Source organism: Rhinatrema bivittatum, chromosome 3, assembly GCF_901001135.1.
Source record: "Rhinatrema bivittatum chromosome 3, aRhiBiv1.1, whole genome shotgun sequence".
Lineage (NCBI taxonomy): Eukaryota > Metazoa > Chordata > Amphibia > Gymnophiona > Rhinatrematidae > Rhinatrema > Rhinatrema bivittatum.
Genome location: NC_042617.1, coordinates 270,917,848 through 271,050,537, shown reverse-complemented (window position 1 = coordinate 271,050,537; position 132,690 = coordinate 270,917,848). Strand labels below are relative to the sequence as shown.

Here is a 132,690-nt window from a genome sequence, read left to right as displayed (position 1 = left end):
ATTTTAGAAGAAGAATTTTGTAAAGAAAAGAAAAAATCCCCACTCTCCTGCGGTGATACCAAATGGTCCCTCCCCCAGTTGAGAATTCCTGAGGTGATCTCCGTGGTCTCTCAGATGTGTGCCTTGGACCTGTAGCTGCTTTTTCAGCCAGAATAAACTTAGCTGATTGTACAGCTTAAAGGCAATGGGTGCAGGAAGCCGAGCACGGCAGTGACAGCAGATGCCTTCTCCTCCCTCAGCTGGACACCTTTTCTGTACTCAGCTGGGAAGGGCCGAGCTTAGGTAAGTTATTTATTTATTTATTTTTTAAAGGAAAGTGAGAGACAGAGTAGAGGGGTTGTGTAGGACTTCCTCTGGTCTCTGTGCTCACACGCCATTCCGACGTTCATTCCCACTCCCATTGGGGTTAAGGGAACTGGGCAGCCTGGTGGGTTGAGCAGCCCAGGTGGGCTAGGCCCCTCTGTTAGACTTTTTCCTGCGCACTGAGTGGTAGGCCACGGTGGCGTTTTCATGCGCTTTCTGTGTGTTCGGCTGCCCTCTACAGGATCGTCAGTGTGCACAGTGCAACCAGCTATGCGTCCGAATTGTGCGCCCAGTTTCTTTTGGGTGCTACCTGTGTACACATTCTGAAACCGGTTGTGCACCCAGGTTTGGCATGGTGTCCGTGCACTTAGTTTTTGTGACGTATAGACTTGGGGCGCATACATATTGTGCACTTAAAATGTTTCAATGCAAATCAGTTGGACACACATCTTCAGTCGATTGTTAAGTGTACTGATAAACTAATGGCACCGGTGACCAAGAAACCCAAGTGCCTTTCTGTGCTGCCTGTCATATTCTGACATCTCGGCCTGAAGTGCCCTCTAATATGCGCCAGCGCTGCTTAGAGGGAGAATTATCTTGCTCTGATTTTGCTAAGCCTGGTTCTTCCCAGCCTGATGGTTAAGGACTTGTCTGGAGGAATGCCTGACCTTGGAACTCCCTTGACTGGTTGCAGGGGATGGCAGATCAGTGGGCCCTGCACAAATGCCTTCTGGTTTTGGCCTGGGTCCTTCTCCCTTTTCTTGGGTAGATTTTTTAAGGATTGCAATCCTTTCTTCAGGCACAGTCCTCATCCCCGTCCAATCCTGTCAGGTCGGATCCTCAGATAGTGGCCCCTCCCTCTTCCGATACTATTTTTGTGCCAAAGCACTCCTCGGTTAGCTGCAGGTATTCCCAGCAGGCATCCATTTGGCTCTGATGATGAGGCAGATCCTGACTGTGTGGAAGATGGGGAAATTCCTCCAGGACTGGAACCATATAGGACTATGCTCTGGTTCTTTCATTGAGATGAACTGCCAGCCCTGATTCCCCAGACTTTGAAGATGCTGGGAGTGCCTGGGGCAGATTCCATATCTGAGCCAAAGAAAAATCCCATTTTGGTTTTCTTCATAAAGCCTCTTGTTTTTTCCTGTTTTGGAAGCCATTCAAGAACTGATTGATCTTGAATGAGATGTTCCGGAGGCAAATTTCACAGGGGGTCGGACTTTGGGAGGCCTGTACCCCCTGGATCCAATGGTGAGAGAGTGCCTGCATTTTCCAAAAGTGGATGCAATTGTCTGTGCTGTCTCTTAACCGGATGACTATCCCCATGGATGAGCAACCTTGAATGATGAGCATGATAGGAGATTTGAGGCAAGCCTTTGAAGCAATGACAATGACAATGCAGATCGCTTCCTGTTGTTCCCTGATGGCTCGCTCTCGTCAGCTTCTCTCTCAGGAGGTTGATTATTCTGGAGTGAGTTCCAGAGCAGTTATGGAACCCGCCACTATCTTTTTAGCAGATGCAGGCTGCAATTTGGTCCATACCTCGTCCAGAGGAATGACTTTGGTAATAGTGGCCATTTGTCAATTATGGCTGCGTAATTGGTCGGCCGACACAACCTCCAAAGCTAATCATATGAAATTGCCTTTTAAAGGCTCGCTCTTGTTCGGGAGTAAGTTTGAGAAACTGGCCAGTAAGTGGGGCAAATCCACGGTTCCTCGGTTGCTGGAGGATAAGTAGCAGTTGCAGCGCCACTTTGGTATGAGGAGTCGTCTCAGGGGTTCCAAGCGTTTTCATCCCTACAGAGGGTCAAACTTTCAGAGAACTCGGCCTTTTGGCAGGTCTCAGTCCTTTCATCTCAGACAGCCCAAGGGAGGTGCGGGCTTGGGTAGCAGATCCTCCTGAACCTCATAATGAAGGTTTGCCGATCCATCCTCAGGAACAAGAAATAGGGGGCCGCCTCTCTCTGTTTTATCAGAGATGGGTTGAGATCACTTAGGATCAATGGGTACTGCCATTCCCAGCAGAAGAAACAGGCAGTGGAATCTACGCTGTCAAGGCTTCTCAGTTTGAGAGCTGTGGTTCCAGTGCCTACGTCTCAAGAAGGGATGGGACAATATTCCATTTATTTTGTTGTGCCCAAGAAGGAGGGCTCCTTTCATCCCCTCCTGGATCTCAAAGGAGTCAACAGTCATTTGCGGGTAACTCATTTTTGCATGGAAACCTTGCGCTCAGTGATAATGACCATCCAGGCGGGGGAATTTCTGACCTCCCTGGATCTTTCCAGTGCCTACCTTCATATTCCCATCCAATTGGAGCACCAACATTTTCTGTGTTTCGCAATGTTGGGGTGCTATTATCAGTTTTGGGTGCTGCATTTTGGTCTAGTCACTGCTCCCAGAACTTTTTCCAAGGTTATGGAAGTGGAGGCACCAGAGTTGAGAGAGTTGAGAGTATGGATTCCAAGTACACCCGTATTTGGATAACTGGCTGATTCGAGCCAAGTCTCTGGAAGACAGCCGCATGGTGACCCACAAGGTGATCTTGTTGGAGGAGCTCAGTTGGGTGGTGAACCTAGCCAAGAGCAGTCTTTAGCCATCTCAGTTGTTGGAGTATCTGGGTGTTCGGTTCGACATGAGGCAGGACAAAGTTTTCCTGCCAGGAGTTCGGATTCAGAAGTTGATGTTGCAAGTGCGTCTTTTGGTGAACACTATACGCCCGACAGTGTGGTCTTATCTGCAGGTACCCAGTTTGATGGCAGCAACCCTGGAAGTGATACTGAGGGTGAAAGCACATTTTCTATCCTCTTCAACGATCCCTGCTGTCTCATGGAAACCCTAGTCTCAGGACTAAGAGGTTTGTCTCCACTTGCCGATGGAAATCTGCTCTCACCTCCAGTGGTGATTGCAAGAGGATCATCTGAGAAAGGGAGTTTCCCTGACATCGCCGGACTGGATGCGCTTCTCCAGGGTTGGGGAGCTCATAGTCGGGAACTAATGGCACAAGGATGCTGGAATACAGAAGAATCTCTCTGGAGCATCAATTGAATGGAAGCCCAGGCGGTCTGGTTGGCATGCTTGCAGTTCAGCGACAGACTGCAAGGTCAAGCAGTCCGAGTAATGACAGACAACGCAACAACAGTGGCTTACATCAATCGGCAGGGAGGAACCAAGAGCCAGCAAGTGTCACAGAAAATAGACCAACTTATGGAATGGGTGGAAGGGCATCTCTAGGCCTCTCATATTGCAGGAAAAGACAAAGTAAGAGCAGACTTTCTCAGCAGGGAGATTCTGGACAGAAGAATGGGTTTTGTTGGATGAGGCATTTCAGCTGATAGTGGATCACTGAGGCCTTCCGTTCCTAGACCTGCTGGCGACTTCTCGCAATGCAAAAGTTCCTCTGTTCTTCAGGCCTAGGAGAGATCCGAGGTCCTTGGGTATCGATGCTCTCATGCAGGTCTGGCCGGAAGACAAGCTGCTGTATGCCTTTCTCCCATGGCCCATTTTGGGCAGGATAATTCGCAGGATCAAAGGCCACAGGGGGATTGTGCTCCTGGTGGCACTGGATCGACCCAGAAGGCCATAGTATACAGATCTGCAAAGACTCCTGTTAGAAACTCCCCTTGGTCTTCCGCCGCACAAGAATCTGTTGCAGCAGGGGCTGTCCTTCATGAAGATTCGACTTGGGCTCACTTGTTGAAGTATGGATATTCTTCGATGATTATTGCCACCTTGCTACAAGCTCGAAAGTTCTCCACTTCCTTAGCCTATGAGCCGGTTTGGCGAATGTTTGAGGTTTGATGTGAGGATCGAGATATTCTTCCTCGTTCAATTAATGTTAGGCGCTCCGTCCGCGGGTGGCCGCAGCCGGCCCCCCTCACCTCCATTTCTGGTGCCAGGGCAACTGTCGGGGCTTGCGCAGTGGCGGGAGACGCCTCTGCCGCAAGCGTCCGGCCTCCTCCTCTCTTGGGCTCCTGCCGCCAACCTTGCACCGTGCTCCGCAGCAGGGGGGCGACTTCCGGTCCCCTCATTGCAGCGTCAGGCAGCGGGCCGATGCCATCAGCAGCCTGCTCCCAGTCGGGTCCTTCCTAGGCGCTCGGCCGCACCTCCTGCCAATCCTTAAAGGGCCAGCAGCTGGAACTTCCAGGACTTCTCCCTGATGACATCATTAGCTCAGGCCTATTTAGGCCCGCCTCTCCGATCCTTCCATGACTTGGCAACGAGTATGCTTCGCTCTGGTGAAGTCTTCTGAGCTCGTTGGTTCCTGTTCCTGCCTTCTGAGTCCTGTTCCTGCCTTCCAAGTCCTGTTCCTGCTCCACCTCCCATCCTTTGGTTCCTGCGGAGGGATCTTCTGGCTTCTGACCTTGGACTGGCTTTCAGTAACCCTTCTGGCTTCTGACCTCGGACTGACTTTCAGTGACTCTTCTGGCTTCGACTTCGGACTGGCTATCGGCGACCTTCTGGCTTCTGATCTTGTACCGACTTTGGATGACACTCCCGGCTGCTACCCGACCGTCTTCACAGGGGCCCACCTAAGACCATGTTATGTTTTGTAGGGTTTGGGTGGAGCTTTGGACACTGTGGCAGCTGACCATGCCCACGGGGGGAAGTCCCATGAGGGGCCACAGGTGAGGCTCAGCTCTGGACACACAAACACAGATTATATCTTTTATTAGACAGTTTATGAAGCCACCAGAGGTGGCGGTAGTGAGTAGAAGATGGAGCCCGGCTGGGCTAGTATTCCTCAGGGCGCTGGAACAGTGGCTTCTCCGGTAGCAGTGCTGTAGGAGGAAGAACTGAGAAAATGAGTACTCTGAGATATTCACAGAGTCCCCAGTATGGAGAAGCCCCGAGATAGGGAGAGCTGGCCCTCTAGGAGCGAGTACCAGATCCCTGGGCACAGAGACTCGTTGGCAAGTACTCACACAGCAGTTCTCTGTGGAAGATGGCACGGGTGCTGGAACGGAGGCAGGCCATCGAGGAGCGAGTACCTCGTTCCAGGGAAACAGTTCTGAGGAGTAGATGGTAGTAATACTCACAGATGGCGTCTGTAGCAAATTCTTCCAAGTAGAAGAGGAGATGGACACAGGCAGCGAGTCAGGGAACATGGACCCTCGAGGAGCGAGTACCGGTTCCTGATAGCAACCTGAAAGAAGCAGAGAGGCCCCTGAGGAGCGGGTACCTCGTTAACAGCAAAGAGTCCAAATAGAAGTTGGAGGCAGAGTAGCTGGGTACGGAGAGCGAATCCCATCCGTAGGGAATCCCTTGCTAACTCAAGGGCTAGCAATAAACAACAGGCTTAAATATCCGGGCAGCATGACGTCATCACAGGGGGATGCCCCTGAGGTTCGCACCATAGAGGAAATAAGAAAGAGGGCCGCGTAGGGCGCACGCCCTAAGGTACCTGAGGAGCATGGCGGGAGGCAGCGAGCAAGCCGGTCCAGGGACGCCGGAGAGGACGGCAGGCAGACACCAGGGCAGCCAGATGTCCACAGAGAGCAGGAGGAGTCACAGAAAAAGAAAGGTAGGCGGAGTAAAGCCGTCGGACCGAGACAGTTGCAACAGACCAGCCGGCCCCCGCACCCAAGGGCTCAACCTGCGGAGAATGGGATTGGTATTGGTGAAGCTCCAGCCGGCCCCTGCAACAATCCGGCCTTGCCTCCCGACGGTGGGGACCTGCAAGGGTTCGCCCTGTCAGGTTGTGCCAACTCCACCTCGGGCAAGGGGTCCACATTTTTCGCCCGTCATCACAACAATTAAGATCCTGCTCATTTTGGAATTTTTGCAGGATGGGTTAAATAAAGGGTTGGACCTTAATTCCTTGAAGGTACAATTTGCAGCTTTTGCCTGTTTCAGGGGCCAGGTGAATGGTGAATCCTTATTTCATCCTGATGTGGCTCATTTCTTGAAGGGAGTGAAAAGTATTTGTATTTGAAAAAATTTATTGATCGCTTAACACAAATGGCCTAAGCGATATACAAAATTACATACATAATATTAAAATAATAATAAAATCACAAAGTTTCACAGAAACTGAAAACAAACAAACATTATAAATGAGTAAATCACTATAATGACAATACAAATAAAAAAACACTGTCACATCTAAGTATGAAGTCAGATGGCATTCACTTCATTACATTACTCTTCAACACAGAGGCAAGTAACATTCAGTTCATTGCGTTACTACTTAAACGCACGGGCAAGAAGAAATTCGTCGTCCTTGCGGTTACCAGTTCCCTTGTGGAGTCTTAACCTGGTGTTGGATTTCTTGGCGGGCCCTACGTTTCTATTGCTACATAGCCTTTCCTTGCGGTTATTGACCTTGAAAACAGTGTTTCAGGTGGGATATGTTCTATGCGTCGGCTTTCTGACCTGCAGGCCTTGTCTTTCCGGGAGTTATTCCTTTGGGTGACTCCAGGAATGATACAACTGCATACTATTCCCTCTTTCTTGCCTAAAGTGGTCTTGGATTTTCTCTTGAAACAGTCCATTTCCTTGCCATCCTTGGATAAGGAAAGAGATGCGGAAGAGTTTCGCCTGTTGCATCCTTTGGATTTCAAGAGACATGTCATGCAGTATCTGGAAGTTTCTAAACCTTTCTGAAAGACAGATCGTTGTTTGTTCTTCATGGTGGAGGAAAGCAGGACGAACCAGCTTTGCAGGCTACAATAGCCGGCTGGATTAAGGAGGTAGTCACGGCCGTGTATGTGGATGCTGAAAGGCCATTGCCTACTCAGGTTAGGGCTCATTCCACTAGGGCTCAGGCAGTTTCAAGGGTGGAGGTTAGATTGTTGTCTCCTGTCGACATTTGCCAAGCTGCGACGTGGTCCTCCTTACATACTTTTTCCAGAAACTATTGTCTGGATGTGCAGGCCCAGGAGGATGTAGCATTTGCACGTGTGGTGTTGACTGGACCGTGGGTACCCTCCCACCCTATTCGGGAGTAGCTTGGGTACATCCCATTGCTCCTGAGTCCATCTGTGTACATGCTAGGAAAAGAGAAACTACTACTTACCTGATAATTTTGTTTTCCTTAGTGGAGACAGATGGACTTGGCTTCCCGCCCTTGGCTGCCGAATGATTGTGTTAATGGTCCTCCTGTGGGGCACTGTTAGCCTGCTATAGGACGCGCGTTTTCCCTTACCCCTTATTCAGTAAGGGGAGGAAAACGCACAACCAACCCGCGGCACCTAATAGCGCCCTCAACATGCAAATGCATGTTGATGGCCCTATTAGGTATGCGTGCGGGATACAGAAAGTAAAATGTGCAGCCAAGCCGCACATTTTACTTTCAGAAATTAGCGCCGACCCAAAGGTCAGCGCTAATTTCTTCCGGCACCGGGAAAGTGCACAGAAAAGCAGTAAAAACTGCTTTTCTGTGCACCCTCTGACTTAATATCATAGCGATATTAAGTCAGAGGTCCCAAAGAGTAAAAAAAGTAAAAAAAAAAAAATTTGAATTCGGCCCACGGCTCTCGGGCCAAAAACCGGACGCTCAATTTTGCCGGCGTCCGGTTTCCAAGCCCGTGGCTGTCAGCGGGCTCGAGAACCGACGCCGGCAAAATTGAGCGTCGGCTGTCAAACCCACTGACAGCCGCCGCTCCTTTTCCCAATTTCTACCGCGCCACCTAATCTCCCGCGGACTTTACTGAATCGGCCTGTGTGAGAGGTAATTTGTGATTTTTGCTCTCATGGCTGTTCTCATCATTCTGATGGTGATTCATGGGAATTGTCATGAGTTCAAAACCCTGAAACCCCATCCTAAACAAACAGATGACTCCAAATTATTTATTTATTTATTTAGAATTTTTATATACCGACATTCTTGATACAATATCAAATCAAATCAGTTTCCAATATAACAAAAACAGTTGCGGTTGAGGCGTTACATTAAACAAGGGTCTGAACTATAGAACTTAAATATTAAATAGAGATAAATGAATCACAGAACATCGTTAATAGGCATAACAAATAAGTAAACAATAAAATAAAATAAAGTAAAAATAAAGTAGAACAAACTACAAGGAGCAAATGTCCTCTTATCTGCAAATGTTTCTACTTGAAAAACTCGGTGCCACAATGTAGAGGTCCAGTAGATCCAGTAGATGGCAACGGCCATCTCACTGTGCCTTGTAAGTTTTAAGGCGGCCCAGTAGAGTTTCTACACCCTGCCAACAGAAGGACCGGCAATGGTGTGGACGAATGATGCTGACTGGACTCCCACCCCCCACCAGCATGCAGAAGATCCTGCAGAGCCCCCCATCAGGATGAAGAAGGCCCCACAGTGTGGGCAGTGTTAAAGAATGATGCTGGAGGGGTTCCCTCTCCCCACCAGTAAGAAGACCCGCATGGCTGCTCCTGCTGGTGCCTTCTGGTAGGAAGAAAAAATGAGGTGGCGGGAAAGTAGAGGATGTGAGTGAGGAGGTTAAGAGAAGGAGGTGGGAGGGAAGGGAATTGGAGAGGGGTGAGTGACAAGGGGGAAGGAAAGGGGAGTAAAAGCAAAGAGAAGGAATGATGGAACTGAAGGGAAATGATGAGCGAAGAAAAGGGGAGGGGTGTGGAAGTAAGGGAAGAGAGTGAGTGAGGGATGAGAGAGTGCATGGGCGTGTGTGAGAGCATATGTGTATATATGAACATGTGGGAGAGAGAAGAAAGTTTGTGCCTCTTCCCTTCACTAATCCACAACAATCTCGGGGTGACAAAATCAATTCGCAGTTATGGAGAGTGCAAAAAAAAAAATTGTTATCCTTAGTTGTTTGTTGTGTTACATGATGTCTGCTGTTTTGAAATATTTTATTGGTTTTTGTGAATTTAAAAAAGTATTAGTTTAATTATCAGATATTATTCTATTTAACTGTTTGAAATATTCATTCTAATAGTATGGTTTACTGTTATTACTGATGTTTTATATTTCTCAGTTTTGTTTTATGAGGAATGTCTGTTTCTGGTTTTCCATTGTTGCACTGCATACAAATTCTTGTTTTTGGTTTCCAGTTCATTTTTTTGTCTGCATATTTCTATTTATAGTTTATTTACTATAATTTATTAACTGTCTTTTTGAAAGTAAGCTTATGATCACTTTATACTGGTGAAGGTCTGCCAGTCTGAGGAGAGTCTGCTAGCGTGAAGTTTCTGTGTAGGGATCTAAGGCTGCTTAGCTTGTTCTGTTTTCTCATATGAAATATATTGTTAATTTAGAGTCTGGTGTTCGCAATGATATTTTCGGTGTTACCTTTTCATAGGTAAGGATGTTACTGTTGAGTGTTGGCACTTACTGTTGTTTTGGCATGGGAGGTTTACTATATTTATAATTGTAATTTCTTAGCATGTAGACAGACGGACTAGAGAACAATGGTTTATGCTCCCCTGCCAGCAGATGGAGATGGAGCAAGATGACGTCACAGTATATATATAACCCTGCAGTGACCCCAGCCTGCCAGTATTCTCCATCTCCAGCAGATGGTGGACATGCGTCTCCCTATGGGGAATGCTTTGAGCTTTTTGAAAGGAGAAATTTGAAATTCTAAATTCAGGAAAAGAAAGCCCAGCTTTCCTGCAGTGATACCAAAAGGTCCCTCCCCCAGTTGAGAATTCCTGAGGTGATTTCCATGGTCCCTCAGAGGTGTGCCTTGGTCCAGTAGCTGGGTTTCCCAGCATGGACTTAGCTGCTAGTTCAGCTGAAAGGCAGCGGGTGCAGGAGGCCAAGTGCAGCGGTGACGGTAGATGCCCTTTCCCCCCGCAACCGGAGACCATATCTCTGTGCTCAGCTGGTAAGCGCTAAGCTCAGGTAAGGTTTAGAAAAAACAAAGAATAAAGTTTTACCTGAATAAGAGAGAGATGGGTTTCAGAACTTCCTCCAGACTGTTCTCGGCGTGCCGTGCTGACATTCGTTCCTGCTCCTATTGGGGTATTTACAGTATTTACAGGTGATCCCCTGTTATGTAGGGGCTTTCTGAATCAGTGCTGTATGCACTTTTCACTACAACCTACTTATTTCCCAGACGTAGTGTCCAAAACTACGTACATACTGTCTCTTTTAAATGGAAAAGCCCTGGCCTGGGCTTCATCTCTCTGGGAGCATAATGATCCAATTCTCAAAGATTTGACAGGTGTCCTTTCTCTCTTTCGTTCTGTATTTGACGACCCCGCTCGCAAGACTGTCGCTGGATCTGCACGCCTTTGACTGATTATGTTATTGAGTTTAAAACCTTGTCCTCGGAGCTACATTGGGACCTGGGTTGCCTGCGGGCTATTTTCCTGGAAGGTCTTAACTCTCGCATCAAAGATGAATTAGCAGCACGGGAACTACCGGATACTCTGACTCTCTCATTGACCTTGCGGGACGAATTGATCGTCGTCTGCATGAGTGGTCACAAGAGGTAAAGGGCCCTAAAAAGATGCCAACAGGGGTTCCCCGCTCTCGTCCAGCACCTGTTACTCAGACTACTACTGCACCCAGTATCGAGGAGGAAGAACCTATGCAACTAGGCTGCAGCCACCTATCAGCTAAGGAGAGGCATCTGCATGTACTGCGGACAACCTGGCCACACTGTTCCCTCCTGTCCTATCTGTCCAGGAAACTCGCAAACCTAGGATCTGCTGGAGGACTCCTGCTAGGTCTAACTTCTCCATCTCCTTCACTGCACTTCCAGTCTCCATTAACTCAGATACCCTTGAATTCCACACACTAGTCCTAGTGGACTCCAGTGCCGGCGGGAACCTCATACTCAGACAACTCGTAGAACACGTACGAATCCCCACTGTTCGGACACCGACCCCACTGCTATTGTCATCTATACATGGCGAGCCACTACCTGGTGAGGTCTCTTACTCTACTCAATCTATTGGTCTCCGCATGGGGTCTCTTCACTCGGCACCATTTCTTTCCTAGTCCTGGATAAGGCAATACATCCGGTGGTACTGCACTCACCCCAATTCGATTGGAGTACCCTAGAACTGTCCCAATGGGGAAAAGATTGCCATGGAAAATGGTTAGAGGTGGTAACTCCTATGCCTTGCCTGACCACTACCATCTCCCTTCCAGGCCTACCTCAGCAGTATTCTTCTTATCAAGATGTATTCTCTAAGAAAGCGGCAGGCACTCTACCACCTCACCGATCCTTTGACTGTGCCATAAACTTAGTACCTAATTCCGAGCCTCCCAGAGGAAGGGTGTACCCACTTTCTGTGTCAAACACCAAGGCTATGTCTGCCTATATTCAAGAGAACTTGGCGAAGGGCTTCATTCTGCCTTCTAAATCTCCAGCCGGAGCCGGATTCTTTTTTGGGGGTAAGAAGGGAAGATCCCTTCGCCCATGTATAGACTACCGCGGCTTAAATGAGGTCACCATGAAGGACCACTATCCATTGCCATTGATCTCTGAACTCTTTGATAGGCTCCAAGGAGCCAAAATATTCACGAAGCTGGACCTCAGAGGGGCATATAATTTGGTCCAAATCCGCCAGGGCGATGAATGGAAGACAGCATTTAATACCCGTGACGGCCATTTTGAATATTTAGTCATGCCCTTTGGCCTTTGCAACACCCCGGCAGTATTTCAAAACATAATGAATGAAATCTTCAGGGTCATGCTGTACAGTTGTGTAGTAGTGTATCTAGATGATATACTGTTTTTTTTTCCCCCAAAACCTCCAGAGCCATCAATTGGACATCGCTAATGTCCTACAGAGACTAAGAGATAACCACCTCTATGCCAAATTAGAGAAAAGCTCTTTCATCAGGAGTCCATTCCTTTTTTAGGCTATGTGGTATCCAGCCAAGGGTTCCAGATGGATCTGCAAAAAACCAAGAGTATTCGGGACTGGCCCCAACCTACTGGTCTTAAAGCTCTGCGAAGAGGTCATGTGATGCGGTGAGCCTGGTGAGCTGCGTTCATCAGAGCTCTGGGTGCCGGCCCTCCTAAATCCGACAAACAAAAGCGTCAATTTATAAAACTTGCCTTTGGCAGGGGAGCCAGTATCGCAGAACAGCCCCGACTCAGTTCCCAGCTGATCAGAGCACAGTGGTGATGTCCGCGAAGTCGCAACGGAAGGAGAAAGTGAAACCCAGAGGTGTTGATTTCAAAATAGCCGATGGCAGGACAGCCTCCGACGGCGCGGGCCTCGATGAAGCGGCGGTCACACGCCTGACCACCGTGGTAGTGGCAGCGTTGGAGCATAAATTTGATGGCATCACTGAAAATTTTAATGTGGTCAAAGAAACGCTGGGAGACACAGGCCGGCGCATAGAGATCGCAGAGGGCAGACTTGCAGCAGTGGAAGAAGATCAGCAAGCCCTCGTGACCCGGGTCTCCAGCTTGGAAAGGGAGGTGAGAGTGGCTGAAGACAAATTCGAGGACCTGGAAAATAGGGCACGCAGAAACAATCTAAAGTTTCTGGGGATCCCAGAAGATGGACAGGAAGGAGAGCTGCAAGCCCTATTGGAACAATGGCTCCCTGGAGCGCTGAAAACAGAAGCCTTGGAAGGAAAGCTCACCATTGAACGTGCGCATCAATTGGGCCCCAGGAGGGACTCGGACCGTCGACCAAGGTTGGTGATTGCCCGGTTTCTGAATTGGGCACAAAGGTCGGAAGTCCTCTCCGCCTATAGAAAAAGCAGGGAACTGTGCTATCACGATCATAAAATTGTGATTTTTCAAGACTAATCGGCGGCAGTGGCAGCCAAACGGAGGCTTTTCTCACCGACCTGTAATGATTTGTATAACAAAAACATCAACAGCGTTGATAGTAGGCTTTGACTCAGAAAAAGCCTTTGACAGGGTATCATGGGACTATATGTTTTCTGCATTACGCCGTTATGGCTTTTCTGGGGATATTATACGTAACATCTCTCTGCTTTACTGGACCCCGAAATCAGCAATACTAGCTAATGGGCAAACTTCTGTGGATTTCTGGCTACATAGGGGGACCAGGCAGGGATGCCCCTTATCCCCACTCCTTTATATTCTATCTATAGACCCAATTCTTCGGAAGATAGAGGCGGATCCCCTAATTCTGGGTTTTACAATAGGGACTCAGGAATTTAAGGTCTCAGCCTTCACTGATGACGTACTAGTTTTCTTAACTGTACCCCACTGGTCATTAGGGAGGGTCCTGCAACATCAAGAGCGTTTCGGTGCCTTCGCGGGATTAAAAATAAATGTTGATAAGTCCGAGGCCATGGATTTGGGGGATTCCATCCGAAAGAATTGGGAGGGGGTTATCCCCTTATGGTGGGTAGCCCAAGAAATGTGTTATTTGGGTATACAGCTTACCCGGGACTCTGCCCAGTTATATGCGGCAAATATAGGTCCATTGTTCAAGAATATGGAAAAAAAAATTGAAAACCTGGGGCGCCCTGCCACTGTCGTTGACGGGAAAGATATTCTTGCTGAAAATGATGGAGTTCCCCCGATGGCTCTACATTTTGCAGCAAGTGCCGCTTTGGCTATTCAAAAGGGAGATTACTAAAATCAATAGTCTGGTACACAGATATCTATGAGGGGGGGGGGGGGAGGTCGTACTTCCCGTCTGGCATTGAAGACTCTGCAATTGCATAAGAGCCAAGGGGGCTTAGGTTGTCCAAATTGGCACGACTATAATTTGTCATGCCTTTTAAGGCATATTCAAGACTGGCTGGATGGGACGGGACAGTTCACACCTCACGAGTTTCTCCTTGAATGGTTGAAACCGAATACTCCAGAGAATATTATGCAACTCCCCGGCTCCTCGTTCCTGACTTCCTTCCAGAGGTTTTTGATAATCACATCAGGGAGAAGAGCATGGCATTTTTTATGTGTCTCTAAACTGAGGCTTGGTAGACCAGATACACCGATGCTGGCCCTAAGGGGAACCCACAATTCCCAGCAGGCATTGACAATCGGGTGTTTCAACAATGGAGTAGCAAGGGACTAGAAAGAGTCTATCAGTTCTATGACCCGAGCACAGGAGTGTTCCGACGCTTTGCTGATCTCCAAGTAATGTATAATCTCCACTCGAAAGACTTCTTCACCTTCTTACAGGTGAGACATTATATACAGGCTTTATTTGGAACGCAGCCTCTGGAAATCTCATGGGAGGGGCTTAGACAGTTTTTTACACCGGGTACAAGGAGGGGCAATTCCTGCTCCACATTTTCTAAGACCCTACGGAGCATGCCAGACACATCTGCTTTATGGGGCATTCAAAATCAGTGGGTAATTCAGGCCAATTTGTATCTGACACTGGATGATATTGTCAAAATTTTGGAGGATAGTTATCGGGTATCTGAAAATGTAGCAATTCGAGAGACAGGATTTAAGATACTTCACTGTATGTACATGCCTAGAACTACACTGTTTGCAGCTGGATTATGTGACTCCGATAGGTGTTTGAAATGTCAGGAGGAGAGAGGTTCATATTTTCACAGTTTATGGGAATGTAACCAGTTGGTTCTCTTTTGGGAGGAGGTGTTGGACAGTCTGGGTCAAGTGCTGCAGACGCCGATCCCTTAAGATCCTAAATGATGCTTATTTCGACTAATCTAGGATTTGGTGGATGGACTCTCGAGTCATGAACTTCAATTCTTGAGGAAAGCGCTGCTGGTTGCCCTACAAACGATAATGCAACTATGGTTTACAGGTGACCGACCGACAATTCTGGTCGCCGTATCTCAAAAAAGATATAGTTGCAATGGAGAAGGTACAGAGAAGGGCAACCAAAATGATAAAGGGGCTGGAACAGCTCCCCTATGAGGAAAGGCTGAAGAGGTTGGGGCTTTTCAGCTTGGAGAAGAGACGGCTGAGGGGGGATATCATAGAGGTCTTTAAGATCATGAGAGGTCTTGAACGAGTAGATGTGACTCGGTTATTTACACTTTCGAATAATAGAAGGACCAGGGGGCATTCCATGAAGTTAGCAAGTAGCACATTTAAGACTAATCGGAGAAAATTCTTTTTCACTCAACGCACAATAAATCTCTGGAATTTGTTGCCAGAGGATGTGGTTAGTGCAGTTAGTGTAGCTGGGTTCAAAAAAGGTTTGGATAAGTTCTTGGAAGAGAAGTCCATTAACTGCTATTAATCAAGTTTACTTAGGGAATAGCCACTGCTATTAATTGCATCAGTGCATCAGTAGCATGGGATCTTCTAGGTGTTTGGGTAATTGCCAGGTTCTTGTGGCCTGGTTTGGCCTCTGTTGGAAACAGGATGCTGGGCTTGATGGACCCTTGGTCTGACCCAGCATGGCAATTTCTTATGTTCTTATGTTCTTATGGTGATCAATGGCATGCCCGGTTAACTCAATTACTGCAGCATGAATACATGTCAGCTAGGGCTGGGTCGCTGGCTGCCAGACACGACATTTATGCCATATGGAACAAATTTTGGACATCTTTACCACACTCTAAGCAAGTCCTCATTGCAACTGTTACCAAATATACGTACAAGGACTCAGCAACGTGTGGCTCCACACCCTGAGAGGGTGAAAAAACGTTTGACTCTGGCTCTTGCAGGGGGGAGGCTGGGGTGTTGGAAGAATTATCCTTGTTATTACTTTTATATGTGCCGTTGTTAGGCACCATTATGTTCAGGTATGAGAAAAAATCAATAAAGAAATGTTAAAAAAAAAAAAAAAAGCTCTGTGAAGATTCCTCAGATTCACTTACTACTACAGATCATTCATTCACTATTCTACATTGACCGCGCCTCTTACAGCCATGACACGGAAGGGTACCAATCCCTCTCAGTGATCTCTAGAAGCCGTGATCGCCTTCCAGGAACTCAAAAAGGCATTCCTCAAAGAGCCATGTCTATGCCACCCAGATCCTCGACGACCTTTCATCGTCTAGGTGGATGCTTCGGACATCGGAGTTGGTGCTGTCCTTAGTCCACATAGCGACACCCACACCTTACATTCCTGTTCCTTTTTCTCTTGGCGCTTCTCCCCTGCCGAGCGAAACTACGGGATAGGAGACAAGGAGCTACTAGCAATCAAATTGGTGTTTGAGGAATGGCACCCATGGCTCGAGGATGCGCAACATCAGATAACGGTTTACACCAACCACAAAAACCTCGAATATGTATGTCATGTGCAACGCTTGAACCACAGACAAGCCCGCTGGTCCTTATTTTTTAACCAATTTGATTTCCTCCTGAAGTATTGCCTAGCGGACAAGAACACCCATGCGGATGCTCTCTCCTGTTCCTTTTCACCGGAGGATGTCCCTGATACTCCGCGACATATCATTGACCCTACCGGGGTACTTCGCTCAGCTACCCACAAGGTTCCAGCCGGGAAGACAGTGGTCCCTCGGACACTCAGCAAGAAGATTCTCAGATGGGGCCATGACACTCTGCTTGCAGGTCACCCTGGACAATCCAGAACGCTGACCACCCTGCAAAGATACTACTGGTGGCCCTCCATGAAGGAAGATGTATGGGCCTACGTGGAATCATGTCCTACCTGCACTAGACAGAAACCACCGGCCGGTCGCCCCTGGGGACTTCTCCAGCCTCTGTCCGCTCCTAGCGAACCGTAGACACATATAGCCACAGACTTTATTGTCGATCTATCCGTGTCCAACGGCAACAACACCATCTGGGTCCCTGTAGATCACTTTTCTAAAATGGCTCATTTTGTGGCATTACCCGGGTTACCATCAGCTCCAGAATTAGCGAAGCTATTCATCCGTCACTTCTTCCGTCTGCATGGCATGCCAAAGCACATCCTCTCTGACCGAGGGGTTCAATTTACAGCAAAATTTTGGAGATCTTTCTGCAAAAAGTTTGACATATCCCTGGATCTTACATCAGCTTACCATCCACAAGCCAATGGTCAGACAGAGAGAACGAACCTTATGCTAAAACAGTTTCTCCGGGCTTATGTCAATTCCAGACAAAGTGAATGGTCCGAGTTACTCCCCTGGGCCGAATTCGCGCTGAATTCCCATCTGTCAGCTTCCACAGGATTGTCGCCTTTTCAACTCGTCTATGGACGTCAAACTTTAACTCCTCCACCAATGCCTTTGTCAGTAACGTCTCCTGCAGCCCAGGCTTCGGTGCAAGAAATGCATCAGCTTTGGGAACACACTAAAGAACTTCTCCAGAAAGCTGGGCAACAGGCTAAGAAGTTCTCTGATGCCCATCATAGAGCAGCTTCGCAGTTACAAACCGGAGACAAGGTATGGCCAGCGGCGGATTCATGATGTCGGATCAGCCCGGGTATTCGCCACCCAGGCCGGCCCAGGACACATCACATGGTCTGCCGAGCGCGGCTCCGTCACGGCCGCGCATGGCAGACCATGTGACTGGAGCGATCGGCCCAACGGGGGATGCCCGATTCCCCCGATAGGCCAATCTGCCCCTGGGTATGGCTCATTACCCACTTCATCCACCTAAAATTGCCTTCTGCTCGACTTGCGCCCAGGTACATAGGGCCTTTTGCAATACTTTGCCACCTGGGCCCAGTCACGTACAGCGTGCAGTTACCATCCTCGCTTAGAATCCACAACACCTTTCACATCTCCCTTCTAAAACCACTCATCCTGTCGGAATTCTCGAGGAAGACACCTGAACCTCAACATCTCACTGCAGAAGAGGATATTACCTATCTGTTATGCCCGTCGGTCGCAGACGGCTGTGAGCTTTCATGCTCACCTCCTTTTTCCCTGCACCGTCAATCCTAGGAAGAATGGCAGCCTCCGTCAATGACCGCCGACCTCCCCGGCGTCCCCAGGACGGTGTGGGTGCTGCCAATCGCCATCTTGTCTCCGGAATCACCTAAGACACATGCACTCAAGGGCCTCCTTTGTACACATCATGGAAGGAACCTCAGGGGCGTCCCATCCGAATGACGTCAACTTGCTGTTGTACTTAAGCTGACCGACCCTTTGCTTCAATGAGTTAGCAAGGAGTTTTCCTCGTTGCCGAATCCGCTCCATTCTTGGACTTCCAGTTCCAGATTCCTCTCTTGGCGTGTGGACACTCTGGGTACCTGCTCCTCGGGGGCCCTCTCAGTGTTCCTGGCTATCCACTCCTCGGAGGGCCTTCCTGCCTTGGACTACTACCTGACCTACTTCTCGGGACGCTCTCCTGGAACTACCACTTGTGAGTACTTTACTACGGATTTCAACAATACTGCTTTGCTGAAGCTTCTTTGCGGTGTACCCTGTACCTCGGGCCACTACCCTTCTTCTTCAGTGAAGTTGTTCCAGTATACCCTGTGCTGCAGGGTATTGCCACACCAGCTACAAGATCCACTTCCGGGTTTCTGCACCTCAGACTATTTCTTCATCATCTGCAGTACAGATATCCTCGGCGTACCCCGCTCTGCGGGCCACTACCGGATCTGCACTTCTGAGGTAATCTTTACTCGTCTGAAGGAACTTCCTGGAGTACCCCGCATTGCAGGCCACTACCAGATCTTCATATCAGTAGTATCACCCTGGGTATACCCCGCTGCTCAGAACTGTACTTATTTGCATCTCCCGCTCTGCCTTTCCTTCCTTCATAATAAAGTCTCTGTCATACAGCTGTGTCCTACAACGCTGAGGCCGCGCCTACCGACGGTGAGGCTCACAAGGCTCCTCCCTGTGGGCGGAGACATCTCTCATCTCGGCCCAGGGTTTACATCCTTACAAAAACATAACACGCGCTGTTTTACAAACTCTTATATTCTCTAACTAAGACTACTGCAACTCCTTTTTACTAGGCCTCCCAGCAAGCCTACTAAAACCTCTACAGTTACTACAAAATGCATCAGCAATACTTCTAGGGACAAGGAAATTCGATCACATCACCCCCTCGCTGATAGCCCAGCACTGGCTTCCTGTACAATCCAGAATCCATTATAAAGTGTTGTCACTAATATTCAGCATCATCAACAATATCTACCCATGTCCATTAGGAGTGACACTACAACCCTATAAACCACAGAAAGATCTAAGCACACATCTAATAGCAGACCCCAAGCTGTGGAACTCATTTCCAGAGCCATTATGTCAGATAACAGTAAAAAAAGAACTTCAAGTGGGAACTGAAAACATGGCTTTTTAAAAAGGCTTACGATTTAACGTAAACAACCATAATACTGAGACTTACTTTGCCAGGATAAGAGATAAGGTTAGTCGAACTATCAATAGATAATGTATGAGATAAAGGCTTTTCTAGTACGATTAAAATCTTTTTTTACTGTTATGTAGTCCTAGAATGAATTAATATGAACTAAATTAAATAAGTACTACTTTGATATCAATGAAGATGTATAATTATGAACCAGAACATATATTCTCTGGTGATGTGGAACTGGAAGCGTGATCATTATTAACACAAAGCATATGTCCGTTGACCATGAATATGACTGCTAATTCTGTAAACCGTTGTGATCTTCTTTTGGAACGACGATATAGAAAACACCTAAATAAATCAAATAGGACAATCTTGTGGCCCTACGATTCCTGGCACTATTCAAATGACATTTTACTCCACCTTCTTGAATAAAGCCTCACTAAAGAAAATGCAGCTGAACCGCCTCCAGCAAGGCAGCTTCTAAAAGATGGCTCAGGGGATTGCACTGCTGCGCTTGCTTTAGTGAGGCTTTATTTATGAAGGTGGAGTACTGACCACACCACAGGTGCTTTGTTCGGTTTGTTTGCAGTTCTGCTGTTTATGAACAGGATGGCGATTGCTTCCGCTGAATTACATGGCCATGTCGAGCCTCCTTTAATCATCAGTTATTCGCCAACAACAATTTGCAGTAGAGTTTCCTTGTATATGTTCTCTGGTTGGTCTCTATAAGATCTGGTTTGTACATTCTGACGGTTTTATATGTATTGTATTGCATTAATTTGATATTCTAATAAATTATATACTGTTGATACACTTTTCAATATTGCAATAAAATCACATTATTCTGTTTAGTTTTCCCCAATATTTGTACTTTTTCTATTCTTAATGATTGTCCTAAAACAGCAAAATTACAAGCCCAGATGCAACGGGACCCAACAGGTCTCTGGCTTGTTTAATCCTCCTCTCGCCAACATGTTGCTGCTATCTGGTTTATCTTTAGATCCACCTTAAGGAGCCGGGGTTCCCCCAGCACGATCGCAGCTGGAGAGCTTTGCGCATGCTCTGTTGCTTTCTCTTCCTATAGCTGTGCAGGACGGCAAAGAACAGTAAAGACTCAGAATAAAAGCTGAAACTTCCTGCCTACCCTGGAAGGACTGCAAACCTCAGCCCCAGATCTGTCCCTTTCACTCTGCAGAGGGGGAGAGGAGGGACTTAATCTGAGACCCTCAGGATTCAGCCCGGCCCCCTCCTGTTTTCTTCATCTTTCTCAGCATCTACCCAGAACAGGGAACTCTCCAGCCTGCAGAATTCAGAGAGAAAACAGGAGGGAAATGTCTGTCATGGTTTCTGATCCGGTAAAATAATTTTCTCTATCCTCTTAAGCACACTGTGCCCCTCTCTCACACAAACACACTCTCCCAACCCATATATAAACTCTCTCTCTTCCCCAGGTCCAACCCCAACCCTCTCTGCTCTCTTGCCTTCAGCCACTACTCCCCCAGCCTCTCTCCAGTAGCTGCTACCTCCTCCTTCACTGATTTCTCCTCTGGCTGCTTTTACTGATTCCTCCTCTTCCTCCTGAATGAGTCAGCACGTGGCGATTTCCAGAGCTTCTTCGGAGACCAGGCAGGGCCAGCTCTAGGGCAAATGGTATCCTGAGTGAAAATCATCGATGGCACTCCCCAAACTATTCCCCTCCCCTGGTCCTTAGCATAGATTAGCAGGGGTGCAGGTGCATGCAGTCTTTACAAGTGAGCAGTGAGAGCAGCAACCCCCCCCCCCCCCCCTTTAGCCATTCCCTCAGATTTCACCCACTGCCTCTTATCCGCTTCCTACAGCATCCTCTCCCGTCTCTTACCCCCGCTTCCTCTCCCTACCTCTTAATTCCACCATTCCCACTATGCTCTCTCCTGCCTCTTACCCCTCAGCATTTTCTCTCCTGTGCAGTGGTCCCCAAACCTGTCTTGGAGGGCCACCAGCCAGTCGGGTTTTTGGGATATTCACAATGAATATGCATGAGAGAAATTTGCATGTTATGGAGGCAGTGCATGCAAATTTTCTCTCATGCATATTCATTGAGGATATCCCAAAAACCCGACTGGCTGGTGGCCCTCCAGGATAGGTTTGGGGACCACTGTGCCTTTCTTTACTCCAGCACCCCAGCTTTCTCTCCCTGCCTCTTAACACTACCATCCCCAGTATCCACTCTCCTGTCTCTTAACCCTTCCCTCCCTCCCTTCATCTCCATCTCCATCACCTGCTTTCTGTTTTTCCCTTCCTTCCAGCATCTCCCTCTTGCCTCACCATTCCTTCATCTCTGCTACCACTGCATCTGCATATTCCTCCTGCCACCTCTTCAGGCAAAATACCTGTTTAGCAGCAGAGCTGTTACCACTGTTACACCTTGTGCCAGCTTACAAGATTTAGACATGTTTGCAGGGCTGGCACAGGTATGTAAGGAAAACATTTGGGCCAGGGCTAACTGTATGCTGACCTAGAGATGCAGAAGATCATCATTTTAAACATGCCTGGAGGGCCAGCATAGATGGGAAGGAATGGTGGCTCTGACAGCACAGGCCCCTGCTGCTGCTCCTCCCACTCCCGAGGGTCTGCATGGACTGAGTTGTGGCATGCATGGCTGCAGTAGGCACCACAGGGAAGAGTGTGACCCTGGGCCGGCGGCGGCCCTGTTGCACAGGGCCCCAGGCAACCGCTCTGCTTGCTCTATCCAAAAGCCAGCCCTGAGACTAGGCAAGCTAATCAAAATGCCAGATATTTACGAGAACAGAGTGCTCTTCATGCTATACTCTACTGAAGGTTTTATCTTAGTGAAAGGGGCCATGTAACACTTTATTCTACACACATTATAAGGATGCTGGAGAGAGAGGGGCTGAGGTGTCCTGTTTGCTGTTGCAGGCCTCGGTCGCATTCAGTGATGTCGCTGCTTATTTCTTGGAAGTGGAGTGGGACATTCTAGGAGAATGGCAGAAGGAGCTGTACAAGAAGATCATTAAGGAGATTCACAGCATCCTTATGTCACGAGGTAAATATGCTTTTTCTGTCCTCTACAGTGCACAGACACATTTTAGAAAACAAAGAGGTAGGCGATCTATAATGGCCGTCAGGTAAACAAAAAAAGAATAGATGCCTTGATATTTTCCAAATATTTATTAAAGTTGAGACATATAGACGTATTCATAAAAAATGCCCGACTCAGGCCGAGTTTCGCAGCTCAACAGCCGCTGCCTTCTTGATTGTCCAAGGGGCTTGGGCAATCAAGAATCTCAGATGCGTATAAAATCATCAAGGGAAGGTCACTGTGAACCAACACTGAAAGATCACTTGCAAAACGCCATCATGTATTCAGTCTCTACTCGAGTAGAGCTGCGAAACTCAGCCTGAGTCGGGCATTTTTATGAATACGTCTATATGTCTCTAATAAATATTTGGAAAAGATCAAGGCATGTATTCTTTTTTTGTTTACCACACACATTTTAGACCTACCTTTACACTGGGTGAACTGGTGAAACTGGTCGTGGCGCAGATGCACACTGGTTATAAAAATCCCCCACTTGCATGGCTCATACCCAGATGTATGCATCCAGTTGCAAAATAGGGCACATACATACGTGTGCCCAGGCTATTTTATGATATACGTATGTGCACAAATGTTATAAAATAGTCATGTCCCTGAGCGTGTGCCCTCGTGCCCCTTTGAAAATTACTGTCCCTGTCTTTAATAAAGTACCAAATAATTTATTACATAAAAGCTAAACTAAACAATCAGGCCTTACAAGAATTTCTACACTGGACTAGACTACCCAGCAGGTTCCACACTGTAGGCCCATGGCATGGAAAAGAGTTTTTCCTTGAACCCACAAATCTGATCTTTACTGTTATCTCAATTGAAGTTAGTCCTTAGAGCATAATGACCTCTGAGAATAATAGTATGTCAGTTGAGTAGACAAATATTTAGGGGCTAAGTTTTATTTAAAGCTTTATAAGCCCACAAATAAGATCTTAAATTTAATTCTGGAATTCATTGGCAGCCAGTGTAAAGATTTTAATGAAGCAAAATCCTAGCTGCAGTATTCTGAACTATCTGAAAACAGCTCAGTGATTTTTGAGGTAGGACCGCATAAAGAGTTACAGTAATCCAAGCGAATCAAAACCAGGGCATGGATCAACGTTTCCAAATCGTCCCTCCCTAAGAAAGGATAGCGATTATGAATACAATGAAGAAGAAAAATTAATTTAAGAATATTACTGATATGGCTATGAAACTTTAAATAGGAGTCCAATATCACCCCCAACGTTTTCACCTCACTGCTTAAGGCCACCAGTCTATTTGATGATGATCACCTGAGGGGGTGAAGGAGATTAATTTGGATGGGGTAACCAGAGTACCTCAGTTTTAAGATGGTTTAGAATAAGTTTGTTGGCACCCAACTATGTGAGCAGCGATTCAGTGTCTCAGCTTGGCCTGTATGATTCTGCTCTACTCCACACCAGATTTGCATGTCATCTTCGCATAAACTATGCTGCATACCACACTATTCTCAATCACCCTACCCAAAGAAAGTAAATACTTTCTTCAGTTCTGTAAGGGACTGGCCTTCTCTCAAAGAGGCATTGATTATATTCTGAATAGGATCAAACAGCCCTTCAGTGGCCTCTTTCACCAAATTTGCTGGAATAGGATCACATGGAATTCAATTGGAAGGCACCTGGAACAGATAAGTGGCTGAATATGCTGGTTTGCCATTTAGACAGCTTTTAAGATTTCTGTCAGAATGGCTTTTGAATATCGAGCTGTAGGTGTCTATAAATCTTGTAGGTGACAAATGGACTGAACTGACCTCACTAAAAATGTATTTTTTTTTATTGCAACCCCATCAAAGAAAGAATAATTGGGTAATGATCAGGCCAAACATCAGGAATGGAAAATAATTGACCAATTGTGAGAGACAGTCCTAATGAGCTCCTTGGAAAAACAAAATCTAGTGAGTGACCCCTTTAAATATGTGTAGGAAAGGAAATTCCCTGTGTAGATAAACTGGTCAGAAACTCAAGGGCATACTCTGAAGGGTAGAAATTGCAGTGAACATTGAAATCACCCAGAGACGACAGATTTGGGTACAGTATACTCACATCAGAGAGCAGCCGTAACAAAGCCTCCAAAGAGGATTTCTTATTATATGGCGCGTGGTATACAAGAAGACGACCCAAAAAGGCATTCTGCTCCTAAGACAGACGCAAGAGGTTTAGGCTTTGTATTTCTTACAAAGCACCTGATTCACTAAGGATTTTTTCCCATAAGACACAAAATGGGAGAGAGGCTTAATAAATCTGGCCCCCAAATAGTTACTCCTCCTTACTTCCCTTCTAAAAGGAAACTATGAAAGAAAAAATTAAAATTAGGAGGGCGAGCTTCATGTAAAACAGTCCTGTCTCAGAAGACAGGACCTCCTAGCAGTGCCCTTACATCTACACTGTACAAAATGTAATCCCCTCCAGGTGTCACCGGTCACCCATCCCCCTTTCTCCCTCTCACTGGCCTCTAGCTGGAGTTATCCTTATATCCCAGGACTTGAGTTTTCTTTCTTGGTTGCTCCTAACAAGAAGATGGGATGTCTTCTCCCTCAGAGAGCATGTATTTGCAGAGAAAACTGACACCTGCAATGTCTCCACCTAAGAGGGCCATGAATATAAATGCCTGTACCAGAAATCCTCCGAGGTATAATCTTAATCAAGGGGCAAACTGCAGTTCTCCCTTCTCACCAAACTTTGTCACGCAAATACACCCCCCCAAAGATACATATACACTCACACTGCTGCATCAGATCATGAAAAAGAGGAGACCCCCAGGAGTTGTACAAGTACACATTTTAAATACAATTTTCCTTTTTTTTTTTTTTTTTTATTGACAGGCTATTCAATTGTTAATCCTGATGTCATATTCAAGATTAGAAAGGAGGAGGAGAAATATTTCACTCAACGTTATGAGCGGGAGGAAAAAGAAAACATGAATGATCCCACCGTTAGTAAGTAAATGTTCTGGATTTAAAGGGCTTTGCGTTTTCAGAACCCAGGAGATGGGTCATTAACATCAAACATTTTGGAGATTTTAAATCTACTTCCTAATGCAATATTAGCGGGTGCTTGGTGAGTCGTCCTAGATGTGATTGTTTCTTTTTTTTTTCATAACAGGCCTTCCGATTGTAACTTCCGTGTTCTCAATGAGAGTTAAGCAAGAGGAAGATCTCTTCTTCGTGGATCAACCTGAATCAGAGACGATAGAACCGAGTAACACTCCTGTAAAAAGCACGTATAAAATTCCTCTTGGACATCTTTGCTAAGGTCATTTAGTGCCATTTATGAATTCAGCACTCGAAGGGCAAGAGGTCCTCATCCTCTCTCTTGCTTCCAGTGTCTGTTTCCCTGCCTGGGATGGGGGGGTGGGGTGAGGGGCACCTAATGGAGGCGAGTGACTGAGGAAGATCAGGCCAGCAAGACCCTGCATCCATCCTGGAGTGTCACAGGGTTCAGGAATCTATTACTGAAAGGGGTGACGGGGTGGAGGGGCCTCTGCATTGTTACAGGTTGAGGTGGTGAGAAGATGCCTAGTGAGGGCAGGGTGACCTGATGTAACCATTGAAGCATGGCATAAGAAGAAGTTTACTGCATGTAGGGGAGGTGGGAGTTAAAGCTTTGCTGGTAGGCTATTTCACATCACGGTACACGATGCAATTTGCATTAGCCCACATTTAATATTAATGTCCTGATTTGTATGGCTTTGCATGTAGCACAGCCCATTAACATTTATCTTTGGTAATCTATTTTAAGTCTGTATTAAAGTCAATGTGGACTGATACAAGGTTGTGTGTTAAATTGCATTAAAATGACATATTATTAATATGTGGTTAATGCACATTAATGTTTGTGTTAGGATTAATGCATTTTGGTGCATTGTACCTAGTATATGGCCAGTAGTATGAGGACGTCAAAAGAGCAATTGAGACAGATTATAAAATAAAGTGATTGACAGTAATGTCCAGGTGTTGTTCTGAAAAATAGGAGGAGGATTCTGTATTTGTTACTTTTTTAAACGTTTTTTATTTGGTTAATTCTGTTTTAGTTTTACGAAGGGCTGTACATAGCTTGGAGCTAGGGACAAGTGATTAAATACATTTTAGTAAATGATAGGCACACAAAAAAAGAAAAAGTCCCTAGGTATAAGGAGAAGTGCTGACAGTAACAAAATGAATGGAGCCAAGAGGCAAACTCAACTAGAGAATTTTCAAAGGAAGAACTTGGAAGATGATAAAGAACAGAGAAGCAGTTTGTGTTTCAAAAGGAGGATAAGTTAGAGGAATACTGTAAAAATAGACAGCAGAAGCTTCTTCTCTTAATTTCACCCACATCCTATAGAAGAAGCACACAATTGCTCTCAATATAACCTGTAAACGTTATCTTTCCACAAACACAGCATCAGAGAATAACTTGTTTCTTGCCATGCAGTGAGCTACAGACAGTGTCAGATGGAGTACATTTTAAGATCATTTGTCTGCTGGTTCAATAAAACAAAATATTCTACCCACTTAAGCTCAAAGTCATGGATTGAAAAGAACTTAGCTCATTTCTTTCCTTTTCTTCTTAGATTTTATAGCTAAGAACCATTCAACTTGTAACATTGCACAACATCTCCAATGCTGTGTTACTAAATTTCAAACACCAAGCCCGACCCAATATGGGCCCATGTTTTCACGAACCATTTGGCTGCTTCAGGGGTCACAATATCTAAAAATACACAAACACAAATGTTACCCACTACCAACTTAACATATCCCCCAGTCAAATAAACATACCCTCAAATGTTTCATTACCAGTATAACACTCCACAACCAACCAATCCACGCACTCATTTTACAACATACCCACAGCTAATCAACTCGCTGAAAACTACCCTACATAATCATAAAATAGCGCTGCATACCGACCCTACCAACCAATCCCTACCACCATATGAATACATCTCATTACCAATTTGGCTGGGATCCTTCTTTTCGAACTAAGTGAACTTGATTTGAACACCGTCTTCTGCATCCATGGTTATTGCTGTTCATCCTTTGGGAAGATCTCCCCAGTGTTAGCACTGACCAGTGAGAGTGAAGCTGAGAGAGGGAAAGTGAGAAGCAGAAGGATTTTCCCCACAGCTGCACCAAGGGTCCAGGAGGTTATCCTTCTTCCTGTCACCAGATGAACCCCGGCATTGTAACTCCCTGGTTTGAGCCAGCAAGCCAACTGGGGGTCCCACTACACCTGTTTAATGCTAAGTGCCACGGAGATCCCCCAGCTAAGCCACCATAGCCATAATGTGGATAGTCCATTGGGGGAATTGACAAAATAAATATCCCTTTCCATCTCCATTTTGTATGGTATTGTTTCCTTATTTTCATAAATATAAATGTTATGCCTTTCTGCATGTCTACATATCAGTGGAGACATATCCATTACATTAATTTTCAACATTGACATGTCAACATTTCCATCATGCCACACACCATCCTTCCTTATCTATCCGGATATCTGAACACATGAACACAAACAAAACCAGTTTTCAAATTCCTCTTCCATTCTTCCCATTCTCATTTATATATATATATAGATAGATTGATATTGAAAGAACTTTTAATCCACAGATGTTAAATACTTGTGCTCTATGGCATACAAAAAAACATCCATAATAAACAAGAACAAGACATGTCAAGTGCAACATAAAATTAAGAGAGATTGCAAGCTTGCAAAATTTAGTTTATCCCTTTTGGTCACCATTGGCCTGCTGAAAAAAAATGAGCTTTAGCATTCTTTCTAAAATATAAAAACTCGTTTTCACATCGCAGATTATTTATTTATTTATTTATTTTTAATTTTTATATACCGGAATTCCTGTATGCAATACAAATCAATCCGGTTTACAAGTAACAAAAAGGTTGCCCTGGTCTGGGAGGTTAGACCGGGGTTTTTTACATAGAACATTGAACAATAACAATCAACCAATGAACATTATTACAAGGAACAGTGAAATATCAATAATATTTAACAAATAATAAATAACCTTGTTCGTGTTTTGAATAGTATGTGTGTGTTCCCCTTTTTACAATGGACTTTAGTAGCGTATATCGACTGCAACGGTTATATAATATGTCCTCTGTTAAATGACTGTTAAGTAGGCAATTTTAAATAGTTAAATGTTAAATAGGCATTGCGAATAAGCAAGTACGTGTAAGAAGTTAAGTGTCAAGCTATTCGTGACACCCTACAATGGTTGGATCTGAAAGACAGGAGGAGGTGCTTAGTTACACTCTGGGAATTGGAATGCTTGCCTGAAGAGCCAGGTTTTTAACCTTTTTTTGAATTCTGGTAGATTGGGTTCGAGTCGTAGGTCTGGTGGGAGCGCATTCCATTGGTGTGGTCCTGCAGTGGAGAGTGCTCTTTTTCTTAGTGTTGAATTGGCAGGAGCTGCGACTAATGTGCCTTTGTAGGCGCTTCTGATGGGTCTGGAAGATAAGTGTGGCTGAAGTTGAATTTGTAGAGATATAGGTGCGGCGTTATGGATTGCTTTGTGAATGATGGTTAAGGTTTTATATAGGATTCTCTGTTTGATGGGTAGCCAGTGGAGGTTGCTCAAGATGGGGGTAATATGGTCTCTTCTATTAGTGTTAGTTAGGATTCTGGCTGCGGCATTTTGTACCATCTGTAGGGGTTTGATGCTGTTAGAGGGGAGGCCAAGTAAGATTGAGTTGCAGTAATCAAGTTTCGAAAAAATAATGGATTGAAGAACGAGGCGAAAGTCATTGAAGTGAAGGAGTGGCTTTAGCTTCTTTAGGATCTGTAGTTTAAAGAAGCAATCCCTGGTGGTTGTGTTAATGAATTTTTTAGGTTAAGTTGGTTGTCAAGCCATGCTCCTAGATTCCTGACGTCTGCAGAGAGCTCCATGTTTTGTGCCAGGCTGGGTGCGTGGGTGTTCGGTTTGTGAGAAATCAGTAGCAACTCTGTTTTGCTGGAGTTTAGAATCAGGTTCAGGCTGGAGAGTAGATGTTTAATTGGTTGAAGACAATTCTCCCAGTAGGCGAAGGTTTTTTGAATTGATTCTGTGATGGGGATGAGGATCTGGATGTCATCTGCATAGAGGTAATGAGTAAGCTTGAGTTGTGATAGGAGATGGCAGAGGGGGAGGAGGTAAATGTTGAACAGGGTGGGAGAGAGGGATGAGCCTTGTGGTACACCTTGGTCTGATAGGATGGGGTCAGATTCCTTGTTGTTAATTCTGACCTTGTAAAACCTGTTTGATAGGAACGATTTGAACCAACTGAGAGCTGTGCCTTTGATTCCTATGTTTGATAATTGTTCTAGTAGTTGTGAGTGATTTACCGTGTCGAACGCTGAAGATAGGTCTAACAGGACCAGTAAGAATGACTGTTTTTTCTCCAGGTTCAAAAGTAAATTATCTGTGAGAGAAAGCAAAAGAGCCTCTGTGCTTAGTGATTTACGAAAACCATATTGTGCAGGGGAAAGAATGTTGTGCTCCTCGAGATATTCGGAAAGTTGTTTATTTACGGCTTTTTCCATCAGTTTGGAGATCAGGGGCAGGTTTGCAATGGGTCTGAAGTTGGCTGGGTCCGTGGGTGATGCAGTTGGTTTTTTCAGTAGGGGTTTGAGGATTGCAAGTTTTAGTTGATTAGGAACTGTGCCCATGGCTAGAGAGGTATTGATGATTTCTGCAATAGGTTTTGCGACGGTGCTAGGGATGGCGGTGAGCAGATTAGTAGGGAGTGGGTCCGAGGGATGTGCAGATGGTTTAATTTTTTTAAGTAAATTTTCAATCTCCATGGCTGATGTGGGCTCGAATGACTCTAGTCTAGAATTCAGCGTGGGTAGGTATGTGCTATGAGGTGTTGGAAGAGTTTGATGGGTTGTAAGGGAGCTAGTAAGGTTTGAGATTTTTGTCTTGAAGTAAGTGGCTAATTCGTTGGCTTTGCTGAGCGCTAGTTGGTCTGGAATGGAAGGTGGCATTGGTTTGGTGAGAGATGACACGTAAGAGAATAGAGCTTTAGAGTCGAAGATGAAGTTATGAATTCTTTTTGCATAGAAGTCCTTTTTTGTTTTGTGTATGGCGTTTCTGTAGGTGTTGAGGGTGGCTTTGTAGTCCAGTCTGGATGTGGGTGAAGGGTTGTTTCTCCAGCTTTGTTCTTTGTTTCGTAGTTTTTGTTTTAGGGCTTTGAGTTCCGGGGTGAACCACGGTTTTCTGTTGTCTCGTGCCGGTTGAATTACTTTTGAGGAGGTTGGGCAGAGTTGGTCCGCTATTTTGTTCGTGAGTTTGATCCATGAAGTGGTGGCTGTGTTGGCGTCTGAGAGGTCTATTTGTTTGAGATCTTTAGAGCATTGTTCGGTGAGTAACTCCAGTGAGCATGGTTTCCTGAAATGAATGATGGTTTTGGAGATGTTTGGAGGTGGTGTGTTTTTCATTTTGAGGGTTGTGTCTATGATCTGGTGGTCTGACCAGGGGATTGGCGTGCAGGTGGGATTGGTATGGATGGACCAGCTCTCGTTGATAAATATGAGGTCTAATGTATGACCTGCTTTGTGAGTGGGCCCGCTGATTATTTGTGTGAATCCAAGGTCACTGAGGGAGGTGAGGAAGGTTTCGCAGTTAGTGGATTGCGGGATGGAGTCCACGTGAATGTTGAAGTCTCCCAATATGATGGTTGGTTTGTCTGAATTTAAGTGTTTAGCTATCATCTCTATTAGAGGGGAGGGGTTAGCCTCTAGAGTTCCTGGTGTGGCGTAAATGAGGAATATTTGTAGATGTTGAGATTTGAATATGGAGCATTCTAGTTTTGAAGTGGAGTATGATAGTTGTAGGGTTATGCCCAATTGTTTTTTTGCTGCAAGTAGAATTCCTCCTCCTTTCTTTTTCGGTCTAGGTATTGAGAAAAGGTCGAAAGATTGTGTTGGAAGTTGGTTTATTAATGATATGTCAGTGGGTTTTAACCAGGTTTCTGTTATTGCACATATGTCAGGGTTGTTGTCAATAAGGTAATCATTGAGAAGGTGCATTTTTTTGGAAAGTGACTGTGCATTGAATAAGGTTAGGGTGAATAATGAGAGGCCTAGAAGTTGTGTAATGGGAGATGTCATGATGTTGATGAGTCTTTGTTGTCTGGGTGTCTGAATGGGGTCTGGTGGAGAGTTATTTCTGGGTTTTCTCTTGAGTATGGGGATGGAGTAGCTGTGTATCATTGTATGCTGATTTGCTAGGGTTATGAATAGGGGTACGTCTGTAACTGGGTACGTTCAGAATCTGCTAGGATTGATGCTGGAACTGTTAGAATGGAATGGATGCTTTGAGGGTTGGAGTGGATGCTGGAACTGCTGGAGTGAATGCTGGACCTACTGGAGTGGATGCTGGAATGGATGCTGGAACTGCTGGAGTGAATGCTGGAACTGCTGGAATGGGTGCTGGAATGGATACTGGAATGGATGCTGGAACTGCTGGAGTGGATGCTGGAACTGCTGGAATGGGTGCTGGAATGGATACTGGAATGGATGCTGGAACTGCTGGGGTGGATGCTGTGAGGGCTGGGTTGAATGCTGATTTGTTTTGATGGACGCTGGGGGTTAGTAAAGGGTGCTGTATTGTGACTGGAATGGATTGGTTGAGGTGATTGGCAGGGGTTGGTGCGTGATGGCTTTATCCGGTCCGAAAAATCCGTTTGTCCATAGCCGTTGGCATTTGTGTAAGTAAGCCGTTGGCATTTGTGTACGTTATAGTGTCATCTGTGGACAAGGATTGTGGCTTCCTTGGGGCTGAGACGAAGGGGCGAGACAAAGGGGCAGGCCCCTTTGTCGCGCTCCTTAGGCGTGCGATGCACGGCGTGCGACGCCTAGTCGCTGCTTGAGTTTTAAAGGGCTCCTGGCCCTGCTGCTATTGGCGTCGCTGCGGGGCTGCGGGCGTCTCGATTGGCTGCCGGCCCGGAAGAGGGCTGAAGGTGGAGCCTCGGGTTGGCTGTGAGCGGTGCCTCGTGGTCGGCGCGGAGGGCTGCCGGGGGAAGGGTGCAATTTAGGGCCTTACCCCGGTGGGTCTCAGCGCCGGCTGCGCAGGCCTCGCACGCTCCGGTCCCGATGCTGCAGCTGGAGAGAGAGGCAGGATCGCGTCGCCGCGTGAGTTTTAAAGGGCTCCTGGCCCTGCTGCTATTGGCGTCGCTGCGGGGCTGCGGGCGTCTCAATTGGCTGCCGGCCCGGAAGAGGGCTGAAGGTGGAGCCTCGGGTTGGCTGTGAGCGGTGCCTCGTGGTCGGCGCGGAGGGCTGCCGGGGGAAGGGTGCGATTTAGGAAAAGAGGAAAAGTATTGCAAAGGATAGGCCCAGCTATAGAAAAGGTCCCAGATCTTGTATTACTTCAATGAGTGTAGCTGATAATGGTAGAGACAGAATCAATTTGTCCTGGGAGCATAAGCTCCTGGTTGGAATGTAAATCTGTGTTAAATCTTTCAGATAATTAGGTCCCAGGCTATGCATGACTCAGAATTCTAGGGCCAACAATTTAAAGAAAGCCAATGCAGGTCAGTAAAACAGGGGTGATAAGGGACCCCCAAAAATAGCCTGGCAGATGCATTCTGAACAATTTGCAAAACATGGATGAGGGTTACTAGCAATCCAAAATAAACCCCTTTATAGTACTCCAATTCAGATAGGATCAGAGCCTGTACTATTGCACAAAAAACAGAGACCGATAGAACTGGTCTCAATCTAGCTACAGTTTTCAGTTTAAAGAATGCTGAAGGTCCAATTGCATGGATCTGGGCTTTTATAGAGAGATTCTGGTCTGTTAATATTCCCAAGTTCTGAATTTCAGTATGCAAAGGGATAAGAGCCTCTCCTAAATCCAACCTGTTCACCTGGGAAAATGTTAGATAAACTGAAGCAGTGCTGATTCATCAAGGAAATCCTGAAGTTAATGGAGTAGTGCTCGCACAACCTTTTCTTATTCTTCTAGTCTTCACCTCCAATGAAATCGCTTTGAAAAATGTACATGTTCTCGATAGGCATAAATGTCCAGCTCTCATATCGTATTGAAGATGTTTCAAGGAACTCGGTCAACAAAATCTGTATGAATGAAAGCCAGTCTATATCATCTGTTACTTAATCTTATTCAACAAATTGCTTTAATATCTGTGAAGGTTAACAAGGTGACATTTTGCTGTACTCTCAGTTAAGTACATCAGCCTGCATTTAATGCTTTGTCTGTCAAGCACTGAGCAGTATGGAGTAATTGTTCCAAGATTTTTCAGCAATGAAAGTACCTTTTTTCCTTCTCGTCTCCAGATGCAATTTTGTTCGATAAGCTGCCGTGATCTTTGGTTTATCCGAATAACTCAACGCATGGTCCATAATCAGCCTTGGCCTCTCCTCGCCGCCCTTCTGTGTTCCCAATCTGCGCACCCACTCACGCATGGGCCTCGGCTCTCTGTCTGACTTTAGCTCAGTTGGGATCCACTTCTGCATCAACTGAAAAGAGTTCCTTATCTTTCTTTCACACCTTTGGATCCACCAATCACTCCAATACTTTGGCATCCCTGATTTTCTTGCTCCTCTATTTTTGTTTTCCAATGTTTTGGTTTTGCTTTTTCAGTTTTTGTCTGTTCCTGAAAATTCATTAGTTGTTCTTTCCTGGGACTGCGTTTCTTGTTATAGCTCTCAGATTTGGGTAGTATGCCCACAGGATTCCGATTTCATGTCTGCCGGCGTCGATTCCAGTCATTTGAAAGGCTTGTCCACAATCAAAGTCACTTTTTCCAAAAATGGCTGAATAAGCTGGCTCTTTATCCGCATCACTTGTGTCTGCAGTTTCTTTCTCTGATGCCATTTTGTTTTCCACAGCCTTAACTTTCTTTGTAGACACATTTTTTTTTATGCCAGGCAATTTTCCAAAGTCTTACCAAAAAAAATTGTCCATACATTCCTGAGCCAGCAATGAATGTTTCTCTGCAAATGTTAAAGTTAAAATGATTATTTTTTAAAGCTTTATGCAGCTTTGCTCAGGAGCTCCTTTAAGCCATGACTGCCTCTGTCAGGTGCATCATGTGACTCCCCCCCTCCCCCATTCTTTCTAAGAAATCTTGGGCTTTGGTAACTTGTATTGAGTGCTGATGATTTCTCCCACTTTGTCTCATAGAATCAAAATGAGTAAGCAGATTCTGCTAGGCAGAATTACTGATCTGTGGCATTAGGATGAAAACCAATCTTACTTTTATCAAAAAAACTCCTTGCAGCAGAAATTTCCAACATATTTTATACAGTAGCAGTAATCACACCAGATTGTTTATGGATCCTGATGAAAGGAGTTCTTAAGATGATCATAACTTCAGTACTAAAATTATGAAGAAACTGCTTGAAGGGATTCCTGATGATGATCAGTACAGCAGCACCCTTCTTTTCTTAGCACTGGAGGCAGTGCTTATGAAAACAGCAAAATTCTGAGCTCACTTGCACTGATAACTTTTTTAAACATGTTGTAACCATCTTTTTCCATAACAGGCTCCCCCAATATCAGACCTGATATTTTAATCCGATTTAAGCAAGAGGAATTCAGGATTGATCCCCAGGGATGTGAGGAAAGAGGAAACCGGACTATCTCAGGCACAAGTGAGGACCTGCATGGAGCAGGTGATGCAGCTTAGATTAAAGTTAGTGATGAGCCGAGCCAAACATTTCATGTAGTCAGATGCCTCTTATAAACCGGGCACTGTAAAAATGAAGCATTATAATATAATTAAGGCCCCTGATGTCTAACCTTTGTGGTGTGGAAAACTTGCTGTGGATAATTTATTTCCATTATTTCTTCTTTTCTCCTTTCATGTTCAGGTCTCTCTTTGTTTTTTGCCTTTCATTCCTTTCCTCTCCCTTTCTCTCACTCTCTCCCCCCCACGATTTCACTACACCTTTTACTCTTCTCCCTTATGGAGTCTCTCTCTCAGTTCTTGAAGTAGAGAGAAGCTCCCTTCTCTACCCAGGTCTCTACACTTCCCTTCATTTTCATTCATCTCCCTCCATCTCTTATCCCCCATTCTTCCTTCTGTCCCTCACTATTTCTCACCTTCTCAGTACTGCTCCTTGCTGCTAACTCTTCTCCCACCCAGCAGCTTGTGGATTTTGTTTCCTGGGAGCCATGCACGTGCTGGCAGCTGGAGAGAGGCAGGCAGGATAGCTGTGCTGGAAGACGTTGGAAGGAAGGAAATGAATGGCACGGGCTGGAAGGGAAGGAGAGAAGGAAGATTACTAACATTACGAGGAGGGAGGAAGGGTTACCCTCCCCTGGTGTCAGCCGCAGGAGGAAGGGAGTTGGGATTCTGCAGCAATTTTCATTTCCTAGCGTATAGCAGATGGACTCAGGACCAATGGGTATAGTCTGCTCCTGATAGCAGTTGGAGACGGAGTCAGATTTCAATCTGACGTCAGCACTACATATACACTTGCACGAGGCTCTGATCCTCAGTTTTTTCCATCTCCATAGCAGTTCGGGACTTCACGCACGCTTGCACAGCATTAGAAAACTAAACTCCAAATTCAAAGAAGAAAGAGAGAATCTTACCTACAGACGAGCCCCCGCTCTCCTGCGGTGATACCTAAGGGTCCCTCCCCCAGTCGAGAATTCCTGAGGTGATTTCCGAGATCCCTCAGTGGTAAGCCTCAGTCCCGGCGTGGACTTAGCCCCCGGTGAAGGGAGCGGCTGAGAGGCAGCCTCGGTCCGATCGCCGACCCGGCGTGGACTTAGCCCCCTGAAAAGGGAGCGGCTGAGAGGCAGTGGGTGCAAGACCGAGCGCGGCAGTGAAGGTATTCCCCTCTCCCCCCAGCAGCTGGAGACCGCCTGGCAAGAGACCGGGAAGCGCCGAGACAAGGTAAGGTAGAAAACTTTTCTCTAAGTCTCTGGTCTCCGAGGCTCGGATAACCGCTCAGATCGTCCCTCCGGCGTCTGTCTAATCGGGTTGAGCAGCTCCATCAAGGCTAGACCCCGATCCGGCTCGAGGGTCTTCCCATGTGGAGACCCTCCGGGGAGGGGGGGGGGGCGCCATCTTGCCCGCGCGGTCACCGGTGCCATTTCCCCCCCCTTAGTCGCCGCTTGTCCGCACAACTGAGCCGTGCGCACAGCAGCGAGCCGGGCACATAAAATACTTGTGCACACAGCGTCGCGCGCATATATGCCGGGAGCACAGCGCCTCGTACAACGTAGGCGCACCTGGAACGCATAACCAGGCCTCTTGGCACGCGCATCTGTACAAGATACACGCGCAAATCATGGCACCGCCGTCCAAGACAGCTAAAGGCCCAGTCCTCTGCCCAGCATGCCACCTGAGAGCGGCACAGCCCGAGGTGACCTCTGCCCTGTGCCTGTTGTGCGAAGAAGCCCGGGGGGAACCGAGACAAGGTCCCTCTCAGCCTGTAGAGGACTCCGGATCTACCAGCGAGACTACCCCGGACCTCTCTATTCCCGACTCGGCCACCCCCCCCCCTCAGTGGGGCCCTCGGGGAGCGCCACCGGACCCAATGCAGTCTCAGGCAACTTCACCTGGGCGGGATTCTTTGCGGAACTACAATCCTACATCCACGCACAGACAGGACCACCAGCGGCACAACCACAACCCCCGCCAGTGGCCCAGAACCTCCCAGGGCCCTCCCGGCCTCCACCAGATGAGCCAACCCTGGACAAATACCTCCCCTTAGGGGACATAGATGATTCTGAGGAGGAACCAGAACCCCTGGAAGTAGGGGAACTCCCTCCAGGAACGGAACCGCATTGCACCATGACGCGCTTCTTCCCAAAAGACGAATTATCAGATCTCGTAGCCACGAGTCTGAAGGCATTGGCCATTCAGGACACATGCAACACAGCAGAGTCCAAGGCGAGCCCCTTCCTGGCCGGGCTCTGCCAAACCTCACGCAATTTCCCTATGCTACAGGCCGTACAGCAACTGATCGACCTGGAATGGGACGCCCCAGAGGCCACCTTCAAGGGGGGTCGAGTCCTAGAAGCTCTCTACCCCTTGGACCCCGCGACGAAGGAACTCCTGAGATTTCCCAAGGTCGAGGCCATGGCCTGTGCCACCACAAAGCACACCACCATACCAGTTGAGGGTGGAGCTTCCCTCAAGGATGCCAATAACAGATGGCAGGAATCCATCCTCAAGCAGTCTTACGATGTATCAGCTATGACCCTACAGATCGCTGCTTGCTGCGCCATAGTATCACGCGCCTGCCTGGCGATGGCCAGGGACGCAACTACGCCAATCGAGGCATTAGACCCGGCAATATCATTCCTCACGGATGCGACCTCAGACCTGCTGCGCACCTCAGCCAGGAGCCTCTCATCCATAGTGGCAGCCAGAAGACAGCTCTGGCTCTGAAGCTGGTCAGCCGACACGTCCTCTAAAACGAGGCTCACGAGAATGCCCTTTAGAGGATCACTCTTCGGAAGCGACCTGGACAAACTAGCCGACAAATGGGGCGAGTCCCCAGTACCTCGTCTACCGGAGGACAGGAACAAGAGGAACCAATGCCCCTCTCCCTGGGCACCCAAGGGCAGAGGATCCCAGCATTATAGACCATACAAAAACACTTACCAAGCCCCCCGCCCCGCCGGCAAGGGGCCGTCCTTTTGGAACAGACACAACAAAAGAGGAACCGGCTTAGGACCAGGCCCCAGCCGCAACACACAATGAGAATCAGCAGACCCATCTACAGGAAGAGATCATAGGGGGCAGGCTTGCCCTTTTCTACCAAAGATGGGTCGAGATAACGTCGGACAATTGGGTCCTATCCATCATTCAAGAAGGATACTACCTGGACTTCCACAGCATCCCTCTGGTTTGTGATTTCTCCGTGCCACGACCCCTCCAAGAGAAAGGCAGTGGAAACCACACTATCAAAACTACTTGCACTAACGTCAATAATACCGGTGCCTCCGCACCAACAAAATTCGGGGCACTATTCCATCTACTTCATCGTGCCCAAGAAAGAGGGAACATTTTGGCCCATACTGGACCTCAAGACCATCAATCGCTACCTGAAGGTACCCCGCTTCCGCATGGAAACCCTGCGTGTGGTCATAAAGGCGGTACAACCGGGAGAATTACTGACCTCCCTGGATCTGTCAGAAGCCTATCTCCTCATACCAATCCATCGCACCCACCAGTGTTTCCTACGCTTCGTGATATTGGGCCATCACTACCAGTTCCAGGCCCTACCGTTCATGCTGGCTACGGCTCCCCAAACGTTCACCAAGATCATGGTGGTAGTAGTGGCAGCACTGAGGAAAGAGGGAATCCTCGTGCATCCATACCTGGACGATTGGCTGATCAGAGCGAAATCGCCAGAGGAAAGCCAGCAGGCAACCACCAGAATCAAGGAACTACTGCAGAACCTTGGGTGGGTCGTCAACATACCCAAGACCCACCTGCGGCCCTCTCAATGCCTGGAATACCTGGGAGTCCGGTTCGACACCAAGGGGAACAAAGTCACCCTTCCCCCTACAAGGAGAAGGAAATTGATGGAACAACTACGAGCATTGTTGAATTCCACTCTCCCCACGGCATGGGACTATCTTCAAGTCCTCGGACTCATGGTATCAACCATAGAAGTTGTCCCGTGGGCAAGGGCCCACATGCGGCCCCTACAACACTCCCTACTGTCTCGATGGAACCCGATGTCTCAAAACTACTCCGCCCCCCTTCGGCTACTGGCAAAGGTTCGGAACCAACTATAATAGTGGCTACAAGAAGACCACCTGAGCGAGGGAACAAGCCTATCCCCACCGGAATGGACCTTGCTTACCACAGATACAAGCCTGCGGGGATGGGGGGAGCCCACTGCCAGGAGCTAACGGCTCAAGGGCAATGGAACGAAGAAGAGTCCATTGCCCTTGAGCCGGCATGGAACATAAACCGACTGGAAGCCCGGGCAGTCAGACTAGCCTGCCTAGGGTTCAGCCACAGACTCCGGGGCAAATCAGTCAGAGTCATGTCGGACAACGCCACAACAGTGGCCTACATCAACCGCCAGGGGGGAACCAGGAGCCAGAAGGTGTCCCTGGAAATAGAACCCCTAATGACGTGGGCAGAATCAAACCTACAAGGGATATCAGCCACCCACATCGTGGGAAAAGACGTCACAGCAGACTACCTCAGCAGAGAGAGTTTGGATCCAGGGGAATGGACACTGTTGACAACAGCTTTCCAGCAGATAGTAAACCACTGGGGAACACCAGCCATGGATCTTCTGGCAACCGGGTCCAATGCCCGGGTTCCCAAGTTCTTCAGCCGAAGACAGGAACCGATGTCCCAGGGAATCGACGCCCTTGTCCAGACCTGGCCTCAGTAGGATCTACTGTACGCCTTCCTCCATGGCCACTACTGGACGGAATCATCCGCAAGATAGAACACCACAGAGGGTTGGTACTTCTAGTGGCCCCGGACTGGCCAAGAAGGCCGTGGTATGCGGCTATGCGAAGACTTCTGGTGGGAAACCCTGTATGCCTACCTCCACACAAGGATCTACTCCAGCAAGGACCGATCCTCCACGAAGACCCAACGAGATTCTTGCTTACGGTCTGGCCATTGAGAGGTCTTGCCTGAAAAAGAGTGGATACTCAGGACCAGTGATTGGCACACTTCTCCGAGCGCGCAAGTTCTCCACCTCCTTAACATACATACGAGTATGGAGAATATTCGAAGCCTGGTGCGAGGACCACGACATCCTTCCACGGACAGCCAAAATCCCCATGATCCTGGAATTTCTGCAGGACGGCATGAACAAAGGGTTGTCTCTCAACTCCATCAAGGTACAACTAGCTGCCCTGGCCAGCTTCAGACCCAGGGTGGACAGCAACAGCCTAGCGGCCCACCCACTTCTTAAAAAGGGTCAAGCACATTCGACCACCTCTAAAGTGGCAGATACCCCTATGGAATCTCAATCTAGTGTTAGACTTCCTAGCGGGATCCTCGTTCAGACCAACTCGCGGTCTGTCCCTACGGCTCCTGTCCTTGAAGACGGCGTTCCTCGTGGCAATTTGCTCAGTCCGTCGAATCTCCGAACTTCAAGCAATATCATGCCGGGAGCCATTCCTCAGATTCACGCCGGGATCCATACAGCTGCGCACTGTATGCTCCTTCCTGCCAAAGGTGGTTTCTCACTTCCATTTAAACCAAACCATCTCACTGCCATCTCCGGATGAGCATAAGGACTCAGAAGACTCACGCCTTCTTTGCCACCTGAACGTCGGCAGACTCCTAGTCGTGGAAAGATCGGAGCCTGTACGAAAGACGGACCATCTGTTCGTTCTTCACAGCAGGAAGAGGCAAGGGGAAGTGGCCTCACGGGCAACCATCGCCAGCTGGATCAAAGAAGTAATCAAGGCGGCCTACGTAGAAGCAGGCAAGCCCCTGCCTCTACAAGTCAAGACCCATTCCATAAGGGCCCAGGCAGTGTCCTGGGCAGAAACCAAGATGCTGTCACCCGCAGAGATCTGTCGGGCAGCAACATGGTCCTCCATCCACATCTTCTCGAGATTCTATCGCCTGGATGTTCAGGCCAAGGAGGACACAGCATTCGCAAGGGCAGTACTAAATGGACCATGGGCAGCCTCCTGCCCGGTTTGGGAGTAGCTTTTGTACATCCCATTGGTCCTGAGTCCATCTGCTACACGCTAGGAAATAGAGAAATTACTTACCTGATAATTTCATTTTCCTTAGTGTAGACAGATGGACTCAGCACCCCGCCCATGGCTGCCTCGCAATCAAGAAGCCCCGGGGGAACCTCCCCCCGAGTGCAATACAAGCACGGATAAGCCAACCCTTGTTTCTACTTCAGACGCCCATATTACCAGGTGTCGGCGCTTCTCGGTTGAATGCCCTAGCGGTCTCCAGCTAGAAACCTCGTCATCCAATCCGAGTAATCAAGTTTCAAGTTAATCAAGTTAACCAAATTAATGAAAATTATCCAAACACTCATATATCCATAATTGCTTTTCGAGGAGAAAACTGAGGATCAGAGCCTCGTGCACAGGTATATGTAGTGCTGACGTCAGATTGAAATCTGACTCCGTCTCCAACTGCGATCAGGAGCACACTATACCCATTGGTCCTTAATCCATATGTCTACACTAAGGAAAAAGAAATTATCAGGTAAGTAATTTCTCCATTAACATGGTACTGCGGGAACTTGTGTGCGTTCCCTGTCATGGTCTGTTTGCATAGCTACAAAGGGTTCTTAATGCTTTGCACTGGATACTTACCTTTTCAGAGCTTGCAGAATTCCCATCATCTCAATTTTAGCTTTGTGCTGCTTTTCTTAAGTCAATATCCAAGATTATTTAAAAGCTGAGGAGATTTTCTCATTTTTCTAACAGGTAATCAAGGTTATAATACTGACCCCACAGTTGAAATTCTGGAAATGGAAGAGTCTCATGCCAGTGACCAGATGGAGGGAGGAGCGGAGGATACTGATACCAAGAGCAGTGAGCAAAAATGTCCTTTATAGTAAAATAATTGATCTGTGCTTTGGAGAATTTCAAACTTTGCACATAGATGGCAAATGTTATTTCTGGCTTTCAGAATCATTTTTATTACTAAATTATCGGGATTCAGTTGCTTTAGGCTAGCAGGTTCAGGGACCCAGTCCAGAATGAATCCCAGGACTCCGGAATGGCTTTCCAGAGTTTTTGGTTAGTGATTGTAATCGGAGTGAAGGGAATTGCTGCAGAGACTGGAGGTGGAGATAAGATGAGATCAGATATAATCTGTTTCTCTCTTTTCATGTGCTGTTGTCCATCTAGCCTGTCTCCAAACAACACCGCATCCTTTAAAGTGTCATATGGAGCCTTAGCCAAGCAAATATCTCTATATGATTATTTAAAGACATTTCCCTATATACGGGGCGGACCTTAGGAGGGTGTGAGGGACAGGGCGCATCAATAAAAGTAGGATCCTGGATGGTTGAAATTATAGGGGAGTGGGAATGTATTACCGTATTTTTCGCTCCATAAGATGCACTTTTTTCCCCCCAAAAATGGGGGGAAAATGTATGTGCGTCTTATGGAGCGAATATAAAAAAAAACTAAAAATCTAAGAAACCCCCCCCCACCCTCCTGACCCCCCAAGACCTGCCAAAAGTCCCTGGTGGTCCAGCGTGGGTCCGGGAGCGATCTCCTGGGCTTGGGCTGTTGGCTGCCAGTAATCAAAATGGTGCTGACGGCCCTTTGCCCTTACAATGTCACTGGGGCCGACCAATGGCAGTAGTAGCTCCTGTGCCATAGTAAGGGCAAAGGGCTGTCGGCGCCATTTTGATTACTGGCAGCCGACGGCCCAAGCCCAGGAGATTGCTCCCGGACCATGCCTGGACCCCCGCTGGACTACCAGGGACTTTTGACAGGTCTTGGGGGGATCAGGAGGGTGGGGGGGGGCGTAGTAAATTAATTTGGCAGGTCCTGAAGGGGGGTCAGGAGGGTTGTTAATTAATTTAAAGGGTTGGGATGGGGTTTATTTTGGGGGGGGTTCCCAGAGAAAGAAAAGTTTTCTGATCTGGGGAGTGGACCGAAATGGCCCTCTCCAGACCCGAAAACAAAATGGGGAGAAAAAAAAAAGTTATGCTCCATAAGACGCACAGACGCCCGGGGACACAGCCAGTTTAGCACAAATTTTTTTTTTTTTTTAAATTTTCCCCCTCTGAATCCTAGGTGCATCTTATGGTCAGGTGCGTCTTATGGAGCGAAAAATACTGTAATTTAATTGTATTGTTGAATGTAAGATTTAGTGTACATATGCTGTTATTTGGGATGAATATGTCTTTGTAACACACCCAGATCCTAATAGGTGTCTGTTAAGCATTTTGATTATTTTTCCTTACAGTGCTATATCAGGGTACAAATTATATCGCAATAATAGGGAGGATCAACTTGGTGGGGGTGTGGCACTTTATGTCCGGGAGGGTATAGAGTCCAACAGGATAAAGATCATACAAGAGACTAAATGCTCAGTAGAATCTATATAGGTAGAAATCCCATGTGTGTTGGGTAAGAATATAGTGATAGGAGTATACTACCGTCCACCTGGCCAAAATGGTCAGACAGATGATGAAATGCTAAGAGAAATCAGGGAAGCAAACCAATTTGGCAGTGCAATAATAATGGGAGATTTCAATTACCCCAATATTGACTGGGTAAATGTGACATCAGGACTTGCTAGAGACATAAAGTTCCTGGATGTAATAAATGATTGCTTCATGGAGCAATTGGTTCAGGAACCAACAAGAGAAGGAGCTATTTTAGATTTAATTCTTAGTGGAATGCAAGATTTGATGAGAGAAGTAACAGTGGTGGGGCCACTTGGCAACAGTGATCATAACATGATCACATTTAAACTAAAAACTGGAAGGGGGACAATAAGTAAATCTGCAGCTCTAACACTAAATTTTAAAAAGGGAAACTTTGATAAAATGAGGAAAATAGTTAGAAAAAAACTGAAAGGTGCAGCTGCAAAGGTTAAAAGTGTTCAACAGGCATGGACATTGTTTAAAAATACAATCCTAGAGGCGCAGTCCATATGTATTCCGCGCATTAAGAAAGGTGGAAGGAAGGCAAAATGATTACCGTCATGGTTAAAAGGTGAGGTGAAAGAGGCTATTTTAGCCAAAAAAATTCTTCAAAAATTGGAAGAAGGATCCATCTGAAGAAAATAGGATAAAACATAAGCATTGTCAAGCTAAGTGTAAAACATTGATAAGACAGGTGAAGAGAAAATTTGAAACGAAATTGACCATAGAGGCAAAAACTCATAATAAAATCTTTTTAAAATATATCCAAAGCAAGAAACCTGTGAGGGAGTCAGTTGGACCATTAGATGACAGAGGGGTTAAAGGGGCTCTTAGGGAAGATAAGGCCATTGCAGAAAGACTAAATGAATTCTTTGCCTCTGTGTTTACTAATGAGGATGTTGAGGAGATACCAGTTCTGGAGATGGTTTTCAGGGGTGATGAGTCAGACGAACTGAACGAAATCACCGTGAACCTGGAAGATGTAGTAGGCCAGATTGACAAACTAAAGAGTAGCAAATCACCTGGACCGGATGGTATGCATCCTAGGGTTCTGAAGGAACTTAAAAATGAAATTTCTGATCTATTAGTTACAATTTGTAACCTATCATTAAAATCATCCATTGTACCTGAAGACTGGAGGGTGGCCAATGTAACCCCAATATTTAAAAAAGGCTCCAGGGGCGATCCGGGTAACTATAGACCAGTGAGCCTGACTTCAGTGCTGGGAAAAATAGTGGAAACTATTTTCAAGATCAAAATCGTAGAGCATATAGAAAGACATGATTTAATGGAACAAAGTCAACATGGATTTACCCAAGGGAAGTCTTGCCTAACAAATCTGCTTCATTTTTTTGAAGGGGTTAATAAACATGTGGATAAAGGTGAACTGGTAGATGTAGTGTATTTGGATTTTCAGAAGGCGTTTGACAAAGTTCCTCATGAGAGGCTTCTACGAAAACTAAAAAGTCATGGGATAGGAGGCGATGTCCTTTCGTGGATTACAAGCTGGTTAAAAGACAGGACACAGAGAGTAGGATTAAATGGTCAATTTTCTCAGTGGAAAAGGGTAAACAGTGGAGTGCCTCAGGGATCTGTACTTGGACCGATGCTTTTCAATATATATATAAATGATCTGGAAAGGAATACGACGAGTGAGGTTATCAAATTTGCAGATGATACAAAATTATTCAGAGAAGTTAAATCACAAGCATACTGTGATACATTACAGGAGGACCTTGCAAGACTTGAAGATTGGGCATCCAAATGGCAGATGAAATTTAATGTGGACAAGTGCAAGGTGTTGCATATAGGGAAAAATAACCATTGCTGTAGTTACACAATGTTAGGTTCCATATTAGGAGCTACCACCCAGGAAAAAGATCTTGGCATCATAGTGGATAATACTTTAACATCGTCGGCTCAGTGTGCTGCAGCAGTCAAAAAAGCAAATAGAATGTTAGGAATTATTAAGAAGGGAATGGTTAATAGAACGGAAAATGTCATAATGCCTCTATATCGTTCCATGGTGAGATCACATCTTGAATACTGTGTACAATTCTGGTCGCCGCATCTCAAAAAAGATATAGTTGCGATGGAGAAAGTACAGAGAAGGGCAACCAAAATGATAAAGGGGATGGAACAGCTTCCCTATGAGGAAAGGCTGAAGAGGTTAGGGCTGTTCAGCTTGGAGAAGAGACTGCTGAGGGGGGATATGATAGAGGTCTTTAAGATCATGAGAGGTCTTGAACGAGTAGATGTGACTCGGTTATTTTCACTTTTGAATAATAGAAGGACTAGGGGGCATTCCATGAAGTTAGCAAGTAGCACATTTAAGACTAATCGGAGAAAATTCTTTTTCACTCAACACATAATAAAGCTCTGGAATTTGTTGCCAGAGGATGTGGTTAGTGCAGTTAGTGTAGCTGGGTTCAAAAAAGGTTTGGATAAGTTCTTGGAGGAGAAGTCCATTAATGGCTATTAATCAATTTTACTTAGGGAATAGTCACTGCTATTAATTGCATCAGTAGCATGGGATCTTCTTAGTGTTTGGGTAATTGCCAGGTTCTTGTGGCCTGGCTTTGGCCTCTGTTGGAAACAGGATGCTGGGCTTGATGGACCCTTGGTCTGACCCAGCATGGCAATTTCTTATGTTCTTAAATATAAATAAATAAATATTGGAGATAGGGCTGCCATGGCATTGTGGAGCCTCCACACAGTGAGGGGCCCAGCTACCCCTATTCAGTCCAACCTAAAAATGGCCCTACCTATATATGTTATAAGAACATAAGTTATGCCATACTGGATCAGACCAAGGGTCCATCAAGCCCAGTATCCTGTCTGCATTAGTGGCCACTCCAAGTCACAAGAACCTGGCAAGTACCCAAATATTAAATAAATCCCATGTTACTAATACCAGCAATAAGCAGTGGCTATTCCCTAGTGATTAATAGCAGTTTATGGACCTCCTCCAGGAACTTATCCAAACCATTTTTAAACCCAGCTACACTAGCTGCCTTAACCACATCCTCTGGCAACAAATTCCAGAACTTAATTGTGCATTGAGTGAAAAATAATGTTCTCCAATTTGTTTTAAATGTGCTAGTTGCTAACTTCATGGTGTGCCTCCTAGTCCTTGTATTATCTGAAAGAGTAAATAACCATTTCACATTTACCCGTTCAAGTCCTTTCATGATTTTGTAGACCTCTATCATATCCCCCTTCAGCCTTCTCTTCTCAAAGTTGAACAGCCCTAACCTCTTTAGCCTTTCTTAGAGGAGCTGTTCCATGCCTTTTATCATTTTGGTCGCCATTCTCTGTTCTTTCTCCAGTGCAACTATATCTTTTTTGAGATGCGGCGACCAGAATTGCACACAGTATTCAAGCTGTGATCTCACCATGAAGCGATAGAGTCATTAGGACATCCTTCATTTTATTTGTCATTCCCTTCCTAATAATTCCTAAATTCTGTTTGCTTTTTTGACCGCTACAGCACACTGAGCTGATGATTTTAATGTATTATCAGCTATGACGCCCAGATCTTTTTCTTGCGTGGTAACTCCTAATATGAAACCTAAAATGGAAACATTTTAGGATTTATCACCCAGGGAAAAGATCTGGGCATCATAGTTGATATTACATTTAAATCAATGGCTCAGTGTGGTTATTCAGAACTGTAAGAATAATGTGCATATTCTCTTTTTTATTGAACAGAGGATGGCTTTAGAAGTAATAGTGAGAGGAAGAGAATGTGCGATGGACAGCAGGGGGAGGAATGGAAAAACAGAGACAGCCCAGCATCTGAAGCTGATTGTGAAAGGGGTTTCAGTAGAGTAACACCACCCAGTGTGAAAGAAAATGCTCAAACAAGAAAGAGACCAGACACATGTACTGAACGAGAGAGAAATTCTAACCACTGCCCAAATCTTCTACAAGCTCAGAGACTCAATGATGGAGAGATACCATTTAAAAATACTGATATTTGGGAAAGATTCACTGGAAACTCACATATTGAGCACCAAGAAATGACCGAATGTGAGAACAAGTACACTGAAAAGTCAAGTTTAAATTGTCTCCAACAATATCATAGAAATAAGAACAAATTTGCATGTACTGAAGGTGAGAAAGGTTGCCTTAAGCAAACAAATATTATAGGAAATACAAAAGTTCAAATGCCAATGAAACCATTAAAATGGATACAGTGTGAAAAATGCTTTACCTGCAGAGCCGAGCTGGAAGGGCAAGTAAGAATTAATTCAAGAGGAAAACCATTTCAGTGTGCTGAATGTGAGAAAACTATTACTAAGCTGTCAAATCTCACAGCACATAAAACTTCTCAAAGAGGTGGCAATCTTTTTAAGAGTAATAACTGTAATTCATTTTTTATGAACAGATCACAACCGAAGATGAATCAAGTAATTCACACAGAATCTTTACAACATTCTGAATGTGAGAAAAGCTTTGTTTTGAGGTCAAATTGTAGAGAACATAAAATATGTCACACAAAGAAAGCATTTACATGTTCTGAATGTGATTCAAGCTTCAGTTATAAATCCTCTCTAAGACGACATGAAAGAATTCACTCAGGAGAGAAACCATTTAGATGCTTTGAATGTGATAAAACATTCAGGCAAAATTGTGATCTGAGACGCCATGAAAGAGTCCACACAGGGGAGAAACCATTTCAGTGTTTTGAATGTGATAGAAGCTTTAGTCAAAAGTGCGACTTAAGAAAACATGAAAGGATCCATACGGGAAAGAAACCATTTCAGTGTTTTGAATGTGACAAAAATTTCAATCAGATATGCCACCTGAGACAACATGAAAAGATCCATATGAGAAAAACTGTTTAAATGTTTTAATTGTGATAAACATTCAAATATGAAATCAGATACTGTTTGATAGGAACTACATAGATCAGAAACCATTCAGATATTTTAAGTATGTTTAAGCTTCTGTCAGAAGTCACAAATGAGTTTACATGTCAAGAAGCACACAGGAGTAATCATAGGGGACATTCCCATACCAACAGATCAAAAGCTTGACGCTAGAAAAACTCAAGATTGGCATTGCTATTAGAAGTGTCAGTACTAAATGGCTATTCCTGTACATACTCAGGTAATTCCAGACCAGTGGGTTGTGTATCCCTGCCAGCAGATGGAGTCAGAGAACAAAAACTTTGGATACTGCTACATAAGAGAGAGTGCCACCTGCAGTACCTCAGTATCTCTCTGACTCTAGCAGATGGTAGAGATGCAAACCTGCAGTCTAGGGTTTAGTTAAAAAAAAAAAAAAGTGTAGTTAGTTTAGATTAGCTGAGCTGAGATTTTGCTCCCTGAGGTGTTAGGCACCATTGCGGGCCCTCCCTCCAGTGGAGCCGGGTGTCCGGGGGGTTAGATACCCCTGACTGTGTTTTGCCTGCACCCTGCTGGCGAGCCTGATAATCAGAGGCTTCTGGTTATCTTGGCCTCCAAAGCTCTTCTGGGTTTCCTCTAGTCCTGCTGAGGATGGCTAAAGTTTTTATTTAAAAAAGAAAAGAAAGGAAAATTAGTTTCTTACCTGATAATTTTTGTTCCTGTAGTACCAAGGATCAGTCCAGACAGCTGGGGTTGTGCCTCCCTTCCAGCAGATGGAGTCAGAGAAAAGCTGAAAAGCACCCCCTAGATATACTGGTGTGCCACCTGCGATCCCTCAGTATAATCAGTATCAAAGCAGAATGAAACCTATAACTCATCCCCTTTTCTTTTTTTTTTTTTTAAACAACCAATGACTAGATCAAGTAAGAAAACTCTGAAATTACAAGAAAACTGGTGTTCCTTTTTGTAACCCAAGAACTTGCCGAAGCCAATGCATCAACGCGCGTGCCTGTACTCTGCAGCGGCAGGAACTGTAAAGAGAAAACCAACAAGAATACGAGCGGACTCTCCTGCAATAGACATACTTGGGCGGGTGTCTGGACTGATCCTTGCTACTACAGGAACGAAATAAGAAACTAATTTTCCTTTCCCTGTACGTACCAGGATCAGTCCAGACTGCTGGGATGTACCCAAGCCGCCTTAAATGGGGTGGGACCCGGAGAGTCCTGTTTGTAGCACACTGCTGCCAAAAGAATCCGTCGCCGGATCCCGGACATCCAACCGATAATGTCTAGCAAACGTGTGTAAAGACTTCCAAGTAGCCGCTCTGCAAATTTCCTGAGGCGAAACACACTGATTTTCAGTCCATGACGCCGCCTGAGAGCGGGTAGAGTGCGCCTTAAGACCCTCAGGGACCATACGCCCGTGACATATGTAGGTGGAAGCAATAGCGTCCTTCAACCAGCAGGCAATGGTAGCTTTGGAAGCCTTATGCCCCTTCTTGGGACCATTCCACAAGACAAAAAGATGATCTGAGCGACGAAAATCATTAGTTATTTCCAAATACCGTAAAAGAGTCCGCCGGACATCCAATTGCCGCATATCCCTACTGTGATAAGAGCGGGTATCCTCCTCCGAAAAGGCTGGCAATTCCACCGATTTATTGACGTGAAATGCCAAAACCATCTTAGGTAAGAAGGAGGGTACCGACTGCAAGGATACTCCCGACTCCATTATACGCAAAAACGGTTCTCTACATGATAATGCCTGAATTTCGGAAACGCGACACGCCGAACAAATGGCTACGAGAAACACTTGAGAGTCAAATCCTTCAAGGTGCCCACTTGATAGGCTCAAACGGCGAAGCGCAGAGACCACGGAGAACCAAATTCAAGCTCCAGGATGGACAAAGTGCCCGTACCGGAGGGCGCAAATGTTTGACCCCACGTAAAAAATGAGAAACATCTGGATGACCAGCAATGGAAGAGCCTTCAATCTTACCCCGCAGACAGCCCAAGGCCGCCACCTTACTCGAAGCGAACTGTAGGCCAGGCCCTTTTTCAAGCCATCCTGCAAAATCGCAAGAATATGTACTATAGAGGTCCACTGTGGGGACACTTTCAACTCACTGCACCATGAATCAAAAACCTTCCAGACCCTAACATAGGCAAGGGAGGTCGAGGTCTTGCGCGCCCTAAGAAGAGTGGAAATCACGGCTACCGGGTAACCCTTCTTTCTCAGTTGTCTCCTCTCATAAGCCAAGCTGCTAGACAAAAGCGATCCACTTGATCGAAAAATACGGGACCCTGCCTCAGAAGATTTGGGAGATGACAGAGACGCAAGGGACTGTCTACCACTCGGTTGATTAGATCCGTGAACCACGGTCTTCGTGGCCACTCCGGAGCCACTAGAATGACCAGACCCTGGTGGGATTCTATGCGCCTTAGAACCTTTTCCACCAGTGGCCAAGGGGGAAACACATAAAGGAGAATGTCTGGAGGCCACGGAAGTACCAGAGCATCCACCCCTTCCGACCCTTGCTCTCTCCTGCGATTGAAGAATCAAGCCGCTTTGGTTTTCAGCCGAGTCGCCATCAAATCCAAGCGTGGAGTCCCCCAGCGGCGAGTTATGAGCCGCATCGCCTCAGAAGACAGCTCCCACTCTCCTGGATCCAGACGCTGTCGGCTGAGAAAATCCGCCTGGACATTGTCCACGCCTGTGATGTGAGAAGCCGCGATACGGGTCAGGTGGCATTCCGCCCAGGCCATCAACAAATCCGCTTCGGAGGCCACCGGACAACTTCTTGTACCCCCCTTGTCGGTTTATGTAAGCCACGGTTGTTGCATTGTCGGAAAGAATTCTGACTGCCCTGTGATGGATCAAGGGAAGAAATTGCTGTAGTGCCAGGCGAACTGCCCTGGTTTCCAACCGATTGATCGACCATTTGGCCTGTCGAGGGGACCACCGTCCTGCGTTGACCTGGATTGACAGACTTCTCCCCAACCTGTCGGACTGGCATCCGTCGTAACGATGATCCAAGGTGGAGGTTCCAAGTTCACCCCTTGAAGAAAGTGCCGCAGTACCAACCACCAACTGAGACTGGTCCTGGTCGGTTCGATTAATGGTAAGGGCAAATGATAGTCTTCCGACTTGGGATCCCAGCGGGAAAGCAGCGCTCTCTACAAAGATCGCCAATGACATAGTGCATGCAGAAGTTCGTAGAAGATCATATAAAGCGACTGCTGTGTAGGCAACCACAGACTCCATGCGGTTGGCCTGCTCTGCCTCCTCCGGGGGGAGCTCCTGGGCCGTAAGCAACTGTTGAACCCAGCGGAGAGTGGCCCTCTGCATGAGACTGCTACATACTGCGGCTCGGACGCCCAGCACAGAGACCTCAAAAATGCGTTTCAGTAAGATCTCCAGCTTCCGATCCTGAAGATCCTTAAGCGCTGTTCCGCCAGTCACGGGAATGGTGGTATGCTTAATTACAGCTGTGACCGCAGAGTCCACCTTGGGAAGCTTGAGAAGGTTTAAGGATTCGCTCGGTAGTGGATAAAGCTTCTCCATAGCCCTGCTGACCCTTAATGAGGCTTCGGGGAAATCCCATTCCCTGGATACAATTTGAAACAACTTAGGGTGAAATGGAAAAATTTGCGGTGGACCTCGAAGGCCCGCTAAACAGAATCTCCTGGAGAAGAATCCGCCTCTGGTTGTGGTGCCAGGATCTCCAGCTCCCGCAACAATTGTGGAATTAAAGGATCCAGCTCGTCCTTGCTAAACAAGCGAAGTATTTGTGGATCATCCCCATCTACCGGTACATGTGTGTCCACATCTCCGCCCATGTCCAGAGTGAAGGAGTCCTGGGGGGGTCCGTAGCCTCATGAAGGTCAGGTTCCGCAGCCGGACAGGGAAGATGAGCTCCTGCCTTCCCCGGGTCTGGAGCGGGCTTGAAAAGCTTAGACGGAGGGAGAGGCGATTCTTCCCAATCCGCCTCAGCCTCTAAATAGGCTTTATGCATTCAAAGAACAAAATGGGAAGAAAATGGAGGTGGTCTCTGTAAGGCCCTCCCCGCAGGCCGAGGCAAGGGAGGGGCTGAATCTGATGTGAAATCGCGGGTGTGCTGGGGACTTAAGGCCGGCGGAGAGGAAGGAGGGAAATCATCCCCTTCCGACGCTGCATCAGTGTCTGTGCTCGGCGCGGGCAAAATGGCCGCAGCTCCCTCGCCAAGTGGGAGCGGGGCAGGCCTCTGCCGCCGGGACTCATCGCGGTTCGCACGATCGCTTTAAGGGGGAGCCCCGTGTTACAATTGGCTGCCGAGAGGGTCCCTCGCCCCTGGGAATGCACCGGGAGCAGGGACCCTCTTGGGAGAGCCGTGCCCCTGACTCCCCGCAGGCCATGCAGGTGGAAGCGCGCGGCATGGAGATCGCGGAGCTGCCTGAAAAGCGTGCGAAAATTTATGAGGACCAAAAAAAAAAATTAGTGAGACGGGTGAAGAATCCACTCCCTCCGGAGACCCGGGACTGTTTTCGTGGCAGGCCGGAGCTGGAAAGGGCTGAACTAAAGACCCTTTGATAAGCGGTCTGTGTTTCTCCCTCTTTTTTTGGTTTGCGTGCCTCCGTACGACGCTGTACAGCCCAAGCCCCACAGGAGGTGGGGAGCAGTCTGTGGACTTCTTTCCTGAATTTGTGCTGCTTCTTCATCAGGCCTTTTTGGCCAATCAAAGATCCGGAATTAAAAGGACAGCATTGCGGTCGGTGGACCCGTCCAGCGGGGGATCCAAATGTTCTTCTCAGGATTCCCCTGCGGCCCCTGGGTCTCCATCAGGTGCAGGATGACCCGGCCTCCAGCGGGGACGCTTTGGGAGCGCTGCAAGGTGGCCCCCTAGACACACAGGGGATGGTCCCGGGATTTGATCCCTCCCCAGACCTGGGAGATCCCAACACGGATGACCTGGTCATGGATGGATTCCCAATCCCGGAGGGGATGACCCTCGAGTTGTCCGGCTGTTCAAGCTGGAGGAGCTGCGCCCATTGATTCCCCAAGTTTTAGAAGAGTTGGGGATTAAGGTCTCCCAGGAAGAGTTCCTCCTCCTGGGTCCAGGCAAGGCTCTGGTCGTCTGCAGTCCTTTTGTGGAGGTCGTCGGGCTCCCAGAAATGATACAAGTCAGGGCTTAGGAGGCGGTAAGCTTCCCCAGTGAGGCCAGGGGCCCCCACTCACACGTAGAAGCTGTAGAAGACAGATTATCCAGCTTCTACGAGGAGTGGGAGAAGATTACCTCAGGCAGGAGGGTCTTGGAGGTAGTCCGGCACAGTTACGCTCTAGATTTCTTGTTTCCAGTTCAGGATGACTTTGTAGAATCTCGCAGCAGGCAAGAGGCCGTGTGGGCGACTCTCCAGAGGTTACTCGATCTCAACATCATTTGTCCAGTCCCTCCTGCGGAGCGCTCCACAGTTGGACCAGATGGCGACTCAAGCCAACTCGAAAATGGTTCATTTTTTGTCAAAGGAGGGAACATGGATCAGTGGGGCTCGATGCTCGATGCTCTGGTGTGTCCATGGCCCACAGGATTTCTTCTCCATGTCTCTCCCCCCCCAGCCTCTCATAGGCCACGTTCTCAGGTGGATAGAGTTGCATCGCGGGTCCGTGGTGCTTGTGGCTCCGGAATGGCCCAGGTGTCCATGGGTCGCGGATCTGGAATGACTGGTGGAGGATGGCCCTCTTCGTCTGGCTGATCTTCCGTGTCTTCTGTGTCAGGGGCCTATATTCTCGGATTGGGTCGATCACTTCTGTCTCGCAGCTTGGCTTTTCAGAGGCGGAGGTTACGTCTAAAAGGGTATTCTAAGTCAGTAATTTCCACTCTTCTTCAGGCTAGGAGGCCTGCTACGTCTATGGCGTATGCCAGGGTTTGGCAGGTGTTTGAAGGTTAGTGTTTGCAGAGGAACCTGAGCCCCGTGGCTGTAGGGGTGTCTCAGATTTTGGATTTCCTGCAGCAAGGATTAACTAAGGGCTTAGCCTTTAACTCGCTTTAAGTTCAGGTAGCTGCTTTGGGAGCCCTCCGAGATGTTGCTCAGGGTCAGAAGCTGACGACGCATCTGGATATCATCAGGTTTCTTAGAGGAGCGAAGCATTTGCGTCCAGTGCGCAAAGTATGTCCGAAGTGGAGCTTAAATTTGGTACTCCGCCCTCTATGTGAAGCACCGTTTGAACCGTTGAAGAGGGCGTCATTGAAGGATTTGACTCTGAAGACAGTATTCCTGGTGGCTATCTGTTCGGCATGGAGGATTTCGGAGCTGCAAGCCTTATCCTGTAGAGACCCTTTCCTGAGAATTTACCGGGACAGGGTATCCTTGCGAACAGTTCCTTCCTTCGTGCCCAAAGTGGTCTCTTCTTTCCATGTCAATCAGACGGTGGAACTTCCAGCTTTTCTGGACTGGTCCTGTGATTCCTCCTGGGAGAGGGAGCTGCATTAGTTGGACGTGCGGTGTGTCCTTCTCCACTATCTGGAGGTTTCTAATGCTTTTCGATGGTCAGACCATCTCTTTGTCTTATTTGCCAGGGCCAAAAAGGGAGACAAAGCATCGAAAGCTATCATTTCTAGATGAATTTGGGAAGTTATTGCTTCCGCGTAAATTTCTAAAGGAAAGTAGGCTCCTGTGGGGTTGAGGGCCCACTCCACAAGGGTACAGGTGGCCACCTGGGCGGAGTGTCAACTTCTTTCTCTGCAGGAGATTTGTAGGGCAGCTGTCTGGTCTTCCCTTCACACTTTCACCAAGTTTTATCTTTGGATATCAGGGCGCAGGAGGAGACGTCAAGCGGTGAGAGTGTTTTGTGAGCAGGTCTTTTGGAGGCCCGCCCAGTATAAGGTGGCTTGGGTACATCCCACTGGTCTGGAATGATCTGAGTATGTACAGGAAAGGAAATTTGGTTCTTACCTGCTAATTTTCATTCCTGTAATACAGCAGATCATTCCATAGGCCCACCCCGTTCTGACTCCGAAAGACAGTCTGTGGAGCTTTTAGTATTCTGAAGGAATGATTGGATTCCAATTAAACAGCAGGGCTGGTGGCTTACTGGTGTATGTTTCGTTGGTTTCGGGTAACCTAGACCTCTAGTTAGTTGGCAGGGATTAGTCGCCCTTGGTTGAAGTTTAGTTTCAAGGGCTTGGGTACAGGCCGATACTGAGGTACTGCAGGTGGCACTCTCTCTTATGTAGCAGTGTCCAAAGTTTTTGTTCTCTCATTCTATCTGCTGGTAGGGATACACAACCCACTGGTCTGGAATGATCTGCTATATTACAGGAACAAAACTTAGCAGGTAAGAACCAATTTTCCTTTATGTACTACATATGGAAAGAGAGAAGATCCTTAAGTACCAAGAGATGCAATCAGAAATCATGAAAATGTGTAAGAATGACACAAAATTAGTTTTAATTTTATTGGGTGCCAATGACTTGATAAAAAAAAAAAAAAAGCTTCCAAACAGACTTTGATAGGTTGTTTGTACATTTTACACTCTGAGTTCCAGAAGGAAGCTTTCTTTGGCATAATGTAATAATTAAGAAGAACTTTATAAGTTAATCTGAGAGACTGACATCATTCCCCTGGTTGATAAATGAGATTCATAGTTGTCATGATATGTGTAGACGCTGCTTTTGACAGAAACTGAAAATTAAAACAAACAAAAGAAAAAATTCTTTAAAGAGCTCGATAAGCAAACAGAAAAAACAAGTGCCAAAACCACAAATACAGTGGGACATGCAAAGAGTTACTTCAGCAATCAAATGTAGATCAAACCCTGCCACTGGAATTGCTAAAGAGAGGTGAACTTAAACCTAAAGAAGAGGGATTGATAATTGCAGTGCATGGTAGTGAACTATGGAGAAGATGGTAAAAACAGACAAATACAGGTTCTGTAAAACAGAACTGGAAATGGTTACGTGTCTTGTCGCTGGTTGTGATGTGCAGATGTCAGAAAAGCCTACATACTGAAAGGCACAGAAAGGAGGCACGGGTCATCCACTGGAAACTTATTATTACTGACTTTTTAAAAATTATATTTTATTATTGTTTTGTGTTTTATTATTATGTTAATTTGTTACTCATTTTATGTATGTTTTACTGTACTCTGCTTTGAATTGTAGAATAGCAGGCTATACATTTTTTTATTAAAATTAATATTGCTGTACTAAAAGATCATTGGGATCATGACCATGACCTCCTGCTGAGGAGGATTACTGACCTGCAGAGGAGGGAGCATACTTCGGGGCAGTGATGAAGATATTATCCTGAAGGCTGATCGCCACTTTTTAAATGACTGGGAAGTGTGGCTTCATCTATCTACAGATGCACAACTCTGGCCAAAGGACTCTCTGCAACTGTGGATATGTCTTGAGTTTCTGCTGGTGATGCTCAGTAGGCAGTAACAGGAGCCGACTTTGCAGTGATGCTTGGCACTTTACGCTCACTTTGAGGACCTTGAAACTTGATAGAAGGTTTAGGCTGGATGGTGGGGAGTTGAACAATGGTGGTTTTTTGGGGTGTTGCTGGCTTGTTGACGACTTTCCCAGAACTGAGTTATTCTCTAGCTCTGTGGAAAGTCGGCATTAATTGGGGGAGGGTTGGATTTAATGGCATTGAAGGTGAGGGGGAAATATGGGCTGGGAGAAGTTATATTGGAAGGTTACAGTCTGTTTGGTTGGGGGGGGGGGAGTTTGGATTAAAGGAATGAAAACTTGACAGGGTAGAGGCGAATCGTCATTGCTGTTACATAACTCTTTGAATCTTAATGGGTAAATATGGTTAATTCATTGGCAATTTTTTTTCTCTAAATATGGGGGGATAGGTACACCTATTAAATATAAGAGTTCTGGATTTTTTTTTTTTTCAAGAAACGTGTTGTCGTGGTGGTGCTATTACTGGAAACTCACCTCAGAAAAGGAACTGGGTAGGTCAAGCATTTTCTTCTTCTTATAACATCAAAAATAGGGGTGTATGCATATTGATTCACCTAGCTTTTCCAATACTAGTCACCCAATCCCTAGTGATGTTTCATAGTGTTCTGTCCCCAGCAGTGGTACATGTTTGTATCTGTGTATATTGTAGTTTAACTGTGTTTAGTGCAGTCCTCCCTTCTGAGGATTCTTAATACTGAAACACTGTTTATAACCTATGATAAAAATCTGTGAGCCTTTGCCTTTAAGAGAAGCTCCCTTCCCCCTTCACTTTCTCTCACCATCGGAAGAGCTTGAATCCCACTCAATCTAACTTAAGCTTCCAAGGTGCCTTATAGGCTCAAGGGACTGCCCTTCATGCTCCCCCTGTGTCACATGGTTCTTAAGCTCGCTGCCATTGGACCCTGCCTTCAGCTTGTGGAGGCATTTCCTTTAGCAGCTCTCGACGAGAGTTCAGTTTGCTCTATGCTTGCCTCAGAGTAGCAGCGCTCTGTGATACCCCCTGAAACAGATCGGATTTTACCTTCCCTTTATCGCCTTCTAAAGACTAAATCAGCCTCATATTCTTCATCCTTCTTACCTCTACCATAAACCAACACCTGCAACACAAGAAACTCCCTTCTCCCTTCTCCTACCTTGTCTCCAGTTACCAAAGATTCTTGCCTGGGGCTTGCATTTGAAATGCAACAATTGTAAGTAGAATTTACCTGTACAATAAATAATTTCAACTTACAGAATCTTTATCTTGAGGACTGATTGGAGGGAAAGTTTAGCTGCCTGGATGATAAAACATGGATGTTTTAACTGAGCCAGAACACATAGTTTTGGGACACTCTTTGAGATAAGTTGCTCTAGCTAATATATATGGCCCAAATGAGAATCGGGGAATTTTTTTTAGAAAACTGACAGAAACTGGAGTCCTTTTCTTCCCTCCCATATTTACGGGCCGATACAGTAAAATTGCGGGAGAGCGGGCGAGCAGGCCACTCTCCTGTTCACGATATAGTATTTTAATTTATTTTAATTAGGGCTGGCGGTAAAAAGCGTCCCTAGCGCCTCTTTTTTGATAGGAGCGGCAGCTGTCAGCGGGATTGAGCGTCCGGTTTTCGCCAAGATATTAAGTCGGAGGGTGCACAGAAAAGAAGTTTTTACTGCTTTTCTGTGCACTTTCCCAGTGCCCGGAGAAATTAGCGCCTACCTTTGGGTAGGCGCTAATTTCTGAAAGTAAAATGTGCGGCTTGGCTGCACATTTTACTTTCTGTATCGCACGGGAATACCTAATAGGGCCATCAACATGCATTTGCATGTTGCAGGCACTATTAGGTTCGGGGGGGTTGGATGCGCGTTTTGGACGCGCTATTACCCCTTTCTGAATAAGGGGTAAAGCTAGCGCGTCCAAAACGTGTGTCCAATCGCAGGTTAACAGTGCCCTCCGCTGGAGCGCTCTGTACTGTATCGGCCTGTAAGTCGGAAGAGATTGGAACGCTTGCTTAGACCCTCATAGACAGATCTTCTGGACCATTACAATCAGGCAGTCAGACTAAGGGGCTCTGGTTTCTAATGGAGCTGCTACACTTACTGGATTTTTGATGGATTCAGTACCCCTCAGGCACAGACTTCACCTGCTATATTCCCCTAGACATAATACATACAGCTGAATTATTTTTTTCCTCTGGACAAGTTCCTTTCTCACAATTGCTGGTCCCATGGATTTATTTATTTACTTATACATTTTATATACTGTTGTTCCAAATAAAGATCACAACGGTTTACAAAAGTGGATATATTAACAAACTCCATCTCTGACCATCATTCAGTACTGATGCCACTAGTTTGTTGAAGGTGTCAGATATACAGAGAACATGGAGATTTAACCCTTCCCTGTTGGGACACGCGGCCTTTTGTGAGATGATCATTAATGCTAGTCAGGAATTCCGAGAGGTACATTCAGAGGCAGAACAAAACCCTATCATAATCTGGGAAACGCTTAAAGTGATGCTTAGAGGAAAGATAATCCATTTTGCAGGTCATCTCAAGCATGTCAGGCAGCAGAAAGAGCAGTATTGGCAAATAAGGTCATTAGAAGCTCAGCATCAGTTTACATATTCCAGAATAGTTTTCTGTACTTTGCAAAACGCTAGGAAGGAATTTAAATCAGTCCAGAAGGAGGGGAAAGACAAAATCCTTTTGTTATTCCCACCAAAATTGATATGAACATGAGAATACAGTAGGGGCTGTATTAGCCAAAGATATTAGGAAGATGGTGGCTCATAAACTAATTCACAATATCCATATGAGTAAGGGAAGAATCTTTTGTAAGATCAAGATTATGAATGCTTCTTTTAATGCCTTCTTTGAGGCTTTGTATTCACAGCAAGAAAAATGTACCATGGATGACATAAATAGCTACCGAGGCAGTGTCTATCTCCCTGGTCTCTCTGACAGACAAGTGGGCAAGCTTGCAGCCTCTATAGTCTTAGCATAGATTTATGCTACTATCGTTGGCTTAACTCATGGCAAATGTCCAGGCTAGATGGATTTCACTTAGATTTCTGTAAGAGATTCTAAGGGGTTCATGGGTCCATTGCTGTTGAAGATCTTGGAACACTTGCAACAGTTCCCTGAGATTGACAGCTCTATGTTAGATGCAGCTATTACATTAATCCATAAAAAGGGAAGAGATAATTTGGATCCCAGCTCACACTGGCCTATTTTGCTCCTTAATGGAGATGATAAGATCCTAGCCAAGGTTTTGCAACTTCGGTTAGAGCCTATGATGGAGCATTTGGTGAATGCAGATCAGGCAGGGTTTATAAAGGGAACGCTGCTGTTGTGTCTGTCGAACTCAGACGACTTCGTCCCAAATGCCTCACCTCATTATATGCTTTCTCCACCAGCCTCGGGAAGATGGTGACCGCTGCATCTGTTTGCCGCACTCCCTGGCGTCCCCGGAACGGCTATGGCAAGGCATTCCGCCATGATTCACCTGAGGTCCTCCTAGGGTGCGCATGTGCACGTCACCCACGTCTTTATTCCAGCATTGGCATGAACCTCGGGGCGTCCCCCTCGAGTGACATCACATCATCCGACTTTTTAGGCTGCCCATTTGCTGACTGACTTTGAGTTAGCAAGGATTGGATTTGTCCGGTTTAAGCTGCTCTGCCGCTTCCTGCTGCTGCTGGAAGCTCTCTCAACCCTCCAGGGTTCTACTAACTTGGGTACCCGCTCCTCGGGGGCCCTATGCTTCTTTCCAGGTGCCTATCCAGTATCCAGGTACTCGCTCCTTGAGGGCCTTAGTTGTCTACCTTGGTGCCTGCTACCAATACTTCTACCTGCTGGGAACTCTACCAATACAGCTACAAGAGTGTGAGTAAACTAACATCTACCAGTCTATCTCACCTACAGCTCCTTATTGAAAACCTGCATTGGAGCTCCCTACACCACCATTGTGGGACGGTTCTCCTCAGCTGAGGACCCAAGACTGCTGCTGCAGGAATCTACTCACTACTGCCACCTCTGGTCAACTCTACAAGCTGTACAATAAAGTATATCTCTTTGTTTGTGCTTCCTAGTCTAGCCTGGTACTGCAGTTCCCCGTGGGGCTCCTCCCCATGGGCGTGGCCATCACTGCAGCACCTAAGAATCCACCAAACATCTCAAAACCCTAACAGATTGCTAACTCCATGAATTCGGCTCAGCTCACCGCATTGCAGGCCATTCCAGGCCTGGCCCAGCGAATCTCTGAACAACAGAACTCACTGGATAGCTTGACTGTGGCCTTTAATCTACTGCACTCACAGATGAACGCTTCTACTTCCACATGTAAAGAAGAAACACTGCCAGAAGTGATGGTTAAGACTGTTGTACCTCTCTCTGCTCCTATACGCTTCTCAGGGGAAGCTTGGAGATATAGAGGATTTATCAACCAATGCTGCATGCATTTTGCCCTACAACCTAACCATTTTTCCACAGCTTATGCCAAGACCACATATATCCTGTCTTATCTGGACGGAAGAGCACTGGCTTGGGCCTCTCCGCTGTGGGAGTGCGATGATCCCATCCTGAAGGATCTTACAGATTTAAACAGTTGTAAAAACCCGGTATTTGATGACCCTGCTCAGTACACGACAACAGGATCTACATTGGTTCATCTGAAGCAAGGTAATAAACCTTTACCAGACTTCGCCATGGAATTTAAGACGATGGCTTCAGAGTTAAATTAGGTCTCGAGATGCCTGAAGACACTCTTCGTTGAAGGCCTGAACTCCTGGCTGAAAGACGAACTGGCGTCTCGAGAGATGCCTGAGACCTTAGAGGACCTGATGAAGTTGGCCACAAGAATTGATCACCGACTTCGGGATAAGGTTCAAGAGGTCAGGAGTTCCAGGAGACCTAGCCAGGGAGAAGTCCGAGTCAAAGCCGTATCTAAGCCTATTCAGTCTAATCCTGTTGCTGGCGAAAAAGAATGCAACTAGGCCACAGTCACCTGACTTCTAAAGAGAGAAGAACACGAAAAAGATTGGGCCTCTGCATGTACTGTGGACAAGCTGGCCTTGCTGTACAAACATTTATTTATTTTATTTTATTTATTTAAATTCTTTTAATATACCAATGCTCAAGACCAGGTCTTATCGTACTGGTTTACAATAAACTAGGGGGTAAACCAGTTAACACTGAGAGCGAAAGTTACATTACAACAGGGAATGTGGAACAAGGTTGTTAGAAAAAAAAGGGATAGATTAACAATTTCTAACTGGAGAGCAGTGCGTGTAAGCAGAGAACAATTGCTTACATGGTAAAAATTATATACAATATATACAGAGGAGTCAATTAGTCAAGTTGTATAAGAGCGCAGTTAGCAGAAAACAGTTCCTTTGTGAGGTGGAAAGAGGGCGCAACCGTGGGGTGTTGGTCCGTGTGGGTTACCGTATGGCTTCTTCAAGGATATGCTTGAGCGAACAGCCATGTTTTTAATTTTTTTCTGAATGTGATGTGACAATGTTCCTGGCGGAGATCTGGCGGGAGAGAATTCCAGTGATGCGGACCAGCAGTTGATAGTGCTCGTTTTTCAATGGCGTTGTGTATAGCAGATTTGTTCGGGGGAACCTGGAGGGAGTCTCTGTATGCAGATCTGGTTGGTCTTGTTGAAGAATGTGGTTTGAGGGGTATGGTGAGTTGGAGAGAGGATTGCTGAAAAATGGTTTTGTGAATGATGGTCAGTGTCTTGAAGAGAATTCTGTAGCGGATGGGTAGCCAGTGAAGTATTTTTAGAATCTGTGTGACGTGGTCCATTCGGCGAGAGTTTGTGAGGATCCTGGCTGCAGCGTTCTGCAGCATCTGAAGAGGTTTGGTAGAGGAGGCCGGGAGACCGAGCAGCGGCGCATTACAATAATCAATCTTTGAGAATAGTATGGCTTGAAGAACCGAACGGTAGTCATGAAAGTGTAGGAGAGGTCTTAATGTTTTAGGACCCGTAGTTTGTAAAAGCCTTCTTTAGTGGTGGTGTTAATGAATTTTTTAAGGTTCATTCTGGAGTCTAGGATGGCTCCAAGGTCTCTCACTTGATTTACTAATGGAGTATTTGTAGTGTTGGCTAGAGGGTTATTATCGTTGGGGGAGATGACCAGCAGTTCAGTCTTGAATGTATTGAGAACAAGGCTGAGGCTTGTGAGAAGGAGGTTGATAGCGTGAAGGCAGCTATTCCAATAGTTTAGAGTGTCGGAGATGGGATCCTTGATGGGGATTAGGATCTGCACGTCGTCCGCATAAATGAAATAGGTGAGTTTGAGGTTATTGAGTAGTTGGCATAGCGGGAGAAGATATATGTTGAACAGGGTCGGTGAGAGCGAGGAACCCTGGGGAACTCCTTGCTTGGCCGCTACAGGGGGGAGACTCTTTGTTGATTATTTTTACTTTATAATACCTGTCGCTTAGAAAGGATTTTAACCAAAGGAGTGCAGAACCAGAGATGCCTATTTCCATCAGACGGTTGATGAGGATTGTGTGGTTAACTGTGTCGAATGCTGCCGAGATGTCTAGCAGGGCCAGCAAGTATGATTGACCTTTGTCGAGGCCCATCAGGATGTTGTCCGTAAATGAGAGTAGAAGAGATTCTGTGTTTCTGCGTTTCCTGAATCCGAATTGTGATGGGTGTAGAATGTCATGGGAGTCGAGGTAGTCTGTGAGTCGAGTATTGACAAGTTTTTCCATTATCTTGGCTATGAAAGGTAGGTTGGCAATGGGGCGGAAATTTATGGGGTTGGATGGGTCCAGGTTAGGTTTTTTTTAGTAATGGTTTCAGAGAAGCTGTTTTTAAGGCGTCCGGGACTGTTCCGTGAATGAGGGAATGGTTTATGATGTCAGCCAGAGGTTTGGCGATGGTGTTTGGGATTGTGAGAAGGAATTTGGTCTATTGGGTGCGATGAGGGCTTCATTTTCTTGATGATAGATTCGATTTCCAATGATGATGTAGGATCGAAAGATTCTAGTGATTGTTTGTGTATCGATGGAGCGTGTTTTTGGTCCGGTGGAGGCTGGGAGTTTGAAGTGGGGTTGGCAGATATCAGCGAAATAAGTAAATTTTTTATTTTGTTGTCGAAGAAAACTGCCAACTCAGAGGATTTGTTTTGTGCCTCTTCTTCTGGGATGATCGGTGGAATAGGGGTGGTGAGTGCTGCAACATATGAGAATAGTGTTTTTGGGTCATATAGGAATCCGTGTATTCTTTTGGCGTAGAAGTCCCTTTTGGTACGAAGAATGGTGGCCCTATAGTAGTTCATTGCGGTCTTGTAGGAGGCCAGTGTGGTGGTGGTGGGATCCTTCCACCAGTGTTGTTCTTTATGTTGTAGGTCTTGTTTGAGTTTTCTTAATTCTGAAGAGAACCAGGGTTTTTTGTTAGTATGGGCAGGGTTAATATCTTTGGATGTCAAGGGGCATATTTTATCAGCTGCTGAACGGGTGATAATTAGCCAAGAGTTCATGGCGGTGTCCGCATTTGTGAGGTCCAGGTTAGTTAGGTCCTTGGTGAGAGTGTTGCTGAGAGTTTCCATGGAGCATGGTTTTCTGAATTGGATTGAGGATTTAGGGATGTTGGTGGTCGGTTTTTTCTTTTTGGATAGTTCAGTTTCTATCATCGAGTGATCTGACCAGGGGATGGGGGTACAGGAAGGAGAAGAAGTGGGCGCGATCGTATCATTTGTGAATATTAAGTCTAGCGTGTGTCCTGCCTTGTGCGTGGGTTTGTTAATAATTTGTTTGAAGCCCATGGCCAGGAGGGAAGAGAGGAGGGCTTCGCAGTTGGCGGAGGGAGATGGGGAGTCAACATGAATGTTGAAGTCTCCTAGTAGAATAGCTGTTGAGTTGGTATTGATGTGTTTAGCTACAAGTTCTATGAGAGGCAATGGGTCGGATTCTAGGAGTCCAGGTGGGGCGTAGATGAGACAGATTTGGATCTGGGTGGATCTGAATAAGCCGATTTCAAGTTTGGTCGAAGTTTTAATTGTGTGCTGGGTTAGTCTTAGATCTTTTTTTGCGGCTAGCAGTAATCCTCCCCCTCTTTTTTTAGATCTGGGGATAGAGAAAAAGTCATATAGTTGTGTCGGTAGTTGGTTGATTAGGGGTGTATCCGTGTTTTTCAACCAGGTTTCAGTGAAAGCACACAGGTCCGGTTGGGTGTCCAGGAGGTAGTCATTGAGCAAGTGAGATTTTTTTTGACAGGGATTGGGAGTTGAGGAGGGTTAGTGTGATTAAAGATAGGCCTAGGAATTGGGTTAGAGGGGAAATCATGATGGGAATCAGAGATCTCTTAGAACGTTGTAGCTTGAATAAGGGTGAGTTAACTCTGTTGAGGGATGATAGGGATAGGGAAGGTTTGTATCATGTTGAATTTTGTGAGAGTTGGGATGATAGTTAGCACCAGTGGGGAAGGAGAGGTTACTGGAGGCTAGAAGAACTGGAAGATTGCTTTGGGAGAAATAGGTGCTGGGAGGTAGTTTGGGGGGGGGGGGGGTAGAGGAGATGCTGGAGTGGCTGGAATGAATGCTGGAGTGGCTGGTCGAGAGCTGGAGTGGCTGGATGAACACTGGAGTGGTTGTACGAGAGCTGGAGTGGCTGGAATGAATGGTGGAGCTGCTGGATGAACGCTGGAGTGGTTGTACTAGAGCTGGAGTGGCTGGAATAAGTGATGGAGTGGCTGTATGAGTGCTGGAGTTGCTGGGCGAATGCTTGAGGGGAACTGTTGTATGAGCGCTTAGGATTAGGAGAAGGTGGACTACCAGACGGTGCTAACGTGGGTAGCTTGTGCTTCTGTGGTCCGGTGCACACTAAGGGGCGCACAAAGGGGCAGGCCCCTTTGTTGCGCTCCTTCGGCGCGCGACGCCTGGAACGTTTCAGCCCTTTAAAGGGCTCTGGGGAGCCGAGGGAGACGTCTGGGCTTCCGGGGCGGGCTTACCGGTTCCCTTCCTGGTTTTTTTTCTTTTTCAGGCTTTGTTTTGTTTCCGTCTGCCGTCCGATTTTTATTTTTTCCGTGGCCCTTGTTTTATTTTTTTTATATCTAAAGGATCCGCCTCGGTAGCCTCGCGGGAGGCTTGTTACGAGTCCACCTCCCCTGGCCCCGATGGGCCGACGCCGACCGCGCGGGGAGGGCCGCCCCTAGCCGAGGTAGGGGCGCAGGACGGCGGCACAGGAGGAAAAAGCCCTAACATGCCCTATCTGTCCGTTAAATGGGCGGACCTGACTCTTCTTAGGTCTGACGGCCCCCTGTCCTCCACACGCTCTTCCAGTCTCCTTGATATGCGGACCGCTTGAATACCAGACTCTTGCCCTAGTGGACTCCTGAGCAGGAGAAAACTTTATACTAAAACATCTAGTGAAACATCTGCGGATCCCCACCACTACCATGACGTCTCCGCTATTGCTATCCTCTATCCATGGAGAGCCTTTACTGGGAGAAGTAACCCTACTTACTGAACCAGTAAGTTTAAGGATAGGCGCTCTCCATACAGAGACTATTTCCTTCTTTGTGCTAGAGAAGGCTATGCATCCCCTAGTACTTGGATTACAGTGACTGCAATAGCACATGCCTCAATTCAACTGGGCTACTCTGGAGCTTTCACGTTGGGGTCCAGATTGCCATGGTAAGTGCCGGATGGACGTCTCTCCAATACCCTGCATGCCAACAACCCCGCTGTTACCTGGGTTACCGCCTCAGTATGCATCTTATCAAGATGTATTTTCTAAAGAGGCCGCTGACGTATTACCGCCACATAGATCCTATGACTGCACCATCAACTTGAAACCGAATACTGAACTACTCAAGGGAAGGGTCTATCCCCTCTCTGTGGTAGAAAATAAAGCGATGTCTGAATACATCCAAGAAAATCTTCAAAGGGGTTTCATAAGGCCATCCAAGTCTCCTGCTGGGGCAGGGTTTTTTCTTTGTGGGGAAGAAGGATGGAACCTTACGTCCGTGCATTGATTATCATGGCCTAAACGAGATCATGGTCAAAGACCGCTATCCCTTACCACTCATCTCAGAGCTCTCTGGCAGACTACAGGGAGCCAAGATATTCTCCAAGCTTGATCTTAAAGGAGCATATAACCTTGTTCATATTTGTTCTGACGACGAGAGGAAGACAGCTTTTAATACCAGGGCCGGACACTTTGAGTATTTGGTGATGCCCTTCGGCTTGTTGTGCAACACCCCAGCTGTCTTCCAAAACATGATGAACGACATCCTGTGTGACCTACTCTACCAATGTGTCGTTGTATACCTGGACTACATCTTGATATTCTCTCAAGACCTGAATACCCACAAGCAAGATGTCAAGAAGGTTTTACAGAGACTACAGGAGAACCGTCTATACGCAAAGCTGTCCAAATGCGAATTCCACAAAGATTCTGTACCTTTCTTAGGGTACATAGTGTCAAACAAAGGGTTCCAGATAGATCCTCAAAAGCTTGAGAGCATTCAGAAATGGACTCAACCCACTGGTGTAAAAGCTCTTAGACAATTTCTGGGATTTACAAATTACTACAGAACCTTCATTAAGAATTATTCCTCATAACTGTGCCATTAACAGCTCTGACAAAGAAAGGTGCCAATGTTGCCAATTGGTCTATAGAGGCTGTCATTGCGTTCAAAAGCTGAAGGATGCTTTCTCCAGCAAGCCATGTCTCCATCATCCAGATCCCACATGCCCCTTCAACGTGGAGGTTGACACCTCAGATGTTGGCGTAGGGGCTGTGACTCCAAGATTCTGCGACAATGTTCCTTTTTCTCCAGAATCTTCACGCCGGCAGAAAGGAATTACGGTATTGGAGATAAAGAACTACTGGCGATAAAGATAGCGTTCATGGAGTGGCGACCCTGGCTTGAAGGAGCTCAACATCAAATTAAGATTTTTACAGACCATAAAAACCTAGAATACCTTCACCATGCCCAGCGCCTCAACCATAGACAGGTGAGATGGTCCCTGTTCTTTAACAGGTTTGATTTTGTCTTGAAATACCTACCTGGAGATAAAAACCTCAGAGCGGATGCCCTATCTTGCTCCTTCATATCTGAAGGACGTACCTGATGCTCCGCAACATATCATTGCTCCAGAGAGAGTCATTCTATCTGCTACGCACCCTCTATTGTGTCTAACAACCTCCGGAAGAAACTACTAGCGTGGGCTCATGACTCTAAATTGGCTGGACATCCCAGTCAACGGAGAACCCTGGCGAAGCTACAAAAATACTACTGGTGGCCGTCTATGAAAGAGGACACTTTTGCTTATGTAGCGGCCTGTACCAACTGTGCCAGACAGAAACCTCCGCCCAGACGTCCTTGGGGCCAGCTTCAACACTTGCCAATACCAGACGAGCCCTGGACCCACCACTCTCTGGAGGCAACAATACCATCTGGGTAACAGTGGATCGTTTCTCAAAGATGGCTCACTTTGTGGCGCTTCCTGGCTTACCAACTGCTAGTGAACTTGCAAAGCTTTTCATCAGCCACATTTTCCACCTGCACGGAATGCCTAAACACATAGTCTCAGATAGAGGTGTACAATTCACAGGCAAATTCAGGAAGGCTTTGTGCAAGAAGTTTGATATCACTCTCGACTTCACTTCATCTTACCATCCTCGGTCAAACTGAGAGGATGAACCGTACCCTCAAGCAGTTCCTCCGTGCCTACGTTGGTTCACGTCAGAATGACTGGGCTGAACTGTTACCATGGATCGAGTTTTCCATCAACTCCCATCCAGCAACATCTACTGGATCAACACCATTCGAAGTGGTATATGGACGACTACCTTCACCACCTTTGCCACTTCCGCTGTCAGTGTCGTCCCCGGCAACTCAAGCTACAGCCGATGAGATGCCACAACTTTGGAAAAGACCAAAGAGATGCTCATTAAAGGTGGAATCCAAGCTAAAAGGACTATGATGCTCATCACTGCAAGGCTTCTGACTTCAAGCCTGGTGATAAAGTCTGGCTGTCTACAAAGCACCTTAGACTCAAGCTACCATCAGCTTGCTTTGCTCCACGGTATGTCGGACCTTTTCCCATCCTCTGACGTCTGGGCAACCTCTCTTACAGTCTCAGATTTCCCCCAGCCATGAAGATCCATAACACGTTTCACGTCTCTCTATTGAAACCACTAAATTCTCAACAAATTCAGCACCAAGACACCAGATCCTCCTCCTATTGACGCAGAAGAGGACATCGAGTACAAAGTCGTTGCAATACTTGATGTAAGGAAGAGAGGCAGAGTTTGGGAATACCTCCTGTCATAGGAGGGCTATGGACCAGAAAATAACTCGTGGGAGCCTAAGGCTAATATCATGAACAAAGACATGCTGAATCAGTATCATCGATCGCATCCGAGGATGCGATCGATGATACTGATTCAACATGTAGGGGGTCTGGAGGAGATCCTTTGAAGGGGGTACTGTTGCGTCCGTCTGACTCAGATGGCTTCGTCCCACATACCTCACCTCTATCCACTTTCTCCACCAGCCTCGGGAAGATGGCGATTGCCGCATCTGTTTGCCGCATTCCCCGGCGTCCCCGGAATGGCTATGACAAGGCATTCCACCATGATTCATCTGAGGTCCTCCTAGGGTGCGCGCGCGCACGTCACCCACGTCTTTATTCCAGCGTTGGCGTGAACCTCAGGGGCGTCCCCCTCGAGTGACGTCACATCATTCGGGTATTTAGGCTGCCCATTTGCTGACTGACTTTGAGTTAGCAAGGATTGGATTCTTCCGGACTAAGCTGCTCTGTCGCTTCCTGCTGCTGCTGGAAGCTCTCTCCACTCTCCGGGGTTCTACTAGGTACCCACTCCTCGGGGGCCCTATGCTTCTTTCCAGGAGCCTATCCAGTATCCAGGTACTTGCTCCTCGAGGGCCTGAGTTGTCTACCTTGGTGCCTGCTACCTGCTGGGAACTCTACCAATACATCTACAAGAGTGTGAGTAAACTAATGTCTGTCTCACCTACAGCTCCTTATTGAAAACCTGCATCGGAGCTCCCTTTATCACCATTGTCTGATGGGTCTCCTCAGCCGAGGACACAAGACTGCGGCTGCAGGAATCTACTCACTACTGCCACCTCTAGTCAACTCTACAAGCTGGAGAATAAAGTATATCTCTGTGTTTGTGCATCCGAGTCTAGCCTGGTACTGCAGTTCCCCGCGGGGCTCCTCCAGGTGGGCGTGGCCATCACTGCAACACCTAAGAATCCACCAAACATCTCAAAACCTTAACAGCTGTCTAATACTTGCCGCTTGTTCAATATCATGTCCCTAGCCAAAAGGGACAAGATAGCTACTCCTACTACTTAACATTTCTATAGCACTACATGACATACACAGCATTGAACAAAACATACAAAAAGAAAGATAGCTGGTCTAGTACCTGTACTTGATACTGAGAAGGCATTTAATCGCCTGCGAAATCGCGTTCACTTTAAGTGCTGGAAAAGTGTGGTATTTCTATCCCACCTCATGTTGCACTACTTATTTTCATGGCCGGCACACTCCAGCCAATCATTGTCTTTGGCCCATCTGGACGCCGCTGACTCTTCTCATGACAGGAGGCCACTGAACGCCCTGCGGCAGGATGCTGCCGGCTCTGTTCCTCCCTGTTCCCCTTCGCACATGTGCACGCACCCAACGTTTGGCCTCTTAAAGGGACTGCAGCAGGAAAGACCCTATGGCCCCTGCTGATGATGTCACATCTTCACCCTATTTAAGGGCAACCCTCCCGATGCACCCTGCCTCAGCAACAGGTCTAGCTATAGTAGTAGAGCATGATGCTTGTTCCAGTCTTCATCTACTCAGCATGTTCCTGTCTCACCTGCCTAGTCCGCTCCAGCCCTATCCGTCCTTCTTCCTTGGACAGATACCTGGTTCTGACCTTTGCCTGGACTCTCATTACACCTGATCACTGCCTGCCTTGACCCTTGCCTGGACTCTCGTTCCGCCTGACTGCTGCCTGCCTTGGACCATTACCAGCCTTTTCCAGAGACCTTCGCCTTGTCCTGCTGACTTCGGTACCCAAAAGCTCATCCCTGCCTTCGCCTTCCACACTCCCACCGCCTGTGCGAGTGCTGACACACCTTCCAGCTCCCGGTCAGCCCATTCCTTAGCTACCTGCAATGCCCTGATATGCAGGGCATCCCAAGCAGTGTCAAAAGTTTCCTCAATCAGTGCAGAATGCACTTCCAGCTGCAGGCTCCCCTGTTTCCCAATGACCAAGCCAAGACAACCTATATCCTATTGCAGGGGTCAGGAACCTTTTTGGCTGAGAGAGCCATAAACGCCACATATTTTAAAATGTAATTCCATGAGAGCCATACAATATGTTTAAAACTAAATACAAGTAAATGTGTGCATTTTATGTAAGATCACACTTTTAAAGTACAATAAGTCTCTGAAAATATTACACCAGGCCTTAAGACACCAATACATCTCCTATTAGGAAAACGGACCAAGTCAGGCTGCTATAGAGTCCTACACAGAAACTACACGCCAGCAGAAAACCTCACCTGAATCACGTGCTGTCCCTCACCTAACATAGAATAAAGAGACCAAAACGCATAACAAGAAGCATGCAGAAAAAACTGAATTGGAAACTGCAACAAGCCAGAGTCTCTGTATGCAGTGTAACAAAGGAAAAAAGAAACATCACACATCCTTATAAAACAAATCAAGAAATATAAAATCATCAGCAGTAAAACTGTACTAACAAAAAGAACATATTTCGAAACAGCTGATGAGTGGAATATCCAATAATTAAAAACTCATATAAAACATTTCCAGATACCAACAAAATATTTCAAAATAGCAGACACAAAGATCCAGTAATGAAAAATAATAAGGATACAAAATTTTTTTTGCTCTGCATACCTGGGAACGTTTGATATCCAGGTGTCCTGAGATTGTTCTGAATTAGCAGGAGGTGGGGTGGTTTGCTTGGAACTTTCTCCTCTCTCAGTCACATACCAGCGCTCTCTCTCACACTGGCTCTCAATGACACACCTATACACACATGCTCTCAGTCACTCACATATACAAATGTTTTTTCTCTCTCACTTATATAGGCTCTTAATTACACATTTACACACATGCTGTCTATCTTTTCACGCTTACACACACACAGGCTTTCAATCACATAAATACATGCTGTCTTTTTCTCTCACACACAGACTCTCATTCACATGCTTACAAACATGTCCTCTCTTTCTCTCATTTACACACAGGCTCTCAATCACATACTCACATGCTCCCTCACCTAAATCAGCTCTCAATCACACACAGACACACATGGTCTCTCTCTCTCATTTAAACACAGGCTCTCAATCACATACTCACATGCTCCCTCACCTAAATCAGCTCTCAATCACACAGACACACATGGTCTCTCTCTCTCATTTAAACACAGGCTCTCAATCACATACTCACATGCTCCATCACCTAAACCAGCTGTCAATCAGACACAGACACACATGCTCTCTCTCTTACTTATACACACAGGCTCTTAATCATACATACACATGATCTCTCTCACACACAAAGGATCTCAATCATACACACATACTCTTTCAAACAAACAGGTTTTCAATTACAAACTTACACATACAGGTTCCCAATGGTAAACTTACATTCATGCTCTCTCTCTCACAGGCAGGATCTCAATCACAGACATACTCTCTTTCACATATACAGGCTCTCAATCATTCACATACATGCAATCTCTCACTCACACACACAGGATCTCAAACACACATGCTTGCTCGCTCATTCACACTCTCTCTCCCCCTTCCCCCCCCCACCGGGAACTCGCGGCAGCAGCAGCCTCCTCCCAACGCTAACCTCCTTCATTTTCAGCCCTCGCGGAGGCGAAGGCGGAGTCCCATCGGCCGCGGTTGAAGATTTTCATTTTCCTCCGAGCCGCGCTGCAGTCTTCTTCCCGCGCAGGCACCCGATGCTCTCCACTTCCTCTTCCGGGCCGCGGGAAGAAGAGAGCACCGGCGTGCTCTCTTCTTCCCGCGGCCCGGAAGAGGAAGTGGAGAGCATCGGGTGCCTGCGCGGGAAGACCCGCGCAGGCACCCGATGACTCCAGCGCTGGCACCCGGATGACTCCAGTCGGCGTGCTCTCTTCTCCTCCCCCCCGCGGCCCGGAAGAGGAAGTGGTGAGCATCGGGTGCCTGCGCGGAAGAAGAGACCACGCTAGTGTGGTCTCTTCTTCCCGCGCAGGCACCCGATGCTCTCCACTTCCTCTTCCGGGCCGCGGGGGGGGGGGGGGGAGGAGAAGAGAGCACGCCGGTGCCGCTGACTCCAGCTGTCCTGCCGCGTTCCGCCCGGGCTGACAGCATTTTAAGCCCGGGCGGCGGAGGACCGGGGAGCAGCTGGGTCAGCGGGGAACCGCGAAGTATGGCGACACGTGTCTGCGAGCCAGATGCAGCCCTCAAAAGAGCCATATCTGGCTCGCGAGCCATGGGTTCCCGACCCCTGTCCTATTGGAACAACAAGTGAGGCAATCAAACTTGCCAATACAAAATTATACAAAGTTATCAAATCACAAGAGGAATGTGAGAAAGTGCAAGAGGACATTGCAAAACTGGGAGACTGGGCATGCAAATGGCAAATGAAATTTAATGTGGACAAGTGCAAAGTGATACACTTAGGGAAGAATAACCCAAATTGTAGCTAAATAATGTAAGGTTCCACTTCAGGAGTCACCACTCAGGAAAAGGATCTCGGTGTCATCGTTTGAAAATACGCTGAAATCTTCTGCTCAGTGTGCAGCAGCAGCCACGAAAGCAAATATAATGCTAGGGATTATTAGGAAAGGAATGGAGAATAAAATAGAATATCATAATGCCTCTGTATCTCTCTCTGGTGACCTCATCTTGAGTATTGTGTGCAGTTCTGGTCACCACATCTCAAAAAAGATATAGCAGAATTAGAAAAGGTACAGAGAAAAGTAACCAAAATGATAAAGGGGATTGAACAATTCCCATATGAAGAAAGGCTAAAGAGGATAGGACTTTTTTCAGCTTGGAGAAGAGAAGGCTGAGGGGATATATGATAAGAGGTTTATAAAATAATGAGTGGAATAGAATGAGTAAACGTTAATCAGTTGTTTACTCTTCCAAAAAAGTACAAAGACCAGGGACACACAATGAAGTTACTGGGTAATACATTTAAAAGTAATTGAAAATATTTTTTAATCAAGCATAATTAAACTCTGGAATTTTTTGTCAGAGGATGTGGTGAAAGTTATTAGTGTAGCTACGTTTAAAAAAGATTTGGACAAGGAGAGAGACTCAGTTTGGAGGCAGCTTGGAAAGCGGGAAATATGGAGCAAGTGATCCTTGCTACAGGACAGCAGCAATTGCAGAATGCCCTACAAACTCAAACTGACCAGCAGCAGGTGCTACGAGAACAAGTTATACAGCAAAACACAATACAGACTGCTGTGACAAGGTCACCTCCCTTATCACTGGTTACTAGTTAAGTTAACTCCAGGCTGTTTCCTGAAAAACTTTGAATGTACAGCTCGACTGACAGGCTGTCCAAAAGACAGGTGGACTACCATATCTGGGGAATCACCGGGAGTAGTCAAGATGCCAATCTGGAAGGGAGGGCCACATACCAGGAAGTCAAGACCACCATTCTAGACAGCAGGACTCAACATAGACGCTTACCAAGAGCAATTTCGGCAGGGAGTTCTTCAAGCTGGGGAAAACTCAAGTAATCTATTCCACAGACTCAAAGATGTTACTTGGAAGTGGCTGCGCCCAGAAGGAAAAACCGGAGTGGAGGTACAGTTCCTATACAGCCTAGAACATCCTTTGTGGCAGTGGGTCTCCTGATACCCAAACCTTATGCTTGAAAAGGTACTGGAAGTAGTCCCCCATGGTCCCCAGAGATACCAGTTAACCTGGGTAGAGGACGACTGAGTTCTAAGAGCCAGAGGCCCTGACAACTAGTAGCGCAGATCTGGCAGGACGTTTCACCTCAACCACAAACCTCAGTCAGACCATCATGTTTCATCTCTGGAGAGAGAGGCCATTTTGCCAGAGACTATCCCCGCAGGATAATTTCCTGTTAATTTCATGGCCCCATATTGTAATGTAGATGTACGCAACCAAGAAGTCTCTACATTTGTGATTCCTGTGGAGTAAGATGGCTCTGGAACCCAGGTTTTAGTGGACTCTGGCAGTGTGAAAACGTTATTTTGAAGAGACTTAGTGAAGCAGATCCAGACTAACTATGGGAAAACCATGATCTTGGCGTGTACCCACAGGGCCCAACGGCAGTATCCTACAAGCAAGTACCTCTGAAGACCCCAGTCAGCCAGAACCAAATAAAAGTGGGAGTTCTTCCTTGATTTCCCTACCCTGAAGTGATAGGATGTGACTGTCCTAATTTCAAAATCCTGTGGAAACAGCTCATATTACATTCACCTCAGGCCAACAACGAAGAACTGACATTTCCAGAGCTCTTCCCCTTAGAAGAACCAAACCTGTATCAAAAAGATTCTAAGACTCTTAGATCCCAGAGGCAATGCCGACAGGAAAAATACAGTTATGTAGCTAATTTAATACCTAGCCCCTTGGAGTAGGAAAATGGTAGTGACCAGGGAAGCTTCAGAAAGGCCCAGAGGGAGGATGAGTCCTTTAAGTGGGCCCCGGAGCATATACAGCAGGTAGACAGAAAGTTAGTCCCCGGAGCACAGGTTACAGACCAGGCCTGGATTTATCAATAGGCACACTAAGCCTGTGCCTAGGACAGCAAAAATATGGGGGCATCAGGATGAATGAAGACTTGCTTTCTTCCAGCTGTGTTCAGTCTCTGTCAGCAGAGAACAGCCCTCTGCTTCCTGATCTAACCCTCCATTCCCAGGTAGCAGTCAGGGAACAGGATGAGAGGGAATGAGCCTGGAGCACATATTTTTGTGAGGTCAGAAGGGACTAAATGGAGGTCACGGAGGTGAGGAGAGATGCTGGGGGATATGTCTCTGTGTGAGAGAGATGGGCATGGGGATGAAGGGGGAAAAATTTGTGTTTGTGAGAGATAAGAACTTGGTGCTGGGTGTGTGCATGTCTGACAGGTTAGAGAGGAACTGCAAGGGGGAACAGGACTTGAGCACAGTAGAACCACCATCCTCTTACTGCAATTAAGATTCTTTCCCTCTTGATCTTGAATTCTATCCCCCAGATCCTGGAATCTCTCTTCTTTCATCTGCCTTCTCCCCTGATCTTGGAACCCACCCCCAATGTATCCTACTGCCTTCTCCAGGGCTGGTGCAAGAGTATTTGATGCCCTAGACAACTTACATATTGGTGGCAGCTCCAGCACAATGTTTCCTCTTACCCGTGGCAGTGGCTCCAGCACAGCGCTCATTTCTTTGGTGGGATTGGCTCTGACACAGCACTCCTCTGGGCTTCGCATTGATGAGATTTTGCCAAACCCAAATTTTGGTGATACAAGTGACTGCCTAGTTTGCCTACTAGAACACCAGCTCTGCCCTCCTCACCTTCCTCAATCCCAGAACCTCCTTGCCGATTCCTGATCTTCCCATCTCCAATCCTCCCCTTCCCCAGTACTCTTTTCTTCTTACACTTTTCCCTCCTATTCCCAGCCCTTTTTACCTTCTCCTAGTCTTCCTCCCTTCCTTCCCCCCTTGTCTTCTCTCTGTCCCTGAGATCTCCTCCGTGTACTGATACTTAAAGTTCCTTTGCCTCAACCAATTAAAAAAAAAAAAAAAAAAAAAAAGAAATTATACAGACACAAGCAAGGCTAAAAAATTACTTAATTTGTATAACGTAATATAAAAGAGGGAGATGTTTGCCATTGTGCTTTAGAATTTTCTGATTGCTGCAGCGAATCTACCCTTGAGCTGCTGCGGCAAACTGGGGCTGTACTTTAAACCTCCTGCTGTCTGACTTTATCAGGGGGAGAGGGTGACAGTAGTCATGGTGCCTAGGAGTGGCAAAACCCTAAATCCACCTCCGTTACAGGCTCTTGTCCTTATTTTGTAATGAAAGGGGACCTACTTTACTGAGTCACAAAGGGAAGAGTGGAGGAGGAATTGATAGGACAACCCCTAGTTCCCAAACCATGTCGCCAGAAGGTCACGCATCTAGAGCACAGCCACCTTCTAGGGGGGTCACCTGGGGGAGGAAAAGGCAGAGTTAAAATATTGGCACAGTTCTATTGGCCAGGCCCACATAAATAGGTCCAGTTGTATTGCCCTACCTGCCAACTCACAAGGTCTACTGGTTTAAGGGCAGCATCTCTCATACCAATGCCCATCCTTGAGACCTCTTTTTGAAAGGGTGGGCATTGACCTATTGGGGCCATTAGAGAGATCTACTCAAGGAAATAAGTACATCCTCGTCATTCTAGACTATACCACAAGATATCCAGAGGCAGTACCGCTATGAAATATGAAGATCCTGTCAGTGGCAACTCTCCTAATGGAGGGTTTTTCACAACGTGGGCTGCCTAAGGAGATCCTGACAGATCAGGGGACCCTGTTCATGTCCAAGGTAATGAAACAATTCTGCACATTGCTCAATGTAAAATCTCTGCATACCTTAGTGTAGGTCCCACAGACTGATGGCCTTGTTGAGCACTTCAATCAGATGCCCAAGAAAATGTTGAGGAAATTTGTGGATGAAGATGGCAAGAATTGTGATTCATTGCTACCCTATGTGCTGTTTGCAATCCATGAAGCACCCCAGAGCTTGATGGGGTTTTCCCCTTTTGAGTTACTGTATGGGTGAAGGCCAGGAGGAATCTTGGACATAGCTTGTGAAATGTAGGAAGACAAAGGGAACCCCTGGCAGAATCTCATTGTCTACGTTCTCCAATTGCAGGATTACCTAAAAAAAAGCTGAGGAGGTGGACCGCCTATGCCTAGAGAAGGCTCGGACTACCCAAGCCTGAGGTTACAATTGTCTTGACGGTCCAGAGAATATTTCAGCTGGGGGACTGCGTCCTTGTCCTCCTTCCATCTTTAGAAAGCAAGTTGTTAGCTCATTGGCAAGGACCCTATAAAGCTTTGGAGAAAACAGGGCCTGTGGATTACAAAATAGCCCAATCAGATAAATGAAAGAAATCTCAAATATACTAAGTAAACCTTCTGAAGAAGTGGGCTGCAATGGTGTACAGAGTGGTGCAAGAAGAAGAGTTTCGTCCAGAGGTTGGACCTGAAGTGGAACGAACTCAGATTCCTTTTGACGAGCAGCTGTCCACTGCACAGACAGCTGCCTTAAATCATCTGGTGGAGAAAAACAAGGAGATCTTCTCGAGCCTACCAGGTCATACCCACCTGGGGCAGCATGATATCATTATACTTCCTGGAATTGTTATGTGTCAACAACCATATTGTATTCCTGAGGCCAGGCACAGCGTCATTGAGACCGAAGTGAAGGAGATGCCCTGGCTTGGAGTTAGAGAGGAATCTAATAGTGATTGGTCCTCTCCCATAGTATGTATGCCAAAGCCAGATGGAAGCACAAGGTTCTGCCTTGACTTTAAAAAAGTTAATAAGGTATCAAAACAAGATATGTATCAGATGCTTTGAGTGGATGAACTGATTGAGTGTCTGGGATCAGCCCATTTCATTTCGACCTCAGTGGGAGCACTGAGAGGAGAGGATCACCTTGCTGGTCGCTGAAAACAATCAGTAAGTACTGCTTGGAGAAATTTTTAAAACTTAAGTACTGGGGAAAAGTAAACTATTGGGGTATATTATCTAGTGTGTTTGTATGTTTTGTTTTAAATAAATAGTCAGAAAGTCAGACAACAAACAGAAGTTTGTATGTTTGTATTTCCCACCCCTAGCTCATCCTTTAATTTATTGGCAGGTGTCACTTTCACACTTAAATTTTTTATTTTTTTTTAAATCAGCATTTTAACTTAAACTCAGAAAATCCCCACACCTTATCAAGAGGTCACTACCAGATATAAGTGAATAAACTAATACATTTAAAGGACCCTAACTGTATGCAATCCTACACCCATAGCAACTAGGAACTGAACAAATTTGAGATGAAGGCAGCAGTCCAGCAGCAAGAGGGGGGCCTCCCGGTCTTTTGCATTGAGTGTCACATGTATGATTTTTTACCCACCGGTGAGAAATTATAGGTGTGCAGTCAATGCAAAGAGCAGAGAACGAGTCCAATCTCTGGAGCCTAGAGTGGCAGACCTGGAAGAGCTGAGGCAGACAGCAAGGTATATAGATGAGACCTGCAGGGACAAAGGAGCCAAATCCCAACTCCAGTCTGGCATCCCTGGTGCTGCCTTGGAGAAGGAAGTTCTCATGATCAGAGTGCATCAACCTGATGCAGCAGAAAATGATCCTGTAGCAAGGACATAAGAACATAAGAAATTGCCATGCTGGGTCAGATCAAGGGTCCATCAAGCCCAGCATCCTGTTTCCAACAGAGACAAAACCAGGCCACAAGAACCTGGCAAGTACCCAAAGTGTGTGTCGGGACACATTAGTGTGTCGCCTGTAGTGTGGAGGTGTGTCGCCCGGTCCACAGGGCCGGCGGAAGCAGGGAACTATAGCAGGAAGATCGGCGGGCAGTGGTGGAGCTTACATCACCACGGCCCGAAGAAAAGGGTCACGTTCACTCCTCCTCCTTCCTGCCTGTGCAGCCCTGGAAGAAAAACGTTGCCGGAGCCGCGTGGGCAGGAAGGAGGAGGAGCATCTGCTGCGTACAGAAGAAGAGCAGCATTAATGGGCCGTTGCGGATCCTACGTCGCGACGGCCCGAGAAGAGGAGGAAACCCGATAGCAGGGCCACTGCGGATCCCACGTCGCGGCAGCCCGAGAAGAGGAGGAAACCCGATAGCAGGGCCGCTGCAGATCCCATGTCACGGCCAGGGAAGATCAGGGCCTCTGAAGAGCCCTTCCTTCGGCAACCCGTGCAGAGGGGACAGCATGTGCCAGTGAGAGCCTGTGCTTGAGCAAGAGAGCATGTAGGAGTGAGAGAGCCTGTGTGTGTGAGAGTGAGACAGCATGTGCACGAGAGAGACAGTATGTATGTATGTATGAGAGAGAGGCATGTGAGAGTGACAGCATTACAGACGTATCTTGAATAAATAAAGGCCTTTTTGTTCTGTACCAAGTGGAGGCGGCACACTCTGACGCGCAGAAACACGTATGCGGCGCCATTTGAGAATGGAACCGGGAGAAGCTTAAGCGCTACATTATTTATTCAAGATACGTCAGTAATGCGGATGTTGTTGGAATTAACTAATAGTTATTCAGTGTGCTCTCATTTAAGCCCCTGAGGCAGCCACTGGAATGTGGCGAAACTCGGCGCGAGTCGGGCATTTTTAATTAATCACATACATCTCCACCAATTAAAGATTTGGAAAAAGACCCTTGGGCATCTATTCTTTGGATTTAGCTCCTCCTGCATTGATGCCTGGACCTGACCCCCCTGCCTAGAAATGTTGCTGTCTGCCACGCGCCTCGACCTTTGGCTTGACTTCCAGCTTACGTTGTCTGCCGCCTGCCTCGACCCCCATGTTTGTTCACTGGTTTAAGCTGTCTGCTGCCAGCCCCTGTCCTTGCTTGACCTTTGACTTTCACTTCTTACCACAGGGACCCACCTGCGACCTGCTGGCTGTCAGAACCCAAGGGCCCAACCTGCGGGGGAGACAGTTGGAAAAGGTGAAGCTCCAGTTAATCCCACCTTGGGGTTCGTCCACCTGCTGTAGAGTGCTTCTTTACAGCCCAAGGATCCACGTCACCTAACAGATAATTTCCAATCTACCCTGGCTTACAAATTTCCAACCTTGCACCTGGCTTAAGGTGTGTACTAAACATAGATTTGGAGGCACTTCCCCTCAGCATTTACAAAACAAGCAAAATTTCTTTTAAAGAATCAGAGGAGCCAACAAGGAAAAACAATTTGTCTAAAGAACAATACAGTGACAAATGTGAGTTACTACAGCAACCACATATAGATCAAAACATAACAAAGGACTGGCTAAGGAAAGTTGAACTCCAATCTAAAGGTGAACAATTGATAATTGCAGCATAAAACAGTGGACTTTGAACAAAACTGCAGCCAGCAAAGAAAAAAGACGACAAAGCAGATGCAGATTCTGTAAAACAGAACTGTGTGTATGTGTGCCTGTAAGAGAGAGAGAGAGAGACAGAGAGAGACTCGGAGCCTGCTTGTGTGTGTGCCTGTAAGAGAGAGTGAGAGAGAGAGTCTTTGAGCCTGCTTGTGTGTGTGCCTGTAAGAGTGAGAGAGAGAGTCTTTGAGCCTGCTTGTGTGTGTGCCTGTAAAAGAGTGAGAGAGACTCTGAGCCTGCTTGTGTGTGTGCCTGTAAGAGAGAGTGAGAAAGAGAGAGACTCTGAGCCTGCTTGTGTGTGTGCCTGTAAGAGAGAGAGAGAGAGGGAGAGACAGAGAGAGACTCTGAGCCTGCTTGTGTGTGTGCCTGTAAGAGAGAGTGAGAGAGAGAGTCTTTGAGCCTGCTTGTGTGTGTGCCTGTAAGAGAGAGAGAGAGAGAGACTCGGAGCCTGCATGTGTGTGTGCCTGTAAGAGAGAGTGAGAAAGAGAGAGACTCTGAGCCTGCTTGTGTGTGTGCCTGTAAGAGAGAGAGACTCGGAGCCTGCATGTGTATGTGCCTGTAAGAGAGAGTGAGAAAGAGAGAGACTCTGAGCCTGCTTGTGTGTGCCTGTAAGAGAGAGAGACTCTGAGCCTGCTTGTGTGTGTGCCTGTAAGAGAGAGAGACTTGGACCCTGCTTGTGTGCGTGCCTGTAAGAGAGAGAGAGAGAGAGACTCAGAGCCTGCTTGTGTGTTTGCCTGTAAGAGAGAGAGAGAGACTCGGAGCCTGCTTGTGTGTGTGCCTGTAAGAGAGAGCGAGAGAGAGACTCAGAGCCTGCTTGTGTGTGTGCCTGTAAGAGAGAGTGAGAACGAGAGACTCGGAGCCTGCTTGTGAGTCTGCCTGTGAAAGAGAGGCACAATCTACAATCTCAGGGTGACTGGAAATGAAAAGTTCCCAGCTATGGAGAGGGGGGAAGTTTTTTATTATCCTTAGTAATTTTATTTATTGGGTATTTGATATGTCTGCTGTTTTGAAATATTTGATTGATTTTGGGAACATTTTTAAAGTTTTTTTTTTAATCTTTATTCTTAATTATTAAGTGGTGGTCTAATTGTCATCTGTTTGGAAATATGCTTTGTATTAGTATGGTTTCCTCACTGTTATGACTGATTTATATTTCTTGACTTTGTTTTATGAGGAATGGTGATATTTCTGTTTGTGATTTATTGCACTGCATATGAGTCTGGCTTTTAGTGGCTTCCAGTCCAGTTTTTTGTCTGCAGTTTACTATTTATGGCCTGCATTTGTGACTGAGGTTAGGTGGTCTTCTAGCTGAGAAAATGCCTTGTACCTGTTGGGTTGAAGGTTTTTCTGATTTTGGTAGAGGCTGGGGATCCATGATTGAAGGGGTACCTTGAGTGCTAAAAATGATGGCGCTTAAGCCTGCTGGATACTGAAATGCCTATAGCAAGTGGTGGAAATTTGATTGCTGGGTCGAGGACCCACCCAGTCCTGCCACGCCCTGCCCCACCCTCCATCCCTTGTTGCGCTTGATAACTTGTAAATGTGGCCCCTGCCCAAAAAACGTTTCCTACCCCTGCTCTAGGCTGTACATGTTCAGATTGTTAAGTCTGTACACCATATTCTTTCCAACAAAGATCACCAACCATTTTAATAGCTGCCCTCTGGACCAACTCCATCCTGTTTATATCTTTTTGAAGCTGCGGTCTCCAGAACTGTACACAGTATTCCAAGTGAGGTCTCACCCAGGGATCTATACAGGGGCAATATCACCTCCTTTTTCCTGCTGACCATTCCTCTCCCTATGCGCCCAAGCATCTTTCTGGCCTTTGCCATTGCCTTATCCATCTGCTTGGCTGTTGCAGATTCTGGCATCATCAGCAAAAGGACAAACCTTTCCCACAGTCCCTCTGTATTATCACTTACAAAAATTGTTGCAAAGAACAAACTGTCTATCTTCATAATTTAGATGGAGTGTAGGATATCACATTTTCATGGTGAACTTGATCAATACAGCGTTCACATTGAATCCAAGAGAGTGGGATGCTATCATTCTTATAGCCAATCCATAGTATACTAAGGGGTAGATTTTATAATTTTGCGCGAGCGCATACTTTTGTTCGCGCACCAGGCGCGAACAAAAGTACGCTGGATTTTATAAGATATGTGCGTAGCCGCGCGTATCTTATAAAATCTGGGGTCGGCGCGCGCAAGGGGGTGCACATTTGTGCAACCTGCGCGCGCCGAGCCCAGCGTGCGCTGCCTGTTCCCTCCGAGGCTGCTCCGATTTCGGAGCGGCCTCGGAGGGAACTTTCCTTCGTCCTCCCCCCACCTTCCCCTCCCTTCCCCTACCTAACTCACCCCCCCCGACCCTATCTAAACCCCCCCCCTTACCTTTGTTGGCAGATTTACGCCTGCTGAAAGCAGACGTAAATCTGCGCGCGCCAGGGGGCTGGTCCGGAGGCCTCGACCACGCCCCTGGGCCAGCGCCATGCCCCCGTCACGCCGTGTCATTTACGGCACGCCCCCAACACGCCCCTTTAACGAAGCCCCGGGACTTACGCACGTCCCGGGGCTCTGCGCGCGCCGGCGGCCTATGCAAAATAGGCACGCCGGCGCGCGAGGGCCCTGCGCACGTAAATCCGGCCGGATTTACACGCGCAGGGCATTTAAAATCCAGCCCTAAGATTTTGACTATTTATACAGCTGGTCATAATGGCTGTATTCAGCATCACTTGATATTTGGTTCATATGCTCCTCTTGTGCTACATCACTAAGATGTTATTAGAGATATATTCTATCTGCATCTATTGCAGTGAACAGCATGTAGATTGTAGGCAGGCAAGTTATTGGTTGATAGTTTGTGGGGACATCCCTTTTTTTCACTTTTTATTTATAATTTCAATTTAACATCCAAGCATAACACTTGTAAAGAACATCACAGAGAGATAGAAAAGTAGATACATATGTAACAATGCAAAATTAACCTAATCTCCCATGTCCTATTAGTCCATCATATGAAGAGGAAACCAGTCAAAAAATTCATAAAAACTGGGGACATCCTTCGAGTCTCCCTTTAGAAGGAGAAGTGTTCCTATTAGCCATTGTGGAGTTAATTCTGGCTGTCCAATCAATTGATTTTTGTAATTAGGCAAGTCTTGATGGAAAGATGTTAAATGTTTGAGCCAGTAGCTGGACACTCCATCAGGGTAAGAGGACTTCCAGTTTGGAGCCCTTTTTAGCCCGTTTTCCAGTTCTTTTGTTGTAACTTTAGACCATTCCATAGTTTTAATGTTTGCCTCTTCCAAACTGTCCTGTTTTCTGGGTGGTATCAACAAACAAGATAGATGCCGGGTGTCTTTTTTAAAACGTTTATTGAAGTGGGCAGTTTTTATGTCTCCACTTCAATAAACGTTTTAAAAAAGACATCCGGCATCTATCTTGTTTGTTGATACCATTACGGCTTTCATAGATCGCCTCCCTTCCTGTTTTCTGGGTGGCCATTCTGCTTCTCTATTGCGCTCTACAGAATCTTTATATTAATTTCTCCAAAACTGTTCTGTTTGGTCTTTGGTTGGTAGTGTTTTAACAGCACTAATGATCTTCCCTAGATCCCTATAAAGCTGCTTCAGGTTCTCGCTAAACATTTTATTTTAGTGCATCTCTCTTCTATTTTCTTCACATTTTTTTTTTTAATATATTCCACCTTTCGAGACTGGTCAGCCACTTCAAAGCAGCTAACCCTCAGGAACTGAAGGTATTTCTCTGTCCCCAGAGGGCTCACAATCTAAGGGCCAGATTCATCAAGGCTTTCTATTTTTGTCTATGGGAAAAACCCTTAGTGAATCATATACTAAGTTTGTATCTGAGGCAATGGCGGGTGAAGTGATTTGCCCAAAATCACAAGAAACATTAGCAAAATTTGAAACCTGGCTTCCCCAGTTCTCAGCCCACGGACCTAACCACTAGGCTATTCTGACATGCTTCAGCTTTTACAATTCTTTTATTTTTAATTTGTTATTAGAAGATAAGAATCTAAAGTTTTCTCTCATTAGTAAGGCATATCTCAGTTTGATGGTTTAGATTTTTCTCATTAGTTTTAGTGTCCTTGGTCCTTTAAGATTTGTGTCTACCAGTAACACCTCTGCATGCAGTAATTTAATTTGTTCTTCTATACCTTTTTTTTCAAGGAGGATTCTTTTCCATTGTGGATTCTTTCATGTTTTTTTAGATAGCGTACATGACTAAAACATCTACCACAGTCAGAACATTTAAAAGGTTTCTCACCCAGGTGGATTCTTTTATGTTGTTTCAGATAGCTCATGTGACTGAAATATTTATCACAGTCAAAACATTTAAATGGTTTCTCTCCAGTATGGATTCTTTCATGTTTCTTCAGATTGCTTATGTCACTGAAAGTTTTATCACAGTCAAAACATTTATATGGTTTCTCTCCAGTGTGGATTCTTTCATGTTTTTTCATATCACTTACACGACTGAAACATTTATAACAGTCAGAACATTTAAATGGTTTATCTCCAGAATGGACTATTTCGTGTTTTCTCAGGCTCTCTTTGCAAGTGAAAGATTTTTCACATTCAAAACATTTAAATGCTTTCTCTCCTGTGTGAAGTACCTGGTGAATTTTAAGCTGCGATCTGCATGTAAAACAACTTTTACATTCATTACATTTAAAAAGTTTTTCTCCGTTTTGAAGATTTTGTTTTGCTCTGAGATTTGAATTTCTGGTAAACCCTTTCTCACATTCAGAATATTGAAATGGTCTTCCTCCTAGCTGAATTCTTAAATGCCCCTCCAGTTCAGGACTGTATGCAAAGCATTTTTCACTTGGAGTGCATTTTAATTGTTTCTTTTGCATATAAACTTTTCTATATCCTATAAGGTTTGTTTTCTCAGAGGTTTTTTTCTCACCTTCAGTATATGTGCATTTTGTCTTCTTTCTATGACATTCTTGGATACATGTGTAAATTGAGTTCTCAGGGAACTTATTCCCACATGCAGTCATTTCTTGGTACTCAACAGAATGCAAGCTTCGGGTAAAGTTTTCCATAGTATCAGCACTTTGAAATGGTCTCTCTCTTTCACTGAGAATCTGAGATTGTGCAAGCTTTGAGGAGTGTTTGCAATTTCTCTTCTGTTCAGTACATCTGTTGGAGGTCACTTCTTTGTGGGCTTTTTCTTCCAACTTGGGTGGTCTTACTCTACTGATACTTACTTCACAGTCAGCTGAAGGAACCGGACTGTCTCTGGATGGGCCTTGTTTTTTCCATTCCTTCCTTTGGTGCCCATCACACATTCTCTCACTATTGTTACTGAAATCATCATCTGTTGAATAAAAATGAGTATGTTCTTTAATTTTACACCTATGAAGAAGGACATGTATAGGGGAATGACACAAATGATTCCACAAAGATCTTTGCTTGGCTAAGGCTCTACTGAGGCAATCAAAACACAGGTCCAAAGTCTGCGAGAACTTTCCCTTTGAAAATTGCCTTGGGAAAAATTATCCACAAAAATTTGCAACTGCTTTCTCTGTGGGTAAGTTTTCCAGCAAAAAAGAACATGCATAGTTTTGAACATGCAAAACTATGCACACTGAGGCCTCCACTCCAGGAACACCTTCACAGAAATGCAGGTATAAGTGCTGTGTAACAATAGGCTTACATTTACTTGAATACAGGCTGTGCAATTTTCAAAAACCGCTTGTACCTGTGTAAACAACCACTTGCATGGGTAAATAGCTTCTGAAACTTGCCCTCCCAATGACAGAAGTGGCGCTGCTTGCATACAGGTAGAGGCAGCATGCAAAGAAGGAAACAGACCTTGTCTGATATCCTCCTGCTGGTTCTGGGCATCTCATCCTCACCTCCAGTCTCTGCAGTGATTCCCTTCACTCCGATTACAGTCATTGATCAAAAACCTCTGGAAAGCCCTGCTGGGAATCTGGGATTCATTCTGGATCTTCCAGCTTAAAGCAACTGAATCCTAATGACTTAGTAATATTAACTGACCCGAAAGCCAGTACAAATATTCACCATCTATAGGAAACGTGTAAAATGCTGCACAGCGTACAGCGTGTAGTTTATTTAAAAAAAAATAAAATGTGTTTTCTTACCAAGGTCAATCTCAATAACCTCATTGCCTCTGTCTCTCTGCTCAGTGACATGAGGATCTTCCATTTTCAGGATCTCCACTGTGGGATCAAGACTATAATCTCTGCAGCCTATTTCAAAAAAATGGAAAAACATTTTCAGTCTTTAAATAGTCTTGGATATTGACTTAAGACAAGCAACATTTGGATAAAAGTAAGAGGGTAGGAATTGCATGGGCTCTCTGAGTATCCCGAGGAAAACACTAAGGACCCTCTATGGCCCTGCAGTACAAAGGAAGCAGTGCAGCCAGGGCACCCAGTTCGTTACAATCCCATGCATATTCTTCAGATTCAGAGAACAATCCTGGTACAGTTATAGACCACGATAAATGCGTTCATGGGCTCTCTGCGGCAGCTGACGGACCAATGAATTTAATGAAAACGTTAGAAGGAAGAGAAGCAATTACATGGACCCCTGCAGGGATAGTTATCCTACAACCAGTGATTGACTTTGCTCCGCAGACTGTCACCCAGAAACAGTATCTGTTGCTTAGGTTAAAAAAAAAATATATTAAATTTAATAAGGAGCTGCCAACAGGAAGTGATGAAGGAAAGGTGGCAGAGAGACAAACTACAGCAAGGATAATAAATGACTGGAAAGGGGGAAAAAAAGGGTGTGCTTTTGGGTAGAGAGAGAGAGGCTCTTGTGCAGTGGTGGGGGAAAAGTAGAAAAAGCAATGCAAAATACAATAAAAAGAAACCTGAAATAAAAACATGATGAAATAATTGGAAATAGAACAAAAAATTATTCATTTAAGAGAGGCTGGAAGACATATGCCTTGATTATAATGGCACATTCTGGCTACACCTGGTCCATAAAAAGTGTCTTTCTTTTAAGAAATGGTTGGCTTGATCCATTAGTAGTTGTAATCCAAGTTACATCACCCGCTTCATGCAATTCCTCGCATGTGCCTAGGATGGGCAGGTTTCCTCCTTCCTCAGATCCCTGGGGCTCAATCTCAAATCCGTCTTGCTTAAATCGGATTAAAATGTCAGGTTTGACATTGGGGAAGCCTGCTGTGAAAAAAAAAAAGGATAGTTACAATAGTTTTAGAATAGTTACCCCAGAACCTATATTAGCAATGCAAGTGAGCTCAGAATTATTCAGTTTTCATCGTCACTTACACTAGTGTAGAGCTAAGAGAAGAGGGGTCCTGCTGTGCTGATCATCATTAGAAATACATTCTAGTAGTAAACTATTTTTTAATTTTATAAGTATTTATACTCTACCTTTCCAAATTTATGAGCAAAGTGGATAACAAACTCAGGCAAAATGCACAGATAAAAAACATATTTCCATAAAATATATAGTAGAATTAACAATAAACTAAAAATAATAGAAAAGGCATGACATAACATCAACAAAATAAATCCAGAAAAACTTAATAACAAACACATATAAAAGATAAACATGTGACATCACTAAAATAAATTTAAAAAACAACCTATATTACATATAAGTATAATCAAAGAGAAAACAGAATAGAATCAGATTGAAATCAGAAGTCCGTGTTATAATAGAATTGACAACAACATAGATTAATGGCTATTATTCAAGTTTACTTAGGGAATAGCCACTGCTATTAATTGCATCAGTAGCATGGGATCTGCTTAGTGTTTGGGTAATTGCCAGGTTCTTGTGACCTGGTTTGGCCTCTGTTGGAAACAGGATGCTGGGCTTGATGGACCCTTAGTCTGACCCAGCATGGCAATTTCTTATGTTCTTATCATAAGGCTAAAAGTTTGTTTACAAAACTGGAATTCAAAGCTTTCCTAAATCTTAACTAATCCATTTCAAGGCAAACTCCATGCTCATAACATGGGGAATAAGGTCCCAGATCTAGAGGCAGTCATGGAAGACCTGGTACATGGAAAACCATGTCTGGGATATAGTCATAACCAGCTACAATCTATTCAGGAAAGACAGGACAGGAAGGAAAGGAGGAGGTGTGGCATTATATATAAAAATATAATATTAAAGCAACGGAATTGCAGGACTTATGCGGTAAGGAGAAGGCACTGTGAGTTAATCTGGAAAGAGGGAACGGAACATCTATTTATATTGGTGTAATATACAGACCTCCATCATAGACATAGGAGACAGACAGAGATTTTATGGAGAATATTCAAAGGATTGCTGTGAAAGGGGAGGTGGTGCTTCTTGGGGATTTCAGTCTTCCAGATGTTGATTGGGACATCCCGGCTGCAGTATCTTCTAGAAGCAGGAACATGCTTTTCTCTGAAAGCAGATCTGTTCTGTCAACTGGTAACGGAACCCACACGGGAGGAAGCGATACTGGACCTGGTATTTATCAATGGGGACATTATTTCTGATGCTGTAGTGGAAGATTGTTTGGGAGCTAGTGACCGCCGGAAGGTGTGGTTCAATATTAGGACAGAAGAGATGAGGTTAAGAAAGTAAATAAAAGTAAGAGGGAAAAGAGGCTAATATTTTGTAAAGAAGTAGCTGAAAAGGTAAGAAATTGCAGAAAGAGGAAGATAGACAACAATATCTGGAAAAGTTAAGAGAAACTGGGAAAGTAGCCAGGAATACAAAAAAATCAAATAGAAGAAAAAATAGCAAATACAGTACAGTAAAACGGGGGGGGGGGGGGGGGGGGGAGAGGACTCTTTTTTAGATATGTCAGTGATAGGAGGAAGTGCAAACGTGGCAATGTGAGATTCAGAGATGAAGAGGAGGAATATGTAGAGGCTGATGAGGAAAGAGCAAAACTACTTAACAAATATTTGTTTGGTGTTTACTGTGGAAGGGCCTGGAGCAAAACCACATAAAACAAACACAAATAAGATTGGAAGTGAGGCAGAGAGGACCCAAGATGGCGTCTGCTTAGAAGGGCGTGAAAAAGGAGTACTCCCAAAATCGATTGAATTTCTTCGGAAAAGATGCCTCACACCAAAAGGAAGGGGAGAGTTAGAGGGGAGCCCCTGACCCCAACGACTCCTGCCCCCTCTCAGCTTATTATAGGGAACTTCTTTTCACCAAGTGGCGCTAAAACTACAGGAGCGATTCCAGGCGTCGGCATGGGTGCAGAGCAAGCACAGATGCCACTGGATTTAAACATCTCGCTGAGTCCCGGAGAACCCGTGATGCCTTTGCCACCGCGTCCTGCACATTCTCCGGTCTTGGGCAAGGCCAACCGACCTGAGCAGTCGGAGGCAGCTGATCCCATCGGGTGAAACCCGGAGAAAGAAGGTGCAAGACCTAAGGTTAGAGGGGACACGATGAGAATACCAGTTTCCCACTAACATTGACACCACGAGAGCAAAATGGCTGGACAGAGGTCTCAGAGATGAGGAAGGAACCCTGTCCAAAAGGAACAGTGAGTTTATTTGATAACTTGAGCGATTCACAGACACAGCCCATAACATTGGAAAGTATCTGGTCTACTCTAATGGACTTAAAATCAATTACTTTGAACTTAAATGCAACGGTTGTAGATACACAGAATCATGTACTAAAGGTAGAACCGTTAATATCTCAACATGATGAGAAACTCTCAGGTTTTGAAAATCGGGTTAGTCAAATTGAGAAGATTCAGGTGGGATTGATTCAAGGAGAGCTTGCAAACAGCAGGAAAATTGAATTCATGGAAAATCAAATGAGGTATAACAACTTAAGAATTCTCAATTTTCCTAGTATGAAGCTCATATCCCCTTATGAACAATATAAGAAATACTTGATGGAGAATTTAATGTTAACTTTAGATGAGATACCAACTATAGCAAAAATCTTTTTTGTGTCATTAGGGGAAAAAAAGAATGAGGGTAATCAAAAAAAATGAGTCACAACAGAATGAAATAAGTAATATTACTGCTTTTCTTGAACAAACTATGTCTGAGCAAGTTGTACATCGTGGAATATTGTGTGTAAAATTTGTGTATGGAATAGATAGGGACAAGATACTTAAGCTATCCCTTAAGAACAGAGAGAAGTTGTATTTAGGTCAAAAAATTTGGACCTTCCCAAATATAACTGGAGCTACACAGGTACGAAGGAGACGTTTTCTCCAAATGAGCCAGGAAGTTAAAACTTTAGGGGCTCAGTTTACAATCTATCCAAGTAAATGTGTAGTAAAATATCAGAAAGAGAGGTTTGTGTTTCTAGAGCCAATTGAGTTACGTAAATTTCTTGATGCCAGATTACCTTGTCACTGCACCTTAGTTTGGGTGGTGTATGAAGTAGCGCTACTTCCATTCTAAATGCTTTGTAACTTTGCTTGAATTTGCTCAATTGTTAAGTATCTTGGGTTCTCTTTCGCTTTATAATAGGGTTATTTCCTTAATATTAGGCTGAGATATAAAGGTTAAAGATTACCTATATAAATATATTTCCTTTTTGTGGTTTATATAAATCAGCCATTAATTAATATCTGTTATTGTATAATGTTTACTTGACCCTAATCAATGACAAGCGGTTATTGCTGTCTGTTTGTTTAAAACTTCATGAATAAAAAAAAAAAATATTGGAAGTGAGGTAAACCTCAATCAATTTTCAGAACAGTGTGTTCGTGAGGAGCTAACTAAACTTAAAGTAGATAAGGCAATGGGCCTGGATGGGATACATCCCAGGGTCCTAAGGGAACTTCTCTAAGCCCTGGCAGCTCCACTGGCTGACCTTTTCAATGCTTTATTAGAGCCTGGAGTAGTTCCGGAGGACTGGAAAAGAGGGGCGGGGAGTTTGTGGTTCCTATTCATAAAAGTGGAAGTAAGGACGCTGGGAACTACAGGCCAGTTAGTCTGACCTCTGTGGTGAGCAAACTAATGGAATCACTGCCAAAACAGAGGATAGTGCAATTTTTTGAATACAATGGATTGCAAGATCCGAGGCAGTATGGTTTTATCAGCAATAAATGTGATCAATTTCTTTGATTGGGAGACCAGAGAGTTGGATCAAGGCAGAGCGCTAGATGTAGTCTACTTGGATTTCAGCAAGGCCTTTGACACATTTTCGCACAGAACACTTATAAATAAATTGTACGCCCTTGGTATGGATCCTAGAGTGACTGACTAGATTAAAAGCTGGCTGAGTGGGAGGTGACAAAGGGTAGTGGTGTAAATGGGAGTTTTCTCCTAGGAGGGAGGAGTTACTAGCGGTGTGCCTTCTTTTCAACATTTTTGTGAGCAGGATCGTCGGGAAAGATTTGTCTTATTGCCGATAATACCAAAATCTGTAACAGGGCGGACAGCCAGGAACGTGTGGAAAAGATGAAGAGGAATCTAGTGAAGCTCAAGGAATGGTCTAAAGTCTGGAGGCTAAGACTTAATGCTAAAAAATGCAGAGGTATGTATTTAGGATGCAAAGACCCAAGGGAAAGGTACAGTATTGAAGGTGAAATTATTCAAAGTAGAAAGAAAAAGTAGGATCTGGGGGTAATTGTGTATTTGATGATCTTAAGGTGGTCAAACAGATGGATAAAGCAACGGTAAAAGCCAGAAAGATGCTTGGCTGCATAGGGAGAGGAATGGTCAGCAGAAAAAGGGAGGTGAGACCTCATTGGGAATACTATGTACAATTTTGGAGACCGCACCTTCAAAAGGATATAAACAGAATGGAGTCCATCCTGAGGGTGACTACTAAAATGATCATTGATTTTTGTTCAAAAGCATATGGGGACAGACTTAATCTAAACATGTATACCCAAGACAAGGATTGGTGCTCTTTTTAGAAATTGATGTTTCTTGACAGTTTTGGGGATGGAGGGGACTTGGCATATCTTAGTTCTTTTCTAATGTGCTGTATGTGAGGATTCGGGAGGGGGGGGAGGAAGGTATGGCATCCGGCAGGATGGCTTTACTTCTCCTGGGAGAGGGGATCTATGGGAAACGTCAGTGGACAAGATATGAGAGGGGATGGGTGGGAGAGGGCGGGGGAGGAGGGCTGATAGTGTGATCTTATTGGAGCTGCTGATTTGGGGATATATGTGGTTGGTGGGGTGCTGTGGGAGCTGTTGGAAGGGCTATGTTAGAGGGTAGCAGAGGATTTTATACACAATGGTGGGGGACTTGAAATTGGCCTGAATTCTCCGGTTAAAAGGAGATTGCTTTTTTGGAAATGCCTGTGCTCATAGCCAACGTGGTATTTTGTTAGGAAACACACTTGACTAAGTACAAGGAGCAGCTATTATGGGTCAAGGCGTTTTCCCAACAATATGTTTCATTGGCGGCTAGAGGTAGCAATTATTGAGAGGTGGGTATATTATTCTGTCATTCACTGGTGGTAGATGTGCAGGTTGCGTTGAGGGTAGATATATTCTTCTTAAGGTTGCAGAAATGTGCACAGCTGTAAGAGTCCAAAGAATGACTAATCCTTGTGTGGTAGGGCCTGGCCATCTCTGCTTCACTGGACAGAAAGACACTGGTGGACAAAACATACAGGTATGAAAAACAGCAACATATAGAACACTGAGGAGGCTTGGAGGACATGTGCTTTGAGTTAGCAGCCAGAGTGCCACAGTATGCACTGTTGGGGGCAGGATATGAATTCTGTGCCCGGAAGAAAAGGGGGATATAAAAAAACTTTTTTTTCCAGAAACAGTGAAACTAAAGAGCAAACTGTAGGAAAAGATATGGTCAGCAATAAAGAACCGGTATGAACAGGTTCAGGCTGGACATTGGGGAATGTAACCAAAACTAACCAGTATCTATGTGCTGCCTGGCACATATTCACACAGGATAAAAGGAGCCTATTGTGTAAGATGAACCTTGGAGAGAAATGCACAGAGATATCTTGCAACTTGTAGGAGCCATAGCATTCTCTCCCCAGGAAGAAAGAGCTGGCAATAAGCATTAACTATTAAACACTAAGCAAGATTGATTTTGTATGCACTAACCTTTAGATTTATCAAAATGTGTTAATAATGCTTACATTTCGAAAAAGGGGCATCTTTAGGGAAATTTTAGAATTGCTGCACCATGCGGTAACTTACCGCTTTGCATCGGTAGTATCATGTGGTGCGGTAAACTTAGCGCACCATGCAATAATCCCTATTTTTCACTAAGGGGAGGGAGGAAGACAGAGACAGAGAGAGCAAGAGAGAGAGAGAGAGAAGAAGAGAGATACTATCTACAAGGCCCTCATAGTAGTGAAGAATTTATTTCTTTATAAGAGGGCCATCTAGTAGGTCGAGGTGAGATATTGGTGGTGGTTCAGGGTTTAGGGACCAGTTTCACATGTAGAGTGAGAGGTATAAACAGCACAATACACCTTGGTGAAGATTTGACATCATTTAGAGTAAGGAAAGTCTCACAAAGATGAAATTTCTACTATGTTCTCTCACCCTGCACTGCTCCTGTCCTGAAGTTAACCTTATACAGGCACCCATGCCCGACAATAGAGCCCAATACCAATGCTTCTTTGGTTTCCCTCAATGCCAAACATGGTCTTTCCCAGATGCTGAGATCAATGACGAGAAACCAGATATCCTCAACCTGGAGAAGCCCAACAATGGTTGGTCTCTGGCATCCCTTCCAGCTAATGGTGTTGGCGGAACCGATGGCCCAGCTGATGTCGATGCTAAGGCCTCCGATGCCAATGACTTGGTCTTCTCCAGCCCGAAGAGGTGCTCCATCTTATATCCTTTCCAGGTCATCTGGTCGCATCTGCTGCATCCCCGGATGTCATGCAATGCCCCAAGGCAGAGGACACATCTATTCTAGAAGTCTGTGATAGAGAGGGTCCTCGTGCACCGGGGCATTGCTTAAATCTGAAGGTGGACACGTTGGCTCAAAATAAAAGAAACATAATGTTGAAATTGAGGGCGGGCACCGATTGCACCGCCGCTCCAGAGGTATTTAATTTATTTATTTATTCGCTTTTTATAACGACATTCGTGGGTACATCATGCCGGTTTACATATAACTAAAGGAGGAAAATACAAAAAACAGGGAGGGGGGAGGGGAGCAGCTAGGAAGTAGGAAGGAATGAGGGAAGGGGGTGAAAAAAGGACAGATGGAAATAATATAGGAACAATACCTGGCAGGGAACAAGGTACAGAGATGAATGAACCATCCAATAAGTAGTATATACAACACTGCAAATTATACACTCAAAGAGCACTATGTACAACATTGAAGATTATGCAGTCAAAAAATAGGGGTCTAGGGGGCAGGGGGAACTATACAATGCTACAGAATTGTGCAATCAAATAAAGGCACAGGGAAAAAATGAGGAGGGAAAGGAGGGTAGGGAGGGGAAGAGAGTGGGGGGGTAGGCACTATATACAGTCATGCCAGATTATACAGTCAACAACATGGCAAGGCAAAGGGGGAGATGGGGGGGGGGGGGGAAAGGGGGCAAAAGGACTAAGTAGGGTCCAAATCAGGATATGCCAGTTTAAAGGGCCATGTCTTAAGCCCTTTTTTGAATTTCCGAGAACATGATTCTAATCGGAGCTCAAGTGGCAGGGTGTTCCAAAGGGTGGGGCCTGCGATGGAGTACTTTTTGGTGGTCTTGACTGTTAAACCTTTTTTTTATTGCTGACCATCTTTAGCAAAGAATAATGCCTACAATACATTGTTTGCTGTTTGTTTTTTTTTTTGGGGGGGGGTTGCCCCTGGTGGCTTGATATTTGATTCATGGAGTGCAGGAGGATGACAACGATCTGAACTTTCCTATTGTCGTGAATAAATACTTTTTGGGGGTTTTTTTCTATTTTTTTGTCATTCATACTCCGACTCCCTTGACAGTCATGGAACAATGTTAGCGTGCCTTATTTCTTTTCTTCTCTTGATTTACTGGTGGGCTTTGATACATGCCATTATGGGGGCTGAAGTGCCTTATGGCTTCTATCTAGCATAGGCCCACCGGCTACTCTCTTATTTGCCTGACTCCTGGCACTCTGTCCAATGGCTGCGGGTACATATTGTGCGTGAAATTATATATCTATGTTTTCCTTTCTCCTTTTTTTTTTCCCCTACTGAGATAATTGACAGTGGTGGGGAGGCGGGACCCTAGCACATCTGATTGTCCTCTAGCCTCTGGTTAGGCGATGATTATAAGTACCGTATTTTATGGCGTATAAGACGACCCCCAACTTTTCCAGTTAAAATAAAGAGTTTGGGATATACTCGCCGTATAAGACTTCATATTTCTTTCTTCTTGCTGGTGGAGCCATGATGGGGTTTTGACTGTTGGACATTTGTATACTGTACTGTATGTACTGGCGATATACTGTATGTGGTACCCAGTATACAACAACCAGCCAATCACGGCAAGTGATGTACCTTACCGGCGATTGGCTGGTTGTTGTATACAAATCCTGCTTGGATTGGTCAGCTCTCCCTGCCTGCCCAGCCCTCCCTGTCTCCAAGACTATCAGAGCGGTAGCGCATCCCTCTGGCCCGCCCTTGTATCCTATTACCGGTACCTCCGTCTCTGCCTCTCAGATCTCGCTCCTGAGGACTGCAGTGACGCGGCGCAGAGCGCATGTGCGAGATCTGAGAGGCAGAGAAGGAGGTACCGGTAATAGGATACAAGGGCGGGCCAGAGGGATGCGCTACTGCTCTGATAGTCTTGGAGACAGGGAGGGCTTATAAATTAATTATTCGCCCTATAAGATGACACCCGGCATATAAGACGACCCCCGACTTTTGAGAAGATTTTCAGGGGGTTAAAAACTCGTCTTATATGCCGGAAAATACGGTATGTTTGTTATAGGGGGAGGGAGTTGGGAGGGGTGGGGGTTTTGAGGGTACTTTTATCTACAAGTCCAAATGTTAAGCGCCGGATGTTTGGAACATTGGATTTTTCTTGGGGCACGTTTTCAGGGAACACAGTTAACAAGGTGTGTATACGCGCTCATGTCTTTTTGTATTGTTTGGGATGTTGTTTCATTCATATTCCTGATTTTTCTAGCCAGCAACGGGTGCGGCACATTATTTTATTACTTGGAATGTTGCAGGGCTGGGAACGCCTGTTAAATGAGAGAAGGTGCTCTCCCAGCTAAATCGATTGAAATGTCAGATTGGATTCTTACAGGAAATGCATATGACAGACTATGAACACTCTAAACTTAGAAAGCATTGGGTATCACAGGTTTTTGCAGCACAAGGGACTTCAAAAAATGTGATGTGGCTATTTTAATTAATCAGAGTGTTGCTTTTCAACTCTCTCAGGGCAGATATATTGCTAATGGTGGATCCCTGTTCGGGAAACCTATTCGGGTGGCTTCAATATATGCCCTAATAGATATGAACATAGCTTTTTACCAAAATTGTAACAGTGCTTCAATCTCTGGGGAATGCTCCTCTAATGGTGGAGACTTTAACTGCATAGTAAATGGAGACCTAGATAGACATTCAAAATCTCCATATTCATGTATGGGTAAACATAAAGGAATTCCTTTTCTTTGTGAAAACTTAAACCTCTTAGATTCTTGGAGAATCTTACACCCGGGTGAGGTGGGGCTTATTCATATAGCCAGGGCCCATGACTCTAAAACTAGGATTGATTTTCTTCTAATCTCAGCAATGTATTTTTCCCATTTAAAATCATCGGATATAAGCCCACTTCTGATTTCAGATCACAGGTCGATCGGTGTTTTGGAAAATTTAACGTCTTATTCAGCAAAGGCAGACTGGAGAATACCTAGATGGTTAGTTAAAGATAAAGAATTACTGAGAAGTTTCTAGCAATAAAATGGGAAGATTATGTGAAAAATAATAAGCAGCAGCATATGGATGACTCAATTCTGTTTTGGGAGACTGCCAAAGCAGTTTTGCTGGGAGATATTATTAGCTATACTATTAAGCGGAAGAGGGAGCTTGACAGTGACATTTTGTCTCTCACCAAAATAACTCAATCTATTCAACAACAGCTGACTATTGATCACTCTCAACCAACTAAACGAGACTTTTGGGCAGCCTCCAAGTTACTTAATGATAACTTCATCAGAGGGCAACCTCTTCCCTTTCTAATTTACGACTTACATTTTTCTTATATGGCAATAAATCTGGGAGATTGCTGGCGAATTTAATGAGGGGCAAAGCATCAGTCTTCTTTTGTTACCCAAGAGCCGGGGGATCCTCAAAGCTTTTGGGGAATATTATCAGATTTTATATTCAGCTAAGGAAAGCAACTTGGGAAATATGGAGAACTTTTGTGAAGAAGGTAATACTTCCTAAATTATCCCCTACACACTTAAGAGTCCTTAAATCAGCCCAGCCACATTCAGGAAGTACAGCAGGCGATATTGGAGCTTTCTTTGTTGAAGTCACCTGGCCTGGATGGCCTAACAGCTCAATTCTATAAAGAGAAATTAGTGTTGACCCTTAAGATGTTATTTGAAACTATGATAAAGATAGGGTGAATACCTCACTCCTTGAAGAGTGCTAATATTATAGTTAGGCCGAAGCCTGTGAAAGATCCTAAACTGATAACTTCTTATCGATCCATTTCCTTGTTAAATTTGGACATCAGGATGATTTACTCATCGGTTCATGCTTTTAAAGCTGTATTAATAGATCATGATAATTGTCTTAAATGTGGCCACAAAGAGGCTACCTTACATCATGGGTTGTGGGAGTGTCCTCAAATTCAGTTGTTTTGGGAGGGCATTTTTCAATCTGTTGATCAGTGGTGGGGGACTTCTATAGAAAGCTTGGTTTAAACTTGCCTGTTGGGGATGTAATCGGATAATGTACAATTGGGCAAAGAAGGCGATATATTTCTTTATAAATGTTGTCTAGTAGGGAAGCAGTGACTTCTCTTGAAATGGCTGGATTTGGCCTCTCCCACCATAAAAAGTTGATTTACTATGCTTGGAATCACAATCTATTCAGATGAAGATGGCTTCATACCTTTGATGTTTTTCCACAATATGGATACCTTTTATAAAGTCGTTGCCAGACACTCTTAGAAGTGTCAGCACTAGGCGTACCTACAATCCTTAGAAGATTCTAGACACGGCACTGAATTCTTCTTAATATCTTAATTCTCTTTTTTTTGTGTCTTTTTATTTGCCAATTGGGTGCAAGCAAGTATACCACCTGCATAATTACACATGTTCTTTTATGTCTTATTATATTATGTTGTATCTCATATCCACACTTGTAATACAATACAAGGGTTGGGAGGGAGGGTGTGGGAATACTAGAGTTAATCCGTTTGAGAAAGAAATGTGCTTATTGTATTCTCTGTTGAAAATAAAATTTTATGTTAAATCCTGTACAATCAGAGAGCTTTCCAGAATAAACAGCAAAAGGGAAAACACAAACCATAGAACAACTCTGACACTGTACATACCTGTTTACTAGGAGAAATGTTGAACAGCAGCCTAAAGTACTATAAAAGAAAGAATGCAAAGTGGACTAAGTTGCTGCTTTACAGATTCCCTGCGGAGAGACCAAACGCAACACTACTTATGAAGCTGCTTGTACTCTAGTAGAGTGAGCCCTAATTTGTTTGGGTAAGGGACTCTCAAACATGAGAGTCCCTTCACACACCAATCTTAAGAAGACAAACTTATTCCCCCCCCTAATCCATTGTCCAACCCCCACTAATGTTTATTTTATGTAATTTTATTGTATTTATCGCTTCAAGTATGCATACTCTTAGTTGTAAACCACTGATTATATATGGTTTTTTTTAACTGTAAACTGCTTAGATCTGCCTTTGCTTGTATAGGCGGTATAGAAAAACCTTTAAATAAATAACAATAAATAAATAAATAAGGAAGCGGTCAGATTCATATGGTACCTTCCTTCTTATTGAAAGTGATGTCAGCATTTAATTTGAATCAGGTAAGCAGCCACTATAATCTCCTTAATCCATCGTGCAAGAAAGGACTTGATAGCCTCTTCACCTTTCCTAGTTCCACTGAATAACACAAAAAGATGATCCAATTTACAAAACTCTTTTGTAACTTTAAGATATCCCAAAAGCATTCTTTACATAACCAGGGTGTGCAACAGCCTTAAATCTTTCCCAGCAACCTGCTCCCTAAAAGATGATAAACAGACTACCTGATTCAAATTAAATGCTGACATCACTTTCAATAAGAAGGAAGGTACCAAATGGATCTGACCACTTCCTTATTTATTTATTTTTATTTATTTATTTAAAGGTTTTTCTATACCGCCTATACAAGCAAAGGCAGATCTAAGCGATTTACAGTTAAAAAACATATATAATCAGTGGTTTACAACTAAGAGTATGCATACTTGAAGCGATAAATACAATAAAATCACATAAAATAAACATTAGTGGGGGTTGAACAATGGATTAGGGGGGAATAAGTTTGTCTTAAGATTGGTGTGTGAAGGGACTCATGTTTGAGAGTCAGGGAAAGCTAGTGAAAATAGATATGCTTTTACAGCTTTCTTTGTTTTTTGTGGTGTATTGTCGAATAAAACTGGGTAACGAGTTCCAGAGTGCCAGTTGGAACTTGTAAATAATTTTTATCTGCTAAACGTAAGTGACGTGGAGGTTGGTAGAGACATAGAGATGAGCATAACCAAATAGATGAGGCATTATGTAATAGGTTGTGGATAATCATTAAGATTTTATATTAGATACGTTGGTGGATGGGTAAATAATGTAGTTGCTTCAGGACTGGGGTAATATATTCTTTGTGAGGAGTATTGGTAAGTAGTCGGGCAGTACAGTTTTGGATCAGTTGGAGGGGTTATAGGATGTAGTCAGGAAGACCTCAGTAAAGGGAGTTACAATAATCAAAACTGGTCAGTACAAGAGCTTGAAGTATGGAACAAAAATCATTTGGGAAGAGAAGGGGGTTTGAGTTTTTTCAATAAGTGAATTTTATAGAATGAGGCTTTTGGAATAGTTGAAATATTAATGGACATGGATAACTTAGAATCTATAAAGACACCTAAGTTGCAAGCTTGTCTTCGTATGGGAATGGAGCAATTTTCAAATTTGAGTTCCGGTGGAGGGGTGCAAGAAGAGTTTGGGATAGTAGATAGGTATACTATTTCTTTTTATTCAGCGTTAAGTGGAAGATAATTGTGTGATAGCCATGTGTTTATTTATTTATTTATTTTATTTATTTACATTTCTTATATACCGGCATTCGCGATGGGAGTCGCATCATGCCGGTTTACAAATAACAAGGTGTGACAACAGAATAAATACTTAATAACTTAAAAACATTAACATGTGATAGAAGAATAAGGTAGCAGTTACAATAAAACAGGGATAAAATGCAACTTGGAATGTAGAGGAGGCAAAAGAGAGATTAACAATGAGATAACAAAAGAATGACCAAGGTAAATAAAACCTGCCAAATTAAAAAAGTTTATTGTTTTTAAATATAGAGTGGCTAATGAAAAGGTATGATTCCAGGACTTGTTATAAGGTACGATAAATTGTATGTCATCAGCTTATATTTTGAAATTTAGATTGAGACCAGATAGGACGTGACTGTTGTGGGAGTCTCAGTTTAGTGGACCCTTGGGCCGACCTGCTGGAGACTGGGAATAGATGGTCAATGTCTCTAATGAATAGCAGGCCGGGAGGCAGATGTTCAGGTGGGACTTAGATGCTCTTCACCCTGGAAGCTGGTACTCCCCCGGGAGGAGCCCAACCGCTGGGACTTAGGTGGCTTCACCCTTGGAAGCTGAAGCCCCCCCCCAGGAGGAGCCTGTAGGGGCCCGGCCGCTGGGACTTAGGCGGGTCGTGGGTCAGGACAGGTAACTGGAACCAGACTAGGACAGTAGCTATACTGTAACTGGGTTCGGGTTCTGGAACCAGGCAGGAACTGTAGCAAGACTCGGGTACTGGAATCAGGCAGGAACTGTAACAGGTAAACAGGAACCAAGCAGGTACTGTAGCAGGAATGGAGTGACGAAGCCAAGTGAGTCACTCCGGGGCACAGCGCAACAGGAAACCGGGAAGCTAACCCGTTGCAAGGCGAGGACTGGATGGTCGCGGCCAGCTTATCAAGGCCACGGCGTCTGATGTCAGGAACTGGGCAGAGTCACCACTGGCGGGAAACGGGCTAGAAAGGCGCCCAAGTGGCGCGCACGTGCGCCTAGGAGCAGGGCATCCTCAGGCACCTTCGCGGCAGCGCGGAGGCAGGAGCAGGTCCGGAAATAGGGAAGTAAGGGCCGGGCCGCGGTGCTCACGGCCAGGACCGCAACAGTGACTTAGCGGTAACAGATATATATTGAATAAAGCTGCAGAGAGGGCAGAGCTTTGAGGAACTCCAGATTTGGTGAAATACCAGTTTGAATGATGATGACCACCGAGATTGACTTGTTGTGGTCTATGGGACAGGAAAGCATTGAACCATTGAAGAATTTTACCATTAATGCCAATATTTTGAAGATTGGAACAGAGAATATTGAGATCCAAGGTATCAAAGGCTGCAGAAATACTGAGGAGTATGAGAATATAGTCTATGTTGGATTCAAAACCACGGATTATTGAGTCAAAAGATGAAAGGAGGGACTCAGTACTGTGTCTCTTACAGAAACCATGTTGATTTGGGTGTAGTATATTGTTTTCTTCTATATAGTCATTCAATTGGTGTAGGACCACAGATTCATTTTAGCTGGAGTAGTTAGTGAAGCAATTGATCGATAATTAGTTACGTTTGTTGGACTGATTATTTTCTTTTTTGGAATTGGAAGAATGGACGTTTGTTTTAAAGAATGAGGGAAGGTACCATAGGTCAGGGATAAATTAACTAAATGAGTCATGGATGGTGAGATTGTATCACAAATGTCTCTTAATAAATCGACCAGGACAGGGATTAAAAGGACTATATTTTTAATTTTGAGAGAATGTAAGTTATGGTATCAGTGTTGACAGGGCAGATAGAGGGGGGATTGTTGCTAATCAGAATAGGCAGGTGGCTGAATTTAGAAGATAAATTGGAAATTGTTTCTTTAAAACGAGTAGCCATGTCATTACAGAAGGAGTTGGAAATATGCTCAGAAGAGTCGTTTTTTGTAGAGGGAAGTGATTTTATGATATTGAATAGCACATTATTGTTGCCATTGGTGGCTTGTATTTTCTGAGCATAATAGGATGCTTTCTGTAAATAATTCACCTGTATATAATGTCCTCATTGTATATATCTATCCATACTATATCGCTTGTTAATTTGTACAGTGTACCTTTGTTTTCTTCCCCCCACCTTCCCTGATACCCAGTTCGCCCATCAGTTCATTGTAAAGCCCAGTTGGCTACCTTATGTTTTATGGAAACCGATGTGATGTTCCCCGAACGAATGTCGGTATACAAAAATTGCAAATAAATAAATAAATAAATAATAAATAAATAAGTTGTTTTTATATATATATAAGTATGCAAAATAGGCATTTTTTCTTTCTATTAAGGGTTTTTTTCGCCAATAGCACTCTAATTGGCAAACTTTAGTTTTCATAATGTGTGAGGTTGAGATGGTTCCCTACAGGAAAGTGCTTGCAGCTCCAAAATTCTCCTAGCTGAACAAATTTCTACTAGGAAGACCATTTTAAAGGTGAGCACCTTCACGAAGAGTGACCCAAGAGGCTCAAACTATGAACCTGCCAAGGACAACACTCGGTACAGATCCCAAGATCCCTCACTGGAGGCCTAATATGTTTGACCCCTCTTAAAAAAATTAGAAACATCTGGATGAGAAAATAAGGGCCTCTTGAATATCTGGCCTCTACAGCATTCAACAGCCTTAACCTGCATCTTCAAGGAATTTAACATAAAAACGTTAGCCAGGGTATCGTGTAAAAAATTCAAAATAGATAGGATTTTAGGCAGTGCTGGGGAGAAGCTGGCTGTCATGATACATGTGGGCACCAATGACATAGGAAAATATGGGAGGGAGGTTCTTGAAGCCAAATTTAGGCTCTTCAGTAGAAAGCTGAAATCCAGAACCTCCAGGTTATCTGAAATGCTTCCTGTTCCACGCGCAGGACACCAGAGGCAGGCAGGCAGAGCTCCGGAGTCTCAATGCATGGATGAGACGATGGTGCAAGAAAGAGGGATTCAGTTTTGTAAGGAACTGGGGAACCTTTTGGGGAAGGGGAAGTCTTTTACAAAGGGATGTATTCCACCTTAACCAGGGTGGAACCAGACAGCTGGTGCTAACCTTTAAAAAGGAGACAGAGCAGCTTTTAAACTAGAACAAAGGGGAAGGCCGACAGTTGCTCAGCAGCTCATGGTTCAGAGCGAGGTAACTTCGAAGGATAATAATGAAGCAGTAGAATTAGAACATCCCAACAGAGAGGTTCCAGTAATAAGAAAAGTAGTCTAAATGCCTAGAATTAAAAAATCACCTGAGCTAAAATGAGTGAATTTTAAATCGCCCACGCTCACAAGAGCCGGGCCAAAAAAAGGGGCAGGACTTGAGGCGCTGGTACAGCAGCCATTTGCCACTGTGCCAGGGATTGCACGCCAGCAGAAACTTACGCCAGCTCAGGAGGTGTCATAAGTTCTGAAACAAAGGAAAAAAAAAAGATAGGCGCTTTTAAGGGGTTGGGGAGTCCTTAATTGGAGCGGACCGGGAGGGAACTGGAGAAGTCCGTGTTGTGTCGCAGCGCGAATTTTGCAGTATTCCACCCCCCTTGTGCATGCACATATGTTTAAAAATCTACCCCAAAGATTCCAACAGAAAAGCAGAATGTAAATTCAAACAAAAAACCCACTTTGAAATGTTTGTATGCAATTGCCAGAAGTCTAAGAAGTAAGATGGGAGAATTAGAATGTATAGCAGTAAATGATGACATAGACTTAATTGGCATCTCAGAGACATGGTGGAAAGAGGATAACCAATGGGACAGTGCTATATCAGGGTACAAATTATATCGCAATGACAGAGAGGAGCACCTGGGAGGTGGTGTGGCGCTTTATGTCCGGGATGGCATAGAGTCCAACAGGATAAGCATCTTACATGAGACTAAATGCACAATCGAATCTTTATGGGTAGAAATCCCTTGTGTGTTGTAGTGATAGGAGTATTCTACCGTCCACCTGGTCAAGATGGTGAGACGGACAGTGAAATGCTAAGTGAAATTAGGGAAGCTAACAAATTGGTAGTGCAGTAATAATAGGAGATTTCAATTATCCCAATATTGACTGGGTAAATATAACATCAGGACATGCTAGAGAGATAAAGTTTCTGCATGGAATAAATGATAACTTTATGGAGCAATTGGTCAGGAACCAAGGAAAGAGGAATCAATTTTAGATCTAATTCTCAGTGGAGTGCATGATTTGGTGAGAGAGGTAACGGTGGTGGGGCCGCTTGGCAATAATGATAATAATATGATCAAATTTGAATTAATGACTAGAAGGGGGACAGCAATTAAATCCACGGCTCTAGCACTAAACTTTCAAAAGGCAAACTTTGATAAAATGAGAAAAATAGTTTAAAAAAACTGAAAGCTGCAGCTACAAAGGTAAAAAGTGTGCAACAGGCGTGGACATTGTTAAAAAATACCATTCTAGAAGAACAGTCCATATGTATTCCACGCATTAAGAAAGATGGAAAGAAGGTCAAATGATTGCCAACATGGCTAAAAAGTGAGGTGGGTTTGACAGCCGACTCTCAATTTTTCCGGAGTCAGTTCTCGAGCCCGCTGACAGCCACGGGTACGGAAAACTGACGCCGGCTAAATTGACCCACCTGTTCAGGGTCTCAATACTGGGTAACCGCTGGGACTAAACTCACTGTACAAGCAGGCAGGCAGTATCACCAGGCTAGACCACAAATTATCATTTTATATTTTTCCGTACAAAAGAAAATTCACGTACAAAAAAAGAGTCAAGACCTGGAATTTCAGGAAGGCAAGCTTGGAGGAAAAATGATAGCATACTGCTTTATTGAAAGGGTGGTATATACCCGGAACAAGCTCCTGACAGAATTAACATATTTGGGATGTACAAACAACACTGAGGTAAGTGAAAGTGGGAGAGAAGAGCTACAACAAATGAGGGAGGGGAGCTCCAGTGTGTGCTCAGTCATATGAAACTTTAGATGGCTACAGAAGGGAGAGTACAAGCCACTGGGCAGTGGAGTGGTACAGCCTAAGCAGGCTCCCAGGAAAACTGGGCTAGCCTGCATGAAATGGCCATGGTTACAGCCCTTACGTCAACAGTACATCTGCATCAGGCATCTGAGAAGGAGTTCCGCACAGAGCAGCCATGGTTATAACCCTGACAATCGACAGGCATGAGGTGGCTAGATGCATTAGACAATGAATAGTCTCACTAGTTTTGGCAGCTTATTTGGATCATTACAAAGACTGGTGGTAAGACCCTGGAAGGGGCCTGAGGGTTGGATTAAGTGTGAATCAGCCCCCATTGTTGCTTCGTCAGACACCCTAGCAATATCCATTTTACCCTGTGTGTTGGGGAATATCCGACCAGTTCAGGATAAGTTACTGACAGACAGGATTTATCTATTCCATCTGCTGGGAATAGTTACGCCTCACCCCACGCTTGGTTCCCATCTGCTGCCTCAGCCACAACAGCTGCCATCACCTCTAACTCTTTTCATGTCAGACACACACCTGGTCACAATCCTCTTGTTGGTGGAGCTGGATTGCTTTTTTCTAATTCTTTGCATTAACCCTATTCTGTCATTCCTCACACTTATCCTGCTTTTGAAATACCACTGATTCTCTGGACTTCCCTCAACTTTTGGAAATTGCTGTTCTTTGCCATCTTCCCATTTCTTCATTGAATACTTCCCAGCTGAATAAGAATCTTGACTCCACTCATTCTGTTACTGCTCAGGATCTCTCCTCATACTTAGTATCTTCAACTTTTCTCCCTCCACTAATTTGCATGAAAACACTGAGACATTTTTATAACCTTTCTTGATTGGTCTTTTGGCCATCCACTAGAAGTCCGTTGTACTAAAGTGCATTAATGTTAACAAAAGCATTAGCATGCGCTAAAAACATGTTAAAGCATGTTACCATTAATGCACTTTAGCATGTCTGTTACGCCCATCAGATGGCTGCGACCACTAATGCTCACCTCTTTCTTTGCTGCCTTGTCATCTCTTGGAAGAATGGCGGCCTCCACCAACCACCGCCAACCTGCCTAGCGTTCCCGGGACGGCGTGGGCGCTGCCGACTGCTATCTTGTTTCAGGAATTACCAAGGCATGCGCGCACAGGCCACCTTTGTGCACGTCATGGGGGGAACCTCGGGGGCATCTTCTCCGGATGAAGTCATCTATCTGTTGTACTTAAGCTGGCTGGCCCTAAGGTTTGACGAGTTAGCAAGGAGTTCCCTCGTTGCTGAATTCCGCTCCATCCTTAGACTTCCGGTTCCAGACTCTACACTTGGCGTGAGACGCTCTGGGTACCCGCTCTTCGGGGGCCCTCCTTCGTCTCTGACTATCCACTCCTCGGAGGGCCTTCTTGCCTTTGACTACTATTACCCCGCTCCCCGGGATCTCTCCTGGAACTATCTACCATGGTTCAAGTCCCGCTGTCGCTCCTTGTGACCCTCCATTGCCTCAGGTACAAAACTTAGATTGAAAGCCCTATGGGGATAGGGAAATAGGGAAATACCTACAGTACCTGAATGTAAACCAATGTGATATCTCAGATCGAATGTCGGTATATAAAAAATAAGATAAATAAATACTTTACTGCTTCGGACTTCAACTATACCAAGCCTCATTGTGGGATCCTCTTCGGTGTACCCCGTGCCTTGGGCCACTACCGCTGTGGGCCGTTCCTGCACCTCAGACTACCATCTCATTACCACTACTGAGACACCTCCTCGGCGTTCCCTGCTCTGCGGGCCACTACCGGATCTGTGCATCTGAGGTACACCTACACTACTGAGACACCTCCTCGGCGTATCCTGCTCTGCGGGCCACTACCGGATCTGTGCATCTGAGGTACACCTACACTACTGAGACATGTCCTGGGGTACCCCGCTCTGTGGGCCACTACCGGATCTCACATTGGAGGTATCATCCTCGGGTATACCACTCTGCTCAGAACTGTTCTTATACTGCACCCCCCGCTCCGCGAGCTTTGCCTTCTTCTTCCTTAATAAAAGTCTCTATTCCACAGCTGTGTCTGACACCACTGAAACCGCGCCTACTGACGGTGAGGCTCACAGGGCTCCTTCCTGTGGGCGGAGACACCTTGCACCTCAGCCCAGGGTTCACACTCTCACAAGTTATAACAAGGTCATTCTATTTTACTGAATGTTATAACAAAACAACGAGGAGGAAAACAAAAAAATTAATGAGCTAAGTCACATGCAAAGTAATGCATATCTGCTTAATAGTATTAAAATGTTGTGGCAAAACAGGGGTTTTGCATGCTTTGTGGTTTATTGTTGTGCCTGTGACACTTTTCTTCTGAGAGCTCATTTCCTCTGTCCTACCCCGGACCATTTCCTGGTCACCAGAGTATGAAGCAGCCTTCCAAGCATTAGCTACCACTCCATTACTGGCTGCACTGAACTATAATCAAAGATTTGTAGTACAGACTGATACCTCAACTTATAGCATTGGAACTGTGCTCAGTCAAATGAACAATAAAAAGGAGGCACACCCCACTGTGTTATCTGAGCCGCAAGCTCCTGGACAGAGAGGTGGCGTATGCCAATACTGAGAAAGAATGCCTGGCCTTAGTGTGGGCCCTTAAAAAAAACAGCAACCATATTGTTGGGGCAAATCATGGAGCCAGTTGATGCTTTCTCTGTTTTGATGTCAATTAAGGTTTGACTCACATTATGTTCTTCATTTTGCTCAACGTGTATTATGCTTCATACCTTGTACTGCTTACTTTATGGTTCCTAATAAAAACCGTTTAAATATAAAAAAAAACCCAATCAAGCCACCATCTTTGCAGCAGATACTAAGACTGCCCTGGAGGATCATGAAAAGAGACTAAAAGATCTAGAGGCGACCAATGTGGCTAATGCCACACAAGTTTCCTCAATGCAAGCGTCAGGATCAGCCTTCATAAAAGATACGTTAATAATATATAAGCAGTTAGAGAATATAGACAATGTTTTGAGAAAAAAGAATCTTCGAATATTGAATTTTCCTATTACTAGACTTTTGTCGGCTCATGAATTATTTAAGAAATACTCAAAAGAAATTTTGGGTATTTCTGAAGATATAATAATTTCTAACTTGTATTATGTATCTAATATAACAAAAACCTTGGCAAAAAATAATGGAGATATGGATATTCTCCAGCCTGAAAGCCCTAATTTAACATCTTTTTTAGAGGCGTCAGTGGATAATATCCAGATAAGATCAACACTGGTAGTGGTGTTTGCTCTGGAGAGTCAGAAAAATCTGGTTCTCCAGAAATATTTTTTGAATAAAAGTTTTGCGTTTTGTGGACAAACTGTGCAAATGTTTCCAGACGTGTCGAGAGCTACTCAGCACAGAAGGAAACAATTTTTGTTAATGAAACAAAGGGTATTGGCCTTAGGGGCTACCTTTTATCTTAAATATCCATGTAAATGTATGATTTCTTTTCAAAAAAATAAGTTTGTTTTCACTGACCCAGGACACTTAGAAGTTTTTCTTCAGGATAAAGGTGGTTAAAAGGGTTACTACCCCAGTTGGAGAAAGAGTTTGGTAAAAAAGAAAAAGTCTCTCTTGATTTATGTTTCATAATTACCTTGTTTTTTTTAGACATAAATAGGCTCCCCCATTGATTATGGGGTCTGTATGTGAATTTACAGAATAATGTTTTCTTGAGGTTGTAGTTAAAATTTTGATTTTTGCTGTAAATCCATATTTTCTTTTCTTATTTTACTTGAATGTACTTAAGAAATACTAATAAACTATAAATTAAAAAAAAAAAAAAAATAAAATAAAATAAAAAACCCCCCAAAAAAACAGCAACCATATCGGTGTAGGGCAGGACTTCACTGTCATCACAGACCACAATCTGTTGGTCTGGCTTAAAGAATCTCAGGACAGCATGGAAAGCTGCTTAGTTGGAATTTGTCCCCACAGATATACAACTTCACCATACAGCGACGGCAGGGCAGTGAACATGGCAATGCAGATGGACTCTCCAGGCAAGGACTGCCCTGATACTGGACTGCTTAGTCCCTACCAGCAGTCCGACTAGGCCGCAGTCCAGAGTCTCTCTTAAGGGGAGATTGAGTAGCAAAACAGGGGTTTTGCATACTCTGTATTTGATGACACTTTTCCCCAGAGAGCTTATTTCCTCTATACTGGCCTGTAGGTGGGGTTTGACCTCTACAATGCAGTTCAAACGGAGGCTTTGGATGCTGCCTTGATTCAGTGGGAAGCCTGAACAGCATACTCATCCCAGCAGCCCTGAGGACATGTATGACTGAAACATCCTGCAGTGCCATTGCGGTTACTATGTCCTTTTGATGACTGAGCATACGGACGGGTTACATATCTGATTATTTTACTAAGTGTCAGTTCTTTCCATTTTGACTGATGGTTGCTGCTCTCTTTCACAATTAGGTTTGTTAATTATGTCAAAATAATTCCCTGTTGGTAGTTTCTGTCTTGGGAGGAGAGGAGATGGGAGATGGGAATGCTTCACTTTGGGGGGAAAAATTGTAGCAATCACAGATTATTAGAGTTTTCTGCCTGAATTGTATTTTTCTGGTATATTCCCTAATAAAGATATTTTGAAAAAAAAAAATCCATTACTAGTTGTTATGGTTATGAGGTGTTGGAGTGGATTCTTGGGTACTGCGGTGATGGCCACTCCCACAGGGAGGAGCCCCATGAGGAACCACAGTACTAGGCTAGACTCTATACATGCAGACACAGAGAAGTTGTATTTATTGTACAGCTCAATGGTACTGCCCGGGGAGCGGGCAGCAGTGAAGGTAACCCAGTGAAGTAATCCAGGGGTCTTCAGCAGAGGAGACCAGTCTCACACTCGAGTAGGTGATAGGCAGCGCAGCGTAGCAGGTACAGGTCCCAGATGTAGACACAGAGCGCTGAAGGTGAGACAGACTGAAAGGGTTAGTACTCACTGAAACAGAAGCTGTATTGTTGAAGGTTCTGGCAGGCAGAAGTTGTTCAGTGGCAGGCACCAGATTAGGGAGAGCAGGCCCTCGAGGAGCGAGTACCCGGTATCCCAAGATAGGTACCTGAGATAGAGCAGAAGGGCCCCCCATGGAGCGGGTACCCAGGTTAGTGAAGAATTACCCCGAAGGGCAGAGAGAGCTTCCTGCGGCAGCTGGGAAGCGGCAGAGCAGCTTAGACCGGAGGCAATCCAATCCTTGCTAACTCAGTTTCAGGCCGATTCAGTAAAGTCCGCGGGGGAGCGGAAGAACGCCCGCTTTCCCGGCGCGTGCACCGGCCACTCGCCGGTGCACGCGATTCAGTATTCAAATTAGGTGGTGCGGTAGAAACAGGCAAAAGGAGGCGCTAGGGACACTAGCGCGCCCATAGCGCCTACTTTTAGCCCGGAGCGGCAGCTGGCAGCGGGTTTGACAGCCGACGTTCAATTTTGCCGGCGTCGGTTCTCGAGCCCGCTGACAGCTGACGGGCTCGGAAACCGGACGCTGGCAAAATTGAGCGTCCGGTTTTCGGCCCGACAGCCTCCGGCCCATTTAAAAAAAATTTTCCCCACTTTTTTTTACTCTTCGGGACCTCCGACTTAATATCGCCATGATATTAAGTCGGAGGGTGCACAGAAAAGCAGTTTTTACTGCTTTTCTGTGCACTTTCCCGGTGCCGGCAGAAACTAGCGCCTAATTTCTTAAAGTAAAATGTGTGGCTTGGCTGAATATTTTACTTACTGTATCGCGTGGGCATACCTAATAGGGGTAAGGGAAAACACGCGTCCAAGGGCAGGTTAACAGTGAGCTCCGTCGGAGCGCACTGTACTGTATCGGCCTGTTTGTTAGCAAACGAAGGGCAGGTTAAATATCAGGATGTGATGAAGTCACTCGGAGGGGACACCCCCGAGGTTCCCGCCATGACGTGGATAAAGACGTGGGTGGCGTGCGCGCACGCACGCCACCCTAGGAGGCATTGCCGATCCGGGGACACCGGAGAGAGCGGCATGAAGACGCGGCAGCAGCCATCTTCCCAAGGCTTGAGGAGAGAGAAGGAAGAAAGGTGAGGCACAGAGGTCGAAGGCGTCTGAGACCAACGGACGCAACACTAGTCAGAAGGCCATTGGTGAGAAAGCTTACTGTTAGTATTTTGTGTACTGATTGCGGTCAGAGAACGAGCCCTGAAGGTTCTGGAACTCTCTCGTTCGGCTGAGAGTACAGAGGGGGCAGATCTCTGTGCTGAGGCCCTGTTCAGCTAAGGTGGACAGCTGTTTTCCTTACTTCCCCGGGCACTAAAAAGTAGTGAAAAGTGTTTAGTTAGTTTCTACTGTTTAATCCTTGTTTTTTTACCTATTCTTGATTGCAAATTTAATGTTTTATCCATTCAGTGTTCCTACTTTTTGTTAATAAACTTATTAGTTGGTTAGCTTTGCCTGTCTTGGACTGATTAGCAATCCCAGTATAAGAAAATTATTACTTACCTGCTAATTTTCGTTCCTGTAGTACCATGGATCAGTCCAGACGCCCACCGCGTTTGGGTTCTTGATCCTGCTCAGCTCTGCGCTGCTTCTTGCTCGCAGTGTTCTGTGTCTTCACAGTTGTTTCTTTTCGCTGTTTTTCACAGCTCCCTACAAGTTGGTAGGATGTTTGCAGTTACTTGTTGCGGTTACAATTGTTTTCATTATCTGTTTCCACAAACTTGATCCTTCGGGGGTTTCTACTCGGGCTTTGATATACTCGATACTGAACTCCTGCAGAGGGGGTAGTAGTGTATATATGGATACGCCCCCTCAAAGCTTGTGCTGACTCCATCTGCTGGATTGGGGACATAACCCACTGTCTGGACTGATCCATGGTACTACAGGAACGAAAATTAGCAGGTAAGTAATAATTTTCTTTTCCCTGTACGTACCTGGATCAGTCCAGACAGTGGGATGTACCCAAGCTTCCCTAAATTGGGTGGGGTCCTGCGAGGCCTGCTCGGAGAACCTGCTCGCCAAAGTGGCGAGGTGCAGACGATAGTGCCTCGAGAACGTGTGTAACGATTTCCAGGTGGCTGCCCTACAAATTTCCTGCGAGGATACAGAGCGAACCTCCGCCCAGGAAGCCGCCTGAGAACGTGTAGAATGCGCTACGATTCCGGGTGGGGGAGTCCGACCCGCCCCAATGTAAGAAGCAGCAATGCCGGCCTTCAGCCATCTGGCAATGGTAGTCTTCGAGGCCTGAGACCCCTTCTTAGGACCGGCCCAGAGTACAAAGAGATGATCAGAGGTTCGGAACTCATTTGTAGCCTCCAGATAGAGGCGCAGAGTGCGCTTGACATTCAAGAGACGGAGAGACTTCGGCTCTGAGGAAGAGAAGGACAGCAACTCCACCGTCTGGTTCACATGGAATGCAGAAACCACCTTCGGAAGGAAGGAGGGAACAGTGAGAAGCGAAACTCCAGAGTCGGAGAAACGGAGATAGGGCTCTCTACACAACAGAGCCTGCATCTCCGAGATGCGTTGAGCGGAACAGATGGTCACAAGAAATACAGTCTTGAGAGTGAGATCCTTTATCGTTGCGCTGCGCAGCGGCTCGAACGGTGGTCCCGACAGGGAGCAAAGCACAAGGTTAAGACTCCAGGAGGGACAAGGGTCCCGCAACGGAGGACGCATATGCTTGACACCCTTGAGAAAACGAGCAATGTCAGGATGCTGTAGAAGAGAGCCCCCATCGCTCAACAGCGAACCAAGGGCGGCCACCTGAACCCGTAGTGAATTATAGGTGAGCCCTTTTTCCACCCCCGCCTGTAGAAACTGAAGGATCTGAGGTACAGAAGCCTTAGCGGGTCTCGTGGCCTGGCTGGTACACCACAGCTCGAACACCTTCCAGACTCGAACATAGGCCGATGTCTTTCGTGCCCGCAATAGCGTGGATACTACCGCCTCCAGGTAGCCCCGACGCCGGAGGCGGCGCCTCTCAAAAGCCAGGCTGCAAGACAGAAGAATTCTGCCTGCTCGAAAAATACCGGGCCCTGATGTAGGAGCTGGGGGAGGTGCCCCAGCCTGATTGGCCTGTCGATCACCAGCTGTAGCAGGTCCGCAAACCAGGGTCGCCTGGGCCATTCTGGGGTGACGAAAACCACGGTCCCCTGATGGCTTTCTATTCTGCAGAGCATCCTGCCCACCAGGGGCCATGGTGGAAAAGAAAGATATGGTGGCCACGGGAGGACCAGGGCATCCACTCCCTCCGCGCTCTCTCCGGCGACTGAAGAAGCATGGAGCCTTGGCGTTGAGAGCGGACGCCATCAGATCCAAGTGGGGGGCCCCCCACCAATGGACGAGAAGTTGCATTGCTTTGTCGGAGAGAGACCACTCTCCGGGTCCAGCAGTTGACGACTGAGGAAGTCCGCCTGGACGTTGTCCACACCGGCGACGTGCGAGGCTGCTAGCCGGACGAGATGATGCTCCGCCCATTGCATCAGCAGCGCCGCCTCGAGCGCGACCTGCGGGCTGCGCGTGCCTCCTTGTCGGTTGATGTAGACCACGGTGGTAGCGTTGTCCGATAGGATTCTGACTTCTCGGTTCCGAAGAAGCGGGAGGAAATGTCGCAGAGCTAGCCGGACCGCTCTGGTTTCCAGACGGTTGATTGACCACTTCGCCTCCACCGTGGACCACGTCCCCTGCGTGGCGCTTCGATCGCAGACTGCACCCCAGCCTGCTAGACTGGCATAGGTGGTCACCACCACCCAATTTGGCAGATCGAGGGACATGCCACGGGCCAGGTTCGGCGGATCCAACCACCAGCCCAGACTGTCCCTGGCATTCTGTGGGAGCGGGAGAATCATCTGATAGTCCTGCAATACTGGTTTCCAACGGTAGAAGAGCGCCCACTGTAAGGTCCTGAGGTGCGCGAAAGCCCAAGGTACAAGGTCGATGGTGGACCCCATCACTCCCAGGAGTTGCAGGTAGTCCCAGGAGGTGGGCTCTGGTAACGCAGAGAACCGTCGTGTGTGATCCCGCAAGGATTGAGCTTTGTCCTGGCGCAGAAAAACTTTGCCCAGTAGGGTGTCGAAGGTCGCCCCCAAAAAAACCCCAAGCGTTGCGAGGGCATGAGGGAGCTCTTGGAGAAGTTCACTACCCATCCCAGGGAATGTAGAAACCGTACTACTCGAGTCACCGCTGAGCGTCCATGATCGAATGACTTCACCCGGAGGAGCCAATCGTCCAGATAAGGATGAACCAGGATGCCCTCCTTCCGGAGAGCTGCCGCCACAACTACCATGATCTTGGTGAAGGTGTGCAGCGCCGGCGCCAATCCAAACGCAAGAGCCGTGAACTGAAAATGCTGGTCCAGAATTTTGAAACGAAGGAAACTGTGGTGGTCCGGGCGGATGGGAATGTGCAGGTAGGCCTCCGTTAAGTCCAGGGAGGCGAGGAACTCCCCCCGATGCACCGCCGCAATCACTGACCGGAGCGTTTCCATGCGGAACCGAACGACTCGAAGGGATTTGTTGACTTCCTTGAGGACTAGGATAGGCCGGAAGGAACCGTCCTTCTTTGGTACGACGAAATAGATGGAATAGTGGCCCGAGCCCACCTCTCCGAAGGGCACGGGCGCAGTAGCGCCTATCTCCCGGAGTCTGTCCAGAGTCAGCTGCACCGCTCCTCTCTTGAGGTCCGAGCCACAGGGGGAAAAGATGAACCTTCCCTGCGGGGGGCAGACAAATTCCAATGCGTAGCCGTGTTTTATGGTATCCAGGACCCACTGGTCCGAGGTGATCCGTGCCCACTCCGCTTAGAAATACGTTAGTCGGTCCCCAATCCTGGGGACAGGGGAGTGGGCGAGACTGGCATCATTGTGAAGACTTGGTATAGGGGTTCCCGGTTCCGGGAGTAGTGCGTGCGGGCCGATGCCCGCGGAAGGCGCGCAACCAGGGCTGAGACCTGGGGGCGGATGGCCGGGAGCCCGTCTGTCTGTAGCCCCTGTAGCGCCGTTGCGCTCTGGCTCTGGTCCGAGAAGAAGAAAACGCTCTGGATGGTCGAAACCTATCCTCCGGCAGCCGATGAACAGCGTTCTCCCCCAGGGACTTGATGATCTGGTCCAAATCCTCCCCGAAGAGGAACTTGCCCCTGAAGGGAAGAGAGCCCAGACTGGACTTAGAGGACGTATCAGACGCCCAATTGCGTAGCCACAGTAGTCGTCATGCTGCCACTACCGAAACCATGGATCTTGTGAGGACCCGAAAAAGGTCGTACGAGGCGTCCGCCCCATACGCCACTGCGGCTTCTAGCCGATCTGCCTGGGCAGCCTCATCGGACGGCAGGTTCTGAGACGTGAGGAGTTGTTGCACCCAAAGGAGACTAGCCCGCTGGGCAAGCGAACTGCACATCACCGCCCGCATACCCAGAGCGGAGACCTCGAAAACCCGCTTAAGGAAAACTTCCAACTTACGATCCTGTGTGTCCCGCAACGCCGCACCTCCCGTCACTGGGATAGTCGTCCTCTTCGTGACCGCCGACACTGCGGAGTCCACCTTTGGGACCTTGATGAGGTCCAGAAAATCTTCGGGGAGCGGGTACAGCTTTTCCATAGCCCGGCTGCTCTTCAGGGAGGCCTCCGGGGTGTCCCATTCCCTGGTGAGAAGTTGTAAAAACGAGTCATGAATGGGAAAAGCCCGAGCCCTCGGCCGGAGTGCCGCCAGGACAGGATCTCCCTTCCTTGAAGAAGTGATGACAGCGGGAGCTACTGGGGCAGGCGGGTCTGGTGGCGGATCCAAATCTAATTCTTGGATGATCTGCGGGATGAGGTCGTCCAGCTCTTCCCTCTGGAAGAGGCGTAGGGTACGCGGATCATCCCCCTCCTGTGTGCCGTCCCCTTGTCCCCCGTCCGGGAGGTCAAGTCCATGTCCCGCTGGGTCTGGCACCGCCCCCACTGCCGCGGGCGTGGATCGGACCCGGGTAGGAAGGCGGGAGGCCCCCACTCCCGGAGGGTTGGGGGGGGCCGGCGTCGAGGGCGACATCCGAGGGATCTTAGGGGGGGGGGGGTCCCACAGGTGCTTCCAGCCCCTGCAGATAAGCGGTATGCATGAGCAGGATAAACTCCGGAGAGAACCCCGGCCTGCTCGGGTGCGCTTCGGGGGCGGCGTGGTTCCTGCTCCCTGGCTCTGGGTGCTTGGTTCCTGCACCAAAATCGGGGGAACACCCCCGCTGGTAGAGTCCTCCAGGGATCCGTTCTCCCTCGTGGCCTCCAGGGATCCGTTCCCCCTCGTGGCCTGTGCCTCAGGGCGCTCAGAATGTAAAATGGCCGCCGTTCCCGCCAAAAATGGCGGAGTGGCCGGCCCGCACCGCCCGGGCAAAAAAGAGAAATCAGTCAGGGACTGTGAGGTACCTTCCCCCCCGGGAAGGCATCGTGCAGATGCCCTCCCGGGAAATCCGGGACCCCGGGTCTCCGCAGGCCGCACAGCGGGACGGCCGCGGCATCGGGATCGCTGCAGGAGAAAAGAAAAAGCCACGGGGGGGGGCCATGCGCACAAAGGCGCCGCTGCGGGGGGGGCCCGGTCGGCCCGCACTGCCCGCTGTCTGAAAATAGAGGAGGGTGCCGCGGGGGGGCCTTCCTGGCCACACGACCCGCCCCAGACATCTTTCCCTAAATGGCTCAGCAGCCCATGAGGAGCTGTAAAATGGCCGCGGGTGAGGGAGTAAAGAGCGAAGAGGCCGGCTCCACCGGCTTTCGCGGGCACCGGGGGCTGAGCTGTAAAGGAAAAAAAACTACAAAGGAAAAACAAACTTACCCCTGGCTGCAACGAGAAATAAACAGCAAGGCCGCAGAGAAGAGACAAGGAAGATAAGCCACTTCCCAGAAGTTGAAAGAACTCTGCCTTTTTTTTTTTTTTTTTTTTAAACTTAATACAAACTTGATACAAACTTGATCCACAGAAAAAGACAACAACAAGCCATAATCAAGCAAGAAAGTGAAGGAAAAGGAGGGGAAGCCTGATTCCCCTACTCGCATCTGCTGGAGTCAGAAGATACTGAACTCCTGCAGAGGGGGTAGTAGTATATATGGATACGCCCCCTCAAAGCTTGTGCTGACTCCATCTGCTGGATTGGGGACATAACCCACTGTCTGGACTGATCCAGGTACGTACAGGGAATGTGGGTATTTTGTCTGTGGGTATTTTTCTAAGAATTGTGTGACCCTTGGGTTGTTAGGGTCCCAGTGTCCCTAGCAACCACCAGGAGATAGCTTGTGGATGGGCGGGGAACTTGCCCAGAGGCAAGCAGGAGGTTGCCAGTGTAGGAGCACGTGCGCAGATACAGGCAGACTTGGGCAGTGCTTGGCAGGACCCTCCGAGTGGCCACAGGGTTACCACAAGTGGGTATCAGGGGCAGTGCTGAGGCATTGCATGACAAATGTGTTACTGCAGATATCTTTGTGTAAAGCAGTTTATCAAAAACCCACCCACAATGTAAAAACCTGAACCACAGCTTCCCTAGGTGGAGTTAAGTAGTTACGTAATACATCCATGGCTGAACCAAGCCGCACTGCCCTCATCGGCCACATCCTCCTTCCCTCTCCCGGCAGCAATGCAGAGGATCCAGGTCTTCATGCAACTCCAGGATGAAAGAGTCCTGCTGGTCTGCCTTCCTCCACATCCCTGGGTAAACCCACCCTGTCAGATATCCCCCAAAGCAGCCTACCCCATACAAAACAGGATGGGGATTAAGAGAGAGGGTGATCATCTACTGCCACTCCAGCCCTAAAATTCAAAATGGCCACCAGATTACATTAGTAAAGATCTCTAGGAAAAATGTTATACTTGCTTGTTATAGGAGGGTGAATCTGCTCAGTTATCTCTGATTCAGGATGATCCACGAGGAAGAGATCTTCCTCTTGTTTGATGCTCAGTGAGAACACAGACGTTACAACTGGAAAGTCTGTAATGAGAAAATAAACATGTTTTGAAATATTCACCAAGGACATGCTAATATTATATTAGGACTTGCATTTTAAATCTCTAAGGAGTCCGTATGCAAAGGCATTCAGCAGATAACTTATGAAGTATCTGGCTAAATGCCGACATTTGAATATTTTGGGCCCTCATCTGGCTACATTTTAGCCAGATAACGAAGGGGCATTCTGGGGCACAGTTAAGTTATCCAGCTAACTATGGTTGTGCCTTAGAGCAGGCCTAAAGTTAACCGGATAAACTCATCCAGGTAACTTTAACATAGTCGGGTATATTTAATGGTGCGGCTGCGCCACTGAATATCCCACCAAAGTTAGCCGGCTAAGTTTATCTGACTAACCTTGCTAGCCAGACAGGGGCTGAAAATGGACCCCTTTTAATATTTAATGTTAACAACCCCTCTTCTGTGATCTGTGAAACTGCAAAGCCCTTTTTATCCAAAACATTTACTTACTAAAGGTGGGGTCATTCATGTTTTCTTCTCCCTCCCACTCACAATGTTGCGTGAAATATTTCTCATCTTCCTTTTTAATCTTGAATACAACATCAGGATTAACAATTGAATAACCTGTCAATAGCAATAGAAAAATGTAATTTCAAATTTCTATTTCTAGAATTCCTGGGGGGTTTCATCAGTTTCCTGTTCTGTAAGCGTGTGCACATAAGTGTGTGTAAGTGTATATCTTTCAGTGTATGTATTCGCCTGAGAAAGCTTGGTGAGAAGATACAATTGCAGCCTCTCACTTACTTAATATTAAATCTATGAGACTTTCTGGTACCGGCATTTCTATTCACGACCCTCCTAGGTGGAGGCATTGCAAGAGCCAACCTTCCTTGCAAGCTTTTGCTTTCCTGGAAAGGAGACATCTTATCTTCCTATTAAGGCCATCCAAGATGGAGAACCCAAGTCCTGAGATAGAAATTTAACTCTGTCTAGAGACCCATGAGAGGAGATATTTAACCTTTGACATCTGGTTATCACCTGGAGAAGCTCCATGATGTACAGGATGTATAGAGTGTAAAGAAATTAACAATATCACCTCAGATAGGATAATACTGAAGACTGGAGTTCCACAAGGATCAGCACTCTCGGCAACTCTTTTTAACATCTATATGTTGCCACTATACCATCTTTTGGCTGGACTTGGCCTTAACCACTATGTGAACGCCGATGACATACAAATACTAATACCAATAAACGACTCAGTAGAAAAAAAACAAACAAGTTAATTGCTCTGTACCTAGCAATAATCAGTCAGCTTTTAATACAAATGAAACTCATTTTAAATATAAATAAAACGGAAATTATTTTATTAGAAAGAAAAACCTCATCAGGCACTCTTCCACCATTAGTATTAAATGATAACTCCATGGTTAAGCTTTCTGACAAGGTACATGACCTCAGAATAATAATTGAACCTGAATTAAGTTTTAAAAAACACATCTCAAATAAAGTTAGAGAAGGATACCTAAAATTAATGACACTAAGACACTTAAAACCACTTTTAAAACAAAATTATTTTAGAATGATATTGTAGTCATTAATCTTCTCTAGCACCGACTACTGTAACGCCTTATTTTTGGGACTACCTGCATCAACAACTCGACCACTACAACTCCTACAAAATGCTGCTGCCAAAATACTAATGGGGATAAGAAAAAATGAACATATAACATCGAGCTTAATGGCCCTCTGTTGGCTTCTGATTGATTCACGTATTCTTTTTAAAGTTTTATTATCCTACATAAAGTAATTTTTGGGGACAAGAATGACTGGCTGAAAGCTGCTATAAGATTACATACTCCTCAGAGAAACCTCAGGTCGGCAAATAAAGGCCTTCTGACGGTGCCATCTATTACTTCAGCGAGATTAACCCTAGTGCGTGAGAGAGCCATCTCATTAGCAGGCCCAAAATATTGGAATGAGCTGCCCCCTGAATTAAGAATGCAATCCGATTTTAAAGTTTTTAAAAGAAATTTGAAAACCTGGTTATTTAAGAGAGCTTATGGCAGTACTGGCAGAATCATGGTTCTTATCTTATTCTTTTATCTCTATTTTATGTATCTGCTTAATTTTAACCTTGATAGTGAATCATATTTGTAAGATTCTTTTAAAATTAGTTTTAGCTTTCTATTTTATGTATTTACAAGTTATTTTATATTGAAGTGATATATTTATTCTCTTAATCATGTAAACCGTTGTGAAAGTTTTTACTAAACGATGGTCTAGAAAACCTGTTAAATAAATAAATACACTATCTAGTACAGCACTTACATATGCCTTTACACAGAAGTTATACTTCTCAGGAAGGAATCGGACAGTTAAAACCTCCCTCCTGTTCCCCTATACCAATTTTACTTTTTGAGAAAAGAGACTCAGACTCCAGCTGATCTTGTATGAGGCCTCTCATTTAAGAACATAAGAACATAAGAACATAAGAAAATGCCATACTGGGTCAGACCAAGGGTCCATCAAGCCCAGCATCCTGTTTCCAACAGTGGCCAATCCAGGCCATAAGAACCTGGCAAGTACTAACATATAGAAGTTTTAAACTTACAGCACAGAGCAGCTTCCTGCAGCAGTGGTGCCTTTAACTGGGCCCTGGAGAGGCCCAGCAGTTCCTTTTGGACTTGCGATTAGATCAGAAGCCAGATGCTAAATTTTAAATGCCCACAGGACATGGCCACTGGGATTTATTCTAGCACTGGTCAAATGGCAGCACCCATTCTGCAAAGTGTGTATATACGGGTGGTAGATGATAGAAAAATCATTTTTACCTCGTGATATCAGGATATTGTGAATCTCCTTGATGACCTTCTTGTACAGCTCCTTCTGCCATTCTCCCAGAATGTCCCACTCCACTTCCAAGAAATAAGCAGCGACATCACTGAATGTGACCGATGCCTGGAACAGCAAACAGGACACCCTCAGCCCCTCTCCCTCCAGCTTCATTATAATATGTGTGGAAGAAACTGTATTATATGGGCTCTTTCACCGAGATCAATCTTCCAGTAGATAATAGCATGAAGAGAGTTATGTGCTCTCTTAAATATCCAGTATTTTGCATAGATCTCCTGGTCTCCAGATAAACACTAGAAATCCCTGGATGCTGGCTGACTCAGCAGCAGGAGGCAGCAGCATCAGTACCTGCAGGTAGAGAGAGGAGGCCATCTGCCATTGAGGTCAAGTGAAGGAGGCGGCAGCAGCAGCAGCAGCAGCTGGAAGGGAGAGAAACTAGCAGGAAAGTGGAACGTCCTGGTGTTGGGCTTGGGGAAAGCATACGTGTGTGTGTGTGTGTGTATGAGAGAGTGAAGATAAGAATATATGTGAGTGTGTGAAAATGTGAGGATGCATGGAAGTGTGTGCATGTCTGTGAGAGTGAAAAAGTGTGCATCCATGTGTGTTAAACTTTGTGCTTGTATGAGAATGAAAGACAGTGGGGTAGATTTTCAAAGGGTTACGCGCGTAACTCCGAAAACCTGCCCTGCATGTGCCGAGCCTATTTTGCATAGGCTCGGCGGCGTGCGCAAGCCCTGGGCCGGGCATATGTCCCGGGGCTTTGAAAAAGGGGAGGGAAGGGGGCGGGCTCGTGGGCGGGACCGAGGCCTCCGGCACAGTGGCTGTGTCAGGGGTTGGCTCGCCCGCAACTGGCCGGCGTGCACAAGATACACCTGACAGAGGCAGTCATAAAAAGATAACAAGGTAGGGGAGGGGGATTTAGGTAGAGCTGGGGGGTGGGTTAGATAGGGGAAGGGAGGGGGAACGGGGAAAACCATCGGGCCTCCCCTAGGGCTCGGCGCGCGCAAGCTGCACAAGTGTGCACCCCCTTGCGCGCACCAATCCTGGATTTTGTAAGATGCGCGCGGCAGCGCGCGCATGTTATAAAATCAGGTATACATTTGGGTGAACCGGGTAGCGTGCACAAATGTACCCCACGCGCGCTTCTCTTAAAATCTACCCCAGTGTGTTCATGTGAGAAGGTCTGCATGTTCTTCTTCCACCCTGATTAAACAATTCTATTTATTTATTGTTATGTGCACCGGCCGTGGCATTCCGTGGCTAGCCACACTCACCCGAGGGAGCCCCAGTCCGACCTCATCCTCTCCTGCAGTGGCAGAGAGCCACCGCCAACACAGGACTTCTCCGTGGCTCAGGGCCGCCTCTCAGCATGCGGAATTTCAACCCTGCCGGCGTCCTCCTAGGTGCACATGTGCGCTTCTCCACTTGCCTTAAAGGGACCTCAGCGGGATAAGTTCCAGTGGTTTTTCTGTTGACATCAGAACGTTTTCCTACTTAAGGCCGTCCCTGCTTGCTATGCCTTGCCCCAGCAAAAGGTTATGCTTCTTGTGGGTCTCTCGCTGTCTCTTGCCATCGATCCTGGATCACCTCCCTGGTTCTGGTTTGGACTGTCTGGTTTTCGTTGGATTGCTGCCTGCCCTGACCCTTGGATTGGATACGGATTCTGTTGGATTGCTGCCTGCCCTGACCCTTGAAACGGATACGGATTCTGTTGGATTGCTGCCTGCCCTGACCCTTGGATTGGATACGGATTCTGTTGGATTGCTGCCTGCCCTGACCCTTGGATTGGATATGGATTCTGTTGGATTGCTGCCTGCCCTGACCCTTGGATTGGATACGGATTCTGTTGGATTGCTGCCTGCCCTGACCCTTGGAACGGATACGGACTCTGGTGGATTACCGCCTGCCCTGACTTCTGGCTAGTCTTTGGCTCCGTCGGCTAGCTGCCTTGTGGAATTGTTCTTCTCTGGAGCCTGTTCCTAAGTCCCAGCCAGTCCCAGCATCCAACTCAAGAGGAACGAGGGTTGGTATTGGTGAGGATCCTGTTGGGTCTTTGCATCTGTCAGCTCCACCTACCGATGTCGAGAACCTACAGGGTTTCTGCCTGCAGGTAGTTAACCTCATCTCGGACTTAGGGTCCACTTTGTAATATTTATGTACAGATCTTTGCACTAAGTTGTGAGGAAAGATGGTCGGAAGAGCTACACAGGGAAAACTTTTCCCTTAAATGGTGGTGCCCTGCAGGGGTGTTGCTGACCATGAGCACACAGGGCTCATGCCCCAAATCTATTGGCCAGTGCCCCAGATCTCAAATAGCTGTTCTGCAGGAAAGAAAGGGAGGAGCTGGAAAAGGGAGCAGAGCAATTGGTTTCTGTTTCATGTTCCGAGCTGGGGGGGAAGGGTGGTGGACATCACCTCCAGGATGGCTCAGGACTGCAGGATGGACTAGAACTAGAGTTGGATTTGGACAGTCTGGTGAGGCTGGAGCAAGGAATGATGTACAGGCTGGGTTGGAGCTCAGGAACGGACTGGACCTGCATAGAGGTAAGAGTGAACTGGAACGCAGGAACGGACTGGAGCTGTGTGGAGGTAAGAGTGAACTGGAACATCAGAACAGAATGCAGGTAAGATAAGGAACTCAGGAACAATGGAACAGAGACAAGGGCACAGACAGACTATGACAGGACAGAACTGGACAGGTCAAGGACAACACAAAACATGGAACAGGAAAGCCCAAAGGCTACAGAGTTGAAAGGCCCTGAGGGGCAAGACAGGAAAAGGCCTAGAGACTAGGAGAGACCTAGGGAGGCCTCAGGGCTAGGCCAGAGTTCAGAAAGCCAGAGATCAAGGATGGCCCAAACCAGGAAGGGCCTGAAGGCCCAGAGGCCATAAGAGAAGGACAAAGAAGGCAGGAGGAAGAAGGTCCATCGGCCACAAGACAAGACTAGGTACAATAGTAATCAGAAGGCCCAGAGGCCACGCAGAGAAGTGAGAAAAGGCCTTAGAAGGCCGCAAGGCAAAAGTGGCTAGAGCAAAGAGCTGGGTAGAACTCGTTGCTGAAGCATTGAAGAAGAGGCTAAACAGGATTAAATGGGACTGGAGTCTGGACGTGGTGCAGGCAGGCAACAGAAGCTTGGTTAGCCAGGGGAGTGAGCTCGTGGAGATCCACTAGTGGCACGGAGACTGTAGGACAGACTGTAGCTAGAAACCATGCACATGCTGGAGAATGTAGTTCTGGGCCGGGCTCACCGGAGTCCTCAGGTGGAGGGGAGGCCACACAGTGACTAGAAGCATAGCAGTTTCTTCACTATACTGTCTGAACTCTCATAAGAACATAAGATATGCCATTCAGGGTCAGACCAAGGGTCCATCAAGCCCAGCATCCTGTTTCCAACAGTGGCCAATCCAGGTTACAAGTACCTGACAAGTACCCAAACATTAGCTAGATCACAAGCTACTATTGCTTATTAATTATCGTCATAGCAGTTTATGGATTTATTCTCTAGGAACTTATCTCCTTCTCTCCCTGTCCCTAAAGGAAGCATGTGGGGAGAAACAGAAACAGGGGCTGAACAAGGGAGGAGAGCAATTTGTTTTCTGTTCTCTTGTGTCCTGTGTAGTAGTCCTTATTCCCTTCCATCCTTTCCCCTTCTGTCAACAGGAGCAGAAGGGCTGGACCAGATTCAGATACAACCATAGTCTCTGAACCCAGGATTCAGCTGAGCGCAGAGTGGGCAAGGAGGAAGGAGGCATCCAAGAGCTGTAAGTGATCAATGGGAAAGGAGAGGAAGTAAATGTTGAAAGGGGGTAAGGTGAAGAAGGGGATGGTGGGAGAGGATAAATATTGGGAGAAATGAGGAAGGGATTAAATGCTGGGGGGATGGCATAAGGGGAGAGGTGAATGCAAAATCCTCCCCCATCTCCCTGACATCAGCAATGCAAATTTGGGCTGTCTGAAGTGATGAAAAAGAGCCAGGGTAGGGGAATGCATAAGAATCACCTGGGAGGAGGGGATGTGTGGGGGCACAATACATGAGGAGGAGTTGCAAAAGAGCTGGTGGTAATGGGGTGGAAGAAAGAGCCAGAGCAGGAGGGACTGTGTGAAAGAAAGCCAGACATGGGGATGGGGTTGAAGAGAGCAAGAGATGGGCGTGGGGCAGAGGTGGTGATGGTTGAGTGTGTGAGAGAGAGACAGAAATGGTGATGGGGGTGGAGGGAGATGAGAGAGCTAGAGGTGTGATTGAGGTGGAGGTGGTGAGAGAGCCCGATTCAGAGATTAGGAGAAGGAAGTGTTTAAGAGAGCAAAAGAGGGATCATGGGGGACAGCCATAAAGGGTGATGGAGTATTTATAATAGACAGCCAGAGAGGATGTTGGCAAAGGGGGAAGTGAGAGGGAACAGAGCGCAAATCAGAGAAAGATTGATGGGGAGAAGTATGAGAGGGGATAATTGGGGGCAAGAGAGTCAGAGTGGGGATGAGGAAGTCTGCGAGGGGAAGTGACTGTAATTCAATTGTTGAGAGAGGGTGAGAAAGTCAATGTGAGAATGGCAGGGAGTGGCTGTTGAGGGAGAAAGAGGCCAGATAGCAGCAGATTAGTAGGGGGGAGCAACCCAGAGGAGGCGACGGGAGTGAGAGGAGCAATGGAGGGGATAAGTTGGGGAAATGAAGTGTTGGGACAGGGAGAACTGTAGAGTTAGATATGAAGGCTAGGAGGGATGAGATCTAGGGGTGAGAGGACAGAAAATGTGAAGGGATGCTGGTGAAAGGGAAAGATTTAAAGCAGAGAAGAGAGAAACTAAGGAAAGACAGATGTCAGGGAAGGGGAATGGGGAGTGATGAAGGCAGAGAAGAGAAAAAAATAAAACAGAAAGGGGGGATCTGGAAAAGAAGTTAGGATAAGACAGGTGATAACATTAGTAAAAGAGATAGAGACCGATGCAAAAGAAACCCTACCCAGATAACAAAGGTAGAAAAAAAAAGGATTTTATTTTCAGGCTTGAGACTGGCATATGTAAAGCAGCGATCTAGTAGCTGTATGTCTCCTGCAGTAAACTGGATTCTCTGCAGCTGTGATGACTTTTATTGGATCATTGTCAGTATTATATATGAGCTATTGAGACCACATAGGTCCCTTCTTCAAACGGGAGTAGCATCTCTGATGTGACATCTGAGGAAGGGGTTTCTGTGGTTTTAAAGCTCATGTACAATATTTTGAGATAATCTGTATGCTGATCCAGTAACAGTTTCAGAATCTGCCAAGAATCTCATGACTGCAATGTAAATTTCAGCTTTACGTTATTGTATATTCTATGTAAAATGTATTTTGTTGTATACAGAGAAGTGGCAGAGGCTTGAATAATTTTGTGAAAACAAGAAGCACCTCACCAAGTGGAACAAAGCTGGTGACAGCCCCTAGATAAGACACTGACAGCTCATCACTGATCGTGTATGAATCAGCTAGTACCGTTTATCCCCTTGTATCTTCCAGTCCAGTTGGTGCCGATTTTTTAAACTGTCCCCAAAAGGCCAGCAGGATCTCAGTAACACTGATGTCTTTGTGTTTTTACAGGATTGTTCTCGGGCTGGTAGTGGGAGGGTGATCATGATTGTTGAATTTAATTACCAAAATCTCAGCAGGAGATCATATGGACCTGTACCCCAAGTATTTTAAGCATGTAGCAACAACTCTGGTAGAGAAGAATTTCTTACCTGATCAGAAACCAGCACAGACATTTCCCTCCTGTTTTCCCCTCTGAATTCTGCAGCTGCAGGGGTGGATTTAGGCTGGCGATCTCCTTTTTTTCCAGGTCAGATGTTGAGAGAAATAATTAACACAGGAAGAGGCTGGGATTATTGACAGTCTGCAATAAAGTCCCTTCTCCCCCTCTAAAGTGAGAAGGGAGGTAGATCAGAGGGATTGCTAGTTGTCAGAAAGCTGAGCCGCCTCACTACAATGGATGCCTAAAGCCCCTAACTTGCTACCACGCTGCCTCCCCCAGTGCATGCTGGGGAGATCCGTCCTCCTTAAGGTGGAACTGTGCAGATACAGGAAAGCTGCGGGATGTCCGCTTGCCGGTTTAGTCCTGTTGTATATCTTAGGGGTGTGTAGTTTTGTAGGGGAATTATTAAGAATTAGAAGTCTGTGGCTGCAGTGGGGACAAAACCAGAACTGACGCTATTAGATATCCATGGAATTCTGACTAATATTTTATTTATTTCTTGCTCATTTTCATTACCGCAATTCATAAGAACAATTTTGTGTAAAATTGCCTGATGAAATTTAAAAATGTAAAGAAGCCAATATTCAAAGCCATTTAGCCAGCTAAATGGTGAGTTTTGAATATCACTGATACTTATTTAGCTGAATAAATAAGGGGACTTTTGGAGGTGCTCTGTGGTGCGGACGAAATTAGCCAAATAAGTTATTTGGCTATCTCCAGATGTGGCTGAGAACAGGTCTAAAGTTATCTGGGAACTTGGTACTGCTGTTTTGTTTGTTTTGAAGAAGCTGGCAGGCCTAGTGGCCCAATCATTGCTCCCCACACACAGTAATGCTAGAAATGCCGGACCTGGGTCATGGAAGCAATGTAACAGGGATGGTTCTATCAAGCAGCAGGGTGAAGTGGTGGCCTCAGGCAGCAGAATTTTGGAGCAGCAAAAAGTGCCCCCCCCCCCTGCAAAATACTCTTGCAACAACTGTCTCACCCTGCCTCCAAAGACAACCTGCAGCGCCTCTTGACATCCCCCCCAGGGATGAGGGGGAGGCTGATCTGACTGAAGGGAGGGAGGGAGGGAGCAGTAGGAGAAGGGAGTGGAGTTGTGAGTGAGAAGGGAAGGGGGAGGGAGAGATGTGAGGGAGGAAAAGGAGTTAGGGAAGGAGTGAGTTGTGAATGAGGAGAGGAAGAAGGTAGTGAGAGAGAGGATACTTTACAAAAAAGGAAATTGAATTTTTCACTGTGAATCATCCGATTATGCAAACCATATACATATTACCGAAAATACATAAATCTTTAACAGAGCCACCAGGTAGACCCATCATTTCTGCCATCGGATCCATTTCTATTTTCATTGGTGTCTTCCTAAGACCATTAGTCCCCCTCATATGTTAGAGATTCCTCCCACATTATCAAAATTCAAGAGGATTTAAAAATTCCGAGTAATGACATCATTCTGGTCACTATGGATGTGGTATCCTTGTATACAAACATCCCACAATTAGGGGCCCTAGCTATCATTGAAGTAAAGAAATACACACACAAGGATCCCCACTCATCTCATTATGGACCTTGCTAATATAGCCCTCACTAAAAATTATTTTTCCTTTAACAGAAAGATATTCATGCAAATCAAGGGTGTAGCCATGGGTGCGACCATGACCCCCTCCTTTGCCAATCTGTATATGGCGAAATTTGAAGAAACATTTCTTAGTAATCTTGTTTATGTAGGTAACATACTACTGTGGAAAAGGTATATAGATGATGTTTTTATGATTTGGAATGGTAAAAAATGAGGATTTAGAATCATTTTACACATGGCTAAACAGTTTAGATGACAATCTTAGATTCAGTCTGATCTCAGATAAGAAAACTCATTTCTGGACATCCTAATAAAACTGCAAGATGGAGTATTTAAAACTGACATATATCGGAAACCCATAGACATTAATAAACATTTAGAGTTCAACAGCTGTCATAGCAGGTCACTTATTAGTAATCTCCCTTACTCTCAATTTCTTGCGAATATGCAGACTTTGCAATGATGAACACACCTTTCAACTGAGGGCTACAGAACTAAAGAAACGCTTTCAAGATAGAAATTATCCTGACACATATCACAGGCAGGCTAACACGTGCTAAACAACAAGAACGAGGAGATCTGCTGGTACCCAAAATTAGGCCGAAGATTTCAAAAATTGTGTGCCTGATTACATACACTCAAGTGTCTAAAGATATCACTAATATTTTGAGAAAGCACTGGCATATCATACATATTTTTAAATAGTCAGTCAATAAGGTAGCAGTAGGTAGGCAGTGAATAAACAAGTTAGACTGTATTTTTAGTCAATCAATAAGGTAGCAGTAGATAGTGTGTTTATTTTTAAAAGTCTGCAGAACTGAGTGTTCTCCAGACTTTCAAAGAGCTGACTGTTTGTTTTTAATACTGAGTACATTGTATTGAAAAAAAAATCCACAAAAAACAAAAAAAACCCCCACAAAAAAGTAGCAAGAAGCTAGAAATAAGCTAGGAGCAGTATATACCAAAGTAAAAAAAGTTGAATAGTTCAGCTCAGTTACTCACCTTGGAAAGGTGTTGAGGTAGTGTGATTGGGTTTGAATAGGGACCAACATTTGTTAATCAAGGGAGCAGTGAGTCACTCAGGCTGACTAACTGAAGTTAGACTGTTTGTATTTCCCAACCCACCCACCCCTATCTCATCCCTTAATTTATAGGCAGGTGCCACTTTCACAAAAAAAAACAAAAAACAAAACATCAACAAAAACTTTATTGAGAATTCGATCAGACCCCGGTAGGCCACTACCAGACACATAGTGAAGTCACTAATACATTTAAAGGAAGTTAGACACATTCCTACTCCCATAGCAACCTAAAACTTAACTAGGAACTGATCAAAATTGAGATGAAGGCAGCAGTCCAGCAGCAAGAGGGGGGCTTCCCAGTCTTTTGCATCGAGTGTCACATGTATGATTTTTTACCCACCGGTGAGAAGTTGTACATGTGCATGCGATGCAAAGAGCTCCTGGCTCTCAGAGAACGAGTCCGATCTCTGGAGGCTAGAGTGGCAGACCTGGAGGAGCTGAGGCAGACAGAGAGGTATATAGATGAGACCTTCAGGGACATAGTAGTCCAGTCCCAACTTCAGACTGGCAGCCCTGGTGCTGCCTTGGAGGAAGAAGGTCTCATGATGGGAGAGCACCAACCAGGTGTAGCAGGAAAGGATCCTGTAGCAAGGACCTGCTCTCTAGGTGATGCATTGTCCTTTCGCACTGAGGATATCTCCCCAAGGCCTACTGCCCAGGAGGGAAGGGTTAGGTCGGCCGTCATAGTTGGTGATTCGATTATTAGGAATGTAGATAGCTGGGTGGCTGGTGGGCGTGAGGATCGCCTGGTAACATGCCTACCTGGTGTGAAGGTGGCGGACCTCACGCGACACCTAGATAGGATTTTAGACAGTGCTGGGGAGGAGCCGGCTGTCGTGGTACACGTGGGCACCAACGACATAGGAAAATGTGGGAGGGAGGTTCTGGAAGCCAAATTTAGGCTCTTAGGTAGAAAGATTAAATCCAGAACCTCCAGGGTAGCATTCTCTGAAATGCTCCCTGTTCCACGCGCAGGTCACCAGAGGCAGGCAGAGCTCCGGAGTCTCAATGCGTGGATGAGGCGATGGTGCAGGGAAGGAGGGATTCAGTTTTGTTAGGAACTGGGGAACCTTTTGGGGAAGGGGGAGTCTCTTCCGAATGGATGGGCTCCACCTTAACCAGGGTGGAACCAGACTGCTGGCGCTAACCTTTAAAAAGGAGATAGAGCAGCTTTTAAACTTGACCTCTGCCTATCACCCGCAAGCTAATGGCCAAGTCTAAAGGACAAACCGCTCCTTAAAGTCATTTCTATGATCATATTCCAATGACCAGCAAGATAATTGGGCTGACCTCCTGCCTTGGGCGGAACTTTCCCACAACACTCACGTTGCCTCTGCCACAGATGTCTCACCTTTTGCGGTGGTCTTTGGCCACCAACTACGCCTACCTCTACCGGTTCCACTCACGGTACCTTCACCAGCAGCTCAGTCTATGGCACAAACTATACGTAGACTCTGGGATCAGGTAAAGGAGAGATTAAACCAGGCCGCCGAGCGGGCTAAACGCTTTACCGAAGCTTATCGCAGGGCTGCACCCCTGTTCCAACCTGGCCAGAAGGTCTGGCTCAGTACAAAACATATTCATTTGCGTCTACCATCCCAACAACTAGCCCCCAGATTCATAGGGCCTTTTCCAGCTCTTCGATGCATCGGTGCTGTCACCTATCAATTGCAACTCCCTGCATCCATGGGAATCCACAACACATTCCACATGTCTGTTAAAACAGTTGATCCTGTCCTGGCCTTCCCGAAGGCCTCCTTAGCCTACTCAACATGCTGCTGAGCCCAACAACATCCTACAGGTGAAGGAAGTCCTAGATGTTCGACGTCAGGAATATCTCCTGCGTGGGAGGGCTTCGGTCCGGAAGAGAACTCCTGGGAGCCCTCCCATTACATCTACTACAAAGATTTCCTTGCTGCCTTCCATCAGAGTCATCCTGAGAAGCCAAGGCCATTAAGGGGGGAGGCCTAGAAGGGGGGGGGGGGGGGGGAACTGTTGCGCTTCCTGGCCGCATTGGAGCCGTGGCCAGGCCTGCTCACCTGGTGTGCCCCTCTACCAGCTCCTCACTAACAGCTTCCGCCAGCGCTGCTCACCCGCGGCGTCCCCGGGCCCATTGTGGCTTTCTCTCTCGCAGTGCTCCTCGCTTCAGGGCTCAGCGTCCTCCATGGCGTCGGCCCCACCCCCTAGTGCAAGCATGCGGAGCTCCCAGACATTTAAGGGGCCAAGCACGGGAAACTCATCTGCGGCGCACCCCGATGGCGTCACCTGAGCTCTGTATATAAGCAGGGCTCAGACTACTGCTCTTTGCCTTGGCAATCGGGTCAGCACCATTGGTGTGATAGTTTGCCTCTCTTCCAAGTCTCTTGTTCCAGTGTCTTCTTGTTCCTGTGTCCTTCCCAGGTAGTACCTATCCAGACTGACTTCTTGTACTGACCTCTGCCTGCCTGACCATTCTACTGTTTGTTGCCTGGAACTGACCACTGCCTGCCTGCCGCCTGGAACAGACCCTTGCTTGCCTCG

The 132,690-nt window shown here is 46.0% G+C and overlaps 2 protein-coding genes across 4 annotated transcripts; one reads left to right on the top strand and one right to left on the bottom strand.

The window, feature by feature from the left end:
- The first annotated feature begins 20,434 nt into the window (after positions 1 to 20,434).
- On the top strand, positions 20,435 to 49,116 carry LOC115087422 (gastrula zinc finger protein XlCGF26.1-like). Its single transcript, XM_029594606.1, has 7 exons — positions 20,435 to 20,704; positions 22,266 to 22,392; positions 25,280 to 25,393; positions 25,560 to 25,673; positions 34,947 to 35,075; positions 41,809 to 41,916; positions 47,202 to 49,116. The coding sequence occupies exons 1-7, from the start codon at positions 20,681 to 20,683 to the stop codon at positions 48,338 to 48,340; spliced, it is 1,755 nt and encodes a 584-aa protein (XP_029450466.1). The 5' UTR covers positions 20,435 to 20,680; the 3' UTR covers positions 48,341 to 49,116.
- A 6,704-nt stretch (positions 49,117 to 55,820) lies between these two features.
- On the bottom strand, positions 55,821 to 127,748 carry LOC115087421 (zinc finger protein 347-like). Of its 3 annotated transcripts, XM_029594605.1 has the most exons (8): positions 127,502 to 127,748; positions 121,770 to 121,896; positions 119,446 to 119,559; positions 118,846 to 118,959; positions 87,950 to 88,078; positions 87,029 to 87,136; positions 86,129 to 86,238; positions 55,821 to 56,004 (listed from the first exon to the last, which is right to left on the bottom strand). In XM_029594605.1, the coding sequence occupies exons 1-8, from the start codon at positions 127,523 to 127,525 to the stop codon at positions 55,936 to 55,938; spliced, it is 795 nt and encodes a 264-aa protein (XP_029450465.1). In that variant the 5' UTR covers positions 127,526 to 127,748; the 3' UTR covers positions 55,821 to 55,935. The 3 variants fall into 3 exon arrangements, with proteins under 3 accessions (XP_029450465.1, XP_029450463.1, XP_029450464.1); XM_029594603.1 differs by lacking the exon at positions 55,821 to 56,004 and having other exon boundaries at positions 84,670 to 86,238; XM_029594604.1 differs by lacking the exons at positions 55,821 to 56,004; positions 119,446 to 119,559 and having other exon boundaries at positions 84,670 to 86,238.
- Between the last annotated feature and the right edge of the window lie 4,942 nt (positions 127,749 to 132,690).

Bases quoted from the DNA above. Each gene is read 5' to 3' on its own strand.
- LOC115087422 (XM_029594606.1), top strand. From the start codon at position 20,681: ATGTCTGTCATGGTTTCTGATCCG. The intron at 20,705-22,265 runs GTAAAATAATTT...TTGCTGTTGCAG, and splicing joins CTGTCATGGTTTCTGATCCG to GCCTCGGTCGCATTCAGTGA. The intron at 35,076-41,808 runs GTGATGCAGCTT...TTTTTCTAACAG, and splicing joins TGAGGACCTGCATGGAGCAG to GTAATCAAGGTTATAATACT.
- LOC115087421 (XM_029594603.1), bottom strand. From the start codon at position 127,525: ATGTCTGTGCTGGTTTCTGATCAG. The intron at 119,560-121,769 runs GTAAAAATGATT...TGCTATTGACAG, and splicing joins CAATATCCTGATATCACGAG to GTTATTCAATTGTTAATCCT. The intron at 86,239-87,028 runs GTAAGAAAACAC...TTTATTCAACAG, and splicing joins GGTTATTGAGATTGACCTTG to ATGATGATTTCAGTAACAAT.